The sequence below is a fragment of the Acartia tonsa genome, chromosome 14 (assembly GCF_053477335.1).
Source record: "Acartia tonsa isolate MP-2025a chromosome 14, ASM5347733v1, whole genome shotgun sequence".
Classification (NCBI taxonomy): domain Eukaryota; kingdom Metazoa; phylum Arthropoda; class Copepoda; order Calanoida; family Acartiidae; genus Acartia; species Acartia tonsa.
Genome location: NC_137273.1, coordinates 16,918,540 through 17,040,435, shown reverse-complemented (window position 1 = coordinate 17,040,435; position 121,896 = coordinate 16,918,540). Strand labels below are relative to the sequence as shown.

Sequence of the window (121,896 nt, the reverse complement as noted above, 5' to 3'; positions counted from 1 at the left end):
TTGTGACGTAAATAAACAGCCCCGTCAAATCAATTTGAAATTTGTCCCCATTTTTTGCACCATTTTAGACAGCATCCATCTTCCGCTTTGGCTCAAATGCTTTAACTTTGATTTTAAACTGTAGTTATAAACTAGCAGTGTTCAAACTTTTCAACAAGTGATTTTAATCAACAGAAAGAACAACTGCATATATCATCATGGGGATGTACAGTACATCAAATTATCATCCATTGTGTTATCCATTAAGAATCTTGGCTATTGGATTGATTTCAAAACCTTTATTTCTTATTTTTTAGTATTAATGACAAACCGGAAGATGATTTAAGGCCCTCCACAGATTATGACGTCATACGATAGAATAGCCAGTGAGACGCCAGTACACACTGTAATTGACCAATGGTAAAATTTACGATGGCCACTCATTGGTTATTTTATCGTATGACGTCATAATCTGCGGAGGGACTTTAATCATTTTGGACAAACCGACGGATAAAGTAAAGTACATACGTGATTCTCATTTATTTAAAAATCTTCGCAAAGATAACTCAGCTGTCTATCTTGAATAGCAACTGAGAAAATTAGTATTACATTTTCCCATAGCAATTTACAGACTGATGGACGGACAGACAATGTGAATTATAGAGTAAATCTTCGCTACTAGTAAATTTAAAACTTAGTTATATACAATATACATAGTTTTTTTTACAGATAAAACATAAACTTATGAAAACTATAGGAAAAATGTATGAAATATGGAAATTTGATTAAACCCCAAACAGGCAAAGAAAACTATAATTAAAAGCAGATTTTCAGTGGTCGTGAATCAAAAATAGTTATTTTGAAAGAAATCACGGAACCTTTCACTTATGATTTTATATGTCTTAATATTTATATTTTCGTAGCATGACTGCCAGACCGACGAACCAAGTACATTATACACTGGATGCTCATTGGTAAAGGAAATGTACACAAAAAAATCTACCGAGAAAATCACATTTCCCCCAGAGCGTTACGGACCGATGGACGGGCAGACAAAGTAAATTTTCAATAAAAAGACATTTAAATCAATAATACACATACAATTAAAATTGTTCAATAAAATTTCCATACCTAAAATTTTTGACAAAAATATTGTTTTCTACAAACTCAGAATTTGATGTTTTATCGAAGAGATTAAGGAAAATACATATAATCATTTTAAAAAAAACTAATCTAATTTAAAATCAAAGCTGTTCTTTCATTAGGCTAGTTACGTTCGTGTATAGAAGAAGAACAGAAAAACATCCTATTACTTTAGCTAATTCTAGCGGATACTTCAATGCAGGCCCCTAGGGGAATTGGAGGTACGGGTGGGAGGGAGAGAGGGAGGAAGGGAGGGAGGGTTGTTGACCCTCCACTTTCAACATATAAAATTTATAAAGAAAAAGTAAAAAAAAAACATTTTTTAGGGGTTGTATTTTTTCTAGGGGTGATTTCTGATTCACTGTAAAGGAGAACCATGTCGGTATAACAGTTAGCGAAATATAAAGCAACTTACACAGTTAGGGAGTTGAATCCATTTTTATAGAAGCAGAAATATAATCTATGATTATGGTTTGGACCCTCTAAAACTGTAATCTACCTTTCCACTTTCCCCTCTCTTGGTAAAGATATCTTCAACGCCGATACGATTTTTGAAATGTAAGATTCTACTTTCCCTTCTCTTGGTGAAGATATCTTCAACGCCGATACGATTTTTGAAATGTAAGATTCCACTTTCCCCTCTCTTGGTGAAGATATCTTCAACGCCGATACGATTTTTGAAATTTAAGATTCCACTTTTGCCTCTCTTGGTGAAGATATCTTCAACAAGAGAGACAAAAGTGGAATCTTATATTTCAAAAATCGTATCGGCGTTGAAGATATCTTTAACAAGAGAGGGGAAAGTGGAAGGGTAGATTACAGTTTTAGAGGGTCCAAACCATAATCATAGATTATATTTCTGCTTCTATAAAAATGGATTTAACTCCCTAACTGTTACAGACAGACGGACAGATAGATATCGTACTGCTTTGTATTAATGATATTTATTTGATTTTATTGATTAGATACAGCACAAAATATAACTTCATTTATTGTGAAAATTATAAAATTGGTGAGTAAAATCTTTTTAATAGCAAAGCTACTCAATTATTCAAAGTGTCCGTCTGTATGTCTGTCTTAAATATTTTAAGGCAACGGTCGTCGTCAAAAAGATAAAGTAAAAAAATTGCGGAGAGTGATTTTTTAGGGTTGATTTCTCTTGGGTGGAGAACAACCATATCGGTTTAGCGATTAGCGAGATGCTTAAAAACAGACAGACATCCAGATCCTGTTTCTTTTATATCAGGATATTATATAATGTTTTTATGTATTTTAAGGATCTTCTACATGGGCCACTCATTTACTACAAATTGACAATGACCGATAAATTGATGTACATATTCAATGTTAAAACACAAAATTACTTCTTCTATGGAATACAAATAGTGATTGAAAAACGTTCGGACACTCAACTTAATAAAGCAACCAATCAAAATTCATTAAAAGTCCCCAAAGTTGTTGACCCAACGAATAAGAAAACTTTATTTTAAAACTTTGGGGACCAGTGTAATAAACAGCCCATGCATTGAAAATTTCCCCACAATTTCACCAATCATTCAATGTTTGTGTTTATTTTAAGGATCTTCTACAGATTATGCCCCATATTTTTACCAATCGAATTCAACCAACCCCTCCTCAAATGCTCCTAGAGGCCTCTGGGGGCGTAGCCGCTAGTGTATATCATAGGATCATGTAATGATCGTTCGTATTTTAAGGATCTTCCACCTGGGCCACTCATTTACTACAGATTATGCCCCATAATTTTACCAATCCTTGGAGAGTTCATAAACAGGTAATCTACACACCTTTCTTTCCCCCAAAAAATTTACCCCTGCCAACAGATTTCAGGGGGGTAATAACCCCCCCGCAAATTTTACCCCGGGGTAAAAATTTAAGGGAGGTAAAAAAATTTGCGCCATTTTACCCCCACCCAAACACAAATTACCCCTCCCCAAATAAAAAAGCTTAGACGCCCCTGCACTTGACTGGTGTTTTTATTTTTATCTCATTTAATTTTATGAGAATTTTTGGTTTTCAACGGTCAATAAAACAGAAGGTTGGAGTTTTTTTTACATAGCTTACTTGAATGACCAATGACAATGAATTTACCTAGTTACAGAATAGCTGCGCAAATAATTATTACATAATTAATTAGTTTTAATTTTAGGCTGAAATTCTTTTCCCAAAACCAAACTCGACTGAAGGTATAATCTTTTTATCAAGGGTGACAACATTCGAAATACCGGAGCTTAACAAAAGGACAAACGAACATTATCAAATATAGAGGGTCATTTAATGTTGATTTACCACAAGTCTGAACGAAAATTGTATGTTTATTTTAATCACATTGTGCTTTATTGTCATAGTAATCTTTTAATAGGAAAAATCAGTAATTTAAAAGCTAATGTACTATTGTAGGTAAGGAGGAGACTACGGGCTGTTTACTATACTAGTCCCCAAAGTTCTATAATAACATTTTCTTATTCGTTGGCTTAACAACATTGGGGACTTTTATTGAATTTTGATTTGGTTGGTTCAAACGTTTCAAAATAGTTATCAACCTTCCCTGTGCCTAAATAAGAAGCTTCACAAATTATGTAACTTTTGAATATGATTTAATTTTTGTATTTTTTTAGAATTTCTAAATTTAAGAGAAAATGGATATAAATTTATGTTTGTAAGGTAATGTTTTTGTATAAATTTCTAAAACATTTTTAGAAGCGAAGCTTAATTATAAGTTACTATATCAGTTAGTCAGTAGGTCTGTAATGCATAATTGCCTCTCTTTATCCTTTCCTTCTCTTTCATCATTGTTTTTGAGCGCGAAGCTTTTCTAAATTTGTTCTATTTGACGTTATCATCCTTTTTCTATTATTCTTTTATTTGAGCATTTGTCTATTAGATAATTATATAGTAATACTTATAAACTTATATAGTATGGCAGGTATTGTAAATAAATAAATAGATATGATTTTTGTTACTCTCTCTAAAATCTATTTTTTTGTCTTTTGAAACAAGAACGAAGCCTAAAGAAATGATAATAATAATTTTGTTTTAGAGATCCCTTTGAAAGACTAGTTTCTGCATTTAGAGATAAACTTCAAAGTAGGTGCTAACGCTAATAACACCTCCCCGACCCCCTAACATAATCATTGAAATGAGTTGTTTTTTAAAGAGCAATGATTGATTTTAAATCCGATATAGATCCAATGGTCCATTTGTCCTTAATTAAAATTGTTTCAAAACTGTACTAATATTAGGGATTGGATAAGGAATCTAAAATTCATATTTTGGGCTGTCTTGGACTTAGGGTACTACAAGCAATGCAACTTTTCTTTTATTGACTAATTTTAAGGACTTTAGGCACTAGTACATAGATTGCCGCATAAAAATTTTTCTTTAAAGCAGATGAAACTAAATACTTCTAGTAGACGTTATGAATCAAAGTTTTTCTTCAATATAAGTGAACTATACATTTTTTTAAGTGGATTGTTGCATTGTCTCTTAATTTTTATTTAATATTGTTTTTTTTCTTTTGTAGAAGTTTTAGTAAATGGCACTGACGCACAAAGATTATATGGTCCTTATCAGGTTAGCTTTAGTCTAGTAGGGAAGCTACTCTATAACTCACTGTCTATATGGCTATACTAGTTGCTTCATCCCTAGCCTCATGAGGGAGGCGTAGGAGGTCAGGAAAATAGTCTAAAACCACCATAATACATTTATAAAGCTTCCCTGAAACATACATTCAATTCGGATCAGTAGTTTCCGAGATATTTAACTTCAGACAAAAAATGTCCACAGTGGGATCCAGTGGGACATCCAAAAAATTTAAAATTGACTTTTATCTATCCTAGGAATTAATAATGGCTGTAAGTAGACAGCTAGAAAAGAAATTTTTAAAAAATATTCATTTTTGGCGGATTTATGCCATTTTTAAAAAAGGTGGTGAAAAATTTCTTTTCAGTTTTGATGATTTTCCAGATTTTTTTACACAATTTTTTCAAAGCAACAAAAAATACATTTATGTTCATCTTATGAAAATAATTTTTGATTGAGGTACTTTTCAGATACCTGTACCAATGTCTAATTAAAGAAAAATTTTTAAAAAAATATTTTTTTGGTGGTGTAAATTAACATTTTGTGAGAAAATTTCACCAAAAATATTAAGATTTTTAACCCCAAAAAATCAGTTTTCTCCATTTTACCCAAAAACGGCCAGGATGCCCCGGGTTTTGCAATAATAATATTAATATGCAACATGTATTGTGTTTAAAACAGTTTTCATAACCTGGGGCCTCCCGGCCGTTTTTGAGTAATTGAGCATTTTACATTGCATGTTTGAACAATTTCGTTCTTGTTAATTTGAAATTTTCCCTCGTTAGAGGGGGAAGGAGTCATTTTAGAGCCCAAAGTCATCTCTGCAATGTTTTCTAACTTTTTGAGGCGGAACTTTCTTTACTTTTGCATTATTTGCCTCCGGCTAACCGTTTCGCCGTTATTTGCCGCCGTAGGTGTGATTCTTAACGATTTTTGCCGTTCTCGCGGTTTTAATGGACATTTAAGGGAACAAGGAGTCCTTAAAAAAAGATGACTTATAAATACTTTTATTTTAGCAATTAAATTTGCTAAATTTCATGTGTTCTGAAAAAAATTGTATTTCTAACTGGTTTTGGTTCAGCAGAAATTCAAATTCGGGGATTAATTATAATATTGCAAAAACATTATATACGCATCAGAGAGAGAGAGAGAAATATACGTTTGAGAGAGAATATAATATAAGCAATTATGTTTATATTCTTATACAAACTTTAAATGAAGATAGCTAGACTTAGAATAAAGGTATTAACACAAAATCAAAAGTGTATTGAAAATTATGTTATTGTTATTTATATCTGTAAAAAAACATTAGAAAACATGCCTTATTAGTGTCCTATTTTACTTATACTGGACCTAACTAAAAATGCCGGGACTCGAACTGGGTGCACCTGACGCTACATTCATGTTCGCAAACATTGTTTGCATTGAAGAAATATTTACATAGACGTTTATTTTGTTAAAATATTCCTATCCTAACTAAAGTTATGAAGGTTTATAGATTTTTTAAAAATAGGGTAGCTTCGCTCCTCCAAAACCGCCAGACTTACTTACCAAATGCACATTAGAAGTTAACAGGAGCAAAATTTATGTTATTTTTGAGTTAAAGCAAAAGAAATTACATCATTTCGTCAAATACAAGCTTTTTTATTAATGTTTACTTTTGTCTACCCTTAATGTCCCGTTTTTTGGCAAAAGATCCCACTGTGATGTCCTTTTATTTCTATTTATATAAAAATATTAATACTAAATTGTCATGTTTAAAACAAACATTAAAGAAGAACTTAATAGCTTGGATTAAGCGGCTTGTTTAGCAGTTTAACAGCCGGGCAAACCAAACGTAGCTGTCTATAGTGCCCTAGCAAAATGGGGATAGATGTAACTGCTTTTGGTCTACCTATTCTATTGACGTGAAGAAAAACCCTATACCCCATCTATTTACTAGGGTTTTTTTCCCCTTCCCTTTCTCTTTCTCTCTACTATGACGTCAATATTATAGGTAGGCCAAAAGCTGTGTCATCTATCCCCATTTTCCTAGGGCACTAAACACAGTTACGAACCAAACAGGTGCTTAACCACAGCCGCAATTAAAGATTCATCTGCAGCTGAACGAGCTGCTAAAATATTGGCGGAAAAAATCTTATCCCAGTAATAACTTTTAATTGTTTTTTTGTACTTTTTAGAAATGGATGAGAACAAAATTTAAGAAAAATGAAACACAGGTGTATTTCAGGGACCTAAAGGGATAAGACAGTGGCCGATGAATTGATGCAAATCCCCTGTGATGGTACACAAGGTTTTTGATCTGTACTTAAGATTACGACAATTACTCAACCGAATGAGTTCTAAATTTTAGAGATGCTTCACACAGGTTCCTGGATGGTTTTAGGCTTTTTATTTTCTGATTTAAGTCTCAGAATGGTTCAGGCTTTTTTTCTGTCTTTCGCCATTCCTTAAAATTAACAAAGAGCCCCTAGATGCTAGGGGCGTAGCTGCTATTCCTCATAAAAAGTAACATAATGTCTATATGGTATGCGTGTCTGTTTGTAGTAAGGGATCTCGCTAATCGCTGATCCGATATGATTCTCTATGAATGTGAAGCTTTTTATGGTCAAAAATGTTCATAACTACTTTTGTGGAGGTGGAACCTCCACCCTCCCTAGAGAATACAACCCCAGAAAAAAATCCCCTAACCTTCTAATTTGTTTTTATTTTTTACTTTTCTTTTTAAAACTATGTATATTTGAAACTCACACCTACCCCCTTCTTTCAAATTTCACTTGATGCCTCGAGGGGCGGTGCCGCTAGTAATTGGTATTTATCTTTTTTTAGGATTTTGAGTTCCTAGAGTTTGCCACACTTTTAGCAGCAACTCATAGGAAAAATTTTACACATGTAATGAAAAAGGTAAAATTTTTTTTAAAAAACAAATATTTTTTAGTAAGGGCGAATTCTGGTACCCAAAATTTTGTAAACACGTTATTTTTTATAGAAACTTTGGGCACTTTATCAAATCTTGATTAGTTGCTTCAAAAAAGAAGTGTCCAAACTTTTCAACCAAAAATTTTGTATATACTAAAACTTATCGTCCATTGTCTTATCCATTACGATCTTTGTATCGATAAGAACATTTTTCAAAATTTTGTGTTATTTACTCTGGCAAATGTCCTAAAAACAGACCAGGATCAATATAGGAGTATACAAACTGTCCCGCCGTTTATGAGATCCTACTGGACACTAATATATATATATATATATAAATATATCAATTCATGTTAAGGATTATGGGATCATGAATTTCCACTGGAGACCTGTTTACCATAACTGTAACCCCTGCCATTTCAGGTAAAGATGACCCCTTAATATTTTCAGCGGTTTCCGTCAAAGAGTCTAGTTGAGCTCAGTAATCCCACCCCTCTTATTTTGATATAAATTGAAAATAAGAGTAGGGGTGGTTTTGTTTATTCATCAGTTATGGTCAGCTTAGGTAAGGTTATAATAGGTACTGGGTTGCCCCCCCCCCCTGACCCTCCTATAGGCAGTAGAAATCAATTATTTCTGAGAATGTTGAAAGGGGGGGGGGGGGTTAGTTCTGTGCTCCTAAGGCACTTTGAGGGAAAGCGCCAAATTTTCTGCACATTTTTTTCTGCATATTTTTTCCTATTTTCTATTGACCCCTGGGCTAGTAGATAGAAAGAATCTCAGATTTTACTTATTAGAATAGCGCTAAGTTGATAATATGTCAGAAATGACTATTATCTATAACCTAGATAGAAAGCAAAGGAAAATTAGCTTTTTCAAATGGCCAATTTTTCTTCCAATAAACAGTGGAACTCATTCCTTTGGCGATTAAGCATGAATAATAAAGCTTTTTATATCTATAGCTACGATTTGACGTGTAAATTCATCCTTGTTTTTTATTTTAGTTATGATGCTATAGGCAAGATGGAAACTTTTAAGAAGGACACTTTTTATTTTCAAAATAAATTAAATCTCAACTTAGATCCAACTTTTGAAAGGTGATGTTTTTGTTCTTACACAAATATACAGGGTGCGGCACATAAATCCGGACTTTTTTTTAAAGCGCCAAGACTACTTGACCGACCAGGACGTTTGACCCCACTATGAAAAGCTTAGGTAATGACCTTTTTACCCTTAAAAATCTTTGGACGATGTAGGGCGTGTGCTACGAGCTGGCAGCACATAAGTTCAACTAGGCAAATTCGAAGTGCGCAGGTTGCTCATGAAACTTGCTGAAGGTACTGTTAGATACATAAGTTGGGTACTAGAAATTACTAGAGTTCTTTTTTCAAGCTGTCTTGGCCGTAGTACTCCGGCAAATTGACACGTGGCAGATTGTGAGTTGTTAAAAAACGCCAAAAATCTTGAAAATTTCACGATTCTCGTCTACAGGGGCCCATATGGAACCTTGAATTTCATTTTAGACTATGGGTTGCGCTGACAACCCTAGCTAAATCTTCATGCCATTTCCAAAAAGGTATAAAACGTTGTTCTAGCTCAACTGTGGCCCAGATAAGAGCCGCCGTGTCGAAGAGTAGCTTGAAAGATGGGAATTTGGATCCTGCGGTTACTCACGTCCCTAGGGAAATGTTGCCTCCTAGCAGCCCAGATCTTAATCCATTAGACTATTTGACCCACAGCTACTTTGAAGCATGCACCAATAGACGTGCCTATACCACAAAGACCTCCCCCATTGTCACTATCAAGGAGAACTTCGCCAGCCTGTACAAGGTCATGGTGACCAGGGCCTGCGAGCGGTTCAGGGGGCGGGTAGGGGCGGTAATTGAGGCTAGCGGCGGTTTTATTGAATAATCTAATAGTCATATACCTATTTTGCCTCTCAGTTTTTAAAATTCGATAAAATCTTTAAAATTGACGATTTTATGCTAATTTATTTACAAATTAGAAAAAGTCCGGATTTATGTGCCGCACCCTGTATATTATATCAGATAGGTGACAGTAATTGTAAGAAAAAGAGGAATGTTTTACAGACAAGTGGTACTTTCCCCCAAAATAGTTATAAACCTTCCCAAGACCTATGAAAAGCTACAGTTTAAAGGAGAATCATATCGGTTCAGTGGTTAGCGATATCCAAAGAAAGAGACAGACATTCTGTTACTTTTATATAAGGATTGTTCAGCAATTTAAAAGACTATTCAGAAACACTTGTTCGATTTTGTTTTGAACAAGGATGACAACATCCATAAAAGCGAAGCACTGAAACGGTAGGACAAACGGACATGAACACTTATACAGTGTCAGAACTGAATAATCAGAGTATAAATGTATAAGAGTCGAAGCAAAATTGTAAGTAAATTTGTTGAAAAACTGCTTTATACAGGATAATGTTAATAAACATACTTACATATTTAGGACTTGATTATAGAGTTGCTTCGCTTATAACATTATACTTTGTTGTCCCAGGAATCAATATACCAAAAATCAGATCAATCGGATGATTAGATCACAAAAAAATTTGTTGTTAAAAAAGTAAAAAAAATCAACATGTTTAAAATGGACGTACAGAAATTTTGGTAATGATTATAGAGTTGCTACGCTTTCTAAATCGTACCTAACTACTAAAGGAATCACCATGCAAAATTTTAAAAAGCGATAGGACAATTCTAACATGCCTAAATTAACGAAAAAAGCTATCCATTATGGACGGACCGACCCTAATTATAGAAAAGCTTCGCTCTTAAACAGTTTTAAAACTAATGAACATATTTATCCTTGTTTTAGAAATACAAACTTGGGGGGCCGGGTAACACAAGATTCAGCGGTAGAGGAATTCAAAAAGCTTCCACTTTGGCAAGTAACTTTCTTGGGTGGGGGGGGGGGGGGAGGGGGAGTCAAACTTACCCAAAATACTTTTAAATTCTTTTTTTATGTTTTCATATTTATTAATACTCCCCCCCGCCAAAAAAAAAAAAAAATGGGGCCGGGTAACACAAGATTCAGCGGTGGAGGAATTCCTTGGGGGAGGAGGGGTAGTCAAACTTACCCAAAATACTTTTAAATTCTTTAAGATATGGGGATATTTATTATATTGCCCCCCCCCTTCCCCCCCCCACATTTTTTTTATTTAAACTATGAAAAAAATACTGGCGCTTCGGGCCTTGTTTTTATGAATTAGTTATCATGTAGGATTTAACTCCTTAAAAAAATATTTTTCAAGTGCTCCGCGCCGCCCCATTTTACCCTTCCCCCCTTCATGCTTGAATTACCCAATCTAATGAGATTTTATGCATCCCACCCTTCCTAATAAAAGCTTGGACATCCTTTGTCCTTAGTTTGATTTGCCTATAAAAATCATATTTTAGGTTGGTTGATCATTTATACAAGATATACGAGCCAGGAAAAATATTCATAATAAGAAGAAAAATAAAGCTTCCCTAAAAAGCATATTTATTAGCTGAGATTATAATCAAATCAAGTTGTCCTTATATAAAAGTAACAGGATGTTAGTTTGTCTCTCTGTCTGTCTGTGTGTAAAAAAATCCAGCTAATCGCTGGACCGGGAGGATTCTCCTTTACAGTTAAACTAAATGTAGGTCAAGAGAAGGTTTATATTTTGGGGGATCATAGTTATGAACCTTTTAAAACATTACATCCCACTTTTTAGTAGCAATGCTACTCTATAACTCGAAATGTCCCACTGTCCTCTTGTAAAAAAAACCGTTGATTTCTTGGCTACTATTCAAGATAGACGGCAGTGTTCTTTTATGAAGATTTCCTATACCAATGAGCATCCAGAATATAATTTACTTGGTCCGTCGGTCTATCAGTCATGCTACATTAGAACAATAAATATTTTAGTTATGAATATTTGTTTTAGACTTTGAGTTATTTGGATATTCTATTGAAAAATATAAAGTTTTTGATAAAAGAAGGAGCAGAAATGAAAAACTTTTGGTCGATTTAAAATTAAATTATATCAGATATCGTTATTGATAACAGATTTTGCTTCAAAATTTAGGAGAAGATTAATTCATAGTCCACCACATTGACTAATTATGTTAGGAAAAACTTGTAGTGGTTTCCCTCGCAGTGCCTAGTCGATCACAGAACCCCTTTCTTAACTTGTAATATATAAAAATAAGTGAGTGGGGGTTATTTGTGTATTATTTTATGTCAGGGTTGGGTTAGTTTATATTGGGTACTGGGTACCCCAACAGCGTTATGACACCTCAGATATAGGCCCCGAGGGGATTGGGGCTCCAGAAAGAGTTAAGCATAGGAAATAAATTGCCCCTATCACCTTATTATCAATTCATTTAGTACTCTAAAGACACTTTTGGGAAAAGCAATTGCTTCTTTAAATCAATGATATTACTTATTCAAATTCGTGTGATACATTTTTAAAAATGATTATACAAATGTAAAATTGTAAGCTACTCGACCAAAATAAAATGTGTAAAATAATATGTATATCTTGTTTAAATATCAATGCTACTCTACAACTATCTATATCTGACCGTCTGCCATCAGTCTGTAAAGATATGGGGAAAATGTGAATTGCACAGCTGCTTTTTATAGAGATTGCTGATTCCTTTTTTATAGATTCCTTTTACGACTTGGTTCGTTAGTCTGTCGTTTAGGCTTTCAAAGATATGGATATTCTATATGAATATATGAAATACTCGGCTAATCATGCTAATTTTTTGTTTGATTTCGCTAATTATAAAGACTATTGACAATATACCAATTCTTGGTCTGTCGGACTATCTGTGATGCTGTAAAGGAAATCAAACTTTTTAGAAAAATGTATTTTAGATAGATTATGCTGAATTTGTCTGCAAGGGCAATACTGATAAATCAACAGCTTTATAAATAATTAAATTTGACCCTATGTCTGACAGTTAAATTTTTATATTAGTAAATTGCTTTAATATATTATAGCTTCGCTGATAATTTTTTTTGTTTATCTTAAAGACTTTAATCCTTATCAGCAATGGAAAATGACGACATTTTAATCTTGTTTTGAGCGCAAATGCCGCAAATTCTTACATCCCGCATTTATCTTTGTGTTGTGTAAACATTCTACTACGACAAACTTTCCTTATAAAGAAACATCTCTAGAAACCAATCTTAAATATCTTTTATGGTCTAAATATGAAAATTAAGATATATTATTTATATTTGCATACATGAAATGTTTTTTAACTTGTTTAATTTCAGACCTTAGACATTTATTTGCCTCATTTTTGAAAGGAAATATTATACTGAGAAAAATGGAGCATTGTGGTTCAGCAAATTGAAGCAAGTTTGTTGAATGGACGAAGCTCACGTATTTCAGGCTTGTTATTAAATATTAACTAATTGCTCTGCCCTTAGCCTCTAGGGGAGGTAAAGAAAGTAGCCTTAAACCGCCCTAAGATATATATAAAGCTTCCCCGAAAAGTACAATTAATCTAATTAAACCAGCATTTTCTAAGATATCTTTAGCCTTAATTGGACAAAAAAAAACATAACTGCTTTATATATTGGGATTAAAATGTAATGATAAGTTTTTGAAAATAATAAAACAATGCTCCTTTTTAGTATGGCTTCGATTGATATTCCCTAGGCTAAAACTGGTTCTAAACTAAACTGGAAAATTTAACACATAATTTTTTAGAATTCAATAAATAGATGAAATATGATAAGTAATAATCCTGGCGGTATTGTCCACCAGATGGGTGGTCCCGGTGGTCCTGGGGGCGTGGCTGCAGGCATGGCAGATCTTGAACAACTCAGGCTTATCCAGCAACAGTTGGTGCTAGTGATGCACTCCCACAAGTGCCGACGTCGTGAACGTGAGCAGGCCGCGGCTAATGGACAAGGAGGTGAGGTGACGCAGTGTGTGCTGCCGCACTGTAGGACCATGAAAGATGTCCTCAACCACGTGTCTACATGTCAGGCTGGTAAAGCTTGCGGCGTACCTCATTGTTCTAGTACACGACAGATTATCGGTCATTGGAAGCTGTGCAAACGCCAAGATTGTACGGTTTGTCTGCCCTTAAAATCATAGGCCGAGCCATGGCGCGCAACACTGCTGACTTTTATCGCCGTCATAAATCACTAAGTATGGCACCTTGGTTGTTAACCCATAACCTAACCTAAAAACCCAAACCCGGGTTATTTTTGTGGGTTTTGGGTAGGTTATAAAAAAACGAGCCGGTTTTTTTTGGGTTACTAAATTAGGTTCGTAGTAAATTATATAATACAGATTCCAACAATAATTTTTTGCATTTAGTTAAATATTTTCTATCTAAATTTGTATATAATATAACTAGAAGTTGGAAATAGGAAGTTTTAAAGAAAAAAAACATTTAAAAAATAATAGGTAAATAGATTTATTCTCTTCTGTTTTGATTATAATTGTATTTAAGTTTTCATCATTGTATAGTTCATTTTCAAGCCCCTATTTGACATGTCTAATTAACTCTAAATCCAGGTTTCACTGACAAATTTTTTTGCGGGTTCCCAGGTTGGGTCGAAGTTTTGATTAAAAAACCCGAATTTTTAACAACCTTGTATGGAACTGAGGTTCCTAGCTTTATATTAAACAATTTCTAACATTTCTATGATTAATATTCGCTAGTAGTGAAGGAAGTTAATTTCTTAAAATGTGGATGTCCTTAAAATTTTAAGGTATAGACTAACTAGGACCTACGCTACATAATATGAAACTGATAAGTTTTAGTGTTGTAATTTCAAATATAATATATATATATTTATATGCCCATTTACTTATTTTCAGAAAATAAAATGTTATGACCATTGTTAAAAAATGTCAAAATTAATGATTGAACATATTTTGGCAGCTTGCATTGTTTTTGTGGCATGCCTGGCGAATGGTGTGAATTCAAGAGAAGATCCAGTATTCAATAATTTTATGACCGAAGTGGAATATAAACATTTGTTGAAAGAATATATATTTTTTGAAATATCTGAGCCAGAAGAGCTGGCATTTACTTATAAGGCAGGATTTTCTTAGCTATGACGTGAAATACTAATATGGTTCAATATACTGTAAAAATGACTAAGCTTAATACACCTATAGGTTTTAAGGTTCGGATCATGGAAAGGAAACGAAGTAGCGGGTTTCGTCGTATTTTCACGGAAATAGGAGAAAGACTACTGTAAAATACGACGAAATCCACTACTTCATTTTCTTTCCATGATCCTAAGTTTAAGATGGCTGGTTATGAGTTACTTAAAATGTAAAAATCCATCTGTTCTATTACCATTAAAAAGAAACATAAAAACATAAGTAATAAAAAGATAAAGGACGAAAAGAAATGATTTTAAAAATAATAAAAAAAGTACTTATCAATGATGACTTATTTAACTATCATGTTATGGTCCTAGTTTCTAAGGATAGCTTTCTTGCGCTTATGTTATTATTTTACCCTCTGTTAGGTTTAGATGTGTCAACAACTCAACATAAGATTTGAGCCCTATCGTGTCATAAAGCAGATATTTTATTTTAATCGTGTTTTATAGCTTTAGTAAATATGATTTTTGTTATTAATAGGTAATAAAATATGGTAGGTAGGATTTATGAATTTAAGGTTTTTCACGTCACAGCAAGAAAATATTATTTGCAGGCAAATCCGTCCAGCTTTACACCGGGATGGAACACAACTTTCATAGGAGCTGAGCTAATACCCACTGATCCCCCCTGCGGGTGCGGGTATATCAGAAATCATGAAGAGGTGGAGGGGAGAATTGCTTTCATCGACAGAGGCGATTGTTCATTTGTATCTAAGGCAGGGTTCGGAAAAATTAGTTATATTAATTTAGTACTGGTTTATAATTGAAAGAAAAGAATTATGTTAATACTTAACTTACTACCTACCTAAAGTTACTAAAAATAGCACCGAGTCAATTTTTTGTTGCAAGAAATTTTCTAGGTAGTCTTAACTCTGCATGGTTGTGATTCTAGCATTTTTATTTGGTTTGGCATTTCCACCATAAATATTTCTCTCAGTGGCCTGACAAATTACAATATAATTGCATTCATGTGCCTGGCATTGGAAAAAAACAGGTATCTTCTGCTAAAGTCATGTTTTTTCTAATATTATATTGCTAAGTGCTCTTTTTATTTCCGAACCCTGTTTCAAGGTTATACGAGCAGAGGAGGCTGGTGCCGTTGGAGTGATCATAACAGACACAGACGAAGAGAATGATGACCTTTATATTTCAATGGTTGATGATACAACCAACAGGAATAGTTAGATAAACAATATTATACTGTGCATTTGGGGAAAACTGTTATCTTTAAAAAGTTTAGTTTTGTTGTGTTGACTACTTTTAGAATTCTTAGGTATGTACCTATAGGAATGAAAAACATTTGGCTTGAGCACCACGACCTGACATCATATATACAAAATTTTTATCTCATCATACCTACATACCTAATAGGATCTTGCTTGTTGTTACTTGAACCTGCCCTTTTTATGGCAGATGTTCCACTTTAATTCACTCTTATGAATGAAAACTAAAAGATATATCAAAATCATCTTATGTTTGTAATGATTTTGATATACATGAACCACCATCCCCATCTAAGCAAGTTTTCAAAACACAGTTATTCATCTCTGTATCTAACTGCAGAAAAGTGAATATTCCTGCCATTTTTATTCTGGGCAAGAATGGACAAATAATCAAGAGAACGCTAGAGAAGCTGAGACTGGATCATGCAGTCATTAATATTCCAGTTAATATTACTCGAACAGACATACATAAGTTGCACCAACCCCCGTGGTTGGTTTGGTGATTTCTCTGACCGTACGTCCGTCCAACAAAATTAGCAGGGGTGTATATTCTGCATGGGATTCCCGCCCAAAAAAAATATTCGTAAGGGGGAAAAATAAAAAAAGTACCTACCTACAAATTTTTTTCTCATTTCTCCCCATCGTTAGAAAAAAAATATAATATGATGAAGGGGGGGGGGGGGAAACATGAATCTTGTGCAGAATATACACCCCTGACAAAATTAGAAAAATAATATTTAGAAAAAAATTACAATACACATCACTTATTAATAATACGAAACCGCAAAAGGAATATTTCATCAAAAAAATTACTATTTTGCCGTCATCATTTCTATCATGTTATTGTTCAGTTCAGGACATAAATGCTGTTTTTCAGAATGGTAGAGAACATATTTTGCTGTAATTCTTAATAACTAATTTTTAAAAATCGAGGCAAATGTTTCTCTAAGCTGAATTATTCCATTTGGTTTCAATCACGTGTCTTTTTGCATAGTTCTTGTATTCAGAATCAGTAACAACTTTTAGTCTTTCTTTTATTTTCTTTGCCATAATTAAAAGAAATGTCACAAATCTATTATCTTTTTTTGTTGAAAAATTGAGATAGTTGTTAATTTATACTTAAGCACCTGTTTCTGAGTTTGTGAGGATCATGGAAAGAAAACGAAGTAGTGGGGTTTGTTGTTTTTTGTTCACAGTAGCTTTTGATAGGCTTTATTAGGTTAGGTAAACGTTAATGATTGCCCCATAGGGTTAGAAAATTGGCCCCTCTGGGTTAAAGCCACTGCAGTGGCTAGAAATAGGAGCAAAGCTACTGTGAAAATAATACGGAAACCGCTACTCTGTTTTTTTTCCATGATCCGTTTGTGATTCTACATATAAAAAATATGAGAAAATATTGTCAGATTATTCAACTAAACAATGATTGTCTTTAAATGTAGTTTAAAGGGGGGGGGGGGGGCGAAAGTGGCACTTTTTGAAACCAAAACTAAAAGTCAACAAAGGAACTCAACTAAAAAAGATTTACAGTTCTGAGATTTTGCATGGCAGTTGCTGCAGCTTTATAGTGGTAAAATATGGAACTGTGAAGAAACGGCGGCGCAACCGCCGAAGACCGCCGTTTCCCGCCGAAATTTTTTTTGCCTTTTCTCGGCGGTTTTCGGCGGTTGCGACGCCGTTTCTTCACAGTTCTTTATTGTACCCCTATAAAGCAACTGCCATGCAAAATGTCAGACCTGTAACTCTTTTTTTTAGTTGAGTTCCTTTGACTTTTAGTTTTGGTTTCAAAAAGTGTCACTTTCGCCCCCCCCCCCCTTGTTCTGTACAGTGACGTGTGGTAGTGGGGTGTCAACACCACCCATTAATTTGAAATTGGGAAGGCCTTCCTTCCTCTTATTTCACCCCTTTGGTTTCACACCATTGCTGTGCACGCCACTGAATGATTATTAATCACTAAATTGCAAAGAACAAATCTTTACTTAATAACAAAGCTTTAAAGTAACATATTTTGATTACTTACAGGGGATAAAGCATACTAGGAAACTATTCTACCCCAACTTTTTGCCTTTCAAACATGTAAAACTTTTGTTAGAAAATAAAGATTTTATGTATTTTACGTACGTATAGACAAAGTTTGATAAAATAAGAAAATAATGTTAAAGAACCAATTTATTTTGATTAGCAAATAGTCGGCATTTAATATTTTTCACCTTTTAGAGAATTTTAAAAAAATTATTCAGTTATGATTTCAGCAATTAAAGCTTAAAGCAGCTAGTCGTTATATTGTGTCATATTTTTGGTTATGTATAAATATTTGTTAAAAATGATTATTTTTCAGACTTTAAAATGAGAGATCTACCTACCAAGTAAAAATGTGTGAAAACATCAACAAAAACAAAAAGACCATTTTGAATATAAGATATTTGTCTATTGTCTACAGATTTCTTGTGAATATTCCCATTCCCAGGACCTTTTCTAAATTCACTTTGTATGTTCCACGGACCATTTCGCGTGCATACAAGAAAGTTAATTTTTAACAAAATATACACATACAGTTGTCTGAAATTTTTTACAAGGTTTATCTTGACCGATTAGCCAGATCATCTACTCAGCTCTTTAACTAACTCTCTCTGTTTGTGTGTTTCTGAAAGGTAGTTGTGACTGAGGAAAAAGGGTACATTTTTTTAGCATTTATTATTTTATATCTAATTAAAGAAATATTTTGATATACTTTTCAGAGGAGCTTATATCTGAATTAAAAATGGATTCTAACCAGCTGGCCTCCCTGACCTCCGCGCAGAAGGAGGAGATCATGCAGACTGTGCAGGCCCAGGTGGCCCTAGCCAACATGCAGGTACGAAACGTTTTATGGGAAACGTGATTTTCTCGGCTCCTATAAAAGATAGAAGGCTGAAGCTTCTTGTCACATTCCTATCAATATGGAGCAAAATAAAGTACAAAACATCCATAGTGTATTAGTGGTGGGACTGCTTTTAAGCAGCTTTTTAGCCGCTTTCATTTTATCATGCAGACTGCAGGCCCAAATGGCTCTAGCCAACATGCAGGTATGACGTGCAAACAGACGTATATGCCCCTAGTGTAGGAAGCTTCGCTTCTATTGTTATGTAAGATTGAATATTACGTACTATTAGTACATTTTCTCTCATCAAATGTGATGTAGATATTTTTATTTACAACATTGTCCTATAAAAATGGTAATTTCTTAACTTCTCTGCCATTTAAAATATTGTAAAGAATTTTTCATCCTATTTAAAACTTATTTTGTTTCAGGAATTACTGTCCAAAGTAACAGACAAATGTTTCAAGAAATGCATCACTTCACCGGGAAGCTCCCTCGGTAGCTCTGATCAGAAATGTATCTCACTTTGCATGGACAGGTAAAGGTTTTGTTTTTTCATGTTTGTTCTTGTTCAAAGTTTTTGAAGATTTAAAAAAAAATTAGAATTCCGAATATGTTAAAGAGAATAATGGTCACTAGTTTTAATTTTTAAACATATAACATTTCCTGTCATCTGCCATCGATCTTGTTATATATGACGTCTATAGGCGACAAATTCTATCATTCAACTTCTAATATGTTGAATTCTGCCTTGTATAGCTGCTAGATAGGTGGGAAGGAATAAAAGGGTTGTACATATAGTATAGCAATAAAGGCATTTTTTCTTCATTGCAGTAAAGTGTAAGGTTTTTTTTCCCTTCGCTATACTTTGCATTATTTATTAAAACATGCATAAAGGCTTTCTATCTAATCTCATTAAATTCCTTTCTCCCTCCTACTTATTTAATTTTCTTTGGAGTAAGGAGTGGATGGGGGGTGTCTGTGCTCAACCTGCCACTGATGGGAAATTACCCATAGTCAACCTTTTTTCTGTGCAGGTATATGGACTGTTTCAACCTTACCTCCAGAGTTTACACCCAGAGGTTGCAGAGAGAGCGTGGAAGAATGTAAACTAGGGAAATTTTAATTACATTTTTCCAGGCTTTCTGTAAGAATGTTAACTAGTAGATGTGATGAAAATACTTGCAGTCGTTTTTTAGAGTTACTGTTATTTTTCATTTTTTTTTATATAAAAATAATCTAAGGTGCCATGAATTTTGGTTTATTGTAATTTAAAAACTTGACTTTAAAATGTGTTTGTGCTTTTATAAAATCCCACATTTTGTCTGTTAAAATTTTCCTTTACTAACATTTTTAGGTCAGGTTTTTTGATTACAAAAAGACCAAAATAAAAGGTATCCTAAAATATACAACACATAAGAACATATTACGATTTAAGTTTTTATTTTATAGATTAAAATCGTAATGTGGACTTTTATAATGTACCTAGTCTTACCGTTATTATTGAAGGAAATTAATCTGCATATTTTAAACATGAAATCTATATTTTAAATCAATAATTCCTATCTATACATTTGTATATTTTTAAATTACACACTTAAGTTTTATTATTATCAGAGCTTAAAAATACATATTTAATATTATTTGCATTTTTAAAAATAGTTGCCTCCACTGAGGGTTACCTATTATGTAAAAGATTTTAAGATTTAAGTCACTTAAAAAGCTTATGATTGCTTTAACATTTCATTAAAAAAAACATTGTGATTTTCTTTGCAAGGTAGCCTAAATCTTTCAATCCAACGCATAAATAGTCTTTTTTTTCTACAATATATTCTAATTATGCAATGGTGAAAAAATCCTTCAAATGTTATTTTTTTACAGATTTAAAATGTCTGGGTCTTTGAGGTACCCATTCTCAAGGATTCTGCAAAGAAAAGAGACAAATAGATATATTCAAAGGTATATTTTTAATAAATAAAACATTATCATTCTATATTCTGCAAATTTGACCGTGCTAAGGGGAGGTGGGATTAAAAAATTAAGATAAAAACAGGGGTGTATATTCTACATGGGATGGCAGTGGGGTGGGGGGGGGGGGGGGAATAAAAAATAAGTGGTTAGAGGGAAAAATAATGTAAAAATTAAGAATACTGAAAACATTTTTTCCATTTCGCCCCCCTCCTTGGTGAAAAAAACTAAAAAAATGTGTGGTAGGAGGGATAAAATAAAAAAAATATAGAGTTCTTTAAATATTTTTCTATTTTCTACTTGGTAAGAAAAATCGGGAATAGTCCCTTTTGTAACATCGCCCCATATGGGGCGATGCGACGTATTTTTAAAATGGCTTTTTATAGGTTATTTTAGGTTATATTGGGTTAGGTGATTGCCCCACAGGGTTAGGTAATTGGCCCCGCAGGGTTAGAGCCCCCCTGCAGGGGCTAGAAATAGGAGAAAAGCTACTGTGAAAAATACGAAGAATCGCCCCATAAGGTACGATGTTACGAAAGGGACTATACCCGAAAAATCTAGGGGGGGGGGGGGAATTGTAGCAGGGGAAAAAAATAAATCTTGTGCAGAATATACACCCCTGGATAAAAACTTAACACTGAAAAACATTTTTTCCATTTTTCTCCCCTTTTTGGTGAAAAAAAATACTAAAAGAATATGTGGGAGGGGGGAAAATATGAATAAAAGTTCTGAAAATATTCTTCCAATTTTCCCGCTTCCGAGCTTGAAAAAACTAGGAGGGGAAAAATATAAATAATTGCAGCAGGGGAAAAAATGAATCTGTTTTAGAATATACAACCCTGTATTTATGAAAAAATTAAATATGTTGAAAAATCACCAAAAATATGTTGAAAAAATCATCCAATTTGTTTTTCGCTTTTATGAATGTTGTCATCCTTGTTAATGTTAACATATGGCCTTTTTGGAACATTTTTTATTTTTGTTGTTTCAAGATGTTTGACACAAAACGTGAAGCCCATAGAGAAACTGTTGATAGCCAACCGAGGAGAAATTGCCTGCAGGGTTATGAAGACAGCCAAGAAGTTAGGTAAGCATGCTGTAATGGTCCTGTTCTCATGCTTAGAGATGAATTACAACTAAAAATATCATCGGATTTTATTGGTTTGATCCATTGTGGCTTGAAAGCAATGTTCCAGTGAAATGGGAGGGAGGGGGGAGTAAAGACTAGGGGAGGTTAGTACTTCCCAATCACAAATCATAGTAAGGCATTAGTTTCTTTTATTGCTGTAATTAAATACAATACATAAGAGAGGGTTGTTTTCGTGTGTTTTTTGGTACAAATAGCTGCGCAACTATGGGTAAGGCATAAAAAAAAAATAAACTAAAAATAAGAATGAGGGGTTGTGAATGTGCATGCTATTCATAATGAGGAAAAGCAACATTTCATTTTATAGCCTTCCGCCTTACCTATTACATATTGTGGATTTGTAATAATGTTTCATATGTTCAAAACTCAATATACATTTTAGGTATTAAAACTGTGGCAGTTTACAGTGACAGCGACAGAAACTCTATGCATGTAGCCATGGCGGACGAAGCTGTTAGAATTGGGCCAGCCGCCTCCCAACAGAGCTATCTCAGAGGAGATACTATTTTAAAGGTATATTATAGCAGAGAGAAAGAGGTCAATGGGCTGTTTATTACACTAGCGCCCAAAGTTTTATAATAACGTCTTCTTATTCGTTGGTTTAACAACTTTCGACATCATTACTTTAGTGAATTTTGATTGGTTAGCTCATTAGGTTAAGTGTTCGAACGTTTCAACCACTAATTTTAATCCAAGGGGTAATTTTGTTAATCATCATTGAGGATTTACATCAATTTATCGACCATTGTTTTGTCTTATCCCTTTATATCTCTGACATTATACTATTAGGTATTAGTTTTAGAAGAATTGATTGGTATCAAAATAATCCTTAAATAAAAGTAACAGGATGTTTGTTTGTACCGAAATATCTAGCGTACACGTCTCTCCCCTACATTGAAGCTTATTGTATGTCTCGGAAAGGTTTTAATTTATATATGGATTTTTTTGTAGGCCCAAGTAAAATTTTAATTTTTAAAACTTATTTTAAAAAATAAAATTCAAGGTAGTGGTTCGGCACTTTCCCAGCCCCCCCCCCCTACCCCTTTCACATTGCAAAAAAATAGGTGTTGTTATGCTTAATGGTCACATCGAGTCAGAGGCGAATTATACTATCCACACCTCTCCGCAAGAATCCGCAAAGTGTGGCGATAAAATTAAGGCCTATATTTCATGTTTTCATTTACAGTTAAATCCTTCTTTCCCCTTCTTCAGAGATATTTAAGTTTTTTTTAAAAATTAAAAACCTTATCATTAAAATCAGTACGACGACTTTCAATTTTTAGGACTAATATATTGCCTATCAAAAATATATTATATTGAAATACGATTATTGACAATTAATTAAATTATCTTTTAAAATGAAAAAAAATCTAAACTTTTTTTTATATCCCTGAAAATTTTACCTTTATAAATTTAAAATAAATAATTGTCTGCTAAAATGTTCACAACATAACATAAATGTTCATATAAATAACTCCCAGTGGTAAAAAAATAATAATATTAATTTGTTGTAATTTATAACAGATTTTTAATGCATTAGCGTTCGTATTTGATTTTATAAGAAATAATACTATAAAAAACGTGTTATTAGGCAATTAGCATTGGAGTTTTTTTATTACAGTCAAAGCAGTGCCGCATTATTTTGCGGTAACCAAGACGAAATTTAAATTATCTCCCGCAAACATGTATTCAATTTGCAAATGAAAAAATAGGGTCCAGATGCGTGCAAAAGTAGAATGTGAGAACTTTATAAGCAGGCAATTAATTTGTAGTTATTAAACAAAATTGTACATAAAGTTGCAAAATTACGTAAATACTGTTGAAGAACATACATTTGAATATAGAGATGCTTCGCTTATAAAATTGTTGTGAGTAATCTAAAAATCAGATGAATATGATAATTATATCAACAAAAGCTGTTAGAAAAGTAAAAATCAGCATTTTGTGGTCAGAAATATATAGCTTTTTCGCTTCCTAAATCGTACCCAACTTTTATTTGAGTTTTGTTCAATAAGGAGGACATCCTACTTCTTATATTTTAGGCTGGAAACTAAAAATTTTAAACTAAAGCTTCATGAAAAAAATTTCATGAAAAAGTTTTCCCGCCAACCACCATCTGCGGCGGAGCTGCTAAGTACAACTGGTTAAGATGCGGAAAGGGGTCCTACTTTTGAGGGTTAAAGACTGTTAAAGATATATAGTTTTTTATTTAAATTAACAGGGTTCAACAGCCGCGGGTAAGCCTCAGTTAAATCGTCATATTATATCTTTAAAATTAAGCTGAAAATCTAAACTTGTTTCTTAACAGACAATTCTCCTTATTAAAATCTTATTTTGCACACCTGCGGAATTTTAGGCTTGTGCGCGGCTGTCGATCCCTTGAAATTACTATTCGTAGCCCAACATAAGAAAACGATATATTCTTTGATAACAGCTGATTTGATAAACAATATTTCCTTTTAATGAAAAAATATCTATTTTAGCAAAAATCATGTTTTAAATTTTTTTAAAAAGTTATACAGCTTAAGAAATAAATATAAATAATTTTTATTTAACAACTTTTTTTATTTTGCTGCCTTTATAAGGAAATATTTAATATATTTGAATCGGCTTAATGCAATTTTTTTTCTTTTTTTTATGATTATTCAATACATATGAAAAAATAACATTTAAAAATCTCGCCACAAGAAGATTTAACAAACAAAACATTGATTTTAAGTAAGATTTGATTTTTAAGTTTTAGAAAAAGTATAGAAATATTCAAAGTTAAGTGTTTGTTTACATTTTGAAAAAATAATTTTGCCCTGTTCTATTTGATTAGAACTTTTCTAACAAACTTTCTTTTATAAAAGATTAATATTTTTTAATGTTTTTTAAAACATATTACTTTAGTTTGGTTAAAAGTTTATTTTTCTAGGTGATTTAGGGGTTGCAATTTTTTTGCAAATTACGTTTTTTGGCTTTTCATTGAAATAAGTTGCACAATTCTGGTTTTTACTGTATAAATTTATTAAATGACTTCAGAAAAACATATTATAATACTTACATTTACTTTTTTTTCTAACAATCTGTTTTTAAGGAGACTTTTTATATCGCTGACATAAATGGCATTATTCTGCAAAAAAAAAATCTTTTTTTGCAAATTTAAAGATATGAAAGTATTTAATAAATGGTTAACTTTAATTTTTATTTTAGCAAAATGGATTATTGTTTCTTATAAGATGAAAATAAGGTATCGCAAATATTTGTTGCAATTTTAATGCGATTTTATTGCAAATAGGAAGACATAGGATTTTAGTTTTAACAGATTATGATTCTGGACCCAAAATTACATAGGACTGAAGTTTTCGTTTGTTGATTGCTGAAAGTTAAAGTTTCTTGCTCTAGAATCACTATGTGTGGTGTGATTGATAATTTGAATTGAAACTTGGAAGAATCTACCTACTAAGATTTAGAATAACTCTTATATGCATCATCCTATTATATAAAGCAGTAAGACTTTTTTTCTAAATAACTACTGATCCGATTTGGTTCTCTATTTTAGGTAGGCATCACATAGGTCCTGAGTTGGTTTTATTCTATTTTCTTATTATATTTAAGTCTTGGGATGGATTCAACTATTTTACTTTTTCTATTGAAACTACAATAAAAAAATGTTGGGATAGATTTTAACCAACCACTAACCAAAGTACCCCTAGAGGCCTTTAGGGGCTTAGTTACTATTGACCATACACTGTATTATCTTAGGTTGCCGCAGAAACCGGCTCCGATGCTGTACATCCTGGCTATGGATTTCTCTCCGAGAATGTCGAGTTTGCTAATCTTTGCCAGGTAAATGCAGGGAGGGAGGGGACAATGGGCTGTTAACTACACGTGTCCCCAAACTTTTATAATAACGTATTCTTATTCGTTGGCTTAACAACTTATGGGATTAAGTGATCCCTGATTGGTTGGTACATTAAGTTGAGTGTCCAAACGTATCAACCACAAAAGGTAATCTATATAAGGGGTAATTTTGTGTATCATCAATGGGGTTGCACATCAATTTGTCGACCATTGTCTTATCCCTTAAGATTCTTGGGTAAATGGATATATTATTACCTGGATGTTACACCAGTTTTTCATGTACTCTAATAAAGCGGTACTCACAGCGGGCTAAAATAAAAATACCCCCTATTCCTCCCTTACCACATCCCCCCCTTACCTCCTTCTGGGTGAACGAACTGACCAATATATGAAGTCTATATTAGGAACCTAAATTGACGACAAAGGGGGGGAGGGGGAAATGTGGTGACTCGTACCACGACATACCAGCGATTGTATTTTGGGTGCTACTCCCTTAGTTTTAGAGATAATTGGGTGAAATCTTTTGGGCTGGGTCACTAATTACCCCAAGTTTTGGTATCTTTCAAAAAAAACGGCGGCGGGTCCGCCGCTCCCGCCGTTCGCCGCCATTTTCCGCCGCCGCCAAAAAAAAATTTTTATTGCATTTCTCGCCGAATTAGGCAATTTGGAATCATTTGAGACCATGTTATTTTTTTCAAAAATTTTTCCTCTTTTAACCAACCCTGCGGGGGGACTTTTTTTCAAATTCTCGTTTATCAAGGTATATCTTAAATTCAGTGCCTCTCCTAAGCTTTTAACGATATTGAGACAAAACCTTTTGAGGTAGATCAGTAAAAAAATATTTGAATAAAAAATGGCGGCGGTACCGCCGCTCCCGCCGTCCACCGCAATTTTCCGTAACCGCCGCCAAAAAATTTTTATTGCATTTCTCGCCGAATTAGGCAATTTGGAATCATTTGAGACCATGTTATTTTTTTCAAAATTTTTTTTCCTTAAAACCAACCCTGCGGGGGACTTATAAGGAAAAAAATTTTTGAAAAAAATAACATGGTCTCAAATGATTCCAAATTGCCTAATTTGGCGAGAAATGCAATAAAAAAATTTTTTTTGGTGGCGACGGAAAATGGCGGCGAACGGCGGGAGCGGCGGACCCGCCGCCGTTTTTTTTGAAAGATACCAAAACTTGAGGTAATTAGTGACCCAGCCCAAAAGATTTCACCCAATTATCTCTAAAACTAAGGGAGTAGCACCCAAAATAAAATCGCTGGTATGTCGTGGCACGAGTCACCACATTTCCCCCCCCCCCCCTTTCCATGATATGTCATAATATCTACGTGTATTCTATATCCCTGGCCAGGTAACATTTCCATTTGACTTAAGGGAGGAAGTCGATATTGGACTGGAAATTATACTGGTACCCAAAGTTTTATAAACACGTTAGCTCACAAAACTTCAGATCTTGATTGGCTCATTCAAACTAGCAGTGTCTGAACTAATCTACGGGGTTGTTTTGTTCAATATATTTAGGGATTCATATATATTTCGTTCATTATCTTGTCCACGGTCATTAGTGTGGGGAATGGGGTTGACAACACACCCCCTAAAATTAAAATTATGTAGATTCCCCCCCCCCGTTTTTTTAAAAACCTCAAAGATTACACCCCCCCCCCGTAAAAACCCTGTGCACGCCACTGTACTGTTTACGTTTTCTGGTTAATTTCAAGAATGTAATATTATATTAATAAGAATGATACCTAGGTACCTTTTGTGTTGACAAAACAATTTCAAATGCTTTTTTTAATATCAGGAGAAAGGAGTTATATTTGTTGGTCCCCCCTCCACTGCCATTAGAGATATGGGTATCAAGTCTACATCCAAGGTAAATGATAGAGTAGCTACTCTATAACTTGTATCGCTGTATTACATATTATATAATATATATATATATCCTATCTATATGGTAAACTAGTGGCTGAGCCCCTAGCATCTAGGTTCTCTATAATCGAACAGATATATAAGGACAGACTCATTTAATAAGATAACAAGATGATTCATGAATGTTTAAATGTATGTCTGATAAGATCTCATAAACAGCTGATCCGATCGTACCACAGTTTTCAGGAAAGTTTCACATTCCAAAAGGGAAGGTGAACGTATAAGGCTGTCTGTTTTGGGGATAATTCTTAGAGAAATTGACCAATAAACATTAATCACCCCTGCCCCCCCCCCAATTATTTAAAATTTGAAAATAAAGTATTGTGGGAGACAGCACCCTCCAGCGAACCACCTAGAGGCTATGGGCGAGGCTACTAATCGTTTTAAAAAAGGCAGAAGTTATAGTTACAATTTTTCTAGAGAGAGAGAGGGGATAATCAGCTGTCTATTACACTAGTCCCTAAAATTTTATCATGAAATTTTCTTTTTCGTTGGCCTAACAACTTTGGGGACTTGAGTGTATTTTGATTGGTTGGTTTGTTAAGTTGAGTGTTCAAACGTTTTATCCACTAATTTTACGCTACATAATGTGTTATTTTGTGTATGATTTTTGGGGATGTACAACAATCTGCCCTTTAGTAGATCCTTGAATTTTCCTAATATTTAACCTGTTTTTTTAGATGATCATGGAAGCTGCCAACGTACCTGTAATCCACGGTTACCACGGAGAGGACCAGAGCCTGGACACTTTGAAGGCGGAGGCTGACAAGATTGGCTTCCCTGTTATGATAAAGGTGGGAACAATAAAAAAATAGATAGATAGATAGATAGATAGATAGATAGATAGATAGATAGATAGATAGATAGATAGATAGATAGATAGATAGATAGATAGATAGATAGATAGATAGATAGATAGATAGATAGATAGATAGATAGATAGATAGATAGATAGATAGATAGATAGATAGATAGATAGATAGATAGATAGATAGATAGATAGATAGATAGATAGATAGATAGATAGATAGATAGATAGATAGATAGATAGATAGATAGATAGATAGATAGATAGATAGATAGATAGATAGATAGATAGATAGATAGATAGATAGATAGATAGATAGATAGATAGATAGATAGATAGATAGATAGATAGATAGATAGATAGATAGATAGATAGATAGATAGATAGATAGATAGATAGATAGATAGATAGATAGATAGATAGATAGATAGATAGATAGATAGATAGATAGATAGATAGATAGATAGATAGATAGATAGATAGATAGATAGATAGATAGATAGATAGATAGATAGATAGATAGATAGATAGATAGATAGATAGATAGATAGATAGATAGATAGATAGATAGATAGATAGATAGATAGATAGATAGATAGATAGATAGATAGATAGATAGATAGATAGATAGATAGATAGATAGATAGATAGATAGATAGATAGATAGATAGATAGATAGATAGATAGATAGATAGATAGATAGATAGATAGATAGATAGATAGATAGATAGATAGATAGATAGATAGATACCACGGATAGGACCAGAGCCTGGACACCTTGAAGGCAGAGGCAGACAAGATTGGGTTCCCTGTTATGATCAAGGTGGGAACAAGGACAAGTATGTCCAGTCAACACGTACCGCAATAAAATATTACATAATATTAATAAAAAACAGGATTTTTAATATGGACATAATATATTTCAACTCCAAGGCTTGACTATAAAATTATACCTTAGGTATTTTTATAGGAATCAATGTAAAAAATAAAAGGAATATGTTATATAAATTAGATATATGTATGTAAAGAAATGTAGTGCTATATTGTTCTACCATTGCGTAATGATATATAGTACGGTCAGACGGAGTGACGGCATACCATATTGTAGAGTAGCTGCTATATTCTATACCTATTGTTTTTATTTTTTCTATCTGCGGACAACTAATATTTGATATTGTCATAGGCTGTCCGCGGAGGAGGTGGCAAGGGCATGAGGATTGCCATGACAGCTGACGAGTTCGAGGCCCAGCTGGAGTCGGCCAAGCGTGAGGCGATGAAGTCCTTCGGTGACGAGGTGATGCTCCTGGAGAAGTTTGTTGTTGACCCCAGACACGTCGAAGTTCAGGTCAGTTTTGTTCCAGGGGAAATTATCAGGGACATTGGGCTTTTTATTTCACTAGTCCCCAAAGTTTTATAATAACGTTTCCTTATTCGTTTGCTTAACAACCTTTGGGACTTTATTAAATTTTAATTGATTGCTTTATTAAGTTGAGCGCTGAAACGTTTCTACCACTAATTGTAATCTTCATAAGGGGCAATTTTGTGTATCATCATTGGGGATGTATATCAATTTATCGGCCATTGTCTTATCCCTTTAGATCCCTAGAAAATTATACTATATTAATGCCTACGGAGATGGTTGATACATAACGTAGTTTGAGACCTTTGTATAAAGTTTCAAACACTCTTACTAATGCATAAATCTCTGTGCATCCTTTTGCTGAAAAGTAACGCGAGTTTATAGTAAAGGAATATCAAATTCGATCATAAAGGCCAATTTAACACACTGCCATGCATTGATTACGACTGTTTAAATTACTCCTCTGTTTTTTCTTCATTATTTTTTCCTAGGTAGCAGGGTGTATATTTTCAAATTTGACCCTGCTGAGGGGGGGGGGGGGAATATGTGGTTGGGGGGGAAAAAATGTAAAAATTAAGAGAACTGAAAGCATTTTTTTCCCTTTTTTTCAACTTTTTGGTAAAAAAACTAAAAGAATATGTGGGAGGGGGGATAATATGAATAAAATAAAGAGTTTTGAAAATATTTTTCCAATTTATTTCCTTCCTTGCTGGAAAAAACTAGGAGAGAAAAAAAAAATAATTTTGCAGCAGGGGAAAAATTAATCTTGTGCTAGGTAGTCATTGTCATAGTTTCGTTGTATTAAGGTATTTGGAGACCAGCATGGTAATTATGTCTACCTGTTTGAGCGTGACTGTTCTGTCCAGCGCAGGCACCAGAAGATCATTGAGGAGGCCCCAGGACCAGGACTGTCCTGGGAGGTCAGGCGCAAACTGGGCGAGGCGGCCGTCAGAGCGGCAAAGGCCGTGGATTATGTCGGTGCCGGCACCGTAGAGTTTGTGATGGACAAAGAGTTGAACTTTTACTTCATGGAGATGAACACGAGGCTCCAGGTGGAACATCCGGTTACAGAAATGATTACAGGTATGCATTATGGTCGGGTCTCCACTATATTCTATTTTTTTTAAGTTGTATGGTTTTTTGTCTGAATCTTTGGATTTTAATATTTACTGACCCGATTGTGTTCTCCTTTTTAGGGAAGTTTCACATAAGTTTTAGTCTGGTTTTAGGCTGTTTTTTTTTTAATTCAAGCCTTTGGATGGTTGTGACCACAATACATCCTTCTTATCTTCTGAATAAAGATCCCCTATATACTAGGAGCGCAACCGCTAGGAAGAAATTGTAATATTCTATGGTTTGTCGCTTTAGGTTTTTTTTGACATTCATTTAAAATTAATGATTAAATAAAATGACAATTAGTGAAGTGTTTCTTCAGCTGTAATGTTCAGGCACCGATCTCGTGGAATGGCAGTTGAAAGCTGCGGCCGGTGAAAAGCTGCCTGTCACCCAGGACGATGTCCAGCTGAACGGATGGTCGTTCGAGGCCAGAATCTACGCCGAGGACCCGAATAACAAGTTTATGCCGGGGGCCGGACCCCTGGATTATTTTGCCACCCCCGCCCCTAGTGAACATGTCAGGTGAGGTTTATTTTAAATTAACCAGAGAGGGAGGGAATGTACAGACATTGGGCAGTTTATTACACTAGTCCTCAAAGTTTGAAAATAACATTTACTTACTCGTTAGCTCAACAACCTTGGGGAGGTTTATTGAATTTTATTGGTTGGTTCATTAAGTTAAGTTGAGTGTTTAAACGTTTCAACCCAATTCTAAAAGATCTATGTGTATGATTCGAGACAGATAGACAGACATCCTGTTACTTTTTGTATTTATTTTTAAACATTGACTTTTTCAGAATTGAAACCGGAGTACGTCAAAACGACGAAGTATCTGTTCATTATGATCCCATGATCGCTAAGCTGGTCGTTTGGGGTCCCGACAGAAATTCTGCTCTGCTCAAATTAAGGTAAGTAACATTTTTTGCTAATATTTTGACAGCAATTGTGATCAACACAGTATGCCTGCCTTTATCTATTTTTAAAACGAAGCTTTTTTGCAATTGAGATTCAGTCAGACCAAGGGAATAGGGGACATTGGGCTGTTTATTACACTAGTTCCCGAACTTTTATAATAAGGTTATCTTATTTTTAACGTTGGGGACTTCTACTGAATTTTGATTAGTTGGTTTATTGAAATGGGTGTTCAAAATTTCCAATTATTAATTGTAATCTACAGAATTTGTAAATTTGTGTATCATCATTGGGGATGTACATCAATTTATTAGCTATTGTCATATTCCTTAGATCCCTGCCTATTTATTCCCATTCCTAAAAATTAAGTGATCCTAGGACAATTAGGAATATTTTTTATCTCCATTTGTTCAGGTCCTGTCTGGCGGAATTCAACGTTGCTGGCCTATCCACAAATATCAACTTTTTAATGGATTTGGCCGCTCATCCTGAATTCATTAAGGTAATATATATCCTTGTATTGCTGCTTTGAATCCGATTACTTTCCGCAGGATTAGAATCGGTTCTGAGCTTTACTAAAAATCACATGTACAGTGTCTTATAAATGTCTTCCGCAGAAAATTGTCTATAATACGATACAACAAATAGATATTTCAGTATGGCTAGGAATCCAATTTATTTCAGCTAAATAAAAAAAATACAAAAAACATGTACCTACCGTATTACAAATAAATGTTCAAGAAAAAAAGGGAGAAACGTATCAGTCCAGTCTAGTGGTTAGCGAAATCTTTCAGTTTAAAATGGAAGAATTTTCAATTTAATCAACTATTTTTATTTTAGGGAAATGTTGACACTGAATTTATTCCAAGACATTACGACTCCTTGTTTAAGGACAGAACTCCTTCTGGCCTACAGGTACCCAAAGTTTTATAAACACATTTTCTCGTATTCATTCGAATCCGGTGGATAAAAACCGGTTCTCTTCCATACGAAAAAACTATGTCTAGCATCGTATTATATCCAGCTTTCTACGAATATAAAAATGTTCAATCATAACACTAAAAACTGGTTTTAATCTTATAATTGTACATTCTATATCCGCGGAAAGCTGTTTATAATACGATGCGAGAAATGACTATTCTCATCCGTTTGCATTGATTTGTTTAATCTACATAGTAGTAGTGTCCAAACGCTTAACCAATACCTAATTTATAATAATATTAAAGGATATTTTTGTTTATCATCATTCGGTATGTATATTATTTTATAGAACACTAGCGACTACGCCCCTAGAGGCCTCTATGGTCACATAAGGTGGGAGAAAAAGTAGCCCGCTCCCACCTTTTTTTTAATTTTAGTATTAAAAAAGATTTAAAGTAAATATTTTTAGGGGGGTTGGTTAATTTTTTATTTGAAGGGTGTAGATACCATCCCGAAAAAAAGTTTAAAACCTTCCCTGGAGCAATAAGAAGCTTCACTGTAAATAAGAACCATTTTGTTCCAGAGCTGGATCTTTAAATCATTTTAGTGGTGAGCCAGATCGGGGTGAGCCAACTTTCCACCAATGAGAGAACAGCATTTTATGAAATGCCGCGCTGTGATTGGCTAAAATTCGGCTCACCACGATCTGGCTCACCACTAAAATGATTTAAAGATCCAGCTCAGCATTTAGCGAGATTTAAGCTACATATATAGATATCATGTTACTTTTGAAATTGTTTATTTATAGGTAGCCGAAGCAGTTCTGGCTTTAATCCTCACTGAAAACAAGAAGAATAGTCTTAGTTCAGGTGAATTTAATTTTAAATTAACGCATATTTAAATTATTTTTAAAATAATGATGAATCCTTGGACGAGTAGACATAATAGAATAAGCGAAGCTCAAGTATCTCTATTAAAATATTATTTCACCAATATGAAATATCCTGTATTTGCTCAGATATCTAAATTGATAATATTTGAAGCCATTCTAGCTTGTTCGTTTGTCCGTATGCTTTACTGAGCTTCGCTTTTAAGGATGTTGCCATCCTTAATTCCAATATGTTTTCTGATATCTTAGATTAATGGATATATAGGTTATACGTGTATATACTGTGAGAGGAAGACTCGTCGTTAATTGAGTTTGAATTCATACCTATATTTGTCAGTTTGTTCATCCGTTGATGGGGTAAAGGGGGTGGATGGGGGTATCGTTATTTTAGCCAGCTGCGAGCTTTACTTATTGAGAGTACTTGAAAATCTGATGCAGCATCCAAGTAATAATATTATATCGATTTTTAGATCCTTTCTTTGCCCTGACTGGAGCTCGTTTGAACCACTCTCTACTGCGGACAGTCAACCTTGTCAATGATGGCAAACAAATTCAGGCAAAGATAAATGAATAAGTAAAATGCATTAATCATCAGAGTAAAACACTAGAGGGGGAAGGGGTCCCAATCCCAATGACTCTTTGCCGACTCCCAATTGGGTCTTTGAAAATCAACCAATTGTGTCGGGAATATGAACACAGCAAAGTAACAGAAAACAATTTTCTGGCAGACGAAAAGGGTCATTGGAAAATGGGGGGGAGTAGTTATCTGTATGTAAATCTATCTATGCTATAGATCTGTTCATTAATCTTTCTTTTCACATACCGTGAAATTTATTGTGACGTAACATTTTACAACTGAGAAAATTAAAAGCTTAGATTATGAAAATAAGTTTAAGTTAACGCAAATTCGTAGATTTTTGTCAATAAAGGACTATGTTGAGTACTGCTTGAAGATACATAATAAATAACTTTACGAAATCAAAGATATTTTTGATATGTTTTATTACAACTAAACTTCCTATAACTAACACAAACTCTTGCAAAAGAAAATAACGTTAGATTACGATATTTCAATTTGCTGGAAAAATATTTATTACAATTCAACTTTCTGTTTACAATATGAGTTATTAACTTACTTATTTATATTTGTTTTACAGGCTACTGTTATTAACCAAGGATCCGGAAGATATACTGTAACAGTTAGTAAGTATTTTAACTGTTTTCATTTTCTTATCCGCGGAAATTTGTTAATAAACCTCAAGATTTTTAAGGGATTGATCAATTGACCATCAATTACCCCTCCTGAAGTTTAAAATTATTGGTTAAAAAATTTGCACAATGATAAAATATATATAGTATAATAGATGTGTTAGTTTGGACCACCCAATCAAGATATGATAAAAGTATCCAAAGTTTTAAGACATCAAATGAGAGAACGTGTTAATAAAATATGTTGATCAGTTTAAATTTACAGTCCAATGTTCCCTCCCTTCCTGATTTAACAATCGATTCAAAATTGTACAATTGTTTAGATGGTGAAGAGTATAATGTGGAGGGAAAACTAGTTGATAAACCTGATACTAATCATGAGGAACTGGTTTCCAGCAATATTTCTAAGGTAAATAAAAAGGAGAGGATCAAAACTAGTTAAAAATCTGACACTAATCATGAGGAGCTGGTTTCCAGTAATATTTCTCAGGTAAATAAAAAGGAGAGGATAAAACTAGTTAAAAACCTGATACTAATCATGAAGTGCTGGTTTCCAGCAATATTTCTCAGGTAAATAAAAAGGAGAGGATCAAAACTAGTTAAAAACCTGACACTAATCATGAGGAACTGGTTTCCAGCAATATTTCTAAGGTAAATATAAAGAAGATGATCAAAACTAGTTAAAAACCTGATACTAATCATGAGGAGCTGGTTTCCAGCAATATTTCTCAGGTAAATATAAAGAAGATGATCAAAACTAGTTAAAAACCTGATACTAATCATGAGGAGCTGGTTTCCAGCAATATTTCTAAGGTAAATAAAAAGGAGAGGATCAAAACTAGTTAAAAACCTGATACTAATCATGAGGAGCTGGTTTCCAGCAATATTTCCTACATCTACGTAAAAAAGGGAAGAAGCCATGGCGCCTTAATCAATATACACCCGTTTCTTCCATGAGTGTGTCTATTTGTCCATCTGTCTGTTTTGCTGCTTTCTATTCTGTTCTCTCACATGCTGCTTTCTATTTGGTTCTCTCACTATAGATACACTGAACAGTAACACTCCTCTCATTTCTTCACACTTCAAATATCTTTCTTATACCATTATGTTAAGCTTAGGTAACATTAAAACCAGTTCCACTAAAATATGGAATTATCGTTTCCCACAAATAATGCAATGAAAAACTTTAAATTTACACAAGTTTTGTTGCCCTAGACCTTCGGCCCCTCGCAGGGCCAACAAAAAGGGAATAAATATTACATTGTTTTCATTTTACTATCCGTGGAAAGTTGTTTATAATATGATGCAATAAAAAAAACTATTCCTTCAGGGAACAATCCGTAAACAGCGAGTTCTAGTCACGAAACAAGGAGTCACCCTTTACACCAGGTCATTATAATTTTCTCATTTTTAGTAGCGAAGCTACTCTATAATTCAAACTGTCTGTCTGAGGAAGGGGTGCATAATGTAATTTCTGCATTGGATCCTCGTCTAAAGGGGGAGGGGGGATATATTAAATCTAAAAAATGAAATAGTGTTAAACCACCCCAGGACCTATGTGAAGCTTTCTCAAAAAGAAAACCCCAATCAGTTCAGTAGTTACTAAAATCTTCACACAAAAAAATAGGATATGATTATGTGTATTGAGTTTTTAATGTGTAAATATACTTTATTCAGTTCTGGAAGTTATGAGTTTTCATTGCCCATGCCGAAGTTCTTGTCCATGAACCTGTCTGTGGCTGGGCTGGGCGATGCCGTCGCCCCCATGCCTGGTGTCATTGAGAAGGTAGGTAATCAGGGAGGGATATGTTATCTCAAGCAAAACATATCTTGCCTTCAACTATTCTTTAGTTTTAATCCAGCTGTTTTAAAGATCTTAGAGAACAAGCTCATTCAATCTACTTATAAACAACTATGGTTGCGTCCTAAGTATCTCGGGAATTCGTATTTAAAAATTAACAATAGCATAAAACTATACAAAGATTTAAATCTAAAATAAAATAGTATAAAACCGGCCATAGACCAATGTGAAGCTTCCCTAAAATGGAGAACTCAATCGGTTTAGTATTTAATGAAATCTTAAGCTTCATACAAAACAACCTCAATACTTTATGTATTATGATATACAGCATGACCCTCGAAAAAGTATTTTTAAGCATCTGCAGCCCATATTTCTCAATGAATTATCAAAAAATGTATATGTCCTTGTTCTCTGTAGATTTCCACATAAGTAGATATAAAAATATTTGTTTTGCATTAATTAACAGCTGAGATTTTTGGAGCCAAAGTTTTGAAAAAGTGGCTGAGGAAAAAGTAACTTTTCAAGAAAAATGTTTTTTTAAAGTGAAATGACGTGTTTTCCTCATAATTTCAATACTTTTTATAAAACTTATATAAAGATGTTTCCAAGAAATTTATTTCATGCTAAAAGCACTTTTTTCACTTGCTCTAAAAGGCATTTTTAGATTAGTGTAAATTGCAAAAACACCCTTACAGAAAGAAATTCTATAAAAAATAGTAGCAAATTGAAAGTTTACATAAACAGAAATCAAACACTTTTTATTTTATCAAAATAAGTTAAAAAACAAAAAAGTTACAGCTACAAACTTTTATTAAACATTTAACAATTTAAATGATTTTTATGTGTCTTAGATTAATTTGATGAGTGGGCGTGAATTTATTGGTAAAGGTGGCGCTAATTCTTCCGGTAATGAGCATAAATTAGGGAGGGGTTTATTTAAGGTCATATTAATAAGTGGGAGATATTATAAGATTTGAGGGAAAATGGTTATAAGAAAAATGTATTCAGTAAAATTTGAAAAGTAGGGTAGTGCGGGGTTAATGCGGTCATCGGGTCAATTCCGGTCAAACGACCAACTTTTTCAAAACCGTTTTTTAACGGTGTTCTAAACGTTTGCTAGAGATCTTCAGAAAAGCAAAGTTGTAGTTTATTGCCTATACTTTCATTTCTTACTTTAGCAAATTTTTGTCAGATCACTCGTTCTATGATTTTTTTGCCCTCAAAAAGTTGCAAAAAATTTGCAAAAAAAAAATTTCAAAATAGGCCATGTTCAATCTAAAATTGTGAAAAAATGGTAAGTCCTATCGACCCCCGGGTTTTTGTAAAATGAAAGATATGGCATTCATTTATCGTTTGCAATTGGAGGCGTTGTTCTAACTTGATTTTTTCATAATTTTTTTTTCGTCTAAAAAAAATGGTCTATTCCGGTCACTTTTTTTACTTTTTTTTATTACTGTATTTATAACTGTATAATACCCTAATGTTTTATTTAGGTGATCTGGAAGCATAAACAACCTAAATGCATGACCTAAGCTTTAATCATTGCCTTGCCTGTTGTGTGATGTACATTACTAGTCATTTTACTGCTTGTATTGTGTCATGTTTTGTTGCCTAAGCTTTTCAATTTGTAAAGACATTAAAAATTTTTCAGACACATTTTTATAGTAATGGGAAGAGTATATCACCCAAAGGAACGCCTTAAATATTTGCCTGAAGATGTATCAGCTGCATTGGCTCATGTAAGAAGGGGTATGTCTATTAGAAAGACTGCTAGAAGATTTAAAATTCCATATGAAACCCTTGCATCTTTTTCATATAAGAGGGTGTTCGAGATTTTTGCGCGGTTTGGATTTTTTATGTCAAATCGGCTAGGATTAAGCTAGAAAGGTGTTTAAGGTGTCTATAGAAAGCTCTTTGCATGTCCTAACAAAAACTCCCCAGGATATGGGTTCTATCTCCCAAGATTTAGAGTACATATTCAAGATTTTGCATTTTCAAAATTCCTGTTGCATAAAATGTGTTGAAATATTAGAGTTAGACCCCATATCATTTCGAGTTAATTGTCAGGCATGTAATTTTGCATCTTTAGACACCTTAACCACCCTTGTAGGTCAATCCTAGCCAATTTGAGACAAGAAAAAATGTACCAAAAACTGCTGTCAAAACTGGCAGGATTTTTAAAATTAAAATTTTTTTTAGAAAAAATCACTTTTTTCAAGAAATTCCAAGACCTGCGAATCAGAAATTGCCTCTAATTTATGTATAAAGCTTAACAAAACCTAATCATATAATAAAAAGTATGATTTTTTTTTAAAGTTTGCATGAAAAAAATTGATGTTTTTTTTGCGATTTTACCGACTTTTTTATAATGGGGAAAATGTGGTCAAAAAATTGTCTGATCTGCATGCGACTAGTACTGTTAGAAAGCTAATGACCTCAGCTTTCTACTCATAGTTTAAAATGTTAAAAAAATATATTTTAAGGGGGTGTTCCACCCCCCCAAAGTCAACTGACCGAAATAGCCCCACCGGTGGGGTTATTCCGGTATAGGCCAACCGCCGCCCTTTAAACCGATTTTTGACCGACTTCTAGTTGCGAGATCTTAATGGGACCAAGACAGGCTTCTTCGTTATTGCCATATCGTTCATTTGCACTCTTAAAAACCGGAAAAAGTTTTTCGGAAGTATGTTTTTTTTTTAAGTTGAAGCAAAAAATTGACCGGAATTACCCCGCACTACCCTAGTTTTTTATATGTAAAACTAACGTTTTTTAATGCAATAAAAAATGTATCAATTGTAAACTTGCTCTTCTTTCTTATTTGTTTTTTAACTGGTTGATAAAAAGTAATATACTAATAAAAAACTAAGAAATATTTAGCAATATCCAGTTTCTCAAGCACTTTTTCCAAACTTTGGCTTTAAAAATTCTGTTAATTGATGTAAAAAAAAAATTTTGATATCCTTTGATGTAGAAAATTATAGAGAACAAGTACATATGAATCTTTTAATATTTTATTGAGAAATATAGGCTGCAGATGCTTAAAAATACTTTTTCGAGGGTCATGCTGTATTACTCTGTGACTTTGGTATTTACGACTATCCTTCCTTCTGTCCTTCTTGTAGTCCGTCCGTCTGTCAGTCAATTATAAAACAATATTTATTAAGGTTATGGTTGATGATGGAGCTACTGTAAACGCTGGTGATCCATTGGTTGTTATGATTGCTATGAAAATGGAATATGTCATTAAGGTAAAATTTATATAGCTGTTGGGTTCAATATTATATCCTATCCTCCTATTATATAAAGTAGTAAGTTTTTTTTGTCTGTAGCTAAGGATCTCGCTAACCGCTAAACTGATATCGTTCTCCTTTACAGTGAACCTTCTTATAGGTCCAGGGAAGGTTTTTAATTATTTTGGGGAAGGGTAACTCCAACCTCCGAAAAGAAATAGCCTCCAAGAAACAATTACCCCCCCCCCCCCCCCACCCCCTCAATGTGTTTGTTCTCTAATTTGGTGGAAGCAGGGAAAAGGAAATGTCATTCTGATAAACAATTCTAAGTGAAAATTTCCCCTCAACTCCCTTCTCTTTTTTCTCCCCTTACCCACTTTCCTTACAATTACACCAAAAAAAAGTTTTACTCCAACAAAATTTTTTAATCTTAGCAAATTTCAAATGGAATTAATTGGCTGAATAGCAGCCCCTGGGTAAAAATTAATGATTTGCTGAAACCTTTGGACACTTTTAAAAATAATAATTGGTATGATTAAGCTATAAATGTTTAAACTTTAACTTGGTTTTAATCTTAAGAAGGGTTAATTTTGCTTATCATAATTGAGTAGGAACAAACATTTATTTTTCGTCCATTGACTTATACCTCAAAATTACTAAGTCAATCTACTTATGCAACCTGATCTTCAATGATTTCTCTGATTTTCCAGGCACCCAAGACTGGCGTCGTGAAGAAGGTTAACCACAAAGTTGGAGACTTTGTAGAGAAAAACAAACCGTTAGTTACCTTTGTAGAAGACGAGTAAATTATATAATTGATGCGCTTCTAGTTTTCCATATCATGTATTCGTTATATTAGTACTTAATATTTAAAGACTGTAAAATGTACAATCTTATTATTTATATTTAAGATAAAATACTCTTTAAAGTTTTTTAGTTTCTTATGTTACTTAGGTAGTTTTTAGGGATAAAATAAAGTTGAAAAATAGTGACAAAGACAATAAAGGATTCCGGTGATGAGAAAAGGGAAAATGAAATGGAATTGCCTTTTTTCATCAATATTTATTTTTAAAGTAACCTGAATCTTTAGCTGTTAGTTCTATTTTTATCCTTTTTAGGGTAGATTTACTTTTATCGCTTTTGACCCCCCCCCCCCCTCCCCATCACTTCCCCTTAATTTTTATTAAAGGGAGGGAGGGGACATAGGGCTGTTTTATAAAAACGTTTCTTATTTGTTGGCTTAAAAACTTTTTTTTTTATTAAATTTTGATTGTTTGGTTCATCAAGTTAAGTGTCCAAACGTTTCAATCAGGATTTGTAATCTACAGAAGGGGTAGTTTTGTGTATCATTATTGGTATGTCCTTCAATTTACCGGCCATAATCTTACACTTTTATATCTCTGGATTTTTATTTTTAAAATAGAAATTATTGGGCGGGGAGGGTTGGGTTATGGAATTCCATGTGCGTAAAAAGTGATTTGCCCCAATATTTGTTAAATTGTGTGATGTTAAAATAAAAGAATGGTGCTACTTACTATTTATATAGAATTATATATTTATAAAATTTCAGATTTTTTTTATTATGTTCTAAACCCTGGAAAAAATTCGGAGATTTTTTTTGTTGCAAAAATTGCATAGACCCGTTGTTATGGTTGGCAACGGTATGGCAGGTGTTACACAGCAGTTAGATACAGGTATTCTAGGTGAGAATTTTATGTTCTTGTCCTTATCAGAGTAGCGTAGCTACTATTTAATAAACATTGTCTGTTCGTCCGTCCTGTCTCGTCGTAACGGGGTAAATGTGTTTCTTAGCTGCTATTGAATATAGACAGCTAAAATTTTTAGTAAAGATTCTTATTATTTATGTGCATCTACTCTATGCATTGTTTTGTCCGTCTGTGTGTCGGCCATGCTTGAAAAGAGATAAACCTTATTGTTGGGGAAATGTGTTATACAACATAGTAGATACACGTATTCTAGTTGAGATTTTATTTTTCATATTCATTTGAAACCGATCTATATCCGGTGGATTAGAGCCATACTGAAAATATGTCTAGCATCGTATCATATCCAGTTTTCTACAAATATAGAAATATACAATTATAAGATTAGAACCAGTTTTTTAGCCCGTGCCTTCGGCATTAAAAAGATCTGGTTTTAATCTTATAATTGTCATTTTATATCCGCGGAAAGCTGTCTTTAATCCGATGCGAGAAATAACTATTCTTATTTTTTTCAGTAGAATAGCTACTCTAAAATTAACTTTGTCTGTAAGTGTTAATCCGTCTGGTCTCTCCGTAACGCTTATGCGACTTTCTTGAATGCTATTTAAAATAAACGGTTGATTATTTCAATGTACCACTAAAAAATGATTTACTAGGCTCGTTTGTCTGCAAGTCATGCTACAAAATTATAGAAAATACATGTTAAATGTTTCGTGATTTTCACCTGCAATTTATTCTAGATTTGTTTTATTCTTTGAATCCAATCCTTATTTTTTGGGCTAGCGCTTATGGATGTTGCATCCTTGTTTTTATCATTGTTGTATGTATTTGATATAATTTTCTAGTTTCAAGAAACTTAAGATAATTCACTAGGTACCTATTTTTTAAAAATTTCACTACTTAACTAGGTTGATCATTTTTTTAGTGGAGAAAATCAACCACTCGAGTGGGAAGAGTGAGTGGAAGATAATGCCTGCAGATTATGACTATTCAAGGGTAGGTTTTAATATCTTTTTTGGATCAAGTGATCGATAGTTGGGATCGATTGTTCCCAAAAAGTAGGAACTTTTAAGCCTGTTAGCTGCTGTCAAACGTAAATATTTTGCTTGCACAAAATTAAATTTTAGCTTACAAAAAAAGGATTGGAATAGCCAACAATCAATAATGTAGCGCAAAAAAAGGCTTGTTTTACGCGTCTTTTCTTGTTCATAATTGGATCTTATCTATTCCAGACAATATTATTCACAGGCTGTTCTGATGCTGATTGAAACATTAATTTAATTTGAATAAAACTTATACTTGATTTTAAAATTTACATAGCTCGTTCACAAAGTACCAAAGTGAGCACTGCATCCTCCTTTTTAAAAAATAATGGAAGGGAGTAGTTTTTATTTTTTTTACAAAGCTTTTAAGTTTTTTAATGGAAAGGTGTTATCAGATCTCAAACATTACTTATTGTGAAATCACCTATTTTTTTTTGTAGGAGCTCGCCCGAGCATCTTTTGCAGACATGCTTCATGATAGTGAACGCAATAGGCTTTATAGGTAAGCTTTAAATCCTTAATAGGTTTTTATTACAAAACGGATTTAGAGCGACTACATTCTAACATTGTTAATTAAATGCTTGGATAATGAATATTACAGTATGGTCTCGAAATTGTTTAATATCTGCTGGATTAGAAATGGTTCTTAGCCATACTGAAAAACACGTATAGCATCGTATTACGGATAATTTTTCACTAATTGTAATCTTATAATTTTCCATTTTAATACAAGCGGAAATCTGTCTATAAAATGATCCGATAAATACCTAACTATTTCATAAGCTTATATATTTCAGGGGTGTATAATTATATTCTGCAAGAGGAGGGGGGGGGGGGGGGAGTAAAAAATATGTCAAAGGGGGTAAAAAATAAAAAATAAAGAGTTTTTAAAGCATTTTTTTCCATTTTTAGTACTGGTAACTTTTTCAATTTTCCCCCTTCTTGGGGGAAAAGACTAGGGGGGAGTGGGGAATGACACATTTTGCAGACGGGAAAAAATTCTTATGCAGAATATGCACTAAACTTTTATTCATAAAATTACTTTCAGAGTTGGATTACAGGCGGCTATAAAGAAGGTGAAGGCTCGAGGTGATAAGGTTCGAGTCCTGGACATAGGAAAGTTCTTTTATTGCAGCTAAATCTCTTACAATAAGGGGGGAGGGGGGATTTAGAATTTTGATTTGGTAGGTACATGAAATTGAATTTTTTTGAGGTGCTCGTAGTATGCCTAATAGCTTAATATTTGGTTTATCGACTAAAAAGTTGGGTTTCACCATGGTTTTATATGAAAAAAACTTTGAAATGTAAATCGTTTTCTGTTGCAATAACCTCAAATGCTTTGTTGAGTTTAAAGGACAAAATAAAATGACACGGCAGAAAAGTATCAAAATGCTGTAAATTGCAAAATTACTTTAATTAAACTGTTTACAATATTACAAGTTACCAACCCTATTCCAAAAATACATTTTTAATTAAAATAATAAACTTTTGTGTCAAGGCTTTTAAACAACAGTTTGAACTCTCAAAATATTGATGATATTGCACAAAAAAATCTTAACATTTCAAAGTTTTTTTTTCTTATAAAACCATGGTGGAACCTAACTTTTTAGTCGATAAACCAAATATTAAACATAAACATAGTATATTCACTAAAAAAAATACTATGGATCAATGCTGGAAGGTGCTTAGAATCACTTTCTCTTGTTCGTGGATAGTCCCCTTTGGGATCGTTATAGGTTATTTTTCTGTCCACTCCTTTCCCCTTTGGTCCTTGGATCCCCTATGAAAAGGAGTGCCCAACAATTTTTAGTGTTAAAGTGTTTAGCGAGATTTTAATGAAACAGTCGAATTTTAGAAACATGCAAGCAACTTCATAGGGTACGATTTTGCATTTTTCTTAGATGTAAAACTTTTGCAGAAGTGATTTAAAGACACTACTTGTCATAATAAAGTATTGGCTGCTTTAAGGAACTATTGATATTGAAAAGGCACCGGAACTGGTCAGAATTAAGAACAGTTTAATTTGTCGTAATAAGCGCATTTGACTAAACCGTACATACAACTTTACGGAAAATCCGCGAAAAAAATGACCCCCTTATTTGCTGCTTTATGGAACTTTGATATTGAAAAGGTACCGGAACTGGTCTGTTATCTATGATGGCAGCTGCGGAAGGAGGCATTGAATCCATAGTCGCTTGTGAAGAATTCAGGTTAAACATTTAAGTTTTTTGGGGGGTTTCAGAGAATATTTGTAAAGTTGCTAATGCTTTCTTATTTCTTTCACAGTATGGCTTCAAAATCAAAACGGATTAGTATCCGCTAGATTATAACCGGTTCTTAGCCAGCCTTACTGAAAAATATTATGTTGTATCGTATTATTAACAATTTTCTACGAATAATAAAATAAAGATAATTTATTATGATTTTTCATTTTTCTATTTTTTTTGTGGAAAGCTGACTATAATACAATGCGATAAATAACTACTAAGCACCTTTTTAAAAGCGAAGCTTTTCTATAATTAGGGTCGGTCCGTCCGTCCGTACGTCCGTAACGGATAGCTTTTTTCGTTAATTTAGGCATGTTAGAATTGTCCTATCGATTTCAAATTTTGCATGGTGATTCCTTTAATAGTTAGGTACGATTTAGAAAGCGTAGCAACTCTATAATCATCACCAAAATGTCCGTACGTCCATTTTAAACATGTTGATTTTTTTACTTTTTTAACAACAAATTTTTATGTGATCTAATCATCCGATTGATCTGATTTTTGGTATATTGATTCCTGGGACAACAAAGTGTAATGTAATAAGCGAAGCAACTCTATAATCAAGTCCTAGAAATGTAAGTATGTCCATAAACATTATCCTGAATCAAGCAGTTTTTCAACACATTTTACTTACAATTTTGCTTTGACTCTTATATGTACATTTATATTATGATTATTCAGTTCTGACACTATATACTAGTGTTGATGTCCGTTTGTCCTACTGTTTAAGTGCTTCGCTTTTATGGATGTTGTCATCCTTGTTATTTATACAAATACGCTTAGGTATAGTTTTTACCTTCATTTTAATTGAATTAATAGTCTTAATCTGTTATTTGTATTGCCTTAAATGTCTTAAACAAACACTAATCTCCTAAGAGTTTCCAATGTATATCTGTCTGTGACATTTCTCTACAAGTTTTTTTTGGCGCAACTTTAAAGTCTTTAATTGCATATTCTGTATGTATAAAGATATAGTTGCATTCGAATTAAATGTATTTTATTTAGGCCCATGGCTGAATGCGCGAGTAAAATTATTGAAGTTAATGGATTTAAGGACGATATCAAACTAGTAAGGTACAACATTTCATTAGATTACGTCACCTTTTGTCAATTGACGGATTTTAATTTTAAAAATATTTTAATTCTTAGTTTAAAGAACAATAGATAAAGAGGGAGGTAGGTTGTGCTAAAATTCCGTAAAATGTTGAGTTTTAAGGCTTAAAAACAGTGTTAGAACGATAAAATTTATGTTAAGTTTAATAAAAAGAAATTGTCTATAGTTCTTTTCAATAAGGAATACACATATATTTAGTGAATATTATCGTTCTACTACTGTTTTTAAGCCTTAAAACACACACTTTTACGGATTTTTAGCACAACCTACCTCCCCCTTTATGTTGCCAAATTTACTTTCTAACTATATACCTAAAACTCTATTTGTTAGGTATGTTATTTTTATCATAATTGTGTAGGTTCAAAATGCAATAAATACATGAAAATCAAGTTTTGACCGATCATGACCTCGTTTCTCAGGAAAAGATCTACAGAGCTGACTGTTGGGCCCGGCTGTGATATGGAACAAAGGGCTAATATTCTTGTTACTGAGGTATGTAGGCCGTAGGGGTAATTTTGCAGGGGTGTATATATATTCTGCACAAGATTAATTTTTTTCCCTGCTGCAAAATATTTTTTTACCCTCCCTAGTTTTTTTTTGCAAGGAAGAAAATAAAATGGAAATATAATTTTAGAACTCTTTATTTTATTCATATTATCCCCCCTTCCCACATATTCTTTTAGTTTTTTTTCACCAAAAAGGTGAGAAAAAAGGGAAAAAATGTTTTTAGTTCTATTAATTTTTACATTTTTTTCCCCCCAACCACATATTTTTTTTTTTTACCCCCCCCCCCCCCCCCTCTGCAGGGTCAAATTTGAAAATAAACACCCCTGAAATAGTATTAAAGTCATTTTTAAAACTAAAATTGGAAGTGAAGGGTCGAGACCTCCCACACCTCTTTCAGGTAACCCTTGTAAAAAAATAAATTGCCTTCTTTTTTAGGTGTTTGATACAGAATTGATAGGGGAGGGAGCCATAGGTACCTACAACCATGCTAACCAGGAACTGTTGACGCAGGACAGAATTGTTGTACCTGGAAGGGCAAGGATGTTTGCACAGGTACCCAAAGTCTAGTGGTTTCCCTTATAATGCATGGTCGAGCACAGTAACCCGGGGAGGAAGGGTACATTGGTCTGTTTATTACACTAGTCTAAAGTTTTATGTAGGGATGGCAATCCGTCAATTTTTGGACCGGATTCGGATTTTTACAAGAATCCGTCCCAAAAACGGCGGATTCCGGATTCTTAATTGTCGGCGAATTCCGGATTTTAGCAATATTTTAAAAGGCTTTTTTTTTAAATCAAAAAAATTAAGTGCTTCATATGTCCTAAAAATTAATGTTCTTGGTGTTCTCTATAATTTACTTCCGAGAATCGAACCAGATTTTAAAAGATTTTATATATAATGATGATAATCTATGCCTTCAAAAAGGAGGAGTTCAAAGAAAAAACTCAAGACGCTAATTTTAGCCTACCAATCAAGAATCCGAATCCGCTATTAAAAAACGGATTCCGGATTCGGATTCTAAAATTGACCAAAAATTGGGCGGATCCCGGATTCGGATACGGATTGCCAACCCTACAAAACATAACGTTTTCGTTAGGCTATAATCTTTGGGGACTTTAATCAAAGTTTGATTGGTTGATTCATTAAGTTTCAACGGCTAATTGTAATCTACAAAAGGGAAAACTTTATGTATCATCATTCATTGGGAATGTACATGAATATATGTGAGGCCCCCGGCAAGGGTTTTGCATAGGAAAATGAATTCCCCCAATTTATTTTATGTGTATTAATATCCTAGGTAGTGTCAAGTGACTTGGCCTCTAACTGGAACAGATTAAGGGACATAGATCTCAGTAACGGCGATGGAAAGAAAATTAAATTTGGTGGAAGATATTCTATTGATAATTTAGGAATGATATTTACTTTTGACTTGCTTATTTTTCTGGTAGCGCAGGTACTTCATAATTAGGCGTTGTCTGTTTTTCATTGTCAATTTATTATGTCATATACATACATTTTTGATACTGTCTCACCTCATTCATAGAATACATTTGATTTTTTTTATCTGATTTGGTTCTAAAGATATAATCTGATATACATTCAGCTCTTGTACAATCATTAGGATGAGATAAAAATAAATCATAAGGATTTAATTTCAAATTGAGAAAAAATAGGGGGTGGGGAGATGTCTAACAAATAAAACAATTAATGTTAGCTTGCATTGTTTTTCATGATTGCGTCTCTGGTCATCTAGAGATTTATTATAATAAAGTAACAGGATGTCTGTATGTCCGTTTGTTCCGAAGGATCTCGCCAAGCACTGAACTGATGTGGTTCTCTTTTACAAGATAGCTTTTCATAGGTCCTGGGAAGTTTTATAACTATTTTGGGGGAGGGTACAACCACATTCACAAGAAAAATCGCCCCCAGAAAAAAAGACACCCCCCCCCCCCCCCGAAAAAAAATAACTTTGGAGGCTATTGACGCAACTGATAGTAATCATAATAAAGTAAATGTTAAATAATGTTTATCAGTGTTACATGACATCCAGTTATCCCAGATGAACCTTTCAGAATTTACTCCGCTTTCAGAACCAATACAAGTCTTTGATTTTGATCTGGCCTGTAAGAAAAGGTAGATTAGCTATTTATCGCATCTTATTACAAACAGCTTTCCGCGGATATAAAATTGTACAATTATAATATTAAAACTAACTGTATTAGTCCAATTCCTTGTCATGACCAAGCCAATAAAGAATTTACAGCTTTGAATGCGGGATCAGCAACAGCTGTTTTCAGTTTATTCTCACGTCCTCTTATCCGTTGGCTTAAAACTTTGTAGGTCTTGGTTGATATATGATTGGTCTATGTATACAAAGTAACGGTGTCCAAAATTTTCCACTATTGATTTTGTTGTACTGGATCTTGTTATTTTTTCCAGTCCAATTCCGTGTCATGACCAAACCAAGAAAGAATTTACAGCCGTGAATGCGGGAACAGCCACAGCTGTTTTCATGTGGTGGGACTGCTACACAGATCCGGAGGAAACTGTTCTCCTGTCCTGTGCCCCCTTCTGGGATCATAAAGAGGGACAGGTGAATAATTAATGTTTTTTTTCAGTTAGGGGGGGGGGTATAATTGACATGAGATAATTCTTTCCCATAAACTTTATAGTTCATAGAAACAAGTTTATGAAAATTGAAGGGGACGATTTTATATTTTTCACTGTCTCTTCTCTCTTCAAATCTTTACTGTGTACTATACATTACTGTTCTTTTTACATTATAACTTTGTTAACTTCTTATTGTTTATTATTTTTTTCATTAAAACCTCAGGAACAGTCGTGGCGTGATCATTGGATGCAAGCTGTTTATTTCCCCAACACAGAAATTAAAATTAACAAGGCATTACATATTTTAAACAAGATGTTTTTGTTTGTTGTTGAACCAAAAGCATATTTTAACTACAGTTGATGAAACAACTTTCGAGTTAAGAGCTCGCAGGGGCTAAGCAGAGGAGAGAAAAAACGATCTCCCCTCCCCATAATTTTCAATTTATTTTAAAACTAAGGGGAAGTTGGGTTTCAGTGTTTGACAATCGATTTGTACTCTTTGATGTAAAGCACCCTTTTTGTATTACATTTTATCAACATTTAGTATTGCCAAAAATGAAACATGGAATACTTTCTTCTTAATGTTTCACCCTACGAAGGTTTAAATATTATGGCAAATTCTGTGCAGGCCGCAAAATAAAAGTATTAACAAAATTCTATTAAATATTTGTACCTTTCTATTTTTATAACTATTAATTTTAAAAACTACAAACTCTCACATGCATTTTGTTTAAAATATGCTTTAAAGGGAGAAAAAATTGAACTAACATCAAATCATGATGAATACTCACTTTGGTTTGATGTCAACAAAATTAATCAAGGAATAGAGTTTTGCATTTGGTTTTTCTTATTCAAATTATTTTTTTTAAATAAATGGGTTTATATTCTGCATTGAATTTCCTGCTAAATGGGATTAGTTATTTCTCGCATCGTATTATAAACAGCTTTCCGCGGATATAGATTGTACAATTATAAGATAATAAATCCAGTTATTTAGCCCCGAGGTGCCAAAGGCACAGGCTTAAAAAAACTGGCTTTAATCTTATGATTGTATTTTTATATACGTAGAAAACTGGATATAATACGATGCTAACCATAGTTTTTTCGTATGGACGAGAACCGGTTCTTATCCACCGGATTCGAATGAATACGAGAAGAAATTAAAAATATGTAAAAGTGAGGGAGGAAAATAAAAAAAAAATTGTTCTGAAAACATTTTTCCGCTCTTTTGGTGAAAACTTTCGAAAAATACGCTGGAGGGGTATAAAAAATAAAAAGAGTACTAAAAATATTTTTCCATTTTTCTCCCTCCTTTATTTTGAAATATTTTTCAGTCGTGGGGAAAAGATCCTGTGCAGAATATACACCGAATTAAATGCATTTACTAAACAAATCTGTAGATTGTATAAAACCCCGGGAAATGTGCCACCTACCCATGTCACGCACAAGATTGTTTGAAGTTAATAATGTGGAGTCAAATAATAAATACATCCAGGCATTAAGGAACAGTTGAAAAATATTTTAAAAATAGAATCTTATCCCTAAAACAAAGTAGAACAATGTCTGTTTGTCCGTCTGTTCCTCTGAGATTAATAATATGAAGTCAAATAATAAATACATCCAGGCATTTAGGAACAGTTGAAATAAATATTTTATTACAAAGTAGAACAATGTCTGTTTGTCCGTCGTCCTTCTAAAGCTCAAGATTTTGTAGGACCGATTTGGCTCTGCTTTCTATGGAATGTACCAACTTGTCCTACCTACTTTTTTTCTACACTAAATTTTTAGGGTTTGTTTTTTTCTAAAGGCTGATTTTTTAAAAGAATTTTTAGCTGATCTTATTCCATTTTTGGGGAAGATTAGTGATTGATTTCAGGGATCTAAAGGGATAAGACAACGGTCGATAAATCAATGGACATCCCCAAAGAATAAAATTAACCCATTTGTATTTTACAATTTGTGATTAAAACATTTTGACATTTAACTTTTGAACCAACCAATCACAATTCATGAAAGTCCCCAAAGTTGTTGAACCAACGAATAAGAAAAGATAATTTGAAAATTTTGGAGACAAGTGTAATTATCAGCCAAATGTCCCCTCCGTTCCTTGATTGATTAATATAACAAACAAACCCATTGACTGCAAGTCCTAAAATTTTATTTATCAACTGTGAAGGGAGAAAATCTGTGATAAAGTGAAGAATATTTTGTGTCTTGGAGATCAAACTATCTTAGGTAATTAGATATTTTAAACCATGTAGATAACAATAATAACAATAAGGTATAATAAGTACTTCAAATACATATACATATAGTCATCACCAGGAATTCTGTATGTCTACTTTAAACTCACAAATATTTTGGCTATATTTAAATTATATATTAAGCTGATAGAATTGTTTAATTAATTTTATATTTGAAATGGTAATTCCTTAAACAATCAGATAAGATTCTATTTTAGTAGCATCGTTGTAAGAAATATTTACGTTATACTTAAGTATCTTAAGAAAATAATGACATGTACCTGTCATAGAAGCAATAGGAAAATCATTTTAACGTCTTTAGTTATGACGCTGCTAGAGCTAATATTCTTACCACTTACATAACAGACAACTAGAGTTTATTTTCCAGTATGACTTTGAAACTCTTTAATATCCGCTGGATTAGAACCAGTTGTCATTCATAATGGAAAATCATGTATAGCATTGTATTACAGGCAGATTACCACGAATATTATAATAAAAATCATAAAATTGATACCAGTTTTGTTAGACCGGGACTAACATTCTTATTTTAATCTAATTTTTTTTGTCTATAATACGATGCAATAAATAGCAATTTTTTAGGTCTGCTAGCAGCTGGTGTGTGTACAAATGCGCAAATAACAATTGTTCAAGAAAATAGAATTATGAGAGACATCCTACATCAAATATCAGAGGTTAGATATTTTCACTATTTTTTATCAAAAAAATGGATAATTTATGTTGCAATTTATGTTGCTAATATAGTCATCAGTTATAGGTCAATGTAATCGTCTATTGTCAAGGGAGGTGATTGGGTAAAGTGGTAAAGTAATATTCGCCAGCTGGTAGAAACATCTTATCTTAGTATTCGAAAACCTCTCACAATACCCAATAAGTTATATCCAGAAGTTTGTCCAGTATTATCATTTATAGCAAAGAACTCAATTATGTAAACGAAGTGTCTGGCCAGAGAAAATGCGCGTATGTCTTTATCGCGCATTTACATCGGCTTCTTGATGCCTGTGTAATTATATGTTTGTTCAGGAAAATGATTTAAAAGAGAGAGTAACCATAGTTGGTGATCTTGACGACCTTGTTACTGATGGCAATCCTTATGAAGCTGTCATCTCTGACGTTTTCTTCAATGGATCTGTCCTGAGCTGGCACAACCTGGTCTTCTGGTATCATGTTAATCAGCTGAAACAGGATGGACGCATTTCAGGTAAATAATCTCATAACATAGTTGAATTATCTAGAAGGGAAAACCAGGAATAGGTTAACCTTATGTAAAAGTAACAGGATGTCTGTCTGTAGCATAAAATCTCGCCAACCGCTGGACCGATATGGTTCTATTGTGTGTGTGTAGTTTCATAGTGTTTGGACCTAAGTAGTTATGAAGTAGGACGAGACACTTTTGTATTGCCCTTGGGCCAGCTCAAGCTCAATGTTTAATTACATCATAACTTAACACGTTGTCTCATGGAAGCTACTCTTTCGGTTCTATTTACAATGATCCTTGATAGAGAGAACCTGCGTGCACAACATCCCCCCGCCCCACCAAAAAGAAATAATTTGATAGTGGACAAAATAATGCCACGGTCGTAGAGGTCATGCGTCTTGCGTCATATTGGAATGGTTGACGCAAGTTTCATATCTCAGTTTTCGCTATTTGATTTACTATTTTTTTTCTATAGGATAAAAGCGATGCTTGCTAGATTATCTAATTCGCTATAATATAAAGATAAAATTTCCTCGTATTCATTCGAATCCGGTGGATAGAAACCGGTTCTCATCCATACGAAAAAACGTATGTCTATCATCGTAATATACCCAGTAGACCGACTCAAAATGCAAAATTTTTTGGCGCGCAATTCTAACCCATTTCTTTTATGATATAATTACTATTGATACCAAAAAAAGTGTTCTAGTAGCTATTTTTCAGCAATATGTCAATTTCGATTTTCATGAAAAAGGGGAAGGGTCCCCCCTGGGGAAGAAATTTTATTTTCTTTCAAACCATGGCTTTATATACCTTCCTGAATGCGTCTTGAAGAGTACATTACGGATCAAAAAACGATTTTTTAAAATATTGAACCTGGCAAAAGTTATCCTCAAAAGACTGACCAGGCATTTTGGCCATTTTAGCAAAATCAGCTGATTTTGACAGTTATTTAAGGATAACTTTTGCCAGGGTCAATATTTTGAAAAACCGTTTTTTGATCCTGAATCTACTCTTCAAGACGAATTTAGGAAGGTATATAAAGTCATGATTTGATAGAAAAAGAATTTCTCCCTCAGGGGGGACCCTTCCCCTTTTTTATGAAAATCAAAATTGACATATTGCTGAAAAAAAGCTACCAGAACACTTTTTTGGTATCAATGGTCATTATATCATAAAAGGAATGGGTTGGAATAGCGCGCCCATTGAATTTTTAAAAAAAGTGGTAATTCTGAGTCGGTGTAATACCCAGCTTTCTACGAATATAAAAATGTACAATCATAAGCGGTTTATAATACGATAAAAGAAATAACTATTCTCTAACTGCCAAATCTGGGGTCTGAAATTTGCGTCACCATTCTAACCTGACGCAAGACGCATAACCGCTACGACCGTGGCATTATTTGTCCACTATCAATAATTTATCATCATAAATGAAATTGAAAGTGAAGTGTCGACTAATCCCCTTCCTCTTTACTCAATGGTTCCTAAAAGTCTTTAGAAACGTAGCTGTTAGTAACATAAAACAATCTACTCTAATACTCATACAGCTTGGCAATTATTGGACGTAATCGTCTTTGTTAATTTTAGATAATTGTATAACCCTACCTGGATGTATGAGTGTTTGGATGGTGCCTGTACATTATCAACATCTATGGAAAATAAGGCAGGCGTTATGGAATAAGTATAGAGCAGATTTTGGCGCCTAACATTGCTAAATTGACTTCTAAAGAAGTAAAAAATCACAATTTCTTTTGCATTGATAACTACCTCCACCCCTTTAAAAAATATATTTCGAAAAAAGGAGGTGTAGTTTCTTTTCCTATTTATCACTCCCGCAGGAACCCTAACCAATTGGGACTTTCAGAACTTAATAAACCTAACCTTAATTTTATTTCCTTAGCTTAGCATAAAAAAATCAAGAAAAATATTTATTTTACTTATTCCAATATATTATTAGAGCACCGTTGCATAATATTGAAGGTTTTGATATGACGCATTTTGATCATATTATCGATAAGGTAATTTTTTAAGCAAAGTTTCTCTACATAAAGCATTGGTCTGTCCGTCCGTTGCGGATAGTTCTTGTCGTTTGTTCAGGCATGTTAGGGCTCTGTATTCAAAGGGAAAAGAAGTGATATAATAGCATAAAACCATGACAAGGATTAAATCTAAATATAAAATAGAGCAAAGGTAATTCAAGTGAACTATATATGAAGCGTCTCTAAAAGAAGAACTCAAACATTTAGTAGTTATTAAAATCTTAAGATTCTTACAAAAATAAACTTTATGCAATAGGTTTGCAGTATGGAATCAAAACCGATTTATATTCGATGGATTAAAACCGGTTCTGAAAAATGATGTATAGCATTGGATAACAGACAATTTTCCACGGATATTAAAATAAAAATCGGGGCTAACAAAATATGGTTTTAATCTTATAAAGTTCATTTCGATATCTGCGGAAAGCTGTCTATGATACGATGAGATAAATAACTATTCTCTTTCTTTTAGTTTTACAAATATATGATAATATTATATATGCAATTTGTCATTTTTACCCAATGTTTTCATACAGGCTTTATCCATATGTATTATATATATATTTAGGCCAGCACAACATGTGATGAAAACGTGGAGCCGCAGCCCCTCTGGGAATACCCCTGCACTGCACTGGCCCAACCCACCAAACTGTTGACACTCTCCCTGACAGACACACCTGTACCTGAACATCCTATTACTTACACTGGAGCCATTGAAATTGGTCCGTCCCAGCTGGTAAGTAGCGCAGCTATTCGTTAAACTATGGTTTGTACGTTCGTCTCTACAATTATCTAATATGTGATTTAGGCGTCTTTATTTGTTTTGTAGATTCCCTTAACTTTGAGGCATATATTCCTATGGACTTAGGGTTGGCTTAAGCTGATTTTTTTTATTTTGCTTACTTGCAGCTACACCCCTAGAGGCCTTTAAGTTAAATTTTAGTTTGAAGAGGCAATTTATTTTTTCAGATATTGTTATTTTTTCTAGGCGTGATTTTTCTTGGCCCATGAAAAGCGTCACTGTTAGCGAGAACTATATATCCTGTTACTTTTATATATTGGGGGTAATTTCCCTTAAAGACCCTAGAAATCATTTAAACCCCCCTTCCTTAAATTTTTTATTAAAGTGAATATAAGGGAGGGTAGTTCTTTCCTCATCCCTAACTCCTGCGTTGGGTTCTAAATTATTTTGTCTGTGATCTTTCTCCAGACCGGAGCTAACTATTATTTTTAATCTTGATTTGAATGGTCTGGTCCTATGGACAACCTTGGATTTTACACCGGGGATAATATTATTTTTAAATCAGGATTTGAATGGTCTGGTCCTATGGACAACCTGGTATCTTACTCCGGAGCTTAATATTATTATTTATCAGGATTTGAATGGTCTCGTCTATGGACAACCTGGTATCTTACTCCGGAGCTAACTATTATTATTTATCAGGATTTGAATGGTCTGGCTCTATGGACAACCTGGGATCTTACTCCGGAGCTAATTATCAACACTGGCCCTTGCAGGAATAAATTCATTAAAAAAAAAAAATAGTAGCGAAGCTACAATTTCATGTCTTATCAGTAGGTTTGTTGGTTCGGTTCCGACAATTTTGTATTGACCATCTTCGAGTTTGTTTGAAGATCTCTAATGCATTAGTCGCGTGGTTTAACTAACTGAAGAACAGACTCATTATTGAAACAAGGAGTATTTGTTTTTGCACGATTGCTATCCGCCGGAGAAGAACCGGAGAACAGCTTTTCGTGGATATTAAAATGAAAAAAAATATAAGATTAAACCTAGTTTGGTTAGCCCTGAAAGCTCGAATGTCCGGGGTAATAGAACAGGTATTTAATTTATGATTTTTGTTTTAATTTTCGTGAAAAATTGTAGGTAATTCGATGCTATACATAGTTTTAGTCAGTAGGGCTGAGAACCTGACGTACTCCAGCGAATATCAATCGGTTTTGAAGCCTTATTGGAATAAATCATTATCATAGGGAATAGCAGCGTCAATTGTAATTAAGATTCCAGTCAAAAGGAGTTTCGTAAACATTAAGAACAGTAGACTTAATAAGCGCCTTTGACTGGAATCTTAATACAACTTTACGCAATATTGTAAAACTATTCCTACTGTATTTTATTATGTAACCTAGAGTCTATTTTAGCCAATTGTTGTGTATAACAATTTGATTGAATTTATACTTTTCTAGTGAAATAAAAACTGGAGAACAGATCACGTGGTGCAAGGGGCACAAACAGGGAGTGCACTTCTTTAAAGAGCACAAAGCGGCATCGCGCGTAAAGTATAATGTCACTTTTCAACCGCAAGAGGGAGATTTCAAGTTTGAATTTTCAAATACTGACTAAGGAATTGGAATAAGTAAGAAATTTATTTTAAAAAATCTTCCAATTTAATCAAGAAAATCTTCTAACATTTGTAGGGAAATTCTGATTTGGGTAGCTTGACAAAACATTGTCTCTCCCTTATCAAATAAAAAAATATTATTAAAATATGCTTCATTCTAGTCCTAAAACATTTTTTGTTACCTATTATTTTTATTACAGATGGAAAAATGAATTGACGTATAATGACGGTTAGCGAGTACGATTATACGCGCGCAGCGCTTCGCGTTGTTGTTGCACAGGTATGTAGTTATTGTTTGTAGAGTAGCTACGCTTTTATTTGCTATGTCTATCTATTTATCCATCCTTTATTGGCATTGGGGTTTATAGAATGTAATTTGTCTATTGAATATCTATCTGTCTGTCTCTCTATCTAACTGGTAATCAATCGATCAGTATATTTATCTAAACTACATAGTTTAAGGTTTGTCTGTCTGTATTTTGGAACTCCTGTTAATTCTAATTCTGTCTATCATCCATCTATTATTTTAACTGTCTTGTAGTTTATCTAACTAAAGGGATAGATGCATGAAGTGCATTTAACAAGTTTGATTGCAAGCATAAGTTACAAGAATACCATTTAACACACAATTTTGTATTACAATAAAAAGAAATCAAATAGGCACCACCAAAATAGTCATCATGATGTTTTTGTGAAAACAAGACAGCCATTTATGTTGCATACATCCAAAAATATGAGTGTTTAAGTCTTGATATTTTAAAAACTACCTAGGTACCTGGTAGAAAATTTCAATTCTTTCGAATATATGTCCTATAGATGTAGTTTAAACAATTGAGCATAAAAAATATGCTGTTCAATTCAAGTTTAAATGCATATCGTGCAACTACCCCTTAATGGGATATTATCCTGTCTTCATATGTATTTTATTATCCAACTATTTATCCATCTGTTTGATTAGGGAAACAGTTTTTTGATTTAACTCTAAAATCAGATAACTATTTGTCTACACAAAGTCTATATGTTAATCTATCTATCTGACAAAAATCAATTTTTTTGTTTCAATCTTTATCTAACATCGTCGGTTGATAGCATGACTGGCAGTCTTACTATGGAAACTTTCCCAATCATTTCTTGGTATATATGTATATTATATATGACTATCTAAATTCTACCTGTCTATATATCTGTATCTATCTATATCAGGTCTGTCAGTCTGTCGGCTGGAACTATATAATAATCTATCTGTATATTTATCTTATCTATCTAGGTCTGTCAGTCTGTGGGTTGGAACTCGGTAAATCATTATCCTTCTATCTATCTAATAATCTATCTGTATATTTATCTATCTATCTAGATCTGTCAGTCTGTGGGTTGGAACTCGGTAAATCTGTATCCTTCTATCTATCTAATAATCTATCTGTATATTTATCTTATCTATCTAGGTCTGTCAGTCTGTTGGTTGGAACTCGGTAAATCTGTATCCTTCTATCTATCTAATAATCTATCTGTATATTTATCTTATCTATCTAGGTCTGTCAGTCTGTTGGTTGGAACTCGGTAAATCTGTATCCTTCTATCTATCTAATAATCTATCTGTATATTTATCTATATATATAGGTCTGTCAGTCTGTAGGTTGGAACTCTGTAAATCTGTATCCTTCTATCTATCTAATAACCTATCTGTAGTGTATATTTATCTATTTTATAACCTATCTGTATATTTATCTATCTATCTAGGTCTGTCAGTCTGTAGGTTGGAACTCTGTAAATCAGATATCCTTATCAGTTCTAGTTGATGTGTTACAACAATATATTCTCAAGTAAGAATTTTATATTATTTAATTTTTTTTATCACCTTTTTTGTTGTTTTGTCCGTCCCCATTTTTCTTTCATTTCTCTTAATTTTTACACCCCCCCCCCCCTCCCCAATTACATATTTTTTATCCCCCCCCCCTTCCATTCCACCTTTACCAGAAATTTGCAGAATATACACTCCTGTCCGTCTCTTTAAGTTACATAAAGTGTCCGCTTAAAATTTTTTTTACAATAGTATCAGCTGATGTTTCAGTACACTTATTTATTAAGTCCCTCCCCCCTTAGCCGGGGATCCCAAGCAGAATATACACCCCTTTGCAGAAGAAAATGCATATTGATTTATTTAATTTCAGATTAGGAAGATCTACTGTGGAAAGAGCAGAATTATGTTCCAGAACAGAGGTAAATATTATAATCTTAAATTATTGTATTCTTAGTGACTTGAAAAATAGCCTATTACCCTCACAGGTACTATTGAAAGCTTCCATAAAATTGAGAATTCAATAGTAACGGTGAAAAGCAAGATGATAACGGACATTTAAAACCCCACGATGTTATGAGAGTGTAATTTCCACCAAATTTATTCTTGTTTAAAAAAATTAGTGGGGATATCAACCCCCCTCTCTATAAGAAGACTTAAACCTCTACGGGAACAATTTGTATAAAGATCCGTGGAGCCAATTATGAGACCTTTCAAACACAAACAAATCGTTACTTTATAATATTGGATAAATTGTGTATTTGTAATGTGTAATGTATGTCCATTTTCATTTTACAAAAGTGTCCTACTAATTAGATTCAAACAATACTAAACTTACTATGGCTATTCAATTAATTTTAATGTGTTCCAACTACTAGGCGAACACGTGGGATGTTGCGTCAGCTATCGAGGATGTTGGAATGGACCTGGACGATCTGGCAGAATTTATTCAATGTTTCCAGGTAATCATATCCGCAGGTTGTTGGGTGAAGTTAAAGATGTTAGAGACAGCCGCATACCATGCATGTGTCTAAAAATGTTGCTAAGGTTTCTATATGGATATTGTTTTGTTTTCTAGCCTTTAAGCCAATTTTATACTCAAAAATCCTTTAAAAATTTTAGAAATTTTTAGGTTTTTACATATCTAACAACATATGTAAAAAATAGAACTAACACTCAAAGTATCCTTTTAGGCACTAATAATCCCCACACCCTTATTTCGGTAAATTAAAAATAATGGGAGGGGGTGCTCAACCCGCAACTTTAGGGAAAGCCTCGATAAAACTGATAATTTATTATTTAATAACCCCAAAAAGAACCAATAAAAATTTTTCAGATACCAAACACACGAGACATCCCAAAATATCCGATAGAGAGCGATGATCAGCTGAACTTCTTGAAACCTGGAAGCCGCGAAGTCCTACAGCGGCCAGTCTATATTCCAGATTATATGCCACCTATGTATCCAGAGTTAGAGGTATATTTTAATAGATTTATTAACCTGGATGATCTATCAGACACTATGTTTTTATTTTTAAATAACCTCTAGAGAGAAAAAATGTTTTTTAACAACAATGTAAGTGATAGAATCAATGGATATATTATTACCTGGATCTTATACCAGATTCTCATGTTCTCTAATAAAGTTCCACCCCCTTTACCCCATCAACATCTATCACATATTCTACATCCATTTTTAAATCAGTCCAATCAATTTTGAGATCTTTGGCACCAAAATACTTTTATTTTGATATATTAAGATCTTTTGGTGATTTTAAACATCCAATCTATCTGTATATCTATCTTTTAATCATATGAACATCTCCCTATCTAGGAGGCCCCGACAACACCAGTGACAACCACAAACTCCTCCAACCTGCTGGGCGGGGAGGGGTCCAATGGGGAGGGTAACAAGGGGGGTGTGACCACCCCCGGAGGGGCCGGAAGAAATATTAAGAGCAGCACACCGGGCGCTGACGAAGGCGGAAAGGTAAATCTTTATTTTTAAGTTATATCAGGGAGAGAGTGGACATTAGGATGTATGTTACACAAGTTTCCAAAGTTTATAAGGTCGTATTCTTGTTCGTTCTCTTAACAACTTTTTTAATTGGTTAGTTTATTAAGATGAATAACTAAACTAGAACTTGATTATATTTTGTAGGATGATGATAATTGTGTATTGAGAGAACTGGGAAGTGTGATGATGACCAGTTCAGGATTCTTTCCTTATATTTTGATCAGTGGAAAATTGTTTTTATTTTGTAGGATGATGATAACTGTGTATTGAGAGAACTAGGAAGTGTGATGATGACCAGATCAGGATTCTTATCTCCATACAGGTAACAAAATTAATCTTCAGCCTACCTAAGTTTGTCCAAATAATTCTAATTTGTCTGATTTGGCGAGAAAAAGCGGGAAACGGCGGTTTTTGGCGGGAGCGGCTGTTCCGCTGCCGTTTCTTTACAGATCCAACTTGTACATTAGTAAAGAAACTTCCATGGTTAATTTTAACACTTTAAATCTTTTTTTATGCTGAGTTCCTTTGAGTTTTAAGTTTGGTTACAAAAAGTGTCTCATCCGCTCCCCCCCCCCCCCCCCCTCTATAATGTTTCCCCCAATATTGAATATTTAGAATGTAACCGAACTGAAACATCCTCTTGTCATATAAGACAGGGGGATATATTCTGCACGGGATCCCCTGCTAAAGGAGGGGGGCGGGGGGGGGGGAGTAAATAAAAAATATGTGAATTTGGGAAAAATTTTTAAAAATAGCACTTACCTGAAACTACCCTAAAAGGAGAACTTAATCGGTTCTATAGTTACCGAAATCTTAAGCTACAGACAAAAAAAAATTTATTTAGGGAAGGAAAAACAGCAGACTCACGAACGCCTTACATACCACCTGACCCGGAGGAGAAAAAAGCGGCCGAAAAGGCAGCCGCTAAGGCAGCTAAAGCTGCAGAAGCAAAGGCAGCCGCTGCAGCTAAAGTGGAAGAAAAGCCGTCAACACCCGATATCCCAGGTATAAGTTTTATAAACAGTTTGTATAAACAGTTAAAACGTCCATGGTTTCAGAGATAAGTAAATGGAATCATACTTTAAAATCTGTCTATATTTCCAAGTTACAACAGACAGACTCTTATGCATATTAGAATCGCTCTAAAGTTTTCAAACTTTTATTGTGATTCTTGTCTATACGTCTATTTTAGATATGTTCATATTTTAGCTAGTTTGATACCATTTTAACATGATGTAATTTTCCTATCATCTTTGTATTTTAAATGATGATTCATATGTCGATACGGTACAATCTTGACAGCGAATTATCCCTTTAATCAAGTCTTAAAGATTTAAGTATGTATATTAAGATATATAAGTTTTCCGGAATTTTAATGTTAGGGGGAGATTTGAAATCTGCATCAAATTTTAAGGATTTTTTATAAAATTCGTTTTTTGTATAATTCTTTATCTAAAAGCGGAAATGCATTTTTAGTTAATTAATTTTGACCAATAGGATAGGTGGATTTTAAACTACCTGCGCTCTAATTGGTTGAATGATGTACGCCATCCAATCAGAGCGCAGATTTTTTAAATCCACCAATCACAGATCCCAAAATTAATTAACTTAAATTGCATTTCCGCTTTTAGATAAAGAATTATAGAAAAAACGAATTTTATAAAAAATGCTCAAAATTTGATGCAGATTTCAAATCTCCCCCTAACTTTAAAATTCCATAAAACTTATATATCTTAATGTATATAGAAAGCATTCTCTATTAAATCAATTTAACGTAATTTTGTTTTGACTTCTAGTGAAAAATTATTTGCTTTTTTTAAGCGCTGACACGTTTTATACCTATTTGTTTTTTCAATTGCCTCACTTGTTGAGATTCGATTTATGGATGTTTGAAATATCTACTTGATATTTTAACTACCTATATTTATTGTAGAGAAAATTTTGGAAGAAGTAATCATCAAGAAAGAGCCGGGTCTGGAACACAGTGACTCAGGCATGCAACATAGGATGGCTATTCCTAAGGTAAATATTAATTGATTTGTCTTATTGGTTTAAAACTTTTAATTTTATTGATAAAATATTTTTTCCTTTCAAAAGTATAAAGGGGTAGTTTCACGAAATGCATTTGAACTTAATTTAGTGAACCGCATATTTTTTTCTGGTTAATTGGTTAAACTACATTTATATGGCATATATTTGAAAAAAATTTCAATTTTCTACCACTTAGTTTTTAAAATATCAAGACTTTAATATCGTCTTTTTAAATTGCATTTATTACAAAAAGACGATTTTCAAGTCTTGATATTTTAAAAACTACGTGGTAGAAAATTGAAATTCTTTCAAATATATGCTATATAAATATAGTTTAAACCATTAACTAGCAAAATATATGCGGTTCACTAAATTAAGTTCAAATGCATTTCGTGAAACTACCCCTTTAGGTCTAGAAACAAAATAATAGCCTAAAACCATTTCCCTAAAAAGCAATCTACATAAAATTTTAGGTTATCATCTTTTTAAATTGATTGTATTATTTATAATGAGATAATTTTATTTAGTTAATTAATAGTGCTCTGTCAAATGCTTGCTTTAAGTCTAAAGAACATAAATTGTACACTTTCAATAAGATAGATAAATTTAAATAAATGAAAAAAACTTTTGTAGCACGAGCCAGTACAAAGATGGGCATCTTCAAACCTGGAAGATATTGTATCATTTATTGTCGACAGAGGGCTCAGGTGAATCTTCATTTTCTATAATATTTTATTAACAGCAGGCAACTATGGCTCTAAAATTTTAATAGTAAAACATTTTCAATGCCTGAAGAAACTTTGATAGATATATTATATAGAATAAAACACACATGATGATAGTTAGGAGGCAATATAGTTTTTTTACTGCTTTATTTTTTCTTCTTTTTACATAGCTTATTTGATTATATATCTTTTGAGAAATGGGGAGTTAGGTTGTGCTAAAAATCCGTAAAAGTGTGAGTTTTAAACAGAGATGGGAAAAAACCAGGTTTTTTTTAAAAAAGATCAAACCAGTGTGGTTTATTTGGTTTAAACCGGTTTTTATTGGTTTTTATTAATAAAAACCAGGTTTTTTTGGGTTTTTTTAATAATTGTTTTGGTTTTTTTAATAATATCCAAATTAAAGTATTCTAATTTAGTATAAAGGGGTAGTTTCACGAAATGCATCTGAACTTAATTTAGTGAACCGCATATTTTATCCTGGTTAAATGGTTAAACTACATTTATATGGCATATATTTGAAAAAATTTCAACTTTCTACCACATTTTTAAATTGCATATATCACAAAAAGACAATTTTCAGGTCTTGATATTTTAAAAACTACGTGGTAGAAAATTGAATTTATTTCAAATATATGCTATTTAAATGTAGTTTACCCCATTAACTAAGAAAAAATATGAGGTTCACTAAATTAAGTTCAAATGCATTTCGTGAAACTACCCCTTTAGTATAAAGATTTAAACTATTAAAAGAATTTTGAATTTTGTATTTATGTTTTTGACTGTATTTTTTACATTATAAAAAGACTAGCGACTAGGCCCCTAGAGGCCTCTAGGGGCACTTGAGGAGGAGAGAGTCGAATTTAATAATTGAATTTTTTATTTTACATTTTGTAAGAAAAAGTAAAAAAAAAATTTTTTTTTGGGGGGGGGGCGAAAAGTTTTTAAAAAAAAATTTTCGGAGGGGGGGTTGGGGGTGTCTCACCCCCAAAGAAAATAGTTATAAACCTTTCCGGGACCTATGAGAAGCTACCCTGTTAAGGAGAACCCAATCGGTTCAGCGGTTAGCGAGATCCTTTGGTACAAACATACAAACACACATACAAACATCCTGTTACTTTATTATAAGGATATAACTGGAAAGATAGGCCTTTGTATTAAAAAAACCATTTAAACCATCCCACCTTGTTTTTTTTTGTTTTTTTTAGCTTTTTTTTTGGTTTAAACCACTTGATTAAAACCACGTGGTTTTTATTTTGCCATCCCTGGTTTTAAAGCTTAAAAACAGTAGTAGAACGATAATATTCACTAAAAATGTTTATTTCTTATTAAAAGAACTTTAGACAATTTTTTAAAGCTAACATAAATTTTTCCGTTCCACTACTGTTTTTAAGCCTTAAAACTCACACCTTTACGGAATTTTAGCACAACTAACTTACCTCCCCCTTAATTAATGTTAAGTATATAAAGCTTGAAAACTATATTCAATCACTTTTTGAAATCTTAATCCTATACCTAACAGGACAATGATACATTGAAAGACATGTTTATGTTTTAAATTATTGAAGCTTAGAGTTAGAGGCTTTAAACTACATTTTCTAAAAGAAATTGAAGGACTTTTCTCAGCATCTTTGACCAAGATATTTGGTGATTTTAAAATTGTGATAAAAAATATTGTTATTTGTTTAATTTTACATGTTTGATTTGGACTACATTGTTGAGAAATTTTCTGCCAGTTTATTTTACAAGATGTGAAATTAAAATAGCACAATAAAATAAATATGCAAATAAAAACCATAATATCACTGAATTGTTTATTGATAAGTAGGTAATAAAAAAGTTTAAGTGTTTAAATTAAAAAAACTTATTTAACTTTAAAACTTATAGATTTAATTTCTATGTTAAGTTAATCTATTGATTTATCTATCCATCTTTTTATCTATCAATCTATTTATCTAATCTACATGATATCTGTGTATCTTACCATCTATTTACCTGTGTATCTATCTACCCCCCAGGTGTACTCAATACTACGCCCACCCCCCTGTCTCTACTCCTGGTGTGCCACCCCCCACCACCACTCTATCTGTACTGTCTGTACACCACCCCCCAGCTGTGAGCACCACCCACTCATACACCCCCTACACCACCCACTCCTCCTCCTCACTCTCAACCACAGAGGAGATAATGTCCTACATCATTGAGAGAGGAGTCAAGTAAGTGGCCCGCAGGGAGAGAGAGAGAGACATGACAATGGCAGATAAATCAACCTTTCCCCCCCAAAAAAAAAATTTTCATAAAAATTGGGAGGAAAGATTTATTTATTGTCCATTGTCCTATCCTTGTATCCCTGAATTGGTGGACCTGCAGGGACAAAGGGATTAGTAAATGGGCCAAATTTAAGGTTTCAAATGGTGGAATGATGGTGATTTGTGAGCACATAAAATTGCAACTGGCCTTTAAATTAACTCTCAAAATTAGCTATTAACTATATTTAGTATTAGTTAAGAACCCCTAAAATGTTCTCTATTTATTTGCCCATCCTATTCCCCCTCCCCCTCTTAAAAGAATCCTTAAGTAGTTTATTTTGAAAATCTTTTTATGTATGGATGTCAATCTCTGGGGTATTTATAAATTATCAATCATATTTTGGTTTGGTCATGATTTCACAATGTAATTTTAAATCGGTTTGGTATTTGGTCAAAAATGTTATGAGTTCCAAAAAGGAAAACAATATTTTCTTCCTTGATTTTAACACAATAATTTGGCAAGCATGGTGATAATTGTCCAAAAATTAAATTGTCCAATATGCAATAAAATATAATGTAAATAATTAGAATAAAAACCTGTTTGTCCCATTTTCTAATCTCTTAATTGTATTTAAAACCTATGATGAACACAAACACTAAAATTATGGTTGATATGTTAAGGATTATTGCTGAATTCTTTTTTTTGAAAATTTTGCACTTTTGTTGGTTGACAAATAAGTTATTATGGTATATGATAATTTGAATTACAAATGAAGCAAATTGTATCTTTTTCTTCAGCCTTGATCCTTTTCTAAAACTATATTACATAAAGGAGGGTTATTTTTCACCAAGTATGCCAAATTTAATTTTGTGTTAAAAGGTCTCTTTAACAGGATAGCAATCCCCTTAATTGTCTACCTAAAATAGTTGTAAACTTATAAATAGGATTTTTGATTAATTCCTTTTTAACCAAAGTAATAGTCTACCCCTGAATTATTTTGGCAAACTTGGTAAGAAATTTTTCCCCTCCCCCCTCTTCTACACATACACATTTTTAAAATATTTTGTTTTAAAAGAGAACTACATAATGGTATAGAATATATAATTTTCCTGGAATTAGATTACATTGTAGGGATGGCAATCATTACACATTTTTCACAGCTTTGGTATTAAAATGGTTGGTTTATTTAAAAGAAATTCATATTCTAAATAAATAAGAATGGAAATTCATTTTGCCTCAAATATTGAATATGCTTTCTGACATTTAATCCAAAATTAGACTTTTAGTGAGAATGTCCCAAAATATGTTTAGTTGGGATTTCAGATTGCCATCCCTTGTTTTGATGCTTAACAACAAATTTTAATGAACTAATGCCCAATTTAAGTGCTTTTCTAGTAATACAAATATGAATTTACTTGGATAAATTAGCATGCTAAATTATGGGAAATGTTACAATATTCTTAATGTCATATAATACAAATTAAGTTCTAATAAATTCCTAAGTAATACTATATAACATTATTGACCCTATTTTATGATTTTAAAAAGATCTCACTAAGTACACTTTTTGCTATTATTGAAATGTTATATGTAAATTATTTGATTGTGTTAATTTTGAATTAGTGTTTTATATCAATAACCCTTTTCAACTATTGTTTAAAGCTGTCTAATATCACAACTTAATCTTTTGTTAAATAGAGTATTAATATGCATGTAAAGAAAATAATAATAATATATTAAATTGTAGCACCCTTAAAAAATATATTTAAAAAATATTGCTTATTGTGACAGATGGAAATTAAAAATGGATTAGGTATAATCCTTTAAATTTGGTTATAGGGTACACCACACATTTCATTTAATAATTTTTAAATTAAGGTAGGGGTGTATATTCTGCACAAGATTCTTTTTTTTTCCTTGCAGCAAATTTTTTTTATTTTTTTCCAGCAAGGAAGGGAAAACAATGGGAAAAAAATTCAGACCTCTTTATTTATTCATATTTTCCCCCCTCCCATATATTCTTTTAGTTTTTTTTTCACCAATTAGGCGAGAATATTGGTGAAAATGTTTTCAGTTTTCTTAATTTTTTCCTTTTTACCCACCCCCCCCCGGGCCCCCCCCCCCCCCAAAAAAAAAATCACATATTTTTATTTTTTACCCCCCTTTAGCAGGGTCAAATTTGCAGAATATACACCCCTGAATTTAGGTTTGCACTTTTATAGTTTTGTTTTCGTGAAAAGAGATTATCAAAAAGACACTGACTTTAATTTGATTAGACTTAATCAAATATTAAAAGAAACAACAAAAATTTTAGATTTAATGTACAAAGAAATGAAACTTTTAAAATGGGACTAGCATTTAACAAATTGTGTTAATTTAAGCAGCACCTTACTGTTGTGAATAAATTTTTTTTATCTATCTACTATAAGTATACATAGAAATTAAACCAAAAACACAAATGTTTAAAGGTAGCATTTGAAAAATTGGACAACATTTTTTTTACTGCTGTAAGATCTAAATTTCAAGGAGTCATATTCTTTGTTTAAAACATAAAAAAATTACATTTATTAACACTTAAAAGTGCATTCCTAACTTTATACTTATCTGCATAAAACAAGGGAAAAACATGGAATAATGTAGTCTAAAATATTATTTTAAAAATTTCATATTTATTGTGTATTTTAGGGAATCAGACAAATTGCCAGCACTTTCAGTTTTAACACCTCCCAAAGCTTCAGGAATGTGGATCAAAATATACTCATCTAGCGGCTACGCCCCCAGAGGCCTCAAGGAGTACTTTAAGTGGAGGTGGTTTTATTCGCCCCCTCCCCCATGTTTTTGTTTTAAGAAGAAAAGTAAAAAAAACTGTTTGAAATAGGGAATATCCTAACCAGAAATAGTTATAAACCTTTCCAGGACCAATAAGGACCATTGTAAAGGAGAATCATATCGGGTTAGCGGTTAGCGAAATCTTTTGGAACAAACACACACAGATGCTATTACTTTTATCTAAGGATATGTTAAAGTAACTGGACGTTTTTGTAATGGGAATAATAACAAATAGAAGAAATTATCTGTATATTTGAAATTTTCGAATATTAACCATTTTTCATCGGATTTTAAATTTATTTGGCTTTAAGTATCAGAAACTAATTTTCTGTCGTTATATAGGTTAGGTATATATGTCTGTAGACAAAAGAGAAAAGTTTCCAAGAAAAGTAGTCTTGTTCTAATAAAGTATTGGTGGAGATTTTTGATTCGAACTATTAAAGTAAAACACTAGAGAGAGAAAGGGTTAAAAAACTGTATCTACCCATCGCACTGTACTTGTGCTGACTCTCAATTGGGTCATTGAAAATCAACCAATGGTGTGGTGTGTATTTACACACCAACAAGAAGCAGAAAACAATTTGTTAGCAGACGAATAAGGTAGGAGGGATACATACATCAATACTATAGAACTGTTGAACATATACCTATAGATTGGCAAATAATAAAAAAGTTCTGATCCACATAAAATTACCACCAGGACCATCCACTTCTGGCAGCACCAGCAAATCTACAGAACCCAAAACTCTGGGTAGACCTCCTGGTTCCCTAAACAAGAATCCTTCACAAAAGGTAAGATTACTTTTTTATGTAAGTTGACCACTCAACTTCTTTTTTAAATTAGCTAGCGGCTACGCCCCTAGCATCTAGGGACTATGTAGGTCATAGCATAGCGGGGCTAGAAAAATAGCTTAAAACCATCACAAGACTAAAATTAGAAAATAGGGTAGACTAAAACCATCTAAGGACTTATAAGATGCCTACTTAAAATAGACAGAAAAAAATCCTACTACTTTATATTTAAAGTTAGGTATAGTAGAAATTATTATAATATATTTTTATATTTGCCCATTTTATATTTTTTAACCTTTCATCAAATTTTATATACAAACATATATGGTAAGTAATGCCTTTTTCCCCCTTTTTTTATTAACTAAAAAGACATATTTAAATGTATCAAGAGTGCATAATTTCTTGAATTGCCTAATCAATATCCTATTTTAAGAAATTGTTGAAAGAACTGGCAAGAGGTGAAAAAGAGGCCAAAAGAAAACCCAAAGCCAGTAGAAGGTAAACATATTTTTTTGTTACTGTACCTAATGATAATTGCTTTATCTCTTAATGCAAAATTGGTTCATTGGTTGTCTAATGTTAAATCCAAAAAGTATAGGATATAATATACTTTCCCTTTTTTTAGTTTTAGAAATAATAATAATACAGGGGTGTTTATATATTCTACAAAATTAACCCTGCTAAGGGGGGGGGGGGTAAAAAAATATAAAAAATGTGTTGTTGGGGGAGAAAAAATGAAGAAAAAAAATAAGAGAAAAGAAAACATTTTTTTCCATTTTTCTCCCCTCCTTGGTGAAAAAACTAAAATAATATGTGGGAGGAGGGGATAATATAAATAAAATAAACTGAAATTTTTTTTCCATTTTTCCCCCTTCCTTGCTGGAAAACAACCAGGAGGGGAAAAAAGTTAAAAATTTTGCAGCAGGGGAATAGAATTAATCTTGTGCAGAATATACACCCCTGCAATAATATTGTATATGCAATTTCTCATTTTTACCCAGTGTTTTCATACATTTCATTATATTTAGATTGGGATCCCCCCATTCAGCACAGCGGGATAATCAGATCCCCCCGCCCCAACATTTTGGAGCCAAGCTGCCCAAGATGAAAAGAATTCCCAAAATTACCGACAAGGACATCAAGCTGCCAAATCAGGAAGCTTTGGCTGCTGCGGCTGCTAATCTTAGTAAGTGTGTCTTTTTTTTATGTTGAATTTATCAAACTTCTAAAGATAGTTGGTTTGAAATTTTTTTTCATGGGGAAACAGTAGGAATAAAATTTTGGTTAATTTAATTTAATATATTGACTTATTTTGCAGGTGCCCTGGGTCAATTTGGTCCTGGTCTTATACCAGGTAAGATTTATGTCATAAAACTTTGATTTTCTCACTGTTTAATATTTGGAAATCATAAATGTTTTTTTTTTTCATTTTCTATTTAGCTAGTTTTAATATTCAAAATAGATTTCCATTCCTTTGATTGGTTTATGTATGAAAGGACAGTTAGTTTGTTTTAATTTTAAAGGTTGTACAGAAACTCTCAAACGATTAGAATTAAAAAGGCTTGAATAATTTTCTACTGCAGAAGTTTGTTCTTGTTAGTGTAGTATAGCTGTATGCCGCCGCTTTTTTTAATTTTAAAGGTACAAGTTGCTAAGGGAGGGAAAAGATAGCTTAAAACCGACCCAAGATATTTATTATGCTTACCTGAAAGAAAAGCAAAATCAATTCTGACCAGCAATTTCTGAGATCTTAAGCTTCAGATAAAAAAATCCATACTACTTTGTATTGTAGATTTTGTGATATCTAGTCTTATTTTTACTAGGAGCAAATCCAATTTTGCCACCTAACCTATATGGATTCGGAAATTTCATACCAGGTAATGTTTCATATTTTTCCAGCAATAAGAATTGTTGTAGAAAATATAGCTTTTTCCTTTGCGCGCAGCTACTCTCATAGTTACTCTTGTTGAGGGCGAAGTATGTTATGAAAACAGCCTTAAACCACCCAGAGACATCTATAAAACTTGATTGATCTGATTTTTGGAATACTGATTCTTAGGACAACAATGTACAATGTTAGAAGCGAATCATCTATATATAAAAAAGTCCTAAAAATGTAAATGTAAGAAATTTTACACATATATATTCTGATAATTCAGTTATGACACTCTACAAATGTTAATATTCTTTTGTCCTACCGTTTCAAGGCTTCGCTTTCGTGGATGTTGTCATCCTTGTTTTTTTTAAGGTTTAAACTCATTATTACCCCCTGGGTTCCTACCTCACCACCCCCCTCCCTCTGTGGACGACAACATCGCCGCCTCTGACCAAGAAGAAGGGGAGCTGGAGGAGGGGGAGGTGTCCCCGCCCCGCGCAGTATCACCTCCCACCTCCACACCACCTGGGTTCATTCCAAGTTTTCCGGGAGGCTTACCCCCTGGTCTCAGCATTATTGATATCACAAAGGAAATTAATCTTACAGCTCATTTTTAAACAATTTATGTTATTAAAAGCGGATACGCCCTAGCATCTAGGGGCTATAAAAGTAGCTTAAAACCATTACAGGACCTATGTGACAAAAAGGGGAATAATAGCTTATTGTCTATAACTAATATACTATCCCATCCCATTCCCTGTGTAAAGAATTATCTTTTTAAAAGGAGGCAGTGTGTTTGTCTGTGTGCACGGAAGGAGCCTGGAAAACTGGACCGATATGTTTCTCCTCCACGTTAAAGTTTCTTAGAAGGTTTTATCTATTTTTTGGGAGGATATCTACACTCTTCGAAGGGGAATAAATGTTTTAAAAATGTAACTTTTTCAATAAGCTAAAATTGAAAATGTATGGTAATCATCCTCCCCCGTCGTAATCCACCATTTACTTTCTTTAAGTGCCCCTAGAGCTCAAAATATATAACTTTGTCCGTTAGAATATTCTAATAAAGTTTTTTAAAATTAACGAGCTGTAATTTGAATTTAAACAACAGGTTAAAAAGGAACCTTCCATAAACGAAGAAGAGAGAGAAAGAGAGCGAGAACGGGAGAAAGCACGAGAACGAGAGAGAGAGAAAGCGAGAGAGATGGAGAGACAGGAACGTGAACGAGAGAGGGAGCGAGAGCGCGAAAAAGAGCGGGAGAGAGAAAGAGAACGCGAGCGGCAGGAGCGAGAGCGCGAAAGAGAAAGAGAGAGGCTGGAGCGCGAAAAGGAGAGGGAAAGAGAGAGAGAAAGAGAAAAGGAGAGGGAGAGAGAAAAGGAGAAAGAAAGAAGAGAGGCAGAAAAATTGGCCAAAGAAAAGGAATGTTTTACTTTTAAAAAATTGAAAGTAAAATGTACTTTTATAAATACAAAGTGCCTTGTTGAGCAAATAACCCCCCGCCTTCTTTTTTTTATTTTTAAAATAATTTAAAAAGAGGGAAGGGTTAGTTTTTCATTTGTTTGTTTATTCAGGTCAGGTTAGGTTATTTCAGGTACAGGATAGCTTTGCAGGGTTAGGGCACCGCACGCAACGCCCTGCTAGGTATATAAGAGAAACTGTCGTGCAAATCATTTTGAATATATAATAATGAAATAATTGAAAGCCTTAATCTGCTACAAGCGTTTTATAATGGTCTAGTAGAAAATTAAAAAGTAAAACAAAAAAATCAGGAACGAGAAAAATCTTCGAGCGAAAAATCCAAAGATAAAGAGGAACGAAAAGAAAAGAAACACAAAGAGAAAGATAAAGAAAAAGGAGATAAAGAGAAAGGGGAGAAGAAGAAGTCTAAAAAAGAGAAGAAAGATAAAGACAAGGATAAATCAGCCAAAAAAGCAAAGAAAGAGAAAAAGGCATGGTTTGGTCAATGGCTAAGCCTTGATATTTAAGTTTTGGATATTTTTCGATGCTTATTAAAATATGAATTAAGAAGTAAGGGGGGGGGGGAAGTTCTGCCACTTTCGCGTAAACAGTGTGCAGTGGACTAGGTATTGATTTTAGATTATAGGTTATTTAGGATAAAAGTTTACTTTTGGGTATTAGTTCACGTATATTTAATCATTTTTTGAATAGGTCTCCAGGTTCAGGTGCTGCAGGCTGGAAGGTCGTTTCTGGACAGGTAAAAAAATTAAAAAAATTTTGTTTGAAGAGTTAGAGAGCAACTTATAAAACAAAATATGCTTCTTTTTGAATGTTATTAACATATCTGCAGAAAAAATTAAATTCGGCCTCCAGGTTCAGGTGCTGCAGGCCTCCAGGTACACTCTGGACAGGTAAAAATTTAAAAAAATTATTTGAAGAGTTAGAGGTACACTTATTAAACCAAATATGCATCTTTTTGAATGTTATTACCATATTAGAAGAAAAAATGACAATTGGCCTCCAGGTTCAGGTGCTGCAGGCCTCCAGGTACACTCTGGACAGGTAAAAATTAAGTTTTCTTATTTGAAGAGTTAGAGGTACACTTATTTAACCAAATATGCATCTTTATGGATGTTATCATCATATTTGCAGAAAAATTTAAAATCGGCCTCCAGGTTCAGGTGCTGCAGGCCTCCAGGTACACTCTGGACAGGTAAAAATTAAGTTTTCTTATTTGAAGAGTTAGAGGTACACTTATTTAACCAAATATGCATCTTTTTGGATGTTATTACCATATTTGAAGAAAAAATGACAATCGGCCTCCAGGTTCAGGTGCTGCAGGTCTCCAGGTACACTCTGGACAGGTAAAAATCAAAATTTCTTATTTAAAGAGTTAGAGGTACACTTATAAAACAAAATATGCATCTTTTTGGATGTTATTACCATATTTGAAGGTAAATTGACAATCGGCCTCCAGGTTCAGGTGCTGCAGGCCTCCAGGTACATTCTGGACAGGTAAAAATTAAAAAAAAAATATTTAAAGAGTTAGAGGTAAACTTATTAAACCAAATATGCGTATTTTTGGATGTTATTATCATATTTGAAGGTAAATTGATATTCGGCCTCCAGGTACAGGTGCTGCAGGCCTCCAGATCCATTTTAGACAGGTAAAAATTTAAAAAAATTATTTAAAGGGTTACAGGTACACTTATAAAACCAAATATGCATCTTTTTGGATGTTATTATCATATTTACAGAAAAAATTCAAATTGGACTCTAGTTTCAGGTGCTGCATGCCTCCAGGTACACTCGGGACAGGTAAAAATTAAAATTTCTTATTTGAAGAGTTAGAGGTACACTTATTAATCCAAATATGCGTGTTTTTGGATGTTATTATCATATTTAAAGATAAATTGACAATCAGCCTCCAGGTTCAGGTACTGGAGGCCTCCAGGTTAACTCTGGACAGGCAGATAAAATATTTTTTAATACTTTTTAATTTGGAAACCTTACCTGGATCCTGTTGACTGCTGGTTGTTGGTAGCCAGTTAAAAAATCCTAAATGGTTATTTTTGAATTTATAGGAATGGTTTCTAAAAAGAAAATGGCTAAATTATAATAATTTAGTATAATATAGCATTTAAGGCTCCAGACAGGCTGTAGGCGGCCTCCAAGAGCCTGCTGGACAGGTAAATCAAATGTGTAATCTTTTATTTAAAAGAAAGGTATACTATGTAGAAATAGAAAAGAAACTTTATATAAAGAATTAGAGCATAAAATTTGCAATGTTATCCTAAATAATATTCACATAACTTTCGTCATTTACTTATTTCCAGTGAACAATAAATTTTTCTTCATTTTAGAACTCTGAAAAAAATATTTTACAGATCAAATTATCTTTTTTAAAATATGTACAACTTACATTATCAAAAAGAAATACATTATTTAATAAAATCCTGCTTAACTAGAAGACTAGATTTTTGTATCTTAATACTTTGTATTTAGAATATAAAAAAAACTTGTCAAATCATACAAATACATTATATAACAAAATACTGCTTAATCAACAGACTAGATTTATTTATCTTAATACTTTATATTTAGAATATATGAATAAAAATTGTCAAATCATACTTATTCATTACCAAGAGAATGTAAAGTTAGTATATAGGGAAGAGCAATTCAATCCTGATTCACTATCTCTAACAAATCTTCTATTTCAAAAAGTACTTCATTTTTTTCAACAACAAGTAAAACTACATGTTTTTCAATATAATCAACATCTACCTCATAGATTGGACGACTATCATCATTTACATAAAATCTATTGCCAATCTTATGGACAGATATATTATGTCCTGTATTATTTATATCAGAATCGTGGAGTCTTGAGGAAAATTCATTTAATTTGTATGTTAAAGAAATAGTATTACCCTCAACTTAAAGAAAAAATTAACCATGAATACCCAGATTGCCTGTAAATGCAAATATATTGATAAGAAATTGATAAAGTTAGTACTTACCCATTCACTTGTATGCATGCATAAAAATGATAAGAATTGTGTAAACAGACCTAAAGAAAATAATTTTAAATCATGAGCAAATGAAAATTCCTCAAGCTAAGATGCAAAATACAAGATATTACATTTAAATCATTAAAATCAATCTGAGCTTTAACTTTATGTCCAGTCTCGTAACTCAACCTGTTTATTTCTATAAAAGTCAATCTTCCCTCCCTTCTACCAAATATCAAATATTACCTTTATTGGAATTTACCTTGCCAGCGGCCACAAGCAGTCACCAGTGGTCACCAGGATCCAGGTAAGGTGTCCAAATCAAAAAGTATCAAAAAATTTTATAACTGCCTGTCCAGAGTGTACCTGGAGGCCTGCAGCACCTGAACCTGGAGGCCGATTGTCAATTTACCTTCAAATATGGTAATAACATCCAATAAGTTGCATATTTGGTTTAATAAGTGTATCTCTAACTCTTTAAATAAGAAATTTAAATTTTTACCTGTCCAGAGTGTACCTGGAGGCCTGCAGCACCTAAACCTGGAGGCCGATTGTCAATTTACCTTCAAATATGGTAATAACATCCAATAAGTTGCATATTTGGTTTAATAAGTGTATCTCTAACTCTTTAAATAAGAAATTTAAATTTTTACCTGTCCAGAGTGTACCTGGAGGCCGATTGTCAATTTACCTTCAAATATGGTAATAACATCCAAAAAGATGCATATTTTGTTTTATAAGTGTACCTCTAACTCTTCAAATACGAAATTTTAATTTCTACCTGTCCAGAGTGTACCTGGAGGCCTGCAGCACCTGAACCTGGAGGCCGATTGTCATTTTTTCTTCAAATATGGTAATAACATCCAAAAAGATGCATATTTGGTTAAATAAGTGTACCTCTAACTCTTCAAATAAGAAAACTTAATTTTTACCTGTCCAGAGTGTACCTGGAGGCCTGCAGCACCTGAACCTGGAGGCCGATTGTCATTTTTTCTTCAAATATGGTAATAACATCCAAAAAGATGCATATTTGGTTAAATAAGTGTACATCAAACTCTTCAAATAAGAAATTTTAATTTTTACCTGTCCAGAGTGTACCTGGAGGCCTGCAGCACCTGAACCTGGAGGCCAATTTTAAATTTTTCTGCAAATATGATGATAACATCCATAAAGATGCATATTTGGTTAAATAAGTGTACCTCTAACTCTTCAAATAAGAAAACTTAATTTTTACCTGTCCAGAGTGTACCTGGAGGCCTGCAGCACCTGAACCTGGAGGCCGAATTTAATTTTTTCTGCAGATATGATAATAACATTCAAAAAGAAGCATATTTTGTTTTATAAGTTGCTCTCTAACTCTTCAAACAAAAAATTTTTAATTTTTTTACCTGTCCAGAAACGACCTTCCAGCCTGCAGCACCTGAACCTGGAGACCTATTCAAAAAATTATTAAATATACGTGAACTAATACCCAAAAGTAAACTTTTATCCTAAATAACCTATAATCTAAAATCAATACCTAGTCCACTGCACACTGTTTACGCGAAAGTGGCAGAACTTCCCCCCCCCCTTATTTTATTTTAATTTTATGCTACTTCTACATGATTGATATCATTTTTAAGTATGGCCAAAAACCGGTTTTAATCCAGCTGATATTAATCGGTTTGGAAGCCATAGTAGAAAATAACCACTGGTGACCAAACCCATGTGCTAGGAGAAAAAGAACAAGAAAGACAAGGATAAGAAGAGCAAAGGACCCAAAATATTTAATCCAGAGGATGGGGGAGTTCCCAAGCTTAAGATTAAAACTGTACCTCCCAAGGTAAGCAATTATTTGTTGACAGGGTTTTTTTGGGGGGGGGGCGGATGGCGTGAAAATTTTAGGTTTTCTGAATTTTGTTTGGGATGAGTGTGGAGGGTTAATCTAATTTTTTTTTTACATGCAGTTCTCGGAGGTCGGTGAATACTACTTTACCCCCTCCCCCCCCCCTCCCTCATCTTCCTTAAACGTCCTTGAACGATTGGGTTTAACTCAAGATGAAGGAAGATCTCGATCATAACTATTTTCGGATAGATTCACTCCCTCTCTTTCTCCATTCCCTTTGAACTGGATGGTTCTGGATTATCTATTCCAAAACTTGTTAGCGATAAGGTGTTTATACAAGTGCGCCAATGTTTTTTTATTATAAAATTGTTAAAAAATGACATCTGTTTGGTTTTCCTTTGCAATTAAGCTTTTTTTTAGGTACAGGGAAGGTTTTTAACTATTTTGGGAGAGCGTATCTCCACCCTCCCAATTTAAAATCACACCCCCAAATTTTTTTACTGAATATTTCTTATTAAAACTCAAATTAAAAAGTAGAAGGGCGGTTGACTTATCCCCCTCCCACCTAAAGAACACCTAGAGGCTTCTTGGGGGCGTCCGTTGCCCCTAGTCTTTCTTAAAATAAAAGCTATGTCTTGCATTTTTTTTCAATTAGGTGTTTGATCACGAATTTCATAAGTTAAAAATATTTTTCTTATTTAATTGTTATCCTAATAAGATAAAAGTTATGCTTGAAAATTGTTTTAATAGCTATTATTATATGTTGCATTTTTAGATAAACGTCAGAATTTGCGTCATTTGCGTCATTTCTATTTCAGATTTTTATTACCCGTCATCTTAACTCAAGGTTTAGAAACGATTGCATTATGGGAGCCGGTTCTACCCCATACCTTATTCTCTTCCCCACTTTTCGTCATGAGTCATGTTGGAAGGGTGACGCAAATTTCAGATCCCAGATTTCACGATTTGAAAAAAATATATCTTTATATTATAGCGAATTAAATAATCTTGCAAGCATCACTTTTATCTTAAAGAGAAATATAGTAAATCAAATAGCGAAAACTGAGATATGAAATTTGCGCCACCCTTCTAATATGACGCATGAACGCAAGACGTGGCATTACTTTGTCCACTATCCTTTGAACAAGGGTTTATTTTTATTGTAAAAACTAAGTTATCAGTTATTCTTATATTTTTGTATTTTTAGCCATAAGTTTGTCATAAGCAATAGATTCGAGAAGGTTGCGTGATAATAATCTAACAAATTGCGACTATTTAATGAGATATTAGCGTTATTGTTTTAAAGTTGAATTATAAATACCATCTACGTCTTAACTTTTAATAAGGTATAAAGTCAATGGAGGTTGCGTGATAATAATTTGATAAGTTGCGACTATTTAAACTTTTCTAGGTTGAACCAGAAGTACCATCTACACCTAAACTTGTTATAAAGACTATAGTCATGATGGAGGTTGCTGGATGATAATCTGGCATATTGCGACTATTTAAACTTTTCTAGGTTGAACCAGAAGTACCATCTACACCTAAACTTGTAATAAAGAACATAGTGAAGGAAGAAACTCCTGCAAAAGAGCCCAGCTCAAGTTCGTCTAAAGTAAGATATTTTATCAGTGCTATTTCCTGTACGTACGGTTTTATTATTAGAAATAGCGATGAATATTAACTGAAAACATGCAATGTTTTCCTCAAATTTTAGACTTTAAGGTCTGGACATTTTTGAGATCTTGTTGTACACATGTTAAGACTCGAATACATCCAGCTAATTTAGTTTGTACAAATCTATTACCTAGAGACATTAGACTATAAATGAATCTACGACAGTCTGCCTAAAAAGAAATACCTATAGTTTTTACTTCTTTCACCAATTCAAAGATTTACAATGCTTTCTTGTCTTTTGTATAGCCCTAGGGACCTCTAGGCACATTTTCTTGAAGTGTAAATGGAAAACAAAAAATGTGTGCCCTATAAGAAGAAAACAAAAGTTTTAGACATTTATATCAAGATTAAATCCTGAAATTTTCAAAATATTCTAACGAGGGTTTTTTGAGAAAATAATTAGATTTGAAAATTTCAAGTTCAATTTTTATCCCCTAGCAGTTACAGCATAATCATGACAAGAAAAGCAAAGATTATTTATTTAAAATTTTGAACAACTTTGCTTTTGTGAAGTCTTTCATTAAACCTCTTTATATATGATTAATTTAAGGCTGAATTTCCGTGACCTTAGCAAAGCAACCGATAAAAATGGCCATTAATTAACTCCCTTCAGGAGTAGTTTTATGAAGAACTTTATAAAAGCAAACTTGTTCAAAATTTTAAATAAATAATCTTTACTTTTCTTGTCATGATTATGCGTTGACTCCTAGGGGATGAAAATTGAACTTGAAATTTTCAAATATAATTTTCTCAAAAAACCCTCGTTAGAATATTTTGAAAATTTCAGGATTTAATCTTGATATAAATGTCTAAAACTTTTGTTTTCTTCTTATAGGGCACACATTTTTTGTTTTCCATTTACACTTCAAGAAAGATGTGTAGGACAGTTGTCCCCAAAATGTTCTACAGTTTGTCTTATCCCTGGGATCCCTGAGTTTACAGGATAAACATTTTCTTAATTTTTCAGGGGGGTAGGGGACATTGCGCTGTTAATTACACTGGTACCCAAAGTTTTATAACCACTTAATCTTATTCGTTGGCTAAGAAACTGAGGGTTAACTTCTTTTACTGAATTTTGATTGATTAGTTCAAAAGTTGTAGCGTCCTAACGTTGAGACCAATAATATTAATCTACATTAATAGAAGATATAATTTTTATTGTTCTTATTTGGGATTTATATTAATTTATCGTTCATTGTCTTATCCTTGTGTAACTCATTAGAGTAAAACACTAGAGGGAGAAAGGGTTAAATAAATGTATTTCCTTGTGCCGACTCTCAATTGGGAATGAAAATCAATTAATTGTGAATATTAACACAGCCAAGTAGCAGAAAACAATTTGCTAGCAGACTAAAAAAGACATCGGAAAAGGGGGGGAAGGTAGTTATCTGTATATATATCTATACTAAACATCTGTTTGTTTTTCAGTCTTTGCCGCCACCAAGTTCAACCCCTCGTGGCCGACCACCCAAAATAAAAGAAGAGAAACACTCACATAAAAGAAAACGAGAAGAGGATAGTAAGTCAAGAAAGCACCGAGATTCTAAGCGGCATAAATCCAGGTAAGGATTTGTATGGGTGTTGAATATTTCATTCAGTATAAATTCCATTGAATTAAAAATATGGAACATATGGTGTTTAGGTATCTGACATTTTTTTAAAAGTTGTAAAGAAAATTTTTTGGGCATTTTTTGGTAAGCGTAGCATCTCTGAATTGATTTCTGTAGGGTCTGATTTTTATTAAATCTATCTAAATATATCTCTTTCTTATTACCTATTTATTTTTCACTAGTTGGCAATTTTATTTCAAGTTGCAATAAACCACATTAAGATAATTTCGCAATGTGGATTTCGCAAAAAATAACTTGAAAAATCATCCTTATATCTTAAATAGCAGTCGAGAAAAATTATAACATTTCCCCATTAGCGTTACGGACTGATGGCCTGAAATACAGCCAGACAGACTAAGTTAATTAAAGAAATCTTTGCTATTATGTAAGATTATGATTTTCAGGTGTTGATACTTTGACAAATACATGATATTAGTTATCTATCGCAACGTATTGAAAACAGCTTTCCGCGGATATTAAAATGTACAGCATTAGATTAAAACTATTTTTTTTACCCTTGAAGTGCCAAAGGCATGGGCTAAAAAATCTGGTTTTCATGTTATGATTGCACATTTTTATATTCGTAGAAAACTGGATATAATACGATGTTATACATGATTTTTCAGTTTAGCTGAGAACCGGTTCTTATCAACCGGATATTAATCGGTTTCAAATTTAGGGAGAGTATAGATGATGATGATGATGATGACGGGCCAAGTTCAGGAATCATCACAGAAACTGTTGGCAGCTACACAGATGAATCTGGCAATACGGTAGGTCATTTTAGCCATTCTAGAGATCCTTAATAACAAGTTCAGGAATCATCACAGAAACTGTTGGCAGCTACACAGATGAATCTGGCAACACGGTAGGTCATTCTAGCCATTCTAGAGATCCTTAATAACGAGTTCAGGAATCATCACAGAAACTGTTGGCAGATACACTGATGAATCTGTCAACACGGTAGGTCATTTTAGCCATTCTAGAGATCTTTAATAACAAGTTCAGGAATCATCACAGAAACTGTTGGCAGCTACACCGATGAATCTGGCAACACGGTAGGTCATTTTAGCCATTCTAGAGATCCTTAATAACAAGTTCAGGAATCATCACAGAAACTGTTGGCAGCTACACAGATGAATCTGGCAACACGGTAGGTCATTTTAGCCATTCTAGAGAACTTTAATAACAAGTTCAGGAATCATCACAGAAACTGTTGGCAGCTACACAGATGAATCTGGCAACACGGTAGGTCATTCCAGCCATTCCAGAGATCTGTAACAATTTAGGTCAATTTAGTGATAGTTGCTAGAATTGACTTAGAAGTAGAGTAAGATTTTTAAATATTACTTATTGCATTTTGATTGATTGATTATATCTGCAACATCTTAATGCTACATTGATAAATTTACACTGCAGTAATACATTAATGCCATTTCTGAGATTTCATCAACATGAGTCTTTTTCAATTGCGAGTCGTTGAAATTTTTGATTGATTGATAATACCTTTCCTAAAATTAGCTTAAGATTTAATTTAATTTGATTGATTGATTGATTATATCTAGAACAGTTTAATACTAAACTGAAAAATCCATTCACGCCATTTTTGAGATCTTTATTTACAAGATTTACATTAGAGACCTTCCATAAAATTAGCTTTAAAACTCTTTTTTTTATATTGAAACCTGGAAGCTGGAAGCTACAGTGATGAATCTGATTCTATATTTATTGAGAATCAATGCTGCATTTCCCGTGACATTCAACAATTCATGATCCTCTGTCCATAAGATTTCTATCTGTCTATCTATTTCCTTCCTGCTATATATATTTTTTCTCTCATAGATATGGATCTGTCCAGCTTGTGGTAAACAGGATGATGGATCTCCCATGATAGGTTGTGACGAATGTGATGATTGGTAAGTTCTATCAAATTAAAACATTTTAATTTTTAAAAGCGAAGCTTTTCTCAAAGAAGATAAAGTATAGAATAGAATCCAGGTAGAAGATTCTGCCTGGCTAGCCTGAAATAAAATTGGAACTTTTGAAAGCCCTAAATGGCTACAAGGCTAAAATCATATGATTTCAGATATTATCGAGAAATGTTATGAAAAATAAATGCCTTTTTTAATAGTATACTAAAAGCCATACAGCCAATCGTCCAGCCAAATTTGTCCTATTCACAATGGATTTAAACCTTATAGTATTAGCAAAACTTTAAACAAAAATTCATTTCAACATGAATTTAGTAAAAAAATGACTTTAAAAATATTTGGTTAAGAAATAATGATCACGGCATTTGTATTAGGGTTGCGCATGAATTTGTTTACAAAAAATCCTTAGCAGCTGATTTTTAATTCTTTCAAGGTCTGAGAGTAAAAGATGTTTATATCCAATTATATATTTTTAAGTATTTTAATTTCAATTATTATCATAAATTATTTTATTAATTGTTGAGTTATACGCAAGTTACGTTTACATTTCGTAATCGAGTGATTACGCAAGTTGCGTCATAAAGTACATTGACAGTGGTGAAATGTAAACAATATTAGATAAACATAAATTTAATTTCTATGCAGTAGAGACATAAAGTTAGAGGAAAAATCTAATACTTTTCGATATATTTTCATTAAAAAGATATTATTTCAGTTTTGTCCCAACTTGACATGTGTACCATTCAAGTTTCATATTATGTTTTTATTGCGCAAGCGCAACTTTTTTTCAATATTCCCTAAAATATTTGAGGTTTTCATTTCTATTCATCCTTATTCTATGACTTTTCTTTAATTCGGGGCGGTCTGTCTGTTTGGAACGGTTGGCTCTTTTCGTTAATTTGGACAGGTTAGAATTGTCCTATCGTTTTCAAACTTGGCATGATGATTCCTAAAACAATTAGGTACCTTTTAGATAGTGTAGCAACTCCATAATCTTTATCAGAATGTCCGTATGTCCATTTATAATATGTTGATTTTTAACTTTTTTGGCAACAATTTTTCATGTATGTAATTGTCCTATTCATCTGTAATTTGGGATACTGATTCCCAAGACAACAAAGTACAATATTATATGAGAAGCATCACTATAATCAAGTCCAAAAAAATATAAGTATGTCCTCTAACAATATGCTGTATTTGAGCAATTTTGCAACATATTTACTTACTATTTTGTTTATACTTCTGCTTATTCAGTTCTGACACTCTACAAGTGTTATTGTTCGTTTGTCCAAATTTTTTATTTTAGATCTTCGAATTTATGGATGTTGTCATCCTTGTTATGCAGCAGTTATGAGAACCTTTTCTTCTACCATAAAGTCAGCTAATTTCAATACATGATGCTAATCTACAGAGAGGGGGTTAACTATTATTGGGCTGTTTATTATACTAGTCCCTAAAGTGTTAAAATAACGATTTCTTATTCTTTGGCTTATCAACTTTGGGGACTTGTATTGAATGTTGATTGGTTGGTTTATTAAGTTGAGTGTCCAAACACGTCAACCATTAATTGTAATCCACAAAAGGGTTATTTGATTTTAGGTATCATTGGTTATGTGTTGGTATAAATGCCGAACCTAAGGACAATCAAGACTGGTTTTGTACTAGATGTATTGCTAAGAAAGGGGTAAGTTATAAACAGAAATTTAAAAAAAACATTTATTCTTTACATTTTTCGTAAAATCAAGAGAAAAAATAACGTCATTTTATTTATTTTCTTCTATTGGTCAATTACTAAAAAACTAAATAATTACTATGTTAAAAATAAATAATTTTTATCCAGCAAAAATAGTAGGTAGGTATATAATGACAAAGAAAGTTTTATTTATCCTTTTTGACGCTTTTCCTGAATACCTTCAATTTTTTGTATAGGTTGTTTTATCCTTATACTACATACCTTCTTTTGGGTGATCTACTATAACCTACTGATAAATAGCTTAAAACGTTCCCTAGATCAGACAATAGATCCCCAGATTTTTAAACTGATTATTAGTTTAGTTGTGCTTTTAGGGTATTTACCTTTGGTACATGTGAATGGGATAGTTTTAAGCTATTTTCTGTGGGGTTTAGTCAACCTTTCCCACAAATTATTAATTTAGGATTGGATATTTTGAAACAACACCTATTTTTGGCATACTCAAATATATGGTTTATTTTTTTAGGGACTTTACAAAGGAGGAAAGAAGAAATAGGCCTCTAGTTATCTATTTTATTTATATATATTTCAATCATTATTATTGTATTTAAATTAATGTATTTGTATAATTATAAATTAAAATTTAGCCATTCAATTTTTTATGTAAGTATTGTTTCTGAAAAAAACTTTAATATTTTGATATTTTATAAATACTTAAAATATAATGGTAGGGACACGATAATGATAGTTTAATTAATCTTCAACATAAATTACCCATAAAAAATTATACTGGTACCGGCCAAAGTTTTATAGATGGGATCTTTATTAGTTGTCATTAAATCTTTGGGTTTAATTAAATCCGGATTGGATATTACAATCTTTAAGTTTACATAAGGGATACTGAATTTTATATTAATTTGGGATGCACAAAGATTTATCATCCATTGTCTTATACCTTTAGATCCCTGTTTAATTATTCCAATATTTGCTATATCCTTATACTAAAGTAACAGGATGTCTGTTTGTCTGTCTGTGTGTTTGTTCCGAAGGGTCTCGCTAACCGCTTAACCGATCGGGTTCTCCTTAACAAGGTAGCTTCTCATAGGTCCTGGGAAAGTTTATGACTATTTTGGGGGAGGGTACAACCACCCTCCCAAGAGAAATCACAATAAATCGAAATTTTTTTCCTCGAATACAGACTCCTACGAAACATTGCAAAGTATCGTAGCAATTTAATAAAGACTCCTTCGCTACATTGCACACACCCCTCCTTAACCGAACTTTAGATTAAAAAAATTTCCCAAACATTCGGACAATTGGGCGTTCAAATAGGACCTAGTGGTAGTTAGAATCAGTTAAGAACAAAATCCTAGCCGTTCCTTCTTGCCGGATATTGCCATTTTAAGATTTTACGTAAAATTACACTAAATATCGAAATAAAAACTTAAGTCTTCTTTTAATTTTTTAGTATAATTTTAGTGAGACAGCCCCAAAACAGAGTATCTTTGCTCCTGTGGCCAAACTGACTGCCTGGAGGTCCTAACAGAGAGTGCCTTTATGTGTTAACACAAGTAGGGATTCGAACCCATTCCCAAAACTTACCAATGTGGAATAGCTGTGTATTACAGCATGAGGTCAGTAGTTTCACCACTGATAGATGGAAGGCAAGGCCTATCCTAATAAGAAACCCGATCATTCACTCACAGGCACCTGTGGAGCACCTTGGAGGTCTACACCACTTGTTTTCTGGGGTGTTGTTCACACGCACCAATGGATTGGGCAGGTTGAGACCTAATGGTGCCCTCAGACTCCCATAAACCCTACCATTTGGGCCAAGCTTAGAATAATGTCACACACCTGGCCCCTGAAATGGGCTGTGAGATTCTTCCTGCCAATCAGAGATCAGCACAGCCACCATGGAAGGATGCAGGTGGTTGGCCACATACCTTCACTCAAGATGCAAGTTAGCCCTATTTTTATCTTGATACTCCAGGAGATCATGGTAGTGTGCATCTTGAACTATGCCCTGAGCCTGGGAGGGTTCTTATTAAGGGGGTTGGGGACACCATAACTCGGTAGGAAGAGTATGCCATGGTCACCCCCACTCACATTAAGCAAGTGGTCCCAGCAATGCCAAGCCGGGGGAAGGCCCAGGGACCCTCCCACAACCAGCTACTGAAGACTAGAAGCCCTCTAGCTGTAAATTCAACTGTCTGGCCAGGGCAGCTTTCATGGGGCCACAGTCCTTGTCCCCATCGACTTTTATGAGGTCAATGAGCACCAGTTCAGAGCTCACCAATCACCAGGATATGGGTAGCGTGTAGTTCATGGCCATTCTCATCAAGATAGGTGCCAGGGCCCCCCAGAAATTGAAACTGGACAGGGGATATTCTTAGTTGTACACCCCCATGGTGTTCAATGTGCCTTCAGGAGGTGCAACTGCATCAAACGGCCCCCCAGGAGAGAGATAGTGGTCAAGACCAGGCCTAACTTCCAGTGTAGGGGCCTGACTATGGGGACCCAGGTAGAACTTTAACAAGGAGCTGAACCTGCTGATCACCAACAACAGCTAGAGGGTATCCAGAGGGGCCTGAGCCCAATAATGTAATATACAGCTATTCCACTGTGGATAGTTTCAAACAGTAATTGGGTCCCCAACTCATACATTGCCTGAGCCCAATGCTGTAATATACAGCTATTCCACCATGGATAGTTTCAAACAGTAACTGTGTCCCAACTTAGAAAGAACCCTCCCAGGTTCAGGGCATAGTTCAAGATGCACACCACCATGATCTCCTGGAGGATCAAGATCAGGGTAGTGCTAACTTGCTTCTTGATCGAAGTTATGCGGCCCACCACCTGCAGCTATCCTTCCATGGCAGCTGTGCTGATCTGTAATTGGCAGGGGAGCATCTTAGTCAGCTCTAAAATGACCTTATTAAATTTGATGGGGACAAGGGCTGTTGCTGGCAGTGGCTTCATGAAAGCTGCCCTGGCCAGACAGTTAATTGTACAACTAGAGTGCTTCTTGCCTTCAGCCGCAGGTTGTGTGAGGGGCCCTGGGACTTCCCCAGGGTTGGCAGGGCTAGGACCACTTGCTTAATGTGAGTGGGGGCGACCATGGCTACTCTCCCTATAGATTCATACCATCAGCTCGAGTTTGTCAAACAGTAATGGTGTCCCCAACTCCCTCAATAAGAACCCTCCCAGGCTCAGGGCATAGTTCAAGATGCACACTACCATAATCTCCTGGAGGATCAAGATCAGGGTAGTGCTAACTTGCATCTTAAGCAAAGGAATGCGGCCCACCACCTACAGCTATCCTTCCATGGCAGTTGTGCTGATCTGTGATTGGCAGGGGAGCATCTCATGGACAGGGCATGGGCCAGGTGTGAGACATTACTCTGAACTTGGCCCAAATGGTAGGGTTAATGGAAGCCTGAGGACACCAATGGGTCTTAACATGCCCAATCCATGGGTGCAGGTGAACAACACCCCAGAAAATATGTGGTGCAGACCTCCAAGATGCTCCACTGTGGCCTGTGGGTAAATGATCGGGTTTCTGGTTAGGATTGGCCTTGCCTTCTATCTGTCAGTGGTGAAAATACTGACCTCATGCTGTAATACACAGCTATTCCACATTGGTTAGTTTTGGGAATGGGTTCGAATCCCTACTTGTGTTAACACATAAAGGCACTCTCTGTTAGGGACTCCAGGCAGTCAGTTTGGCCACAGGAGCAAAGATACTCTGTTTTGGGGCTGTCTCACTAAAATTATACTAAAAAATTAAAAGAAGACTTAAGTTTTTATTTCGATATTTAGTGTAATTAACACCAAACTTTTAAAGTGCCACTAGAGGCCTCTAGGGGCGTAACCGCTAGTCTCATTTAAATTGGAAGATTAATTTATCTGCTATTGTCTTATCACTATATCCTTGATGCTATGTGTCTAATAAATAACTCTATTCCAGATGTTTTAGCAGAAGAGAAAGTGAGTATATAAAAATGTCTGTGATTCTTAGCACACTGTATTCCTTGTTAACATATTCAACCTACATCACTTCATTACTCATAGGCATAGAGAAAAGAATAAAAGAGATGAATTGAAAACAAGGATGACAACATCAATAAAAGCTAAGCTCTAAAACGGTATAACAAACGAACATTAACACATTTTATTCCTTGTTAACATATTCAACCTACATCACTTCATTACTCATAGGCATAGAGAAAAGAATAAAAAATATGAATTTAAAACAAGGATGACAACATCAATAAAAGCTAAGCTCTAAAACGGTATAACAAACGAACAATAACACATTGTATTCCTTGTTAACATATTCAACCTACATCACTTCATTACTCATAGGCATAGAGAAAAGAATAAAAAATATGAATTTAAAACAAGGATGACAACATCAATAAGAGCTAAGCTCTAAAACGGTATAACAAACGAACATTAACACATTGTATTCCTTGTTAACATATTCAACCTACATCACTTTTTTACTCATAGGCATAGAGAAAAGAATAAAAGAGTTGAATCAAGTTGAAAATAGCCTAAAACCACATCAGAACCAGTAAGTATATTCCCTGAAGAGTAGGACCCAATTGGTTCAGCAGTTCACCGAGATCTTAAGCTTCAGATAAACAGACATCGTTCTAATTTGTACATATTATAGATATCTTAGGATTTTTTTTGTCTGAAGCTTAAGATTTCAATAACTACTGAACTTATTTGCCATCTTACAAAAGCTTAACATAGGTCCTTGGATGGTTTTAGGCTGTTTAAAATAATATTTTAGCCATGGGATGGGTTTAGGCTATTTTCTGCTTCCTTCCTTCATCCCCCTTTAAATAAAGAACCTCAAGATAATAGGGTCGGCGCAGCCGTTGGTTGTTTTAAAATTACCTATGAGGTTTTCCTATGAAAAAGGGAAGGCTTATTAACCTCTTATTTTCTTTTCTCATACCAATAGGGTTCATTGTGTATGCAATTATAAGATGGAAAACTTCTACAAGTGTGGCTAACAGACAAGGAAAGAGTGTAGAGAAAGAAAAAGTAAAAGAAAGTAAGGATGAAAAAGGTATGTTTAATATTGTGAACACTCCCCCCCCCCCCCCCCATAGAGGCTAGGGGTGAAGCAACTAGTGTCTGTTATAGGGAGTAGTTCTAAGAATGATTGGAGGAAGCGAATGTTAGACTGTAAATTATACTGGTACCCAAAGTTTTATAACTCCAACATTGTATCAGTTTGAAACTTTTATTGAATTTTGATTGGTTGATTTCAAATTAGCAGTATCTAAACTTGTCGACCAAGAATACAGAAGGGGTAATTTGCTTTATCAAGGTACAAAAGCCATTGATGCCAGGGACCTAAAGGGATAAGATAATGGCTAATAAATTGTTCTACATCCCCAGTGATGATAAAACAAAATGCATTAAAAGTTCCTATTAGAAGTTATCCTGTAAAGGAGAATCATATCGGTTCAGTGGTTAGTGAGAACCTTTGATACAAAAAGACAGACAACGATCTTTTTACTTTTATATAAGGATTCTATATCCATTCGTTTTATTAAGGTGAGAAGAAGAGTTGTGAGAAGGGGGGTAAATGTTGTGGGGGATGTAAGAAGACTAAATCCTCCGGAGATAAAGACCTGGATGTCCAGAAACCAGCAGCGTTACGGGTCCTCATCCTGTATGGCACCACCACTGGAAATTCTAAAACTTTTTCAGAGGTAATTCTTTGAGTCTGCTAGTTGAAAGGATATATAATATACCTATGTGGATATTGTAACAGTGGATTTTTTGTTGTCAATTTCGGTTGCCTATATAGTCCTCAGATAATGGTCAATACGTTCATCCATGGTCAAAGTCTTAAGTGAAGCGAGGGAATGTGGGGTATCGTTATATTAGCCAGCTGAGATAATCATTTAATTATTCTTAATTCTAAATTTCGGGTAGATGTTGAGTTTGAGTTTAACTTAAATCGTGTCATAATTGAAGATGTTAATAAGTGTGTGTGTGAAAAATTGTGTGAATCCAGTCTCGCGTATAAATCACTACGGAAAGTGTTTCTTAGTCGCAAAAGGCATAATAGGAATTAAATTAGAGAGGGTGTTTTGTTTATTATGTAATGGTGAAAGCGAAGCAATGTGATTGTGAAAGGGGCTGTAGTAATACTATGCGATTCTTATGATTTGATAATATTTTCTATTTGGGAAAGCGATGGATATTTTTGAGTAACAGAAAATTTAAAGGAAAATAGTTTTTCACCTGAAATTTCAATTTTAGAGTTTGATGCAGGATTTAGCCGTTGCAGGACTCGTCGTAACAATCAAGAATTGTGCAGATTTTGATAAAAATATTGACGAAGAATTTATTAAATTCAAAGGAATGGCGCAATTTTTAATAAATATAGAAGAGTGGGTTTTTGGGTACTATTCAGATATTCAAGAGGACGATTATTGTACGGTGTCAGATTACTGTCAGTGGCTGTAATCAAAGTTACCTATTCTGTAGATTAAAACTATTGGTTGAAAAGGCCTGACACCCAATAAAATGAACCAACCAATCAAAACTTATTAGAAATACCCAAGATTTTAAGCCAACGACTAAGAAAACTTTGGGTACCAGCGTAATTATTATTCCTATGTTCCTTCCTCTTTGAAAATATCGTTTTAGCTTGGAAGGGGAGAGGACTTTCTTAACAAGTTAAAATCTGACAATACTTCTTTTAATGGACGTTGAACTTTCTTTCATGATACTAATACATAAAGATTAAAAATTGTGTATATGATAAGCTGATTATGACTTGATGGTTGTGTTAATCTCCACCTACACAGATGGAACACCTCCAGAATCCTGTTCCTGGTTCTATACCTGGCTCCAGGACCTTGCTGGTGACTTCAGGTAAATATAATCTCCACCTACACGGATGGAGCTCCTCCAGAATCCTGTTCCTGGTTCTATACCTGGTTCCAGCACCTTGCTGGTGACTTCAGGTAAATATAATCTCCACCTACACGGATGGATTTCCTCCAGAATCCTGTTCCTGGTTCTATACCTGGCTCCAGGACCTTGCTGGTGACTTCAGGTAAATATAATCTCCACCTACACGGATGGATTTCCTCCAGAATCCTGTTCCTGGTTCTATACCTGACTCCAGGATCTGGAAGGTGATTTCAGGTTTAAGTTTTTATTTTGTGTTTAAATACAGGGATCTAAAGGGATAAGTTAATTGCCGATAAATTTATGATACACAATATTACCCCTTTTGTAGATTTAACATACTGGTTGAAGGGTTCAAACATTTATTTCAATAAACCGACCAATAAAATTTAATAAAAGTTCCTAAAGTTTTTAAGTCAGAGAATAAGAAAACTTCCTTTCACTTCCTCCCTGACCTTTGCCTTGGTTTGGCAGATGTCCTACTTTAATCATATAACAAACACCATCACCTAGACAACCAATGAACTTTATTTTGTGTGTAGGGTGTCCCACAACATGATGAAACCGCTGAAATATTGTGTGTTTGGACTCGGCAACAGCCTCTATGCGGATAACTACAATGTTATTGCCAAGAATGTGGACTCATTTTTGGGCCAGGAAAATAATACTTTTTAAGTTAAATTATATTTTTTTACTAAAACCAAGCTAACCTAATGACTCATATTAGTTTAGTATTGTTTGGGGGGAAGATTCAGGGGGCAAAAGAAAACAAAACTTTGTTCCTACTTTCCTAATAACAAGATTATTAATATTCAAGCATAAAAGTAGTTTGGGCGGTTCCCTTTATATTACAGTTGGACAACAAATTTTTTTTTAATAAACATATATTTGATGCTTAAGTTAGGTTAAGTAAAGGTTAGTAGAACCCTTTAGAGCTAGTATCTCGTAACTTGTAAGGATAGGTCCATGCAGGGATTAGAAATAAGTTTTTTATTTAAAAATTTTGGAACAAAAGAGAGGTGTTAGGTGGTTAAGAAATAGGTTTGAGAAATAGAACCAAAAGGGGTGGGGAGATAATTACATTGCCCTATATCACTAATCTTTCCCTAAAAATAGAAATAATATTAAAAGAATTATTGTTGACTAGTTGTCAGCTGAAAGGTTCACGCCCCTAGCCCTAGGGGATGAAAATGTGGCTGAGAGCAAACAGGGAAGTATTGAAGCTGACTTCCAGGTAAAAAAATACAGATACCAGGGAGGGAGAGGACATTGGGCTGGTAAATTACACTAGTCCCCAAAGTGTCCAAACTTTACAACCACTAATTGAAATCTACAGAATGGGCAATTTTGTGTATTCACTTGTCATTTGGGGATGTACATCAAGGGGGGGGGGGGAAGTTCTGACACTTTTGCGTAAACAGTGATTATTGGCTCTGTCTTTGGACTGAGAGGATAGGCTATTAGGGATAAGATCATTCTCATATGATGAATTTCCCCCAGATTTAAGATTTTTTGGATAGGCCTCCAGGTTCCGGAGCTCCAGGCCTCCAGGTGGTCTCTGTACAGGTAAAAATTAAAAATAAGATTTTTTTTTTGAAGAGTTAGAAGTTAACTTATAAGATAAAATATACTTCTTTTTGATTGTTATTCACATATTTGAAGAAAAAACATACATATTTTGTCTCATAAGCTGACATCTAACTCTTAAAAAAAAAAAAATTTCATTTTTACCTGTAGAGAGACAACCTGGAGGCCTGGAGCTCCGGAACCTGGAGGCCTATCCAAAAAATCTTAAATCTGGGGGGAATCATCATATAAGAATGATTTTATCCCTAATAACCTATCCTCTCAGTCCAAAGACAAAGCCTATAATCACCGTTTACGCAAAAGTGTCAGAACTTCCCCCCCCCCCCTTTATCGGCCATTGTCTTATCACTTTAGATCCCTGTATAGATGCTGTTTTGGTAAGGAATTATATGTTCTAATGTGTAGGGATTAGTTACATCTGTAGTATCTTTCAAGGATCTTAAGGTATAGAACAATGGACGATTAAATGGTGTACTTACCCAAAAATGATTAACAAAATTACTCTTTCTGTATAATAAATTATTTGTTGTAATGTTTAGACAGTGCTAAATTTTTAACCAAATAATCAGGATTTAACAAAAGTATCCAAAGTATTCAAGCCATCTTATGAATGGAACCTAATAGTAAAGGTAATTCAAATAAGAATAATTTTCTCTATTTGAAACTTAAAGATACTAAATAGTATTTATTCTTTCTTATTCTAGGTTTGGAAAGAAAAGTTAGTAAGCAAAATAACTAAAGGTGATAACATTGGTGATGACGTCATTAAGTCTCAAGAAAATGGCGCGAAGTCCAACAGTACGCAAGAAACAGCTGATTCTCCAACAGTAGCAGCAGAAGCAGAAGGGGGAGAGGGGTCTTCCAGTGGGTTCTCCAGCGAGGAGGAGGAGGAGGACAGTGAAGGGGAAGTGGAAGAGGGAGAGGGACTTGTTGATTTGGAGGATTTAGGGATGATAATCAAAATCTTGAATTTTTAAGTATTATATGAAAATATTATCACATAATCTATAAATCTACAATGAATTTCTTTGCTGAATACCATTTTGCTTTTTTGGATATGTGCTAAAAAGATAAAAAAAAACTACATATGATACTTTAGTCTCAAAATATGTATTGTGCACTGACAATACGGAATTGTCCTTACTTAGCATATACTTATAGAGTAGCACGAACATTTAAAAATTACAAGATTTTGAATATACTGAAATTTAGGAGCAATGCTTAGCAAAGCAAAGAATCCAGTTAAAGTTAAGTCTACAGAACCTAAGGTAATTTTTTTAATGGATATAGAATACGTGGATATTGTGACACAGGAATTATTGTCCTCTTTTTATGTTGCTAATAGGAATAAAGTCCTCAGTTATTAGTTAATGTGTTGACTTGAATTTCTCAGTCGCAATACATTCACGCAACTTCCCCTTGGCTGTGTAATAAGGGATATGATTGAGTAGTTTGGATACTCAAAAGTTACGTACATGATATCAGTCCTACCATTATCCCAAGCTCCTCTGCGGAGAGCGTCATTCATAGAGCTGACTTAATTTGGAACATCTGTTATATTCGGCGAGGGTGAGGTAATAATGAAGATTATTCATGAGATAGGGGGTCAATTCATAATGTACTTGGACTTTGAGCTTTAGCTGGCCCAAGTGGTTATTCAAGTGTCTCAACTTACTCCGGCCGTCACAACTTAGGTCAAAATGCTAAGAAACTATGGCCAATCAATCAATAAGAATCTAAATGTTAAAAATTTAATTTATTTAGGAAATGGTTACTCCCCAGTTGCGCCAGAGCCTGACAAAGCAGGGGTACAAGATTATTGGATCTCATTCTGGTGTCAAATTATGCAGGTATTGTAATTTCCAGTATGGCCTCGAAACCGATTAATATCCGCTGGATTAGAGCCGGTTATTATCTATACTGAAAAATCATGTAAAGCATCGTTTTACAGACAATTTTCCACAAATATTAAAAAAAAAATTTTAAACCTTGCCGTGAAGACCCGGGCTAACAAAACTGGTTTTAATCTTATAATTTTTAATTTTTATATCCGCGGAAAGCTGTCTATAGTACGATGCGATAGATAACTATTAATAAACTAATGAAGGCAAAGCTTGTTTTACATTTAGCTCATATCGTGTATTTAGGCATGTTTGAATCTTTCTTTCGGTTCTAAACTTATTAAAATGATTGCTGTAAAAGTTAGGTAAACTTTTGGAAGCTTAGCAACTCTATGATCATAACCAGAAAGTCCACATGTCCAATTCAAAAATAACAATTTTGCCTTCAAAAGCAAAGCATCTATATAATCAAGTCTTTGAGCGCTGTCAATATTAATTGTTAATGCTCGTTTGTATTTATGAATGTAGTTTAATATTCATTTACGTTACTAATATTACACATTATTACTGTATTAATTATTTGCTATCTATGTTTGCATTTTGTTAGTTAATTTTTGTATTTTTATTATTTTATCATGTATGATTTTTTCCATAAGATGAATAAATCATTTAAACAACAATACTGACCTACTGACAAACAGGCAGCTACTTCTGACTTTTAACACAGCTTCGCTCATTGAAAATTATTTTTTTTAAGATGGACAAAGTCAATGTTACGAGGAAGGGGTGGATGTTATAAACATACATTCTATGGAATTGAGAGCCATAGGTAAATAGATAGATAGCTAGATAAGTAGATTTGGAGATAGATAGATATAGAAATAGATAGATAGGGGAAGATGTTATAAGCAATTGGAATTGAAAGTCATAGGTAAATAGATAGATAGCTAGACACACAGTGAGATAGATTGGCAGTAGGGGACGTTTTAACATAATTTCTCGTATTCATTCGAATCCGGTGGATAGCAACCGGTTCTCATTCAAACGAAAAAAACTATGTTTAGCATCGTATTATATCCAGCTTTCTGCGAATATAAAAATGTACAATCATAAGATTAAAACTAGTTTTTCAGCCCGTGCCTTCGGCACCTCGGGGCTAAAAAAACTAGTTTTAATCTTATAAACATTCTATATCCGCGGAATGCGGTTTATAATACGATGAAAGAAATAAGTATATCTCGAATTCATTCGAATCCGTCACCTCGGGGCTAAAAAAATGATTTTAATCTTATAATTGTACATTCTATATCCGCGGAAAGCTTTTTACAATACGATGCTAGAAATAACTATTCTCGTATTTATTCGAAACCGATTAATGTCCGGTGGATTAGAACTTAACCGGTTCTCATCCATACGAAAAAACTATGTCGGCATCTCAAGGTTAAAAAAAGTTGGTCTTAATCGTATAATCGGACATTTTATATCCGTATAAAAGCTGTTCATATTACGTTGCGAGGAATAATTGTTCTACACAGTCTTACAAGTGTTTAGATAAATAGTTGGATAATTTAGCTGATGATGATTTACAGACAGACTATTGAATTGAAAGCCGCAATTAAAACTTAACTGTTAGTGCATAGAATATATTCTTTAATCTAGTATTTTTATATTTCAGATGTATGGAGACAACTCCCAGCCTTGCCTGTGCAAACAAATGTGTATTCTGCTGGAGGCATCATTCTAATCCTGTCGGTACAGAATGGAGGTAATTAATTAGTAAAATAAAGGGGTATAGTCCCTTTCGTTACAACGCCTCGTATTTTTACATTATCTTTTGATAGGTTATTTAAGGTTAGATAAGAATAATTAAGGCGAATGCCCCGCATGGTTAGTGCAGGGGCTAGAATAGGGGAAAAGCTACTGTGAAAATACGATGAAATGCCCCTTAAGAGGCTTTTCCACGAAAGGGACTATACCCGATTATAAAACCTTCGACTGTCGGTTAGTAATAGGTTTGAATCTCTGTCCAATATCTTGCCATAACTAAAATCATAAAAAAAAAACAAAGGTTCCTGCTATTTTAGAAGCACTACATGAGTTGTTAAGAGTTTGGGGAAAGCTTTGGCCCCAAAGGAAATGCAATCAAAGACCATATTTTATCAAGAATATTTACTTTAGAGATGCATCAAAATAAGACCAAATGGTGTATTTCGTCATCAAGAGTTTATCCATCAATAGGATGAAGATTTTTGGGATTGAAAATGTATTAGATTTCAAATATAATTACAAATTAACATTCCCATTTTAGAATAATATCCCATCCTCCCTATATACCTTGGATCTTATCGTACTGAAATTAAAACAAATAAATATTAACTTTAGACCCAACAAACAAACATGGAGCAATCCCTATTTTAGGTGGAAAATGGATGATGCTGAAACTATCATTGAAGGGGCTCTAAATAACCATTACAAGATGATTAATGAGTTCAAAGGAGTTCCTGGTGTTTTACCTGAAAAGTTAGCTGAAGGCATGAAGGTAGGAAATTCACTATCAAATGCTTTTGTGAAATCAGAACTTTAAGATTTAAAACTTTTATATAAACAGACAGATTAAAGTTCTAAGAAGTTCCTAGTGATTTCCCAACACGAAAGCTGGTTGTACAGTGTCAAATGCTCTAGTGAAGTCACAATTTTAAATATTCATTGAGGGGGGGGGGGGGTGGCTGGTGTGACACTTTTAGAAACCAAAACTAAATGTCAAAGGAACTCAACTATTAAGAGGTACAGTGTGGAACTGTTAAGAAAGGGCGGCGGGACCGGCGCTCTCGCCGAAAACCGCCTTTTCGCCGAAATTCTTTTCACTTTTCTCGTCAAATCAGACAATTTTGAACTTTTCATTCTATATTTGTATTACGTAAGCACACAAATCATCTTGTTTTAGGTTGCTCACTGTGCCCTGTCTCTAGTGGGTGAACCGATCATGTATCCACAGATAAACAAGTTTGTCAGATTACTTCATAACCAGGCAAAACCATAAACATCTAAACATATGGACTGACGGATGTACACACGGTCCGACATTAGGTGTAGAATAGTTGGATCATGGAAAGAAAAAGAAGTAGTTGGTTTCGTTTTGATAGGTTATTTTAGATTAGGTTAGGTAAATGATAATGATTGCCCTGCAGAGTTATGAGATTGACCCCGCAGGGGCTAGAAATAGTAGAAAATGTACCGTATAAATACGACAAAAGCTGCTACTTCGTTATCTTTTTATGATCCAAATAGTTTCAGGACTAACAAACGTTAGAGTGATAAGTAATTGGAAGACTTTTAATAAAATTTTCAGGTTAAAAAACAGGCACAACTCCTTCCCATGCATTGTTAGAATAACTACAGAAAAGTCTTACAAATATCTCGCCAATTCCTTTGATAATAGAATGTCTTAAGGAACTCTACGTTTATGGTTTACCTTTCCATTAGGAAATTTCGTCCTTCTTGGTGACGAACGCGCAGTTCCCCGAAGCTATCAGAGACATGGACCCCTGCACACAGCTATACGTTTCTATAGGCAACTAAATAGTGGTATCAATTTTGTTTATAAATGTTCGAAGATAAATAAAACTTGATAATGACATAGTTTAATACTATCACAATCCTGTGACCTTAAAATGTAAAGCTCAATCGGTTCGTTTTTTAGGGACAAACCAAAAAACCCTATTATTGCGCCCCTAGCATTTAAGGACTTTGTCTTCAAAGGGTAAAAAAGGAACGGAAAAATATTAGAAAACCTTCCTAAACATAAGACATAAACCTAAAACAGCCTAAATCCATCCCTGGACCTATGTAAAGTCCCTAAAAGGGAGAACTTTTTCAGTATTGTAGTTACCTAAATCTTTAGCTTCAGACATAAATAAAGGGGGAGGTCATTTTCTAGTAAATTCCGTAAAGGTGTGTAAAGGTGTGTGTGTTATAAGGCCTAAAAATAGTAGTAGAACGATAAGGTGCTCCCTATTGTTCTATTCAATAGGGAATACAAATATATAGAGCACCTTATCGTTCTACTACTATTTTTAGGCCTTATAACACACACACCTTTACGGAATTTACTAGAAAATGACCTCCCCCTTTGTTATTTTCTGTAATAGGATAATTAACTTTTTAACTTTCATTGCTCAGTCAAACCATTCAAAAACACATGTATCGTATGATTTATTAGAATTATTTAAGATATCACTTATTAATATTATTAACAACAGACGCATCCACCAAAGAGTCATTAAAGAAGATTGACCGCCCGCTGTTCAAAGATTACTGGGAGAGATTTATTCAAAGCCTCAAGGAACTTGCACATAAAGGTAAGTTTTATAGTAGCTCTGCTCAGGGATCTAAAGGGATAAGACAGGGTCCGATTAATTGACTCCTTCTGTAGATTAAAATTATTGGTTGAACGAACACTCAACTTAATGAATCAAACAATCAAAGTCCCCAAAGTTGATAAGCCAACGAATAAGAAAATTATTATTATAAAACTTTAGGGACTACTGTAATAAACATATCATTGTCCCCACTCTCTGAGCACCGCTGTCTTTCTACAGGGTGTTTTTTTTTAAATAGAACAAAAATATTTGTTAATTTAACCCACTTGCTATCGACAGAAGTAAATGATCTAGGTATATCTTAATTTCTTCATTGGATTGGGGAGTTTTGTATAAGAAAAAAATATTTAGCGATTTTCAACAAATTTTGCCTTAAAAACCAGTTTTTCCAAAGTTTCTATTTTTGGAAGATTTTTGGATCATGACCAATTTGAAGGGTGGGCAAAAATGCCTACATTTTTAAAATTCAAATTGCGCAGCTTGTGTTTATAGCAGAACAAGGATGACAACATCCATAAGTAGCGAAGCACAAAAAATAAAATCATAGATGGTAATGCGTACAAGTAGATTTAAAGTTTATTTATTAATTGATTTATTGGAGAAAAAAAACACAAGACCCTGTTTTATTTTGTATAATGATGACAATCAAAGTAAATAACATAAAAGATGCTCATAACAATGGGAAAAATTATTTTGATACTGATATCCCAAAAAAGTTTTAAAATTGGACCAAAAACACCAAAGATATGAGGAAATATGTAAAACATATAAAAATAGCAAAAACCTGCGAAAAGGCAGTCTGACCGCCATGCTTGTCTTCTTAAAACGACAGGAAATTTAATTTTTAAATCCTTATAACTTATAAAAATTTTGAAAATTGGACTATACCTATACATCAAAGATATGGAAAAATTTAAAAATAGCCAAAAACCTGCATGGTTGTTTTCTTTAAACAACAGGAAATTTAATTTTGATATGTATAACTGAAAAATTTTTGGAAATCGTACCATAAACACCAAAGATATGGAGAAAAATGTGAAAAATAAAAAAAATAGCCTAAAACCTGCTGAAAGACAGTCTGACCGTCATAGTTGTTTTCTTTAAAGGACAGGAAATTTAATTTTGATATCTATAACTAAAAAAATTTTGGAAATCGGACCATAAACACGAAAGATATGGAGAAAATGTAAAAAATACAAAATAGCCTAAAACCTGCTTAAAGGCAGTCTGACCGTCATAGTTGGTTTCTTTAAAAGACTGAAAATTTAATTTAAATATCTATAACTGAAAAAATTTTGAAAATCGAACCATAAACACAAAAGATATTGAGAAAAAAGTGAAAAATACAAAAATAGCCTAAAACCTGCTAAAAAGCGGTCCTATCGCCATCGATGTTTAATACTTTATTGTGCTCCTTAATGATGGGAATGTTGTCAAAAAAATTCAGTATTCTATCTTTTATAGGAGCTGAGTAAATCCCATTTGCCCCATAGCGTTACGGACAGACTGACGGACGGACAAAGTGAATTATAGAGTAGCTTCGCTACTAAAAATGTTATGCATACCGTTAGAATCGTCATAAACTCTAGTTTTTGGATATTTAAGAATTATTCCTGTGCTACGTATAGTTTAGCAACTTTTTTCAACTTTGCTATTTTTTAGACTTTTGGTTACTTGTGCAGAATGCCGTTACAAAGTTAAACCTTTAAATTAAATTAAATACCAATTTTGTAGTACAGCGAACCCTGGACAGACTGATACTGTGCAGAATGCCGTTAAAAAGTTAAGCTTCTAGCAGACGAGGCTTACTTACTATTATTTAAGATTGCCGTTAAGAATTTCAGCTTCTAGCAGACGAAGTAAACTTACTATTTTGTAGGACAGAGAACCGTGTACAGGCTGACCCTGGTGAAGGGTTGGAACGCAGAGGAAATGGACAACTACGCGGCGCTGGTCCAGCTGGGGGAACCAGATTTCATTGAGATTAAAGGAGTTACTTTCTGTGGATCTTCTAAAGGTAGGAGGATTAAGGACGGATTGGGTAGTTTCATGATCTGGTGTGCTTTTTAAATGTAAATTTTTCTCTTTTTTTTTCACCTGAGTGTGATTTCTTTTGGGAAGGTAAAATTTCTAAAATGGCTGTAAACCTTCCTGAAGTTTCAGACACACAAAGAAAAACATCCTGTTACTTCTTTATAAGGATTATCTTTTTTTCAGCGTCCACATTGACCATGGAGAACGTGCCTTGGCACGAAGAAGTTGTTTTCTTTGTCAAAGAATTGGTCACCAGGTAAGCAGCGTAGCTACTTTATAGTTCATGCATGTATGTACGTCCGTCCGACAAACAATAATATAAATATACCTATATCTTGACGTTATGAAATCGATATAACGATATAGATACATACATACAGTCAGACAGACATCCTGTTTATGTATATATAGTATAGAGCTGCGCCCCTTATAGCCTCTAGGAGTAATGACAAAGAATTTTATCCTTGTTTTTTTAAGGTTTATGGGAGGTTAGTTATTATATAAAGGGGTGGAATTCTCTTAGTAGTTAAATGTAACCTTCCAAAAAAAATGGGACTTGAAAAGCTTTATTTTGTAAAGTACAGCTATATCGGTATAGCGATTAGCGAGATCTTTCAGTACAAACAAACATGCAGATATTAAATGATAATTTATTTTGAAGGTTGCCAGATTATGAGATATCATGCGAACACGAGCATTCAAACTGTCTGTTGGTTACACACAAGAAATATAAGGTAAACAATATTTTTATAGACTTGCTGCGCTTCTTAAGAAGTGTCCATACGTTCATACTGATCATTCTGAGATATTAAGAGATAAGACAATGCACTAAAAGTAGATAAAACCCTCAATAATAATAAACAAAATTTACCTTTCTTCAGATTGAAATTATGTGCGGAAAAATTTGTACCAAATTTGATAATATTTTTCTTTGTTTAGGTTGATGGAAAGTGGCATACTTGGATTGACTACAAGAGGTAAGCCGTTTACGAGATTTTACAGGACATACGTACATCTGGGGACGTTTGATAACAACGTAGGGCTAAACATTTATAGTAGGTCCCAACTCACGCCAGGCTACAATTAAATCAAGAAAAAAGTAAGTGCCGAGCTCTGGGACCTATGTATGGTGAAATTAGACATAAAACCATGATGATTCCAGGTAAAACCAAAATATTTCAGCGGGATCTTTTTGAGAAAATTAGATTTGAAAATTTCAAGTTCAATTTTCACCCCCTAAGAGTTGCCGTATAATCATGACAAGAAAAACAAAGATTATTTATTTAAAATTTTAAACAACTTTGCTTTTATGAAGTCTTAATACATAGGTCCTAGAGCTCGGCACTTACTTTTTTCTTGATTCAGTTGTAGCCTGGCGTGAACTATTGCTAACAAACAACCCTCTGATTGCACGATTCTTACCTGGAAGTTCTAACTGTCTAGAATTACGCCCGTTATGGGCTGGCACATTTACACTACTCTTACTTTTGATGTCGAGCATTTGACTTAGTCTCATAAGGAACACTTTTTAACGTCTTTAGTTATGATGTGGTGTTGAGCCGAAATTTAAACCCATGACGAGCGGATGCCACAATTGACATATTGGCTAGTAATAAATAATAATTTATAGGCCATTATCCCCTTCTTACCTGCAGGATTTTACTAGTGCAAAATTTAAAAAAAAAATATTGTTAAAGTTTAAAACGCCTTTTTAAAGTCAAAAGTACACAAATTTAAATTCTCCTATCTCTCTTTTACTCCCCATTTCTACTTATTTTTGTAATTAATTTTTCTAAATCGATTTTTTATTACATATTTAGGTTCCAGAATTTGGTTGATTATTACTACGAGACAGGAGAAACATTTTCTGGTCTAGATTACATGCAGGTAAAGATCTCACTAACAGTTCATTCATGCTAACTCTTCAAAAATGTTTTTTTGGTAGTAAAAAGAGAATAAAACACGAAGCATTTTTTGAGAAAAAGCGTTTGGATTTTTTTAATGCAAATTAACACTCGCTATTGCCTCTAGAGGCTTCTAGGGAAGTAGCTGTTAGTGATTATTAATGAGGAATAGAATATTTATAGCCAAAACCCTATGAAACAAAATGACGTCCAAATGAGAAGGGGGGGGGGGTGTTTATTTCCAAAAGCTGAACCAAAAATTTTAAATCCAAATCCTCCCACAAAAAAAAATTTAAAAATGCTTGGACTTCCTGGAAAACTAGTAAATAACAAAATTCTATAACTTAGGAGACTCCAAGTTGGGCTGTTTATGGAAGCACAGAACAAGGATTCGATCCCAGAGAAAAAAGGAAACTTTCTTTCATTTATTGAACCTCTTATATTTTCGTAACCGCGGACAACTGCCTTTAAACAAAACGAATAAATATTTCTTTATGGACGGACAAAATGAAGTTACAGAATAGATGTTTGTTGTTCAAGGGAATGTTTATAGAAAAATATTATCAGTCGCTTATCTCTAATGGAACCTGAGAAAATATTATGGAAATCCCATTAATCTCTATGACGGACAGAGTGAGTTAAAGAGAAACTAGTGATTGGTCTTGGGAATATTCACAATAAATTACATCTATAATTCATAATACTAAAATATATTTTATTTCTATGATAGCTTAATAGACAGACCGTTTGACATAGTTATAGAGAAGATTCTCTTCAATCAGTAAAATCTTTAATAATTTTCAGAAAAGCAATTAAATCTCATTCCTGCTATATGGAACGGACGGACAAACTGAGTTATAGAGTAGATGCCAACAAGTATTGTTAAAAAAAATGTTGTCTATCTTGAATAGCAGCTATGAAATTCTAATACAAAGAAAGTTTTTTTGCCCTTCTAGATGGAAAAGAAAGGGCAAAGTGGAAGTGAACGTGGATGGTGGATGTGGGTAAATTTAGTGGTATATAGGGGTAACTTTTGAGGGGTGGATGGGGGTAACTTTTGAGGGGTGGATGGCGGTAATTTTTGGGGTTGATGGGGGTAACTTTGGGGTGGATAGGTGTAACTTTTGAGGGGTGGATAGTGGTTAACTTTGGGAGTGAATAGGGGGTAACTTTGAGGGTGGATGCGGGTAAATTTGGGGGTGGATGCGGGTAACTTTGGGGGTGGGTGGCGGTAACTTTGGGGGTGCATTTGTGAGTTATTTAACTATAATAATTATTTCAAGACGTTATAGATACAGAGTTAGATTAATAGAAGATGAATCTTTCTTTTGTTTGAATTTTCAATTCTTGGTCATCAGCATAACGTTGATTTACGAGTCGTCTATAATAAATAGCCCATCCAAGGACGTCAAAGGGGGGACGTGGGTAATCAGTCCCTCTCCCTCTTTCCTAAAAAAACTTTTTAAAATCTTCATTACCCCGCATATTGATATTGTTATACCCCACCCCAAAAAAAGCATGGACGCCTCACCCCATCTTCTATTGATCTATCCCTGTTTTTACAATTAATCCAAAAAAATGTATTTTTTTTCAATAATCGATCATTTTAAAAAGTCTGAACGAAGTCAAATTTTAAAAAGCAAACAATCCCAAAAAAAAGTTTTTTGACATGTTCATTTTTCACCATAATGTGACTTAAAACTGTAATGTTTTTTGAAACCCATTCTAATCTAAAACTGTGTTTAAAAACTACCTATTGTATTTTTTATAAATTTTGTTAATTTTTTCGTTTAATAAATATTTTTTTTCATATTTAAATTTTACTAGTTATGTAGCTACTTTGTAATTAGGCTATGTCTGTATTAGACTATAAAAGTTGGAAAGATTTTTAATCAATATAATAGATTTGAAATCTGCATAAAATTTTAAGGATTTTTTATAAAATTCGTTTTTCATATAATTCTTTATTTAAAGGCGCAAATACAAATTAAGTTAAATAATTTTAAGATCTGTGATTGGTGGATTGAAAACTATCTGCGCTCTGATTGGAGAAGCTTAAGTGACGTACATCATTCAACCAATTAGAGCGTAGGTAGTTTCCAATCCAGCTATCCTATTGGTCAAAATTTATTAACTTAAATCGTATTTGCGCCTTTAAATAAAGAATTATATAAAAAACGAATTTTATAAAAAAATCCTTAAAATTTTATGCAGATTTCAAATCTATTATATTGATTAAAAATCTTTCCAACTTTTATAGTGTAGTCTGTATGCTTGTATTCGGATAGTCCGTTATAGACACACTTAGAAATTTGATAGCCTGCTATTGCTGCGATTCTTATGTTTATTTTCTTTGCTTGTAACGATTACAACATTCTATTGACAACAATAGTTGAACATGAACATGTTATTCATTTCACTGGTGGTGAAACAAAACATTTTTAAGGGATTTTTTCCCTTTAACTGAGATAAATGGCGATTCATTTAAGTCTAGTGATGGTTTGAGGCCAGCTGTGCCAATACTACACCAGATTATCAAGTACTCTAATAAAGTGACTCATTGCTGGCTAAAATAACTATACCCTCCATCCACCCCATTTACTTCATCCCTCCTAACCAATAAAAGATGTCTGTACATGTTAGCAACCCAATTTGACAACAAATGTTCTCCTGTCATAATATCCACGTATATTCAATGTACATTTTTACTGAGCCCCTAGAATTTCGGGGGGAGGCGTCGCTAGATTCTGGGATAATGCTCCCCTCCTCCATTTACAAAATTATTCCCTTTTTCCTGTGTTTCCTTATCTCCTAGTACATCTCTATTGATTAAATAAATAAATATTAAATATTTCTTCTATTGTTATTTTATTTGTGGAAAATTACATTCTTGTAATAAGAAATAATCAGGGAGGGAGGGGACATTAATAACACTAGTCCCTAAAGTTTAATAATAGTGTTTTCTTATTCGTAGGCTTTACAACTTGAATACTTTATTGAATTTTAATTTGTTGGTTTACTAAGTTGAGTCTCCAAACTTGTAATCTACTGAAGGCGTAATTTTGTGCATCTTTGGAAACTTAGATTAATTTATCGGCCATTGTCTTATCCCTTTAGATCCCTGGAAATAACAAAGATGACAACATCTATGAAAATTGGGAAATGATTAATTTGCAGGGATTTTAAGGGATAAGACTGTGAATGATAAATTGATGTAAACCTCGATTATGATAAACAAACTTATCTGTCTTTAAATTGAAATTATTAATTCAAAGGTTTTGGCGCATATAATTTGGACCCAACTGTGGCATGGCGCCTTCTCCATTCAAGTTTATGCATTTCCATCCCTGTCCACATTCCTATACTTCTCTAGCTGAGTCAGACCTCCACTTATAACCGCCATTATACTCCATCCTGCTGTGTTGAGGGACTAGTTGATTTTATGTAGGCCTCGTGTGAACATCTCACCACCAGCTTACATTTGGTAGACTGTATACCTATATGCTAGGTTGTCGACAGTCTTAGTTCCATATTCCTGTGCACGTGGTTTTCTGTCCTGTACAGAAAACGAGACGTCCAAGCCTTTAATTGATATCATATTTAAATATATCCAATAAATAATAATCCCATTAATCTGCCTATTCTAACCAGTTTAATTACTTAATAAATCTTGTATTTTTTAGAAATACCTTTGTTATATTATTAATATATAATTGTGTCGAAGCTACTCTATACTCGTATTCCGGTCTGTCTGTACATCCCCTCATACGTCACAACCAATCAAAATTCCATGGAAGGACCCAATTTTTTGAGCATAAGATAACGTTGCTATAAAACTTTGGGTACCTGTGTAAGTTACAGTCGGATGTCCTCTCTCTCAGTGAGATTAAAATTAATGATGGGAAAGTTTGTACAACCCAATTAAGACATCAAATAAGTCCCTAATTTTAGATGTAAAACCAGTTCATAAAACATTGGGTTCCAGTGTAGTTTACAGTCCAATGTCCCCTCCCTTCCATGGTAAATTGAGCTATACTTGCACAAGTACCCAAACTTTTGGTCTTATTTGTGGCTTAAAAACTTTGGGCACTTTAAAGTGAATTTTATATGTTGTTAGGGGTAATTTTGTTTATCGTTATTGGGCTTACATATGAATTAATCGTCCATTGTCTTATCCCTTAAGATCCATGAGTGTTAATCATTTATTGAATATTAATCAATAACAAAAGATTTTATCAAATTTTCCCCACTTTTCAATTTCTTGTTTATTTATTTAAGGATGGAGGGAAAGGTAAATGGATACAAAAATTATATTTTTCCAAATATTTTATGTTATATTTAGGCCAGGGATCGAAAGGGATAAGACAATGGCCGATATATTGATGTACATCCGCAATGATGATACACAAAACTACCCCTTCTGTAGGTTAAAAATAGCGGTTGAAACGTTTGGACACTCAACTTATTGAATCAACCAATCAAAATTCAATAAAGTCCCCAAAGGTGTTAAGCCAATGAATAAGAAAGCGTTATCATAAAACTTTGGGGACTAGTGTAATTAACAGCCCAATGTCCCCTCTCTCTCTCTGGTAATCTGGGTGGTAGGTGAATTTATCGTCTACTGACCTGTCCCTTTCTCCGTGTACATTATGACAATACTATTTCGCACTTGAGTAACAAAAACACGGACATTTGATAAATCTAGGGATCTTAGGGGATAAGACAATGGACGATAAATTTATGTTCTCCAACAATTAAAATGCACAAAATTCGAACTTCTTTTTAAATTTTTAAGCCAACAATGGATATATTGGATCTTACACCAGATCATCATGTACTCTAATAAGGTAAAACATGTAGCTGGCTAAAATAACAACCCCTCTCCTCTCTTCCTAATGGATGAACGAAAAGACCAATAAATAAGGTGCATATTGCGAGCTAAATCGACGACAAATTTTACCCTGTCAAAATATCCACATATTATCTATATTCATTAAGCCAACAATTGATTATATAACTTTTGATACTAGGTATAATTTCCAGTCCAATGTCCCCTCCCTCCCAGAAAAATATGTCTCACTTGAGCATAATAATAAAAATATTTACATTTCTTATCAATAGGAAAATTTCCCATCGACAACAATGTAATAATGGATTTATTATTACTTGGATCCTACATCAGATTAGCATGTACTATCATTAAATAGTGATAACCCCCATCCCCTCCTCTACTAAGGGCTCTAAAGGGATATGACATTAGCCGAAAAATTTATGTATATCCCCAATGATGATACACAAATAGAAATAAATTAGTGGTGGGAACGTGGTGGGAACGTTTAAACACTCTAATGAATCAACCCATCAAAATTCAAAGTCCCCAAAGTTGTTAAGCCAACGTTATTTTAAAACTTTGGGGACTTGTATAATAAACAGAACATAGTCCCCTTTCTCTCTGCCTCCTATAGTACCTCGTGCCTATTGATGAACGAAATGACCAATTAATGAGGTCCATATGAACAACCTAAATTGACTAAAAATTTTCCCCTGCAAACGTATTTTATATCCATTGGAATATTCTAGAACTAGTCGATTTAATTTCGACAAATTGGAATTTTTATGTCAGCTATCTTTTTTCCTATCTACAGAGCGAACCAAATAAGAAAAAAAACTGCTTTTTCGTAACAAAATCTGTACGCTAACCAATAATATGGTCAGATTATTCCTTCAATGCACATAGGGGCAACCAGGGGATTTTATTCACCACCCCCAAATTAAGTTTTAATCATTCTATGAGTATTAGCATACCCATGTTACATCAGATTTCAAAGGAATCGTAAAAATATGCTTTTTAAGTAATCTTTCTAAAGCCTGAAAGGCAAGAAATGCATAAATTTTCTTACAGAAAAAGGCATTTATTTTGTGTTTTACCAACAATTTTAAAAGTATTATAAAATCTCTTAGAATTAACGTAATTATACAAAATAACTTCTGGTGAGTCACATAGGCGTCCAAGGGGGGGGGGGATGGGGCGATTACCCCCCCCCCCCAAACGATTTTATTCACCACCCCCAAATTAAGTTTTAATCATTCTATGAGTATTAGCATACCCATGTTACATCAGATTTCAAAGGAATCGTAAAAATATGCTTTTTAAGTAATCTTTCTAAAGCCTGAAAGGCAAGAAATGCTAAAATTTTTTTCATTTTACCCCCCCCCCCCCTATTTAAAATTTACCCCTACCCTGGGGGTGCCGTAGGCACCCCCAACCATTTAGGAGGGGGTATTTACCCCCCCAAACAATTTTGGGGGGGTAAATACCCCCCCCAAAATAATAAATCTGTAATAAAAAAAAATTTTAATATATATTTAATAAAATTTAAATTACCCCTTCTAAAAATTTTACCCCAAGAGTAAATTTTGGGGGGGGTAAACTAAATTTACCCCTGCCAACAGATTTCAGGGGGGGTAATTACCCCCCCCAAGCAAATTTTACCCCCGGGGTAAAAATTTTGGGGGGGGTGAAAAAAAATTGCGGCGCGCTTCGCGCGCCATTTTACCCCCCCCCAAAAACGAATTACCCCCCCTTCAAAAATTTTTACCCCCCCTAAAATAAAAAGCTTGGACGCCCCTGGTGAGTCATGCATTACATGTATTTTAACAATATAAAAGAAAAAAGCACAAATTGAAGATATTAGTCCTAAATAATTCTAGTTGAAGTCAAGATTTTAATTTTTTTTTTGTTTGTTTTAAAATCAACATTTAAGTAGACAGTAACAGGAAACATGTTTTCATCGGGTGCCACCGGCTAAAAAAACGATATTTTATTGCCCAAAGACATATTATAATCGCCTGTACAGGTTGCATTTACCCCCCCTGCGCCTCCGTAGGGGTTTTTAGCCCGCTTTCTAAAGGTGGGTGCACGAAAAGTTTGTAAGGAAAAGCTTTTAAAAGCGATTCTAAAGTCAAAATGTAAGATGTAATACATATAAATAAAAAACGCAAAACATATGTATAGGAAATATTTATTCAGACTTTGAATTCAAGTTAATAATAAATATTTTCAAGTTCTATTGCACCCAATGATGGGGGGGGGGGGGGGGTAAGCCTAAATCTAAACCTCTTTATGTTTGATGTTTTAATGTAACTAAATAATAGTTTCTATAGATTATTACAAATATCAGCGATCTATAGGGATAAGACAAAGGTTGATAAATTGATGTACATCCCCAATGATAATACACAAAATTACCCCTTGTGTAGATTAAAATTAGTAGTTAAAACGTTTGAACACACAACTGTAAAACTTTGGTGACTAGTGTCCAATGTCCAATGTCCCCTCCCTCACTGCGTAAAGGTAAAGTTAATATGCAAAAAACGTGGTGTTCTTATAATCAATCGAAATTGGAATTAGCAAATAGTCTATCTGTCTATTTATTGGTAATTTTTGTTTTTAAATTATGTAGTTACATGGTCTTTATGTTTAACGTCAGCAGTTTTATTTAGGAAGGGAGGGGACATTAGGCTGTGTATTACACTCAAAACCCACCCCAAAACCCACCCGGTTTTTTTGCCCTTTAACCCACCTTAAAAAACCCATGGGGTTTTGGGTTTTGGGGGTTTTATAAAAAAAAAGTAAAATTGTTTCAAAAATAAGTTTATTTTTCATTGTTTATACAAAAAAATATGTTTTTCATTGACCCCTGTATTTTACAAAGGAATAGACTGCTGCTATTACTACTTGTGCCTGATTTTGCCATTGGCATGGGCTAAGGAAGAGATATACCAGCAAGAAAACAATTTTAGGATCTTTAGATTTTTGCATTTTTTCTGTTTTTCCTGTATATAGCAGCTAACTTTTCATCTCTCTTATGTCCTAGCCTGTTTCTAAATATTAAAAGAATGGACCTAATTGGTTCATGGCACAGTGGTTTTCTTTGTACTTTTATAGTAACTATTAATAGGTTAGTTAAGGGGTAATGATTGCCCCGCAGGGGTAGAAATAAGAGAAAAGCTACTGTGAAAATACTATGAAACTCGTTGCTCCATAGAAAGAATCGTCTATTATATATTATATTTAATATATTATTCAAGCTTTTACAGTATAAAAACTATAAAAACCCAAAATACCCCAAAAACCCCTAAAACCCGGGTAAACCCCTATTTTCCACGACCCCGGGGTATTTTTAAAAATACCAGGGTTTTGCACAGCCCTGATTACACTAGTCCCCAAACCCAAAGTTTTATTATAACGTTTTAATATTCGTTTGCATAACAACTTTAGGAATTTGATTGATTTTTTATTGGTTGGTTCATTAAGTTGAGTGTCAAAACTTTTCAACCACAAATTTTCATCTACAGACGATTAATTTTGTAATATAATTTAATGTATCAATATTGGGGATGTACATACATTAATCGGTTATTGTTTTGTTCCTTAGATACCTGGGTGTTAATCTATAATACAAAGTAGATTGCTGTCTGTCCGTCCGTCCCATAAGATCTCGATAACCAATAAACTGATTGGATTCTATTCTTCAGGGAATATATCTACTGGTCTTGTGGTGGTTATAAGCTATTTTTCAATTTTTTTGAGGCATTTAATTTTTCTTTTTAAAAGTGAAGCTTTTCTATAATTAGGGGCGGTCCGTCCGTACGTCCGTTACAGTTAGCTCTCTTCGTTGATTTAAACAGGTTAGAATTGTCCTATCTATTTCAAACTTTGCATGCTGATTCCTACAACAGTTAGGTACGACTTAGAAAGTAACACATAATCGTTACCAGAAAATCTGTACTTCCATTTAAAACAAGCTGATTTTTACTTTTTTGACAACAAGTTTTTTAATGTTAAAAATATCCTATTCATTTGATTTTTTGAATACTGATTCCTATTACAATAAGTTATAGTGTGGATTTAATCAGTTTTGCGACAAATTTACTTACAAAATGTAAAATAAGTCTTTTTTGCGCATTTATGTACATTTATATAAGGGATATATAATTACTTGCATGTTGCACCATATTTTCTCCAACTCAAATAAAATGGCCTTTCCAGCATGCTAATATATAATAACGATATCCCCTCACCTCCTACTGGACGTAAGAACTGACCAATAAATGAATACTAAAGTAGCAACCTAAATTGACAACAAAATTTTCCCTGTTATAATATCCACGTATGTTATATTTATTATTATAGAGTATAGATGGATTGATAGATGGATAGATAGATGGATAGACAGATGGATAGATAGATGGATAGACAGATGGATAGAAAGATGGATAGATAAATGTATAGATAGATGGATAGATAGATGGATAGATAGATGGATAGATAGATGGATAGATAGATGGATAGATAGTTAAATAGATAGATGGATAGATAGATGGATTGTTAATGGATAGTGAATGGATAGAATCTCTTTAAATTAAATGACAGTTGCATTAATGTAGTAAAAAATTGAACTATGAAAAACGGGCGGTTTGACTGCGGCAATCCAGCGCTTTTCAAAGTTTCTTTTTTATATTTTAGAAAATTAAAGTTATAAAAAATACTCTAAATATTATTCTATATTGAAATAGGAATATCTAAGAAATTAGCTAGCTTCCGGTCATTTTGGATGATATCCTAAATGTTAGAAAACGGTTGAATAAGGTTTGATTAAACAATCGATAATAATATTACTTGGATGTCGCACAAGGTTTTCATGTACTGAGATAAAGAGAAGCTCGCAGCTGACTAAAATAGCGATATCCCCTCCTACTTGATGGACGAACTGACCAATAAAAGGTCCATATTAGCAGACTAAAGTGACTATGTATTTTTCCCCTATCCTAATATCCACATTCCTAAATTATGATTTATTTTAAGTTTTAGTGTTAAAAAATGTAGGTATATTTCATTTGCAAAAAAACTTATTTAAAACAATTTTTTCCACCTGCTAAAAACAAAATATTAAAGGATGAACTTATACACCAAAAAGCAAACTAAGAAAACAATACAATATGTTAATTTTTCTTATGTATGTAAAGTTACCTTTAAAAAAAATCCCATTAATTATACTCAAACTAACTTGGACTCTAATTTTTGCGCGCTCCTTTAGGATAATGTTATCCTTGTCATACGAGTACAAAAAATACCAGAATAACGAACATAAAAAATGAACACAATTTATATAAATATTCAAATATTTATTCAAATAAAGCTCTGGCAAATAAAACTAAAAATATCATTAACATATTCACAAAAATTACAATATTTACAAAATATTTATTAATGGCACCTTTCAGCATATTTGCTTGGCGTTAAAGCTTGCAAAATCTGTTGCACATCTCCATTCTTTGCCTCTACTAGCTTAGTCAGCCAGCCTTCATCATTAGATAATCCCATAGCCTCTAGAGCAGCCAAAGCTTCAGTATTCTTATCAGCTTCATTTCCAAGAGCCTTTTCTTCGTTATAAACATCTTCTGTCATAAAAGGATAAACATCAATGGGTATAGTATTGTCCAATTCCTCATTGATTTTGCTCGTGGTAATTGGCGTGGCAGGAAGGCTGCAGGTAGTGGGTGCTGTTGTAGTGATACTCACGTACTCAGGGTGGGCCAGGGCTGTCAATGCTGCGAGTGTTGTCAAAGGCACAGGGCTTCTTCTGTCTTTCAGCTCAGCAAGGTTGTCTTTAGTCTTTACTGTCTCATTGGCTGCTGTTATTTCAGTGTTGATATTCTCATTTGATTCCCCAGTTTCAACACTATTTTCGGGGGTATTTTTAGCAGCATTGTTTTCAAAGGTCCCTTGATCTGTATTGGATTCAATGACTGAAAACTTAATACCAGGGAACATTTGTGTCAACATTGTCTTCAAATCTTCAGCCAACTTGGGTTTTTCTGGATCCAACGTAGTTTGTGTAGTTTTGGACTCAGCAGGTTGAATTTCTTTACCTTCTTCTGCTGATGCAACATGCGTTGGGTTAGCTTTTGGTGCAGTGTCAGTATTTACAAAATTAAATTCAACCCCAGGAAACATTTGTGACAGCATAACTTTGACATCATTAGCCAATATAGGCTTGTCTTCTTCTAACTTTGATGGTTCAATGTCTTTTTCTGTAACTTTGTCAGCAGTCTTTTCATCATCCTTATCTGATTCTTTGTCAACAAATGTAAAATTTGCGCTTGGAAACATTTGAGACAACATGACTTTTACATCCTCAGCTAACTGGGGCTTTTCTTTTTCAGTGACTTTCTTAGAAGATTGTGGTTCAACTGGCTTTGGTGGTTGTTCGACTTGGGAGGTCTCATTTTTCTTTCCAAAGGAAAATTTTGCACCAGGGAACATTTGTGTTAGAAGAGTTTTTACATCATCGGCCAGTTCAGATTTATCTTCTACCATTGGAGGTGGGGCAATTTTTTCTTCAGCTTTCTTTGAAGTTTTGGTATTTGAAGCTTGGTCTGTTTGAACAACAGAAAAGTTTGCGCCAGGGAACATTTGAGCCAACAGAGCAAGTTGGTGTTTTATTTCATCTGGAACAGTTTTCTCAGTCTTTGATTCAGTGACTTCTGTAGGTTTTGGTGATTTGGGAACTTCAACCAACTTCTTGGCAGGATTCACAACGTTAAATTCTATGCCAGGAAATATTTGTGCTAGAATGTTCTGGACATCTGAAGACATTTCTTGGTTCTCTTCTGGTTTAGTGGTAGAAACAGGCTTGTTAATAGGAGTGTTGACTGTTTTGGTGGATTGCTTGGTAGACTCATTTTCTTTCTCATTTTCGTCCCAGAGATTAGCACAGCAACCCTTAAGAAGCTCCTCCAAGGGCAGGTTCTTATGGTAGTTGGTGGTAGACGGCCTTACTTTTTTCATGGCATGTCTATGGCTCTTGGCATCCTTTGGGTACCAGTCGTTTCTCAAGCTGGGTAGATGATAAACAGAAGAATCTCTTGGTCTACTGGCGAGATTTCTGTTCTTGAGATCTTTCTCTGGGCTCAGAAACTTTCTGCGTGGCATGTTTAGTAAATAAACTGGCGATCCATTAATGTTCTTAACGGTCAACTTGGTTGGAACTTTTCTTTCTTCATCCATGGTCTTTTCCAGAGGTTTGAATAGCCTGACCATTTTATGCATATTGTGTATTCCAGCCATTTCACAGGACAGGCAGAGATCAAAATCAGGACAGACCAAGCATTTGTATCTGCTACCTTTAATAGCAGCCAAACAACTGTTACACTTCACACCATAATGAACATCTCCTTCCTTGTTCATGTTGTTTTTAGCAGTATTCATTCGCTTTTTGGTGACAAAAATGTTGAGATAATCTTTTTTGCCTTCCAGAAGCGCAACTATTAATTCTTCATCATTTAACATAGTGATCATATCATTCTCTTCATCTCTCCAAGTTATATCAAACTTGTGTTCTGCCAAATCGGGTATCAGCTGCTCTAGTTTGTTGACAAGATAGCCGAATGATGTACAGATCTGTTTGTCGATTACAAACTTTCTGACTTGACTCTCTTGGCCATTTGCATCGCAGATTACGGCTTTAACTGTGACAAACATATTTGCCATATTGGCCATGATGGAATATATCTTTGTTGATTTTCTGTATTGATGATTTATCTATTAATATTAAATAGTAACTGTCGCATCTTTCGCGGTACCGAGTTTATATACTTGTCAGTGGTAAAATAGGAATACGCTAGAAAGCTCTAGAGTTATCCCACCAATAGGAAGCAAGCTCAAGAAATTCTGACCAATCAGAGTTGAAAAACAAAATTTTGCGTCATAAGAGGTTTCTTGGATATTCTAGAACTAGAGTTGGCTCGATATAACTATCTCCCTATTGGCTAGTTTTCTATATGCATATATATTTCTCAATAAATCTATTTTCCTCACCCGGCATTACTATTTAAACGGAAGTAAATATTTAATAATTTAAATGATCTTAAAAAGATCTTTTAAATTATATATTTTTCTTTACATTACCATCACCAAAGGGTTTATTATATGATTACAATTTTAGTTCAATATTTGAACACACAAAGTGTCGCCACAATCGAATTCTTTTAAAACAGAGTTTTCTTAAATTTATTATATCATAAATTTAAATTTTCTTTTTTATGATTAGAAATTAAATACTTCATTATAATGTAAATAGCAACATGAAATGAAAAAAATGAATTTGTTTTTAATAAAGTAAAATAATGGGTCTTATCGTTCTGGGCAATGAGAGTTTATTATGGATTATTGGAGCACTATGAGTTTTCAACGAATAGTTCTTGGAAAACTTGAGCTCGTTTATAGACATTTATTTCCTATATAGATCTGACATGGATCTTGAAGCAATTAAGCAAGCCGTTTTGTACAGGTTAAAAATTGGAAGATTTCATTAAATAAAAGTTATCGCAAATATACTTAGTAAATAGTGGAGAAATTATATTTTTGCTATCTAAGGTTGCGTGATTTTTCTAGAATAAAGTAGAAATTTCACAATAAAATTGAATCGTTTTATTAATGATTTTATTTTTTATGATAAGAATCGTTTTGATATTTTGTAACATAATTGGGTAAAAAATATTAAGAAACCTTTTATGAAGAAAATTTAAATTAGTTGAAAATAAAATAAGCGCAGCTAATTTTAATTTATTTTTGTAACTGAACTACCTATCTATTTTGAAGAAAGTTTCATACAACCAGATCGCCCCTAGAAGCCTAGAGGGCACTTGAGGTGTGTATATGTGTTTTAAAAACAAAAATGTTTATTGGGGGGTGGGTCATTTTCTCTAAGGAGGACGATATCGGTTCAGCTGTTGGCGGGATTATTCGGTACAGAATGACAGACATCCTTAAACTTTTATGTAAGAATTAAATAAATTCTCACCTGTTCACACATTCCACAAGAAGGTTGAGATTATGGAAAAGCTCCGGCAGTTCAAAATTCTTCTCGACCTGGGCCGCCGAACCAAGAAAATGCTTCGTGGAAAAACCGGCCCCACCGTCCTCGTCCAGTCACCGCTGACCGGATATGGACTAAAAATAAATAACAGTCATTTAGTGGTCAGGCAACAATGATGATATGCTTCTGAGAATGCGTGTATGAAGGGGACAAAATGCAATTGAGAACTACATAGAGAGCCGTGTGCTTTGCAAACTAAGACAAACTAGTATAAACTCTATAAAGAGCACATTATTGTGAGAAAATTGTTGAAATACAAATTATTGCGCTTATTTTCGAGGAATTACCTACTTAATATAGGTATTTTGTTTTGATTTAAATTTTTAAAATGTATCAAAAAAAGGCATCTTTAGGTTACATTTAAAAGATATTAAATAAATGCAGTTGCTCTGTAAATAATGTCTGCACGTCTGTCTTTCCGTTTTTCACTGAAGCTTATTTAACGTTGCTCTTTTCGACTGATTTCAAAAATAATAATATACTAGGTATATTATGACAATATATGCCTTAATTATAGTAATGATTTACATTATATTCACTAAATTGTTTTAATTGTAAATACCGCGCTACATATTGATATACAAATCGTATGAAAATCTAAATGTGTAGAATACGTTCTTCCTTCCCCGTCATGTCAATAACTTTAATGCTGGAGGTTTTCTCATCAGTTCGGGAAATTTTCCTAAATCCATATATAACATTTGCAGAAAACGCCACCATAAAAAACATCGTATAAACACTTAATTGTAAAAACAACGCCCGTAGTATAAATTTGGTATTTTAAGCTTATGTCTTTCATCTAGGAATTTAAATTTAAAAAGTGGAAATAAATGGCTGTGGCCCGCAAGAGTGACAGCAAATTCATTAAAAGTTAAAGTCATGCTTTCCAATATAATCTACAAAAAATGTTTATTCACACTTCAAAAACACTTCAAAAACCTTCAAAAACTTGCACTAATCGACCCCCCCCCCCATTTTTAATTAAGGATTTAAAAACAATGTAATAATTTCTTTTGTTCATTAATGTCAATATTAATACCATCAAATATTCTTACAACGCTTCCTTGGACAAAATTATTTTAATAACTAAGAGAAAATACAAACAAGGATGACAACACGATACGTATTTTTATATTTTGGACTGACGGAAGGACAGACAAAATAAATTAAAGAGAAGCTTCGCTAATAAAAAATATTTGTTTGACAAACAATCGGTCAAGGAGTGGTCAAAGGGGCATGACCTTACTACTCACGGAAGTTTATTATTTCTCAAGGATGTACCACAAAATTTGTTAGGTCTCTAGCTGTAATAGAAGCCACGATATACATGATATAAGTCCATATTAAAAGCAGGACATAAAATTGGTCAGGAAGCGGTCAAACGGTCATAACACCACTATTCTCAGATGTTAATTGATATCCCAGTATTCACCAAAAAAAATTTAGGTCTATCTTATACACAAAAGTCATAATGAAGAAATTAATATTTATTTAGAAAATTTTTCTAATTTTGGTGCCACCTAACCGACTTTGACCAGAGGTGGATTCTTTAAAAAAATTTGCCCCACTAATCGCTTAGTGGGGCAAAATTGTTTTCGTGAAAAATCCACCAAAATCACTTTAAAAGTCTACAAAAATTAAACAAAATCATAGAAGGATTATTAACATAAGTTATTATTTAATTTTTGTAGATTTTTAATGTGATTTAATTTTGGAGGATTTTTCACGAAAACAATTTTGCCCCACTGATCGATTAGAGAAACTAGCATCGGGCTAAATTATCAAAACCCCAATCCTCTTGGATGAACGAACTGATGAACATAGGAGTTGCAAGTTGACAATTAACCTTGTCATGATATATTTTATATCCATACTATTTCCTATTGGCTGATAAAGATAGTATATGATAATATCTATTATCGGCTACACCCCCCCCCCCCCCCCGGCCCCCCCTAGTAGCCTCTAGGGGCACTTATGGTAGGAGGGGGAAAAGTCAACATCATCCCATTTAAAATTAGAGTTTCAAAAGGGGGAAAAATTGGAGGGGGCGAAGACACCCTCCCGAAAAATGTTAAAACCCTTCCCAGGACCTAAAAGAAGCATCACTGTAAAGGAGAACAGTATCGATTCAGCAGTTAGCGAGACCCTTCAGGACAGACGAAAAACGCTTCTACTTCATATATTAGGATTGAGCCTACCGACTTTTCGATACGACGGACAAACACTCAAAGCTTGTAGCGCAACTACTCTACTAAAAAATGCGTATGTTTTACAGTGTAGCCTTTATTCTATGAAAATGCGTACAATAATAATTAATAAGGACATCGATTATAATTAATGAGGGAAACTTGCTTAAAATTTCTACTATTTCTTCTAAACCGTAAGATCTTGAGATCAGTTCATTATAAGGTCAAGGGTAAGTGCGAATTATTCATAAATTATGCCAAATTTTCGCGTATTTCTTTAACACAAAAGTTTAGCAAAATTTATTAAAATTCCAGCCCTCCCTCGCAGAAAGGTCTTTTAAATTGCAATGTATTTTTAAACAACTAAATTTCTTTTTTTTACTATTGTTAACTCTACTCTAATCACCAGCTATGTTTTGATAAAAATTATTAAAACTAAAATATTTTGCGGATTTTTAAATTTCTTCTAAATTTTTACCCGGATTTTTTTTTAGTTTTAACAATTTTTGCTTAACAAAACATAATTAAGAAAAAAAATAACTAATTTTCCGGCCAAATATCTTGGCAATTAATACAGCTAGCTTGTACAAAAACTAAATGCTAATTATTTCAGATCTTAAAAAATAATTAAAACAAACAAAAATTGATTTTAATAAGTTTAATAACATGTCCGAAGTTATTTACAATATTTTTATAATAATATGGTCGAAAATAAATCAATAAGAAGCACATTATTTTTTAAATTCCACGTCGAAATAAAAACTTTCAATAAAAATTTACTAAAACAGAAAGAGATTGTTCATATTAAGGTTAGGTAAAAAGTACAATAATTATAAATGGTAAAAAATTGATAAAAACATTATCACGGGGGAAGCTTCAATTTGAGTTCTAGCTATTTTTGTACGTTTAATTAAATCATTACGTTGTAATTTTCGTGTGGAAAAACGCGTCAAAAAAACTGATTTCAAGCAAAATGTAAATTTTCAAAAAACAGATCAAAGTTTATTTTATGAAAATTTACATTTTTTAGCCACCAAAAAAAACATTGATTATCAGAATAGTGTAATTCAAAGATTAAAGTGCAGCTATAACTTTAGGCCTTAGTTAATTTTCAAACGGGAAAAAAAGCAGAAGATAGAAAAAAGAAATAATATATCTCGGTGGTTTATACAGGTTTTTAAGGCCTCTAAAAATTTGAATAAAAAGGCAATATATTCATATAACTGAAGAAACCGTTTATGGGGGTTGGGGTGAGTGTTAAAACCCCGGGCCCCCACCCTAATCTTGAAATGAATAAAGGCCCTTATGCCAAAATCACAGGTTTTTTAATTATTCAAATTTTTACAGGCCATAAAAAACATGCAAGAACATTGGGTTCAACTATTTTGCTATTTTTATCAATCAATCTTAAATAACTTTAATATTTTTGGTGACTTATCGCTAGTTTTATAACATTTTTATATCTAACTTATTGCTATTGTTGAAGTTTTATAAATAAAAAAAAAAGTTAGTTGATTTTAAATAGTAAAGGGGATGTTGATAAAAAAGTTAATGATAAAAAGGTCACAAAACCGCGAATTTTGACTTGGGGAAAAATGTACGCAATTTTGTAGTATTTTTTTTATTGTTAGGCAAAAATATTAAATTTGAGTACACTTTTCATGGATAAAGTCTCTTAGTCATACAATAATAAGTTTGTATATGTACATTAAACTTTTCTTCAATTTGTACACAAATAATTTTCGATAATTTAAATCTTTTGCACTAGATTTAGAACAGTGTGGGTGGAAGGGGGGAGGGGTTGGTAAATTTTTAGAAAATACAAGTTTATTTTATAAAAATTTACACAATTTGTTGAAAAATGTCATTTTTAGGGGGGGTGTGAGGGGTCCAGGGGGGTTGTTATGAATATACACAAGGATGAAATTTGGACAAAGTAGCGTTGCGCGCGCGGCAGCGCAAATTTACTCCTCCGGCTTCGCCTCATCCTTCTTTTCGTCCGTCTTTTCCTCGCTGGCGGCGGTTTCGGCGGGCTTCTCGGCTGACTCGGCGGTGGCCGGGGTCTCTGTGGTCTCCTCGGACCCGGCGGGCTTCTCCTCGCTGGTCTCACCCTCGGGCTTGGCGTCGTCACCCTTGGTTTCCTCGGAGCTGGGTACTGCTGAAAAAAAGGGAAATAATTATCAAATAAACTTTCTATAGATAAAAATTAAAAGTGAGAGGAGACAATGGGCTGTTTAATACACTAGTCCCTAAATAAAGCTTTGAAATAACGTTTTCTTATTCTTATTTCTTGGCGAAACAACTTTGGGGACTTTAGTGAATTTTGATTAGTGGTTCACTAAGTTATGTGCTCAAACGATTCAACCACTTAATTAAATCTACAGAAGTATCGTTGGGAATGTACATTAATTCATTAAACAT

General features: G+C 33.6%; 9 protein-coding genes and 1 long non-coding RNA gene across 65 annotated transcripts in view; 8 read left to right on the top strand and 2 right to left on the bottom strand.

Moving 5' to 3' along the window:
- Window positions 1-4,653: 4,653 nt before the first annotated feature.
- On the top strand, window positions 4,654-11,072 carry LOC145305346 (carbohydrate sulfotransferase 12-like). Its single transcript, XM_080146962.1, has 7 exons — window positions 4,654-4,713; window positions 6,903-6,941; window positions 7,552-7,626; window positions 8,000-8,064; window positions 8,646-8,738; window positions 10,483-10,555; window positions 11,064-11,072. The coding sequence occupies exons 2-7, from the start codon at window positions 6,909-6,911 to the stop codon at window positions 11,070-11,072; spliced, it is 348 nt and encodes a 115-aa protein (XP_080003088.1). The 5' UTR covers window positions 4,654-4,713; window positions 6,903-6,908.
- Window positions 11,073-13,381: 2,309 nt separating this feature from the next.
- LOC145305344 (histone acetyltransferase p300-like) lies at window positions 13,382-13,753 on the top strand. The gene has a single exon (XM_080146961.1). The coding sequence runs from the start codon at window positions 13,382-13,384 to the stop codon at window positions 13,751-13,753; it is 372 nt and encodes a 123-aa protein (XP_080003087.1).
- A 734-nt stretch (window positions 13,754-14,487) lies between these two features.
- On the top strand, window positions 14,488-16,544 carry LOC145305902 (PRADC1-like protein). Its single transcript, XM_080147767.1, has 4 exons — window positions 14,488-14,707; window positions 15,336-15,497; window positions 15,853-15,956; window positions 16,345-16,544. Exons 1-4 carry the CDS (start codon window positions 14,516-14,518, stop codon window positions 16,505-16,507), a joined length of 621 nt encoding a protein of 206 aa, XP_080003893.1. The 5' UTR covers window positions 14,488-14,515; the 3' UTR covers window positions 16,508-16,544.
- A 443-nt stretch (window positions 16,545-16,987) lies between these two features.
- LOC145305904 (uncharacterized) lies at window positions 16,988-45,550 on the bottom strand. Its single transcript, XR_013874813.1, has 2 exons — window positions 45,263-45,550; window positions 16,988-17,083 (listed from the first exon to the last, which is right to left on the bottom strand). It is a non-coding gene; the product is annotated as an uncharacterized LOC145305904 (long non-coding RNA).
- Window positions 18,343-19,983, top strand: LOC145305903 (mitochondrial import inner membrane translocase subunit Tim13-B). The gene is made up of 3 exons (XM_080147768.1): window positions 18,343-18,855; window positions 19,293-19,399; window positions 19,899-19,983. Exons 1-3 carry the CDS (start codon window positions 18,763-18,765, stop codon window positions 19,969-19,971), a joined length of 273 nt encoding a protein of 90 aa, XP_080003894.1. The 5' UTR covers window positions 18,343-18,762; the 3' UTR covers window positions 19,972-19,983.
- Window positions 19,997-41,574, top strand: Mccc1 (Methylcrotonoyl-CoA carboxylase 1). Of its 4 annotated transcripts, none has more exons than XM_080147763.1 (21): window positions 19,997-20,120; window positions 20,256-20,820; window positions 21,822-21,916; window positions 22,359-22,489; window positions 25,724-25,807; window positions 27,630-27,701; window positions 28,438-28,551; window positions 29,749-29,910; window positions 30,732-31,008; window positions 31,374-31,563; window positions 31,839-31,949; window positions 32,368-32,455; window positions 32,794-32,868; window positions 33,683-33,743; window positions 34,234-34,319; window positions 34,921-34,966; window positions 35,296-35,381; window positions 36,303-36,361; window positions 36,650-36,758; window positions 39,938-40,021; window positions 40,714-41,574. In XM_080147763.1, exons 2-21 carry the CDS (start codon window positions 20,726-20,728, stop codon window positions 40,807-40,809), a joined length of 2,121 nt encoding a protein of 706 aa, XP_080003889.1. In that variant the 5' UTR covers window positions 19,997-20,120; window positions 20,256-20,725; the 3' UTR covers window positions 40,810-41,574. The 4 variants fall into 4 exon arrangements, with proteins under 4 accessions (XP_080003889.1, XP_080003890.1, XP_080003888.1 ...); XM_080147764.1 differs by having other exon boundaries at window positions 20,003-20,105; XM_080147762.1 differs by having other exon boundaries at window positions 20,003-20,127.
- On the top strand, window positions 41,553-57,160 carry Art7 (arginine methyltransferase 7). 2 transcript variants are annotated; one of them, XM_080147766.1, is made up of 22 exons: window positions 41,553-41,697; window positions 42,653-42,723; window positions 43,211-43,272; window positions 43,819-43,887; window positions 44,903-44,980; window positions 46,043-46,111; window positions 46,571-46,643; window positions 47,094-47,210; window positions 47,956-48,067; window positions 48,692-48,791; window positions 49,098-49,251; window positions 49,492-49,560; window positions 50,017-50,089; window positions 50,669-50,772; window positions 51,446-51,503; window positions 52,115-52,206; window positions 52,556-52,733; window positions 54,321-54,396; window positions 54,691-54,751; window positions 55,341-55,508; window positions 56,217-56,290; window positions 56,978-57,160. In XM_080147766.1, the coding sequence occupies exons 1-22, from the start codon at window positions 41,652-41,654 to the stop codon at window positions 57,132-57,134; spliced, it is 2,061 nt and encodes a 686-aa protein (XP_080003892.1). In that variant the 5' UTR covers window positions 41,553-41,651; the 3' UTR covers window positions 57,135-57,160. The 2 variants fall into 2 exon arrangements, with proteins under 2 accessions (XP_080003892.1, XP_080003891.1); XM_080147765.1 differs by having other exon boundaries at window positions 41,553-41,706.
- A 156-nt stretch (window positions 57,161-57,316) lies between these two features.
- On the top strand, window positions 57,317-88,621 carry LOC145305343 (uncharacterized). Its single transcript, XM_080146960.1, has 27 exons — window positions 57,317-57,412; window positions 58,870-58,952; window positions 59,301-59,349; window positions 59,806-59,889; window positions 60,264-60,404; window positions 60,762-60,917; window positions 61,193-61,266; window positions 61,789-61,949; window positions 62,878-62,966; window positions 63,609-63,682; window positions 65,716-65,913; window positions 68,633-68,755; window positions 69,430-69,568; window positions 70,002-70,066; window positions 70,597-70,754; window positions 70,887-70,922; window positions 71,392-71,445; window positions 71,817-72,035; window positions 72,554-72,864; window positions 73,215-73,391; window positions 77,629-77,736; window positions 79,259-79,354; window positions 80,845-80,978; window positions 81,706-81,799; window positions 82,869-82,942; window positions 84,557-84,641; window positions 85,177-88,621. The coding sequence occupies exons 1-27, from the start codon at window positions 57,356-57,358 to the stop codon at window positions 85,204-85,206; spliced, it is 3,069 nt and encodes a 1,022-aa protein (XP_080003086.1). The 5' UTR covers window positions 57,317-57,355; the 3' UTR covers window positions 85,207-88,621.
- LOC145305898 (S-adenosyl-L-methionine-dependent tRNA 4-demethylwyosine synthase TYW1-like) lies at window positions 88,592-105,153 on the top strand. Of its 3 annotated transcripts, XR_013874811.1 has the most exons (24): window positions 88,592-88,724; window positions 89,629-89,736; window positions 90,231-90,388; window positions 90,945-91,044; window positions 91,454-91,562; window positions 92,144-92,258; window positions 92,749-92,835; window positions 93,893-94,137; window positions 94,402-94,456; window positions 94,953-95,038; window positions 95,787-95,858; window positions 96,705-96,794; window positions 97,448-97,568; window positions 97,974-98,057; window positions 98,513-98,600; window positions 99,289-99,387; window positions 101,288-101,425; window positions 101,626-101,698; window positions 102,104-102,176; window positions 102,382-102,419; window positions 103,263-103,329; window positions 103,695-103,756; window positions 104,303-104,645; window positions 104,961-105,153. XR_013874811.1 is itself a non-coding variant. In XM_080147759.1 (23 exons), exons 1-23 carry the CDS (start codon window positions 88,655-88,657, stop codon window positions 104,352-104,354), a joined length of 2,190 nt encoding a protein of 729 aa, XP_080003885.1. In that variant the 5' UTR covers window positions 88,592-88,654; the 3' UTR covers window positions 104,355-105,153. The 3 variants fall into 3 exon arrangements, 2 of the variants coding, with proteins under 2 accessions (XP_080003885.1, XP_080003886.1); XM_080147759.1 differs by having other exon boundaries at window positions 104,303-105,153; XM_080147760.1 differs by lacking the exons at window positions 88,592-88,724; window positions 89,629-89,736; window positions 90,231-90,388; window positions 90,945-91,044; window positions 91,454-91,562 and adding an exon at window positions 91,645-91,746 and having other exon boundaries at window positions 104,303-105,153.
- Window positions 105,154-119,556: 14,403 nt separating this feature from the next.
- LOC145305896 (uncharacterized) overlaps window positions 119,557-121,896 on the bottom strand; it is an 8,133-nt gene continuing 5,793 nt past the window's right edge. For 2 of the 50 annotated variants that reach the window (XR_013874801.1, XR_013874765.1), the window contains exons 7-9: window positions 121,048-121,633; window positions 120,794-120,915; window positions 119,557-120,661 (exon numbers count right to left, since the gene is read on the bottom strand). Coding sequence is in view for 4 of the 50 variants with exons in the window: in XM_080147756.1 (XP_080003882.1) it covers window positions 121,440-121,633 (194 nt within the window). In the remaining 46 variants the exon portion in view is untranslated. Of the gene's footprint in view, window positions 121,634-121,896 lie in introns of all 50 variants that reach the window. The other 48 variants (XR_013874802.1, XR_013874766.1, XR_013874804.1 and 45 more) reach the window with 37 other exon arrangements.

Coding starts and splice junctions, on each gene's coding strand:
- LOC145305344 (XM_080146961.1), top strand. CDS start 13,382: ATGATAAGTAATAATCCTGGCGGTATTGTCCACCAGATGGGTGGTCCC.
- LOC145305346 (XM_080146962.1), top strand. CDS start 6,909: ATGAGAACAAAATTTAAGAAAAATGAAACACAG. Junction 7,627..7,999: donor TTACACATGTAATGAAAAAG/GTAAAATTTTTT, acceptor ATTCATGTTAAG/GATTATGGGATCATGAATTT. Junction 8,065..8,645: donor TGTAACCCCTGCCATTTCAG/GTAAAGATGACC, acceptor TTTTTATTTTAG/TTATGATGCTATAGGCAAGA.
- LOC145305902 (XM_080147767.1), top strand. CDS start 14,516: ATGTCAAAATTAATGATTGAACATATTTTGGCAGCTTGCATTGTTTTT. Junction 15,498..15,852: donor ATTGTTCATTTGTATCTAAG/GCAGGGTTCGGA, acceptor CCCTGTTTCAAG/GTTATACGAGCAGAGGAGGC. Junction 15,957..16,344: donor GTTGATGATACAACCAACAG/GAATAGTTAGAT, acceptor ATCTAACTGCAG/AAAAGTGAATATTCCTGCCA.
- LOC145305343 (XM_080146960.1), top strand. CDS start 57,356: ATGACGGTTAGCGAGTACGATTATACGCGCGCAGCGCTTCGCGTTGTT. Junction 65,914..68,632: donor ATCATTGAGAGAGGAGTCAA/GTAAGTGGCCCG, acceptor TGTGTATTTTAG/GGAATCAGACAAATTGCCAG. Junction 82,943..84,556: donor TGTGACGAATGTGATGATTG/GTAAGTTCTATC, acceptor ATTTGATTTTAG/GTATCATTGGTTATGTGTTG.
- Mccc1 (XM_080147763.1), top strand. CDS start 20,726: ATGTTATTTTTTTACAGATTTAAAATGTCTGGGTCTTTGAGGTACCCA. Junction 31,564..31,838: donor GCCCCTAGTGAACATGTCAG/GTGAGGTTTATT, acceptor TGACTTTTTCAG/AATTGAAACCGGAGTACGTC. Junction 33,744..34,233: donor GAAGAATAGTCTTAGTTCAG/GTGAATTTAATT, acceptor ATCGATTTTTAG/ATCCTTTCTTTGCCCTGACT.
- Art7 (XM_080147765.1), top strand. CDS start 41,652: ATGGTTGGCAACGGTATGGCAGGTGTTACACAGCAGTTAGATACAGGT. Junction 50,773..51,445: donor AATACATCCAGGCATTAAGG/AACAGTTGAAAA, acceptor CAACTGTGAAGG/GAGAAAATCTGTGATAAAGT. Junction 56,291..56,977: donor ATCAACACTGGCCCTTGCAG/GAATAAATTCAT, acceptor ATACTTTTCTAG/TGAAATAAAAACTGGAGAAC.
- LOC145305898 (XM_080147759.1), top strand. CDS start 88,655: ATGTCTGTGATTCTTAGCACACTGTATTCCTTGTTAACATATTCAACC. Junction 91,563..92,143: donor GACCTTGCTGGTGACTTCAG/GTAAATATAATC, acceptor TTTTGTGTGTAG/GGTGTCCCACAACATGATGA. Junction 101,699..102,103: donor GTCAAAGAATTGGTCACCAG/GTAAGCAGCGTA, acceptor TTTATTTTGAAG/GTTGCCAGATTATGAGATAT.
- LOC145305903 (XM_080147768.1), top strand. CDS start 18,763: ATGGATTCTAACCAGCTGGCCTCCCTGACCTCCGCGCAGAAGGAGGAG. Junction 18,856..19,292: donor TGGCCCTAGCCAACATGCAG/GTACGAAACGTT, acceptor ATTTTGTTTCAG/GAATTACTGTCCAAAGTAAC. Junction 19,400..19,898: donor ATCTCACTTTGCATGGACAG/GTAAAGGTTTTG, acceptor TTTTCTGTGCAG/GTATATGGACTGTTTCAACC.